The sequence below is a fragment of the Spea bombifrons genome, chromosome 5 (assembly GCF_027358695.1).
Source record: "Spea bombifrons isolate aSpeBom1 chromosome 5, aSpeBom1.2.pri, whole genome shotgun sequence".
Lineage (NCBI taxonomy): Eukaryota > Metazoa > Chordata > Amphibia > Anura > Pelobatidae > Spea > Spea bombifrons.
The window spans coordinates 104,633,653-104,777,831 of record NC_071091.1 but is presented as its reverse complement, the minus strand read 5'-3'; the positions used below and the strand labels follow the sequence as shown (position 1 = coordinate 104,777,831).

At 41.4% G+C, this 144,179-nt stretch overlaps 1 protein-coding gene across 1 annotated transcript; it reads left to right on the top strand.

Annotated features, from left to right (window-relative positions):
• The first annotated feature begins 69,349 nt into the window (after positions 1 to 69,349).
• Positions 69,350 to 132,303, top strand: ZFAT (zinc finger and AT-hook domain containing). Its single transcript, XM_053467400.1, has 16 exons — positions 69,350 to 69,560; positions 83,058 to 83,219; positions 88,708 to 88,965; positions 89,951 to 90,127; positions 91,670 to 91,823; positions 96,029 to 97,413; positions 97,680 to 97,912; positions 104,292 to 104,379; positions 106,694 to 106,843; positions 108,225 to 108,398; positions 109,704 to 109,792; positions 118,629 to 118,767; positions 124,134 to 124,252; positions 126,339 to 126,465; positions 130,316 to 130,446; positions 132,064 to 132,303. Exons 1-16 carry the CDS (start codon positions 69,548 to 69,550, stop codon positions 132,301 to 132,303), a joined length of 3,639 nt encoding a protein of 1,212 aa, XP_053323375.1. The 5' UTR covers positions 69,350 to 69,547.
• The last annotated feature ends 11,876 nt before the right edge of the window (positions 132,304 to 144,179 follow it).

Genomic DNA, 144,179 nt, shown 5'->3' with positions numbered 1-144,179 from the left:
TTCTCAATCAGTCCTTCATCAGTCCAGCACAGCGAGGGAGGTACAGGTCACATCCTGTAAGTACAGTAGCTTGTAGCTTCCTCGCTGTGCTGCGTGTATCGAAATGACATCACTTCCTGCTGCGGCCCTAGAGCCCCTCCACTGGAGCTCCATCTGCTCTGTGGTTAATCGGGACCTGACCAAGAAGGAAAGCACTGCAGGTTCTATAAAGAGGAGGTCACAAATATGAAGCTTCAGGTCCAGCTAAAGAATTCACTGGAAATCAAACACTATTGTGACTCTAATAACGTTTAGAGTGACAGTTAACGCCCAGGAATTGAACAACAAACGCAAACCTCCTGATTTAACAGAAGGACATCTTTAGAAGCTTCAGTTGGAAAGTTTTATTTAACTTAAAAAAAAAATACAATTCTATAGGTCAAAATGACATAGTCAGCTGGACAGTCAAACTCCAAGGCTAATTGTCTTCACGCCATTGCAGATACCTGCTGTTATATCCAAGCGTTTCCAATCACGTAAAATTGTTTATGCGTTTACCCCCATCTGGACCCCGTCAATACTCCCACCCTTGTCCACCATCTCGTAGGTGAATAGCATGTTCAATGTCACTTGGTAAAACTAGAAATATAAAGACAGTATTTTCTTAAAGGCTGAGTAGAAACATTTTAATTTTCTTTTATAAGACTAAGGGAAAAATGTCTTGTTTTGACAAATGATGCAACCATAATTTAATTTTATTTAAAAAAAAAATTAATTTGAGATAATAGGCACATGTGTCGGAGTGCTTCCACGTCAGCTATGCTTACGGGTAGATTATAATCATCTTTTAGTTATCTAGAGACTTAAAATGAATAGCAAAACTGGCATATATTGGTTAAATGGTTTTCGCTGAGGATACCATGTTCTTTGTGGAGCTGGTAACCCCACGTTACTACAGAAAGTTTCACCTACAGAACTCCCCTTTCCTAAGAAGTCCTACTGGCCACCAGGGATGTTCTGCCTTTGTATCAAGGGGAATCAAATTTGTATTTAGGATTCTAGTCAAAAGGTCAGGCAGGTAGATAACATCATGATCGAAAAAAGAAAATCTACTAAAATGCGCAATAGGTAAAATAGCACAGAGATAGAGAAAATTACCCAAAGTAACTCTTTCTGAGCTACACATTGCATCTGCCATTTTCTTTACCAGTAAATTGGAATAACTGGCAGAAAATACAACATGGGGGAAATTAATGGAAACTATGTTAAAGGATAGGATTATTGAACATCTAAAATCACATAGTTTTTAAGATCAAAAACAACATGGGTTTTCCTCAGGAAGATCATGCCAAACAAATCTTATTGATGTTTTTGATTGGGTGACTAAAGTAATTGATCATGGTGGTGCGGTAGACATTGCGTATCGGGATTTCAGTAAGGCCTTTGACTCTTTCCTACATAGAAGACTCATAAAAAAAAACTGCAATCAATGAGTTTAGATCCCAACATTGTTGAATGGATTAGGCATCGGCTGAGTGACAGCCAACACAAAACATGAATGGCCTATACTCAGAGCAAGGTCTTGTTACCAGTGGGGTATCTCAGGGGTCTGTACTTGGACCCATTCTCCTTAATATTTTGATTAGCGATATTGCAGAAGGTCTTGATGGAAAGGGATGTCTTTCTGCTAATGACACAAAGATTTGCTACAGGGTTCATGTTCCTGGAGGGAGAAGCCAAATGGCAAATGATTTAGATGAACTGGAGAAATGGTCAGAGCTGTGTCAACTGGCATTTAATGTGGATAAATGCAAAGTAACGCATCTGGGACATAAAAACCCAAGGGCAGAGTATAGAATATTGAGGAAAGGGATTTAGGGGTAATTATTTTAGAGGATTTACAGGTAGGTAGACAAGGCAACAGAGCAGCAGGAACTCCCCCTTTAGGAAAGTACTGTTCCGGTACAATATCAAGCATGCAACATATAAAGTATTAACAATTCAGATAAAATTTGCAGCTAAGATTGGGGTTATATCCCTGTCTGGTAATTTATGCATTGTTAGGAAAATTGCTAATTAAAGTTTTAGAAAATACATAAAAGTTAAACAGAAGAAGGAAAAAAATAACCACGCTAATGGTGGGCAAGAATTAGTACCTTCTGAAAGAGAAGGGCATTTCCTTGAAGCATGTAGAGTTAATTGAAGTTGATAATGTTTATTAGGTCAATATAGAAAAAGTTATAAAGTTCTATATCCTTTGGGGACCTCAAAGGGCTCTTCCTCAGTGTTCTCTCCCATTTCCGTCTGAACAAGAGACCTCTGAGGTCTCAAAAGTCAATGTGATTTGAAATCTTTTTTCTATGTTGACCCAATACAAGGTACCAACTTTCACTAAAGACTCCATTTGCTCTCAGACTAATATAGTTATTTCCATTTTCCCCGTAAAGTACCTAAAACGTGTACAGCCAAATGTCTCACTGTCACAAAACTCACCCGCTATCAGCTCAGCAGCGTTATAATCATCACCTAAGTCACATTGAAAAATGTGGTGTTAATTTTCATTTCTCTGCGTGTGAATTTATTAATTGCTATTTGTGAAGAAAAAAATATATAATCTGAAAAAAAAATTAGCGACGGGGTTGAAGGGACTTGCTCGGTTATTAAAAGAAGCCAGATGTCTCTTTAGCAGCGCAGCCATTTGGGGTCTGTCAATACACTGACATACATTTAAAGCGCAGAAGCTAGAGTTTCATCTTTAAAATGTAAACTAATAATAAATGTAGATTCAGGTCTAGTGTCTTATATCTCTTTTTTAAGTTAAAATGATAAAAACTGGCATAAAATACATCGGATTATAGAATCAGTTGCTTTTTGGCCCCAACAACATTTGATGTTGTTTGTTCAGAAATCATATATATATATTTATAGGGCCGGAAGCAGCTTATGTGACTGGCCTAGGGTGCTTGGGAGATCCCGGAATTGTGTGTTTACAGTGGCAAGAAAAGGTAAGTGAAACCTTTCGAAATATCAGCATTTATGTATACATTTGTCTTAAAATGTGATATGAGCTTCATCTAAGTAACAATAATGAATAAACACAATCTGTTTTAGGTTATAACAAACAGATTATTGTATTGTTCTTGTCCATATTGTATACATAATTCTAACATTCACAGAGTGGAAGAAGTATGTAAATCCCTAAAATAAATACTTCAATAAAAGCTACTTGGAGTAAGGAGATATCAAACCTGTAGTCCAATCAATGACAATGGATTCCCGTTTTAGAGCTACCTTTGCTATTCTCAAGAAGGATTTGCAGATGTGAACATCATATAGTTATTTTTTAATAGTTGCGCAGAATTTGTCACTATTATGGTGTGTGTTAGAGGCCAGATCACTCAAGCAGGTTAGGTGAGTGATCCACTCTTTTGGGTCTCTTATATTCAAAACAGCCGGTCAAGGGCTCCAGCCCAGTCTGGCAGCAGAAGCTCAAAGTCGTGGGTCTTGTGCGTCAGCGATACATTTTCATTGTACAAGATGTGAATGAGAGGTGGGGCCTAGGGCCCCATGGAGTAAATATCTGCCTATGTTTGTGCTGTATAACGCACTGCATATGTGCCGTCGCTCTATGCAAAAGCAGCGGTTGAAGTATAGCAATGGGATTGTTGATGTAGCCTTTCGGAAAACATGGATTAAGACGGGCTAACACATATCTCTCAATAGTCCTGGTTTCAGGAGGACAGTCCCAATTTTAGGGCACTAGCCTGTTTAGCTGACTCATTTCCACATGGACTGGTTGAGGAGATCTTTTGATCTACCCTGACCAGCCCAGGAACCTGTAAAATCATTGATAGTCTGTGGCGCAACTCCATTGCAGCTCCCAGGTGGCCACCACGGGACGTTCTGAAGCTAAGAGTCACACTCGTCACCCTCCCCCCCCATTTATGGCTCCAACCCTGCCTCTTGCCACAGACCCCCAACCTAATTGTCCTGATTTGGAAGCCTCTCCTGGCACGAGGGCAGAGCACATAATGCATAAGTAACTGCACAGAGAGGCTCATTACCTAGAGATCTAGAACCAAGGGTATCTGTAGCAAGGAACAGGTTGTCCGCGGGTAAAACTCTTCAAGGAGGATCCCCAAATGCATGAAAAGAAATAAAAAGATTTCCAAAGAAAATCATTAGCTCTACAACAAATAAAAGCCGTTGCATTAGCACGTATGTTAATTGCAGAACTACAAATTTGATTTATTCCGGTATTTGCAAATGTTGAAAACAGCCAGTCAGTTATACCCCCAGGCTTTTTAAGAAGATTGGAAACGCATTTAAATCCCTTACGAATATAATAAGACAAAACATTTAACCGTATAAGCACCTGGGGGGGGGGATGCAAACAAATGCACAGTTAACCCTTTCTCCTGCGAGAGGGATGGAAAAGGCTTGAATGGATCATTGAAATTCGATTAAATATAATGAGACGAAAGAATGGAAAAATGGAAAAGAGAAATGCCTTTTAAAAGCACCTCCAATGCTTTGCGGTTTCTCTCTGAAAAGAACTAGATACGATCCCGGAAGGAGACATCTCAAAGAACCGTCAGTGTATCCAGAGCCGGCCTTAGGTGTTCTAGCGCCCTGTGTGGACTACTCCTCTGGTGCCCCCCCATCCCAAAAAAAGAAAGGAAAAAAATCTTGTCACTATATATCCCCTCTCCCCCTTTATCACTATCTACCACCTCCTTCTCACTGCCTCCCCCCCTCTGCCCCTTCTCACTGCCTTCCCTCCCTCTGCCCCTTCTCACTGCCCCTTCTCACTGCCTCGCCCCCTCTGCCCCTTCTCTTTATCCTTAATTACCTTGTTGAGTCCTGTGGTGGGAGCGGGAGGCGTCCGTCTTCCCGTTCTGCCACGGTGTGCGCTTCGCAGCTGAGCGTGAAACGCCGGCACCGCGACGGAGTCACGGAGAGTGAGGGGCGGCGAGCAGTTGCTGAAAACTTCACAAGCGACCGCTCGGCGCCCCTGCCCGGGACTTAAATTAAAACATCGGGTTTTTTTTGTTTGTTTGTTTTAACTTTATTTAACATCCTCCATGTTAAATAAAGTAAAAAAAAAAAAACTTTATTCAACATGGAGGATGTTAAATAAAGTAAAAAAAAGATGTTTTAATTTATGTCCCGGGCAGGCGCCCCTGTTGCCATGGTGCCCTATGCGACCGCACAGGTCGCACACCCCTAAGGCCGGCCCTGAGTGTATCCGTGATACAGCGCACCTCTTCTCTCTTCTATTGAGAAGCCACTTTATGGTGAAAAATAGCCCAACATCCTCAAAGCACTAACAAAAGCTATAGGTGGTCGTAATCAATTAAAATATATTTTTTTCTTATTTTGAATTAATTACGTGACCAGTTTTTGGTCGCAGAAGAGACAGTGCCTTGTTTTATTTGGATGTTTCCTAGCTTTTATCAGAACCATGTGATTATGTTAAACGTATAAAACGCCCTCCTACACACATTCACCTTTGTTTCTTTGAGAAGTAAGAAACAAAGGGCAATCATTTAGCTATGGATGCGTTGCCATGGAAGGTGTAGGCTTGGTTCTAATCTCATGTAACATCCTTTAGTCCACGAGGCAAAGCAGAATTATGCGAATTTATATTTATATATAAAAAAAGAATTTTGCATAATATCTGTTACATACTTTTTCATGTGTTTTAAGCGGCATCATAGATGAACTAATAACTCTATTGAATAAACTCCCATAGCCACAGCATGCATCCATTTCTGAAACTACTTCATTTCTCTGTATCCCTCTAAGTATCCTTAGTACCTCCCAACAGTCCTGTTATTTGGAGAACAGTCCTGAATTTTCCTCTATTGCCGGTAGCTGTCCCGCGTTTGAAGGCAGTACAGACCATGGACCCGTTGGGAAGGTCCTCTGCTACATCGCGGGATGGAAAATTGGGAACAGCACAGACCGCCATTGATTATTCACCTCCCTGGGCCGGCCAGGGGAGATGAGTTAGCACTCAATTAGAGAGGTGCGGTTTCCAAGCCCCCAACAAATATTATACATTCATGTAGCAAAATGTAGCACCGCAAAATGCAATTTAATATCCAAAAAAATTAAATGCCATACAAGGCCGATATTCATTTTCTACCGGAGAATCTTACATAAAAATGGGGAATATTATTAAATTTTCAAGCCCTCTATCTGGTTAAGCCGTCTTTTTTTTTTATTTTTTTTTTGTAAAGTCGTTTTCTCGATCCGTCGCGTCCTCAAATAGTAGCGTTTAGGATAACAGCTGTGCCAAATTATCAGGAAATAATTCAGACACACGGGGGCCGGTGTATCTGCCAGTTATCAAACTCCATAAACAGCGCTCACGCAGAGCCTGTCTCTTTATTCCTTTCTCTTGGGTTGTACCGTGGGTGATCTTGCGCCACTTCAAGGTTTGTTGACAATCGTCAATCACGCTGAAGTGTTTATAAAGAGTTTTGTCTGTATGTACATTTTACTGCTTCAATGACCGTATTCAACGTTAGTTAATAATTACGATATTGCATTTGATGATCATCCACCAATCACTCGAAGCTGCTACTTTGCGTTAATGTGACGGAATGGTTTCGATTAAGAAAAGAATTACCGGCGTTAACAATGGAACTGTTTGTTCCCAAAGTGATCCATAATAACAAAAAGAATACATTTGTTTTAATCAATATTATTGAAAAGACTGCGTTTTTCTTTTTTTTTTTCCAAATAAAATAATGTTTATCGGTAATGTTTGCATTAAGCCATCGTTGACGGTGTACTAAACCACCATTGCTGCTGAGTTTGTATGAGTTCACTCTCAACAACTTATGGGTTCTACTGTTGTCAATCAGGGTTTAGGTACGGCTATTTGTTGTGTTGTGAGTTTGTTGTGTTGGGAGTTTGTTGTGTTGTGAGTTTGTTGTGAGTTTGTTGTGTTGTTAGTTTGTTGTGTTGTGGCATAGAGGTAAGTACTGTGAAGATATTAAAGTATACATGGAAGTGGCATAAGACGATCCTGAAAGCCATATCAAGAGCCAAGGAAAATGTTCTGTTTATAAGAAAGTAGATTTCTCTTGGAGCTACTAAATATGTGTGTTGATTATGATTTATTCTAAGATAAAGAAGAAAATTAGTATCATACCTTATCCTTTATACATACTGCAGGAAGAGGCAAAGTGTCTGGCCTCCTGGAGCACTTTCGGATCGGGGCAGAGCCTCAGCACGTACCACGGGGACAACCTCTCACCCGTGAGTGAGGTCCATGTGGCCAGAATAATGCAGACAGATCAATAAGAAAGAGAAGTTTTTATGCCCTTATCTTGCTATGCGGATCCATCTGTATTATTCTGGCCTCCCGGAGCACTTCTGTATCAAGGCGGAGCCTCAGTGAGCACCACAAGGACAACCACTCCCCCGATGTGCACCATGGGGACAACCTCCAATCAGGAAGCACCACCTAAATGTGGAAGTGCTCCAGGAGGTCAGAGTAATACAGATGGAGAAGCAGATCCCTGGTGAAAGAAGAAGAGAAAAAGGAAGAAGGAGAAGAAGAATGTAGGGAGACATTGAGAGAGCATGACAGATGCGTGACAGATAGTGAGTGGGGGGAAATGAAATAGGGACACTCTGTCACACACTGGGTAAGCAGGTTAGCGAGGGGCCTCGGTGCAGGGATAGCGTTGTCTGTTTGTACACTGCGATTCATGGTGCAAGGTAGACAGGCATACAGCAGACAGAGGTGCAGGACTGGAACTGGCAAGGCTGATGCTGAAATAGAAGCTCAGCGGCAGGGCACACGACTGGAAGCTCACTGGCAGAGCACAGGACTGGACATGCTGCTGGAAGCCCTCAGGCTGGGCACACGACAGGAAGCCCACTCGCATGGCACACGAAAGGAAGCCCACTCGCAGGGCACACGACAAGAAGCCCACTTGCAGGGCACACGACAAGAAGCCCACTTGCAGGGCACACGACAAGAAGCCCACTTGCAGGGCACACGACAAGAAGCCCACTCGCAGGACTGAAGGCAGGAGCAATCCAGAATCAGGTACAAAAGGAAGCCAGGAATAATTCAGGAACAGGACCAGGGCAAAACAGTCATATTACTACAATGCCAAGGCCCAGTTTGCAGGAAGCTACAGCCCTTTATACTGCAGGGCAGCAGGTAACGAGGCCAGGTGGCAACAAAAGGAGGAGAGCAGAAACATAGGCAGAGCGGCCACTAGAGGCTGAACTAGGAACAGTCCAAAAACCTGAATGCACAATACAGGAGCCAGGAAACCAGGGCAGAATGTCACACACTCCTCGTTTTCAGACATACATATGAATTAACAAAAATTGGCAAGCCTCGTTAAAAATTCAAATTTGCCCCAATCCAAAAGCAGAAGTCTACTCTATAAAGCAATCCATAAACGTTGGTTCTATGTATCGAGAAGTAAGTTCGGCGCAATCACATAGCTCCAGATTGCATAGAAAAGGAGGGAGGCCGTATCCTAAAGAACAGATATGTCAAATTATTTAGGGAATTGGAAAATTGGCAGAAAGCAGGTGATTGATTAGCGCCTTCGTGATCCATGTACCACAGGGTGAACAATTAATCCTTTGCCTGCTCTCCTCTCTCTTTCTCTCCTACCATACTATTTTCCGTTCGCGATAATGAGTAGTTCTCTTGCCTAATTGACATATCTGTTAAATTCTGGGCAAACCAAACCTGTGAAATTAAAAGCTTTCCATTTGGATGCCGGCTTTAGGGCCAGTTTGTGCATGCCGACACGCCATTAGCGCGCGCTGGCATCCCGTGGGATATTTAGCAATCACCTAACGACCGAAACACTTGCAGGTGCTCTTTACAAACCTATCTTTGGCTGCAATTACCTATTAAAAATAACCGCGGTTAATTACGTTGATTTCGTGGCAAGATGGCAGAAATTTCCCGTCGGCAGCTTTGCTAGACGGAGCCATACACTGGAGACCAGGTATATAGCACAGAAACAATTAACTGTTAATTAGAGTCATATCCTTTTAATAGGTCTATTTATATTAGCGTAAATGAGGGGGGAACCTTTTATTCTATAGATGTGTGACATTTACAATATTTTCAGTACACAAAATTACATTATTGCCACACCGTGGAATATTTAGATTTTTTTTTTCATATTTCGTTTCTAGGAATTGTGATCCTTTGCAACCCAAATAATTTTTTAATGAAACTAACACATTTTAATGAATATGATTTAAGATAAATATTATTTTTTGAATTAAAACATGTATTTCATTGCGTTATCCTTTTTTTTTTTTAACAATATAATCAGAATAGGTATATAACCCCCCTAGAGCACCGCGAATTGGAAACCTTTAGAAATGCATATAAAATTATACATACAAGCATTTTTTAATTAAATGGTAATTTGCATCACCGCATTCAGAATGATTAAAGAAACAATAACGTAAGATTTCCCAATTTTCTATAAATTGTTTTTAATTACTTTTTTTTATGGGGTATTGCTTACCTTTGTTTTTGCTGTGATTTCTGGGTCAGAGAAATATGACCTATGTGATATTAAAAATCAGTGAAATCCTAAAAATATATATTATAATTATTACAAAAAAAAAATAATAATAATAAAAATAATGTTTTGCTGCCAAAAGTCCTAAACCTTGTTTGCCTTGGCGTTTTAGATTCATTTAAGAAAGAAATGTAGTCAAAATGAGGAAATTTAAGATCAATGGAAGAAAAAGGAGAAAAAAGGTAGAAAAAAAGTTTTCAAATATAAGCTGAAAAACAAAAATAATATTTTTGAAAGCAGGCATTTCTTTATCAGCTAAAATATGTTTTATATGTAATAAATTATATGTTATAAGAAACCTGCAACTGCTTTTAAAAAATGTATTTCCCAACTTTTAAAAAGTTTATTTCCAAACTTTTAAAACATTTTAAACCAATATGGCTTATTTCTACTGCTCCAAAAATGTATTAATAATAATATAACCTTGCGTTGGTCCCAATTTATTTTTATATCTAAAAGCATTTAGAATTGATAGATATATTTAGCTTTCAAAGCAAAGCATGGAAAAAAAAATCAAGAGCTGCGTTCCTGAAGATATATTATTTAAATGTTATCACAGTGCTTACTTACCTTTGGCTAGGTTATAAAAACATATTTTTAAAGGTTTACAATCTTCTTGAACAAATAAATATATATATATACACTTTTGTACAAAAAAACACAAAAACATTTAAAATATACAACACTGTATGATATAATATGGACCAAAATGAGGCGAGAAAATCCCATAGGAGAAATGGTCAGTGAAAGAGGGCAGCTTCCCAAAATATGACATCAGCGTTAATAATTACATCGCAGAGTGCAAGTATCTACGAGCAGACAAAAATACAAGTTTGTAGTAGTTGGACAAAGCTTGTCCATAGAAATTCCCTAAAGCTAACACACATTAACACTCGCACATACTTGCATCTAGGAGATGAATGAATGAATGAATGAGAAGGGTATGGAGTGAGGAAGGCATAGTTAGGGCTCATATGCCCCTGAGATTTGGGTAAGTAATACTATTACTTTACTAAAACTTTAAGTGATATTAGTATTATTCATGTCTCTTAAGTATCCCAGTTGGAATGGAACAGTTCTAGTTTTCAGACACTGTTGTAGCTGCCCTGTTGTCCCCTCTGATCTCTCTTGACCCTAGGGGAGATGTATAACAAATAAAGCGTTTGCAGCTCCTATGTGGCCACCTCATGACACTCTCAAGGTCGCTCTTCAGGTACGGTGATTGTGTCAACCATACCCAACTGGTCTGGTCATGCCATTTACTGGCGCTAGACATAGAGACATCCCCAATCATGACTCATGATATAGACACCTGGAATGTTGAGGTGTATGGTATGTAAAAAATGAAAACTATGATGGGGGTCTAATTTCAATGGGCTTACCTTTGCACCAAGAAAAGTTGGGGATCCCCTAACACCCGGGTATTAACTAAATGACCTTTGGTTATGACCATAAGGGACACACAAACATAAAACCTTTTCTCATTGATGTCTAAGAGGATTCATGTATTAACCAACAGAGCAAACTGTGGGCTGAAATATTTTATTATCAGTGAGCTACCATAGAGTGTCTTCTCAGTGGGGCTCCTCTACTGTTCTCAGCTAAGAATCTTTTTATTATCTCATTATTCCACTATTATTATAATATTTATTTCACAGAACACCTGTTGGTTCTGTAGAACCCGATTTGTTCAATATTTTTTATATATAAAATCTAAAGTATGTCAACTACATTGCATTCATTCAGTGCGTAACTGAAAGAGGAAGTCAGACCGGATCGTTTCCTCTTTGTGATATGACATCATAATTAAATCACTGGATGAGGATGACACAAGCGATTCAAAGAGCTGCGTTACTGTTAAAGCCCCTTGGAGAGTGTGTAAAGGAGTTTGCAATCAGTTTTCTCAATATGCCCAGAACTCTGTATTAAAAATCAGTTTTCGTTGGTCTGCTAACCATTTGCATGCCAGGACATTTTTGTAGACCCTGGAGACCAAGCTTATAAACAGCTTCCACTTTACCTTCTTTGAGCGTTAAGTACAGTGCTGTATACACTAATGTAGTTCAACATTTAAAAAAAGTTTTTATTTCATTTTGTTCCTATAAACCCCTTTTATATGTGCTGTGCATCCATGACACCGTCTCAGCGAGCCTCTGGAGGACTTGTCTAGTGGATCGGGGCTCAGATAACCGAGCGAGAACTCATACAAAAGGCTAATACTCAGCTGCCTGAACTCATTAACCTTATGGTAGCGCTAGAATCTTTTTTTTTTTTTATAAAAAAAAACCCCCACTAAATTTGCGATAACTCATTGTTAATGTAAAATGAATTGTTAATGTGATTGTAGTAATAAAAAAATAACGGGAGTTCCAAGTTAACCCCTTAAGGACAATGGGCGGTCCCTAAACCCATTGAAAACAATGCATTTTGAGGCCGTACATGTACGGGCTTTGTCATTAAGGGGTTAAATATTTAAAATTTACCAATTAATTTAAACGGTAAATAAATTTAAGCCCCTTCTCTGCCATTATATCTGTATAAGTAAAGGTCAGTTTTAAAAATTGTCTTAGTTAAATATTTTAAATACTGTCTCTTATGCAATCTGCTGTCAAAAAAAAAAAAAAGTTAAAAAAAAAAAAAAAACAATCTAAATAAATGTTACATAATTACAAATTAGCTCATTGCGGGCTTTAAACCCTTTTATGGTAAATGTTAATGAATCCCCAGCATTCACCAACCCCCGCAGAATACCTTAAGCTAATTACCCTCTAATATATTCCTGCCTTCGTGTAAATAACAATACGCCTATTCGGTACCGGCGCTCTCTACCTTCCGTGTAAACCGGATTTGGATTTGCATCCGTAATTTGTTCTAAACCTTTAAACATGAATACGTTGCGTTCTCTCGTTAAAGGCGACTGTCTTTGAAGAGAGTCAGCGCTCTATTTTTAATTCACGCTGTTCCGTCTACCAGCTATTGCCTAATGGATTGACTCAAAGGTCAATGAGTGGAGACCAAGGAAAGTTAATCATAAGCAAATTAATTATCCTGATCAATCTTTTGCATTTTTTAAATGTCACTCTTTACCCTTTGGAGCCAAACCGCGATCCATTTAATAATTGTTATTCATTTGTATTAATTCTTCCTTGGCCAATCACATTGACAGCTGGAAAATGCTGGAATTACAGCGCACAGAAATAGATTTAATAATATCAATTTTGTAAATGAAATGCACGACGCTTGAAATATTTGTTTAGATGGGAATCGTGAGTCAGTTGGCAAGATCTTTGTACATCCAGGGCTTCGGGCAATAATTACAGACAGGTAGCTTAGGGATTTATTTAACTCTTGGCATGTTCTTGGCGCTTGCTCCATGTACTAATACTTCCGAAAGGTGTTCTTTTACAGCCGTGTCATCTACTTAAATTAGTTTTTCCTCCTTGAGCATAACCCCCAGCTCTGTATACAGTAATAACCCCCCAGCGCTATATACAGTAATATACCCCCCCAGCGCTGTATACAGTAATAAAACCCCCAGCGCTGTATACAGTAATAAAACCCCCAGCGCTATATACATTAATATAACCCCCAAGCACTGTATACAGTAATATACCCCCCCAGCGCTGTATACAGTAATAAAACCCCCAGCGCTGTATACAGTAATAAAACCCCCAGCGCTATATACATTAATATAACTCCCAGTGCTGTATACAGTTAACCCCCCAGCGTTGTATACAGTAATATAACCCCCAGCGCTGTATACAGTAATATAACCCCCCAGCGCTGTATACAGTAATATAACCTCCAGCGCTGTATACAGTAATATAACCCCCCAGCGCTGTATACAGTAATATAACCCCCAGCGCTGTATACAGTAATATAACCCCCAGCACTGTATACAGTAATATAACCCCCCCAGTGCTATATACAGTAATATAACCCCCCAGCGCTGTATACAGTAATATAACCCCCCAGTGCTATATACAGTAATATAACCTCCCAGCGCTGTATACAGTTATATAACCCCCAGCGCTGTATACAGTAATATAACTCCCCAGTGCTGTATACAGTAATATAACCCCCCAGCGCTGTATACAGTAATATAACCCCCAGCGCTGTATACAGTAATATAACCCCCAGCGTTGTATACAGTAATAGAACCCCCCAGCGTTGTATACAGTAATATAACCCCCAGCGCTGTATACAGTAATATAACCCCCAGCGCTGTATACAGTAATATAACCCCCCAGCGCTGTATACAGTAATATAACCCCCAGCGTTGTATACAATTATAAAACCCCCAGCGTTGTATACAGTAATATAACCCCCCAGCGCTGTATAAAGTAAAATAACCCCCAGCGCTGTATACAGTAATATAACCCCCAGCGTTGTATACAGTAATATAACCCCCAGCGCTGTATACAGTAATATAACCCCCAGCACTGTATACAGTAATATAACCCCAGCGCTGTATACAGTAATATAACCCCCCAGCGCTGTATACAGTAATATAACCCCCCAGCGCTGTATACAGTAATATAACCCCCAGCGTTGTATACAGTAATAGAACCCCCCAGCGCTGTATACAGTAATAGAACCCCCCAGCGCTGTATACAGTAATATAACCCCCAGCGCTGTATACAGTAATATAACCCCCAGCGTTGTATACAGTAATAGAACCCCCCAGCGCTGTATACAGTAATATAACCCCCCAGCGCTGTATACAGTAATATAACCCCCAGCGCTGTATACAGTAATATAACCCCCAGCGTTGTATACAGTAATAGAACCCCCCAGCGCTGTATACAGTAATATAACCCCCCAGCGCTGTATACAGTAATATAACCCCCAGCGCTGTATACAGTAATATAACCCCCAGCGCTGTATACAGTAATATAACCCCCCAGCGCTGTATACAGTAATATAACCCCCAGCGTTGTATACAATTATAAAACCCCCAGCGTTGTATACAGTAATATAACCCCCCAGCGCTGTATAAAGTAAAATAACCCCCAGCGCTGTATACAGTAATATAACCCCCAGCGTTGTATACAGTAATATAACCCCCAGCGCTGTATACAGTAATATAACCCCCAGCACTGTATACAGTAATATAACCCCAGCGCTGTATACAGTAATATAACCCCCCAGCGCTGTATACAGTAATATAACCCCCCAGCGCTGTATACAGTAATATAACCCCCAGCGCTGTATACAGTAATATAACCCCCAGCGTTGTATACAGTAATAGAACCCCCCAGCGCTGTATACAGTAATAGAACCCCCCAGCGCTGTATACAGTAATATAACCCCCAGCGCTGTATACAGTAATATAACCCCCAGCGTTGTATACAGTAATAGAACCTCCCAGCGCTGTATACAGTAATATAACCCCCCAGCGCTGTATACAGTAATATAACCCCCAGTGCTGTATACAGTAATATAACCCCCAGAACTGTATACAGTAATATAACCCCCAGCGTTGTATACAGTAATATAACCCCCCAACGCTGTATAAAGTAAAATAACCCCCAGCGCTGTATACAGTAATAACCCCCAGCGCTGTATACAGTAATGTCGATCGGCACTGAGAAAAATGAATCTGTAGAATCCCCAAAAGGAATTTGCGGGGGGTAACACTACGGAAATGTAAAGGGATCACTCAGCTCTCATATGAATTGAAGTGCTTTGTGGGATTGTGGGGCCACCTTCCATCACGACTATAGTTTTAAGGAAACCATACCAGCCACCTCCGAGCTAAGTTTATAGGGTTAGACAATATACTCAATACCAAAGAATAGTTTTGGAGAAATTGTCAGCTTTCTGCGTATTTTTTCCCAGCTTCTGCCCATCTCTTATTTATCCCTCGTTTACTCATCATATCAAATGTCGAGCACGAAATGAGGGCAACCAACTAGTTAAAAAAAGTCATAAACATTAAAATAATTACCTTTTCAAAGATAATAAAATCCAGTTTCAAGCCAGAACGGAAGGTGCAAGGCAGAGCTTCTAAAAAAAACCAGCTTCTAAAAAAAAAAAGTACTAAAAAGTCTAAAATCATCACCAAATTACCAGAACCTCGAGAAAAGACACGGAGGGCAGCCCTTAATCTTTTGGAGTTCAGTCATTCAATTCAGGGAAAGGAAAAAAAGATACCGTGCCGATCTTTATAATCAGAGGAAGGGAATAATTCATTCGATTCCAGTCGAGTCGTCATCTGGAATATAGAACATCAGACTTAGAAGATCACTCCCTAGTATAGATCACACACCCTGAGCTTTTCCAAATGTAATAATCCCATTTATCAAATCCATACATTATCAATAATTATGAGACGTATTTACTTATTTCACTGCTGAGAGATTACAAAGAACACTTATATAGAAACATAGACTGCAGATAAGAACTGTTCTCCCCGTCTAGTCATTTTCTCCTCCTGTAAAGACTCAAACATTAATCAGTCGTTGGTCTCGTCTTAGATTCAGGAGCCACATGCCTATCCCATGCATGTTTAGCTCCCCTCTCTGCTGGGAGGCTGCTCCACTTACCTATCACCCCCTCAGTAAAGTAAAACTTCCAATCTATCCAAGCCTCTGTCCCTCTGGTGTTAGATTATGTCCTTGTGTTTTTGGCAACAACATTTAATTAGTTAAGTGACAAAAAGCAGGCACTGATAGGCTGTTGCCATAGAATCTATAAAACAGGTTTCTTAAAAGTAACATTTTTATGACTGAACCTTGAGAGGAACAAGAAAAAAAAAGTCTGCTATGGTTTATATGCCTCATAAATAATAATGTCAGATTAATGTTTTGTCTTAGTGGAACAACACCTTTAACATTGTCCGGAGTGCTGAATCCGGTGAGCGTATCCTTGTTATCCTTTATCTGCCGGTCCTCACCAAATAGCACACGCTTTTTGCCAATACCCGTATCATATCGAGGGACAGATACTTCATGATCAGTAGCCTAAAATGATACATTTTAATGGTTTCGAGGAGCTTATGACTACTGTTGCCAACTCAAGCCCATTCATCCCGTCGCCCCTTTGAAAGCCTTTCACGTTTTTGAAGCTTCTAGAGAGCCAGGGTGGTAAATCTGTCCAGTCGATTATAGTTGAATCTGTTTTTTTCATAGGATACCAATAAAGTATCAATGGCAACTTTCAGCTTAAGGGGCAATCCTAGCAAAACTTCCCAGTAATCGGGTGGGTGGCAACATGAGGTCCACGTGGTCTTCCTCAGTAGTCAGCTCAGGGCAACAGCAGATTTTTGGTTTCATTGAGGGTCCATGAGGTCTTCAAGGTTGCTTGGTTTATTACAGCTTCTTTGAATGGCATCTTCTGGTGGTGACTAAAGACCGGTGGTGACTTGTGGCTACAGTTTATCATTACAGCCCCCCCCAGGGGTCATGATGGTGGGCCATTGATCTCCCCAACCAGCACATTTACACTATGGAGGCTATGCCTACTCGGCACAGAATCCATAGACTGCATTAGACATGGAATGGCGGGAGAAGACGTCATAATCGTTTTAATGCAGGGAAGACGCTGACCACTAAGGGGATGGCTTGGTGGAGGCTCCGGCACCGTAGAAGGTTAATGCATCTCTGCATATATTATATGTATTTACTGTATTTATAAACTAGTAAACTACATCCCAACAATGTACATCCAAAGTTGCCGTACTGAGAGTCCCTTAACATATTAAGAAACAATATAATAAGCAGAGAAACCCACACGCTGCATTGCATATTCCCCATCCTCTAGTTCAGCATCTATCGAGTCAGATACTTATTAGAACAGGGGCTGATAATGCTGGAGCAGACGCGAGCCTTGCATGCAAGGTCAGGATCAGATGAGACGCGCTATAATGAATCATCACGAGTACTTAAGCCAAACACAATGAAACCCAAAGCTTCCGCCGCAGCCGTTTCATGACAAGGCAATAGCTACATTAAGGTTGCATTGTGTGATGTCAGGATAAAGTGATTAGGAGCTGGCTGCCGGTAGTTGCTCACCTCGCTACCAGTAATCAGTAGCAGATAAAAGAGATATTATGCGGACGCAGCATACCGGGATCAACGCAGCTCATAACTCCAACTGGCAGAGGCTCTGTTGCTCGGAGTGAAGGCACAGACTTTGGCGTAAATATTCATTACCACTAAATGGTATATATACTACCAGCTTTGGGGGATTTGCTGGTAAAAATAAAATGATGTCTAGAGCTATCTCCTATTACAAGGGTTCATTTTCAAAATCTAAGACATAGATGGGGTGAGGTAGCCAGTATCTTCATCCAACATGACGTGTCTGGTTGGCCAAGCTATATAAAGCCAAGTTGGACTCGACAGCTGAAAACAAAAGGTCTTCACAAGTGTCCATCGAGATGCAAGATTTGAGGATCAAAGCATGGAAGCCAGTCTGACGAGCCAGGTCAACCCATGTGTTTGGTTGGAGTCCGTCCTGCATGCTAAGAGGTGTTGTGGCACAGGCCAAAAGGTGGATTGTTAACTACGGAGATTGCATCAACCGTCATGTCATGTGACATCAGCTTCACACTACATGTAATTTAACAGGCAGGGTTGTTTTGTCATTTTCCACCATTTTTAATATAGGTAAAATATTTTGCCACATTTTACATAACTGCAGGGACTCCGATGAAGACCTCTTCCCTATTTATTAAACGCGCTCAAATTTTTATATTTGTTTTGGAACAACAACTATAGCTTTTTTTTTAAAAAAAAAATATATATATATATATATATATTCATATATGTAAGACATTTTAAATTAAAAAAAATACATTAATTCACGGTTCCATAAATTATTCACAGCTAGTATAAATGTGAAAAAAATATCCAAAATAAATTTATTTAGCTATATTCAAGTCTTATATATTCACGTTTTAACCCCTACCTAACCCTTAGCCTAATCCCATGTAACGAATTCCCCACTATCTAACCCCACCACACTACATCCCAATGTACATTAAAATTACATATTTTACAAAATCTGAATTGAGGTAGAAATAAAATAAATTAATATATTTTTTAAAAGCAATTGCCATGGCACCATTTAGTAGCGTTGACGTACCAGGGACCTCATTAGTCCCATATGGACACCTTTTTAAGATATATCTGGTACGTCATTTGTCACGAAGAGGTTAATCAATACTATACTGACTGAGCTGGCAGATTAAGGGGTAATTAACATGCAGAATATCATATATCCTTTCCATGCATGCTTTTATGTTTTAATTATATAATAAATACACATTATATAAAGCACTGGAAATTAATGTTGGATTCATTAGGGAGCCGTGCATTTATTTCAAGCTTTGTAAATGTAATAATGAACCAATTTTTTTTTAATCTGGATGAAAAAGAAGGAAGTTTTTGGTGAAAATCCTATACACAGAAAATCTATATATACAGGGCTAGTTAAACTATTCATCGATACCTAGTTTAGGGTAAACAGTGCATCCTATCACGATATATCGGTAAAAAATTTAAATTACATTTTAAAAAAAACATTATTTGCAAATAAATTCCAAAGCAAATAGCAAAAGTAAGATATTTTTTCTCAAAACGACCCTATGTAAAAATGTAGATATACATGTAGATTGGACTACACAGTATACAATATAGCCCAGGGTAGGCAGGGGTTAAATTCCATCATGTGTTGTACCACTAGCCCTTTTGAGACAGCTTTATGCCTCGTACATAGCTGGTTCTCAAAGTGTTAAATCGATCCCCTGGAATAAGATCCACGGGTGGAACTAGTTTTGGCCTAGAATAAGCGTGCTTGTTTTTTTCGGGACTACTATTCCTATTATCCTAAGCCAGCAGCAGAACGCTGTTATAGTAAAGACAACAAAAAAGAAAAAAGAAAGTCCGTGCTTTGCATCCGAGGTAAACAGACAGATAAATCAGGACGGAGGACATTATCAAAAATCCACATTGAAATTTATGAAGCGTCTTTATAGTTTTAGAATGTGCCGGTAGTTTGGGTTCGCAAAGCAGAATATTCCGCCAGGTGGGATGCACGCTTTGCTGCCTTTTTTTTCCGAGGATCTCTCCAAGTGTATCAGTAAAGCACATAAGCAGCATGAATTATTTTGAGCGTGTCCTCAAGTACTTCCCGTACAAATGGCTGTAATCCGTCCGCGGCGCGCTCCCGTGTAAATAATAACTTACGAGGTACTGACGGGGGGGGGGGCTGATTGTCTGTAGCATGATTTCTTGTGAGCGGAATTAATATGTATTTTTAAAAGCTGTAGTTTAATTACAACAATAAGTTTGTTGTAATTAAGCAAACTTTTTTTACTTTACCTTTAGGATGCTAGATAAGTGAACAGCCTCCCAGCAGAGGTGGTAGAGGCTAATACAATGAGGGGATGTAAACATGCATGAGATAGGCATACGGCTCCTGAATCTAAGACGAGGCCAACAACTGATAACGTTTTGAGTCTTTACAGCAGGAAAATGGGGCGATGAGACAGGGAGAATGGATCTGACGGCCACCTAATTCTATGGTTCATTCTTCATGTTTAAATTTTTTTTCTATTCGTTTAATTATTTCTTAAACATGCACATCAAGATTAGTTTATTCATCATCACATTAAAAATGAATAATGTACACCTGATCACTTAGGGTTGCCATATCAGCATTTTTCCCAGGATGCATCAAAACACTGAAATCTTTATAAACTCAACTCTCCGATATCCCCATAGATTATGAAGACCCAACACCATTCAGTTTCTCCCTAGAGGAACAGGCCCTGCTTAATGCAGTGGTGTGTTCTGGCCTAGGCTGACTAAGCAGGCAGCTCGCGGGTGATGGTAGCGCATACCCGGGGACAGGTCGCCATATTGGTCAATTAGGCTCCGCTGTAAGCCACAGGCCGGTTGGGCCTTGCCACTGGCCCATATACACTGTGGAGCAATACGCCTAGCCAGAAGAGCCTCGGTAGTGCACTTACTCCGCGCCACATGACCTTAAAATGCGGCACACAGAGATGACATCATAATGCTCAGCATAGAGGATGGCTACCCCAGGGGTAAGAGTTGAAATGGGGCCAGATTGGACATTGCCCTGGGTCAGGCTTAGGGCAATATCCAGCCAAGCTATGTCACTGGGTTAATGTTAAATGAAATCGGTGACATGACTTCTGAGCAATCTCTCTACATAAACTATCTATCTGATACGGCCAATTCATCCCTTTCAAGAGAAGCTCACTGGGGTTCGTCCTTAACAATAAGGAATGGTATGAAGGGACTGGAGTGTGCAAGCAATTATAAGGAGAGACTCAAGGTATGGATGTGAGGTGCCTGGTGTAGTGATGGGTGATGTCTGATTGATAACGTGAAGCGTGATAGAATGAGTTCGTTTTAGTGTAAATGTGTTTAAGAGTGAGTGCGTATGTTAATGTGTGTGTAAGAATGAGTGTGTATGAATAAGTGTGTGTTAGAGTGAGCATATAGATGCGTGGATGTAAGTGTGTGTGCTAGTGTGTATGTTACTCGTTGTGGGGGCATTTAACCTGTACCTGGGGCCAGAAGGTACCAGCCCTCCCCTGCTGGCAAACTTACACAACCCATGAATGGGCAGTGAGGGATAACGAATGTTAAAAAAAACATTAGTCCAAATGTTTATCTGGTGCCAGAACTAATATTAATATTAATTATCAGGTGACTTAACAAAGGTGATTGTAGGAAAATATTAATACAAATATGTTTTCACATTCTTAAAATCTTAAAATGTATTGGTTTTCTTAAAGTAAACAAGTTTAGCATGAAAACTATATTTTAAAAAAAATATATATTTAATATTAAAAAGTCTTTTTTCGTCTTCCTTTTTTTATATTTTATTTCAGTTCCCTGAGCTTTCTGTTCTGTCTGTGATTATCAGGATTTCATATGACATTTTAGCTCTTTGCCAAACATTGGAGAATTTCCAGTTCTTTTTTTTTATGTATTTTTGCAGAAGCCTGGCATACGCTGCTGTGTCAGGACGACAGTGATCTCTCAGGAAAGAGGAGGAACAGACACTTGTTTGTGCCTGAGTAAAAATAGATGAGATTATGCATAGAAAAAGTGACACATTTACATAGACAGACATCCAACCGAATATTTTTGCACTCCAGCCAGCAATCTCTGATGGGCCCTATCTGTGATGACAGCCTATCATGTCATACTTATTAAAATACACCTCACAAAGTATCATCGTGCAGAAAATACAGGGGAGAAAAAATGTGACTCATGTGGTAGAATATAAAGGGACAATGTCGTCAAGAAGCATACGTTGGTCTGCACACTAATGAAAACCTTGGAACTCACATTGTTAGAACTTTACTGGTCTTTACTGGATTATTTAATAGGGATTGTAATAGGAAAGACATTTTTGTTTGCACGACTGCAGCGTGAGGTTTTAAAAAAAAGATTAATCTGTGCCAATCACCCCCTTCTGCCCCCACACCCTGTGCCGTATAGTGAGCGTTAAGAAAATAAACATTGTGGTGGTGTATATATACTTCCGTGCAACAGTGGCCACCAGTGGTTGGAGGATGCATTGCATGCTTCATTGGCTTGAATAGGCTCCATTAAAACTAGGACCCTATTAAAGTCAAGGGGGTACAGGTAGGTTTGGAGGGCACATGAAATAAACATGATCCCACACAGCCAGTGGCCATTTTTGGCCAGTGATTTTTGTCGTCCACCCTCATGGCGACGGGTGCTTGGATCCAAAGGGTTTATTAACTACTTTAACCCAGTGACAGGGCTATAGATGCCACAAATGGCATTTCATTTACCGTATTTGTAATGCCCCATCCCGCCAGGCATTGGATAGGAGGTTAGGGAGACATAAGTGGGGACTGTAGCCCCTTGGTTGATTTAATTACCCCTGCCCACCATGCATTGGGTGGGGGAAGAGGCAGTCAGTATCATGAAGAAAAGGAGTAGCCTCAAAAGCTTACAAACCTAATGCAATTCTGATAGCCGGTAAAAGCATCATCTTTACCGAATTTGCTCATTTTCCTTAGAAAGGTAACATGGTACATTTCTATACATTTTAGAAATTTCTGACTTGATTTTTCGCTTGATTAATCATCACTTGAAGATTTCAAATTAGTCTCCCTTCAAAGCTCCATCATCTTAAGAACAGACCACTCATCATTGCCAATCTGGCCCTGGAGAGGACAATCGTTTCATTGAGACCTTTGGCTTTTATCTCCAACTCAACGTAAAGCTTGACTCATTACAATTTCAAGTGTAAGAAGAGACCTCTGTTGTCCAAACAGACGAGTTAAAGACAATATTTCTGAAATAGCCATAGTCCCTTTGTTCACGTGGGCACCTCCGCCTGACTAAACAGCATATTTTCCAAATGTCAGACTGGTGGTCATCTTCTCTAAGCTTGCCGATGGCCATGGTCCATCAGTAGAGTTGGAGATCCACATAGAAAGCCACCTTTGGTATGCATCTTTCCTGAATAATTCCGGAAGTATAATTGTACCTTGATTCTGAATATACTAACCCTTAATAGTCTAATAATATCAGTAACATTAAGAATTGCGTAAGAGTTTTATGTAAATAAGTTTGCAGGAAATCAGCCATCCAAGTACTCGTCTGCACTAAAAAGTAAGGAATATGCAAACAACAAGATTTATGTAAATCAACAGCTCTAAGGAAATGGTGCTATTTAAAAGTATAGATGGAAATGAAATAACCGACATCATTAAGAACAATTAGCTGCACAATTATTTTTCCTCTGTGCACAGTACTCTGAAAAGGCAGTGGTTAGCAAACAGTAATCACATCCAGGAATAAAATAGCATGGCACATAATGAGAAATGACAGATAGCGGTTATTGGCGCAGATGAAGCTCTGCTGGAAGGAATGAACTGACATTACATAATGACTCCTTTGGAATGTTGGAATATCTAAACCAGGAAAGCAGTTAGACTACGGTACATGCCTCATGGCAGCTGCAGTCAAGATGACATCAACATGACATCATACATTTTAGATGTGAGCATGCCCAGGGAAATATGAATGTGTCCCAGGCTGTCACTCCAAATTAAAATTATAATCTTTGTTAAAGGAAATAAGTAGTATCAGGAGATGACTATCGGTCAAAAGGTCTCCACGTCCTATGCAAGTTCTATATTGTCCCAGCAAGGACTAGCTTACCTTCCAAAAGTCTTTTTTTCAAAATTTTTGATGCTATTATGGATAGCTGCTCACCTATCCTGCTTTTGTAGGCATGCAGGATCATGGCCCAGTTGGGGAGAACCCCTGACCTGCCCAAAGTCATCAATGGAGGTCTGTGGTGCTGCAATGCAGACCTTCGGTGAAGCTCTTATGTGGCCACCTTGCGACACTTTGAAGGTGAGCATGGCAAGGTGGGCAGGTGGCCAAGTTTCTGACCTCTGCACTTCCAGGGTCAGCCCTGCCAATGTCTGTTTCCAGGCCTTCCCACCCCAATACAGCTGTCCTGATTTGTACTCCTAACATTTTGGGGTTATGCTATAGAATGCAGACCTGCCTCTGCCATCTGCTTGTTCCACTCCAATTCTTCTTTTGAACTGATCCATCCTTCAACAACCAAATCCTACCCATTCATGTTCAATTATGTAACCCTTTGTGGACCACTGTCTAGTGCACCTTCTTGATATTCAAAATGTGAAAAAAGGTGCAGGTGGAACCTTATGTGCTAATAATAAGTGTTTATTTTAATCAGGTGGATGTGCTGTTTTTAAGTCTTGTGACTTAATAGCGTATTGGCTCGGATATAGGCCGCCCCCGTATATAGGCCGCACCCTAAAAGTTTGGTGCTTTTTTAAAGAAAAAGTTTTTTTCTTTAAAAAAGCACCAAATAAACATGCTGCCACTCTGTCCCCCCCCGAGATATGATGCCACTCTGTCCTCCCCCTCCGAGATATGCTGCCACTCTGTCCTCTCCCCCTCCCCGAGATATGCTGCCACTCTGTCCCCCCCCCTCGAGATACGCTGCCACTCTGTCCTCCCCCCCCTCGAGATACGCTGCCACTCTGTCCTCCCCGCGATATGCTGCCACTCTGTCCCCCCCCCCCCGACTTACCAGAGCAGACTCCCGGGTGTCTTACGGGGCCGGAGGGGGACATCTATGCACATCGTGTATACAACTCCAGGTGCCGGCACTCAGCGGCTAAACCCCGAATATAGGCCGCACCCCCACTTTAAAGACTTAAAAGTGGGGGAAAAAAGTGCGGCCTATATTCGGGCCAATACGGTAATAAGTATTTCTGGTAGTAAGGTATTTTGAAGAATGATACGCTTAATTTTATCATGGCATTTAGCGCTGTAGAACCCCGCGATACCCTCATACCCACCAAACATTCCGAGTTCCTAGAAAAGAAGGACATTAGGCGAGGAAATACAGACACTAAGATTTAGGCTCCAAAGAGGGATTAGTCTTCTTTAGCTTTTCGTAACGGAAGACATACCAGGTACGTCATTAGAAAATGTCCCTTGAGGACCAATTTGAGTTTAAAAAAAAATGAGAAATAATTTCACAAAATATTAAAAATAGCGACCTGTCTCTGCCCAAAGACCAATTAAACGATATAACAAGCTCATTTTGGAGGCCAGGTGAGTCAGTCCATTCACAAGGAGGAAATTATTCACATATCTTACAAACTAGTCTCGGATTTCCATTCAACCCGACGGTATCATTAATTCAGGGCGTGAAAAAGATACTCAAAAACTAGATCTATGAAACATAAAGTGGCGCGTCTCATGCATAAAGTTCTTCCACAGAACAACCCACCGCGATTAACCTCCTTTATGCATAAAGGCTGGATATTCCCTATACATATTATTATGTCGCAAGTGGGATTTTATGCATTGAACCGATCGTATTCTTGTAGTAGCTATAAGTCACAGTCAAAGCACACGTAAGAAAAAATATATTTTTAAGTGTCAGCAAATTCTGGGCTTCCCTCTAAGCTAGTCATGCCGTGCAGATATTTGAGGTAATTAATGCAATTTTAATAACAGCAAGAGAATATCGAGCTTCTCCTAAAATGAGGGTATTTGGCTAATTGTTTCTATGGGCACAAGCCGAGAGGAAGAACCCAAAACCGGACAAACCAACGTACCTCCAGGAAGTCATCACTTGGAAGGCATAGTTATACTCCGTTGAGAGATGTAGAGCCTAAATGACCTCCCTCTGTAATAAGTAATGATTATTAATGAGCTATAAATACACAGTTCATACACCACCCCCAAACATAAAAAAAAATAATGCGAATGCCAAAGAGTTAAGATAATTAACAGAGAATATTCTCCAGATATAACAAATATGGTAATTAAGCTGCTAGTCTCTGGGCTGTAGTGATCTAAAATACACAAGGAATAGACAGCATTAAAATTACTCGGTCACAATATAAATAAATATAGATTTTATTCAAAATATGTATAATATATATATATAATATATATATAATAAATACATTAATGGCATAATGTACGGTGGAAGCATAAAAAGGAAGTTAATACAATATATAATATGTTCTTATTGCATAAGCACCAATACATGTCTATTTAAAGTGCTTTATATATTGTAAAACTCAGCAAAATATGAACATAAAAATAAAAATACATACTATATAAAAAAAAACACAATAAATATAAAAAAGAAGAAAAAGGTTTACGAAACGCAAACCACAACTACGCTTAAAAAATATTTTTTATCTGTTACTGATTTCCGACATGTTACTTCTCATGTACGAAAATACGACCTTGAAACACTAAATGTATGAAATGATGCATTTACTTCCAAACGCTGCCATTGGGGATCCAGAAATATGACACATTCCAGAATATCCATCATTTCTATTATATTTACAAGAAAAAAAAACACAAAACGGGTTAGAGGCGGGGGGTAAACTCTTGACGGCTCACCAGGTGGGTGACCTTAAGCTAGAGCCCCCTTAACATGAAAACGAATGGTTAATCAATATTAACACCAATGAATTGAGAATTGTAGTAGCTGCATTTATTATATATTTTTTTTTTTATAATTTGTAATTATTATTTTTTTAATTTTTAGAAAATTGCTGCTGATGTCGCTTATTTTTGTACTGCCTAGGAGGTAGGTTTTGTTAGGGAGGAATGTATATACGTAGATTTTTTTTATGGTTAAAACCTTATATAACTTGATAAAACGAAATATTTTCCCGTCCTTCTTGCTGAATAATTTGACAGGGAGGCGATCGTAAGATGCAGCAGAGAATGATCAACGCTGTATTTCCCGAGAGGGTTTAAGTCTAAGAATACCAAGAAATCACAATTCTTTGTTTAGAGGCGATGCGCTTGATACTGTTCGGCTGAACCTGGGATATTCGTAGTTTGAAGATAATGCCAATTAGGCCAGGACTGGCCATCTGGTGACCCTAGCTAATGCCTGGTGGGTTGGTGGCCATTGGCCCACGTCAGTTCGACCATCAATGTGTAGCCACGGACTGGTTTGCCCAAGAGCAAAGCTTGCACTCCATGTATCCTGCAAGTGGCCGCATGTACGTTATTTAATGCCCACTGGCCTTAAAGTGCCAAGGCCAATTTAAATCGCCGGTCCAACCAAGCTGCGGCCCTGAATTATTCTTTATTCTGTATTGAAATCAACTCGAATAGAACAGCCTCTGGCATGGATAGGCTTGTAATGAGCCAATGGGGCCACTTGGCTTTACTTGCCACCCGGGGCGGAAGGTGCCGGCCCTCCCCTGATACAAAACCTTCCTCTAGTAATCCCGTTGCAGGAAGGGATTAGACATAGTAAATGTTTTCGGTAAGAACGCAAAATGATGCAGTCTGACAGCAAATCACCATAATTGTTGTGATGAGCTGTTAAAGGGTTGATATCTCTCACGTATGTAATTACATGTCTTGGAAATGTGTGTATTCTTCCCACTCAATCCGTCACTGTGCGGCATACGCTTACTGTCCATACGAAGCAATTTGTTATGTACGGACATGTTGTAATACTCAAGTGCCTTTTAAATGTGTTTGCATACAAGCCATCAATCAGTGGACGTTATCGCTCGCTGGCTACCCAAGGGCTCATTATCCTGCATGTATTATCTATATGCATGAGAATGGAGATAATCAGCAGTTTGACCTTTATTTCTCTACCAATCGTTTATGTGTATTTAGAAGTTTTCTTTAAACGGCTCGTCTTATAGCATGTCTGGAACGTGACATAAGCATATATTTTAATTACGGTGTCTTTCTGCCGCATTAGACCCAATCGGACCCGTTTCTCCTGCTGTAAAGACTCAAACCTTAATCAGTCGTTGGTCTCGTCTTAGATTCAGGAGCCGTATGCCTATGCGTGTTTAAATTCTCTCACTGGTGTTTTCGCATCCCAACGTCTTATTTCGATGGGTGGGCTGAATGTAGCGGTCAGAGCCCGATATCCAGTGCCTAGATCAGGAGGAATGAGCGAGAGATAATTCGTGTTTATATTACAGTAATCCCCGTGATTCTCTTTTGATCTACATATGTATGTAAATATATCAGGCTTTCGCGCAGCCCAGCATAAGCTTGTGATCCATACGGAGAAATACATTATGGATGGAAGGGCTTTAATCCTCCAGTGTCTTTTTAATGTGTTAGCGTATGAACCATCAATCAATGACTTTTAGCGCTTTTTGAACACCCAAGGGTTTAGAAGCATCAGACTATTAAGGGATGTTTGCTTGTGTTCATCACATCTAAAATACCCAGCGGTTTGACATTTAAAAAAAATCACAAAACACTCCACAGAGGCAGATGTGCAATATACCCCCCTCATTCCATTACGCACCAAGACAATGACTCATTCATTCATTCATTACGGAATCGCGAGTATTCACAAAGACCTATATACCTATTGTTTCCTTAATTGTTTACGAAAATCCTTGCAAGTCTTTTTTTTTTTTTTACTATTAAAGTTCATTTTTTTGCGTCAGGCGAATTTGGATTAAACTCTATTTAATCACTGTTCTTATTAAAAAAAAAAAAATCTCATTATTCAAAAACAAATCAAAAACCGAGCCTTAGAATGAAATATTCAGAAACTGGAAACATTGTAATGATAATGAAATATATAGTGTGCAACCTGGTAAAAGAAAAAAAATGTACGCGCATTGTTTAAACACTGACACAGGAACATAGCTCGTATGGAGTATTCATCGTAACCCTTTCATAGCCAGAGAAGTAAGCGATACACTGCTTGGTATTTTTGTTCTCCTCTCTGGTATTCTAACAGATTGAAAGACAAAATCAGGCTGCCATCACGGTTATGTTTCCACAACCGTATAATTTCTTTACATGTTTTATAGATTATAGGCATAGAAACATATAATTTGACTTTAGATAAGACCCTGTCTAGTCTGCCTGCTTTTCCAGATGTAAAGACCTTAATCAGTCGTCGGTCTCGTCTTAGATTCAGGAGCCGTATGTCTATCCCATGCGTGTTTAAATTCCCTCACTGTATTACCATCTACCACTTCTGCTGGGAGGTTTTTCCTTTTATCTATCACCCTCTCAGTAAAGTAAACCTGCCTTACATTACATCGAAGCCTATGACCATATAGTTTTAGACTAGGACAGCCATTTAAGTCAAACAGAGTATTCAACACCAATGGCAGCAACAGAGCCCATTACAGCGGGAGATTTCTTCATAATCCATGTCTTATTTTCCCAAGCTCTGACAGCGATATAGCTGGACAAGATGGCGCTGACTTCCACCATGCCGTCTAGCTCATGAAAAAATAAAATGTATAAAGTAGAACCAAGCTGGATCAAACCGTTCTTCTCTTCAGGTTTTTGGTCATCGACAATTCAAGCCGAGCTCGGGATTTTAATTGGCTAAGAATCTACTCAGACCTCACAACCACTAAGGTTCCCCCACCTCTACACCCCAACGGTCTTCTCGATTTACATCTCATTTATTTTAATCTCCTTGTTCATCAGAAAGCTGAGGTGACTTTACTTCTTACTGGTCCACCATAGGGTATCACAGTCTTCTTTTGGCCATCTTCTCCGGCACGGAGACGATTTTTTGTGTTCACTTAAACAGTTAAAACAGTAGTCAATACATCGTAGAAGAATTCGTCTATGGTACCTGAGTGAATTCTCTATTCACCCAGCTGCTTAAAGCACTAACACGTTAACCCCGGTCAGATCCTTGTTGACTTTGACAGAGACTCGACTTTACAGCCGGGCTCAGGGGAAAATCACTTGAAATGAATTCGACAGCTTGTTCTTCCAAAATGCAGCTGTTTTTCGGCAGCTTTCCATGAGATTTCCAAGAAATCTTTTTAAATAAATAAATAACTGTTCTGGGGTAATAAACTAGCAATCATTATCTTTAGAGTGTGCCTCAGACAACAGGCAGATTAGATCCCGAAAACCAGAAAAATGTCATTCTTAATGGTATTTTGTATTAATTTTGGTGCCCCCCCCACACCATGTGTGGTGGTGTGGGGGGAATTTTAATATTAACCTGTTAAGGCATTAAGCTCACCTAGACCCTAAAGGGTTAAATATAATAAAATTAATCGGGGGTATGGAGCATGATACACAACACACACCCCATCCTGGGCCCGATGGGAGTGAATTCTGAAATAGATGCTGGTGTGCGGAAGTATGTTGATATACACCTGTGCACCAGTGCCCCACAGTGGATGGAGGATGTATTGCATCCTCTTTTGACTTTAAAGGAAGTAATAGACTTCCATTATAGTCAATAAAGTATGTAATGAATTACATTTGGGGGCAGGTAGATCACAGTGAGAAAGGGCAAAAAACAATGTTTTTTTTTAGAAAATAATAAAAATAATCACAATACTAAATTAAATAAATACCAAAAGGCCTCCTAGGATGTCATCATGGAATCATTAGGGGTTCCCTCAAGTTCCAACAGAGAACCTTGGAGTTTACAGAAACCCCAGGAACATCTGTCATCATGTTCTACGGCTCCCTGATACCAGTCCAATAGAAACAGTTCTAAAATCTCCCCAATTCCTATTATTCCAAAAGTATTTTAAAAAAAAAAGTTTAACGGCACATCGTGAACATTTCAAGATTTCTCTAGTGTAAAAAAGGATGTTATCGCCAAGAACCTCTCCTGAAATATATAGTGCCCCAGGAAGAAAGCCCCATTGTCGCCTTCCTCGCTCCATGTCAATTCTAGGCATACATCTCTTGGATGTGCCCACATTGCGGTGGCTTTCGTGGCACCCCTTTCGGGTCCCAGACCGACTTCTACACATTAGGGCATTTTCTGGGTTGACTTCCAGCACCACCTGGTCTTAGGGGTGACCCAGACAAAAAAAAATCCAACCTGACTCTTTTTTCCTACTTCTTCTCCATAACCAAAAGTAAGTTCTTAAAGAAAAACAGAAAAAGAAAGAAAAAGATTACATTCAAAAATATGTACTTCATGTATGTTAATACGGCTATGATAACAGTAATTTACAGACAGCGAGTGGAATACAATTGCGCAGAAAAAGACCATTGTCGTATCAGATAAAATCTAATGCAGTTGTGTAACGTAGGAGTTTTTCCCCCGGAAAATAGTATTATCTTAAGCCTAAACCAAAGTGCTTCAGAAGTAAAGAAAATAGCTGTGGGTGGAAGGCTAATGGAAAAATCTCGCAAAATTTTAATGTAAATGCAATCCGATTCACTTGGTCTATAGGACAACAATATTCCGTGGTTTATTGGATGGGATTTATATTACGAGTCTTGTGTTACCGTTATGATAATGTTCAGCTCCTTGTATAAAGTATTCAAATAACAGACAATGATCACTTCTGTGGTTGGAATTCGTGAAATCGGACGCTTCCGAACTCCATACCGATCAGACGTGGGGCAATGAATGCTGTTTTTTCGGGGTTTCAGAGATTTTCTCAGCTTACGGCCATCTTCGCTTTAATAAACCGCTAATAAAAATTCAGGCTGCGCGCATTGCCTACCATAATTTGTTCCATAAACACTCAGATTATTTTTTTTTCTTGCATTATTGGTTTTCTGAGCTCTGTTTGATAAAAAAAAACCACATAGAATAAAAACAAGGTTACGCAGTTACACGATCTGAATATATGGACATGAGAGGTTGTGAGCTTTGTGGTGAGGACCCTCTTCTCCTTTTGTCACGTTCGTTCATGTCCTTTTTCATTTTGTTTTCTACTCTCATTTGAGTCGCATGGCAAGAAACAATTCATTCAATTTAGGAGCAGGAATCTCGCACAATTTAGACTTAACTCAAACTGCCATATTTAGTACTGGCAAATCGCATTTACACTTGCACTAAATAACACTCATTTCACTTCAGCTTGACTTAACAGTTGAGTTGATGGCAGCCGGAAGAAACAGCAAGCAGTAGTGTTGCTTGCAAGTTGAGTTGGAACTCAGGTCTTCACCTCACCCCACACCATGCACCAGGGGCCTTGTTAACCCTTCATTTATTTGTCTTTCGTTTTTATTTTAACATATTTTTCATTTTAGTTTGGAAATTCGCCGAGTTGCAGTCGAGGACGTGCATGTTGTCATTCATCTCGAATGACCTCAACTGCAACTTGCAAAAATTTTAAGATGCATGTATGAAAAAAAGGAAGACTTGGCTCTTCTTGAAGGTCTTCATCTCTGAAGACCTTCTGGTATCCTCCAACTGGTATCTTCCTGAGCCAAATGGGGCATTCAAGGCAACTCCATCTAAAATGGTTTAAGAACACCTTGGCACCCAGACTGTATCAAATAGGTCAACACACACTGGCATTTGTCAATGGTTGTCTGTGGACAGGCACTGGAATTACATGCTTTGCCTCCCCTGCCCCTGGAGGGATCCCTTTTTCATTTTCTGATTATCTGGGAAGGGTTCAGTTATTCTAGGGTTGCGATGAGTAGAGGGCTTGTAGAATAAAAAAGTCAGTAGGATACACAGGAAAAACAATCAGGATCAGAGAAGTCTGGCAAGCCAAGGGTCAAAGATCAGCAAACATTAATCCAAACTTCAAACGTGAATAGCTGGACCACACTCATTGTTTCCCTGCCGGTGGGATCGTGCAGCCAGCCGCGTATGGGTGAATGCTCACAGGGAGCTTCGCGGTGGCTGGCAGCAATCTGCCTGCCGGGAGCAGACCCCGGCGACGGGACAGTCAGTAGTTATACTTCTATGTATGGCAATAGGAGAACCCATTTCGACTACTTATTTCAGGATTTCCATGCGTATTCCTCCCTTCTTTGCTGCCTCGGACCTACGTTGGAAGATACTAAGCTCTCAAAAGGGGGATCTCCAGAATGGTTCAGGACCATTAAATACCCCTCTCATTCCATTAAACACCACTCCGCGCGGAGTGTCACAGCCTATTCAGTTTGTGCCTTATCTTTTGAAACACCCCTAGGTGTAATTGTGTCTACAGCAGAATACAACAATAGATATTATTTGCCTTCAATCTGTGTGAATTCTGCAAACAATGGTTACAGTAGCAAAAAAATATGATTATTGTGGATTATTTTTTTCCCCATCGCTTATCTTTAAAACAAAATATTACCCTACCACCGCTTCCAGCGTAAATCATTGACCTTAGGTTATTTCACAATGGTCACAGTTTTATCAAATATTTATCCAAGCCTTCAAATATTAAATATTAATTCAAGAGGTCAGGTTTCTTCCTCGGGGCTGCTCCATATTCCTTCTGACAATGGTTAATATGCAGAGTCTCACACTGTCAGGAATAGGACAATTTTGCAAGCGGCCCACGATCTCTTCAGTTGTGGCGCTAATATGTACGGCAAAGGATTCCAGGTTACTGCATCAATGTTTTTTTATGTGCAGAGTGTAAATATAATTATCTGGATAACAGACATGGAGAATTGATAAGATTTAAATTGTTGGACATTTAACTACAGAAGAATCAAGGTTGAGGAGCATTGCCACGTCTTGGAACATCTCAAGAAGCTTCCCTGGAGGTCTCACCTCCTTCTGCTTTGTAAGGAAGCTAGAAGGAGGCAGGAGGAATATACCGTATTTGCTCGATTATAAGACGACCCTGATTATAAGACGACCCCCCAAAATCTGAATATTAACTTAGGAAAAAAAGAAAAAGCCTGAATATAAGACGACCCTAAAGGAAAAAAGTTTTACTAGTAAATGTTAATTCATGTAAACTATTTTTTTTAATAAAAGCTATGATTGAGAAAAATATTTTTTTTTTGTTTTTATTTCTTTTATATTTTCTATTGTATTTTCCAACCTGTCCCCCAGTTACGCACATCTGCCCCCAGGCTTGCCACACCAATATGGCACTGTGGCCCATGATATGCCTTTTAACCCTCTATATGCCACTGTGCCCCATGGTATGCCTTTTGACCCCCTATGTGCCACTCTGCCTCCAGAAATGCCTTATACCCCTATATCCCATTCTGGCATTTAGGGGGTTAAAATGTATATTATGGGGCAGAGTGGCATATAGGGAGGTATAAGGCATTCCAGGAGGCAGAGTGGCATTAAGGGAGTTAAAAGGCATTATATAGAGCACTCTGCCTCCAGAAATGCCTTATACCCCTATATGCCACTCTGGCATTTAGGGGGTTAAAAGGCATATTATGGGGCAGAGTGGCATATAGGGAGGTATAAGGCATTTCAGGAGGCAGAGTGCACTATTAAATGCCCCCTTAACGCCACTCTGCCTCCTGAAATGCCTTATACCTCCCTATATGCCACTCTGCCCCATAATATGCCTTTTAACCCCCTAAGTGCCAGAGTGGCATATAGGGGTGTAAGGCATTCCAGAAATCACACACACACACACACACACACACACACACACACTTACTTACCGGTGCTTCCAATTTCCTGCTGTATTGCCGGGGCAGCGGGTTGACGTCTCATTCCGCGGCAGCCGGAAGGAGGTGGAGTTGGCAGCGGGGGTTTGTATGCGTCCGTCGCAAATACCTTCCCCGGCTGTCAGAGATCAGGAACTCTGGAACTCTGATCTCTGACAGTCGGGGAAGGTATTTGCGACGGACGCATACAAACCCCCGCTGCCAACTTCACCTCCGGAAGCACCGGTAAGTGTGTGTGGGGGGGGGGCGACGACAGGAGGATCCAGGTCCCCTGCAGCGGTGCGGGGGATCTGGATCTTAGTCTCCTAATCAGGAGGTCTGATTTGAGGTCTGATTAGAAGACGACCCCGATTATAAGACGAGGGGTATTTTTCAGAGCATTTGCTCTGAAAAAAACCTCGTCTTATAATCGAGCAAATACGGTAATCTAGACCCGACGTTGGGGTGCGTTGGACTACTCAGGAGTGACTCTGTGATCTTTCCCACAGTAAAATTCCAAGAATAATCAATGTGTGTTTTCTCTGAAGACTCCAACACCACGTTCAGGTTATGTTGGACTTTCCAGACTCTCATCCCATCCACTACCTCAAAATAGTCACACTATTTCATTTAAAGGGGTATTACAGCCATCATGTGCATGTTATAGCTGGATGGTCCTTAAAAAAAGCTGCATCGTCTCTGATGCTAATGCAGGAGATGAGCTGACCACATCTCTGGCCCCATATATATTTGCCCCCCGGTCAACTCCAAGGATGGCGAGTGTCCCATGGACATCAGTGGTGCAAAATGTCAGTAGATGATGCCCTGTATCTTTAAAGAATGCATATAAAAATTTACTCACGAGTTCAACATGCATGGGATAGACGAGACCAACGACTGATTAAGGTTTGAGTCTTTACAGCAGGAAAAACGGGCCGTCTAGATGCCCCAAATGGGTCGGATTTGCCATTAAATTCTTTGCTTCTATGATTGACCGTGGGTAGAGACATGGCGTTGCTCTGTAACTTCCTTTCCTTCGCTTTTTTTCCTGTACGCTCTTTGTTTTATTCTTCTCTGTGTCCTCTATATTTATTAAGACAAAGCGTTCTCCTTCATTAATCTGTTCGTCCCACTCAGCGAACTCATGCCTTCTTGACCCTCTGCAATGCTACCTTTCCAAAGCTATATTTCAGCTCCCCTCCGGCAATCTCTTCTTTTTCCAGTTATATTGCATTGCGTATAAATTCTGATGTTTTTCCCCCTCAATATATATATATATAGTATTATTTTTAAATTCCAGATACATTGCAATGTTTCAGTTCTAAATTGTATTCTGCTCCGTGTGGCTTCCATAACAACAATGAAATTCCACAAAAAAAAAAAAGCTAAGCGGAAACAGATCCGGTTCTACGAATCCTTCTTCGAATTGTGAATCTGCAGCCAAATCATTAACCAAAATTAAACTGTCAATAGACCTACTGAATAACTTCAAACTGTCCTTGTTCGGGAGGGCCAGTCCCTCCTTAGGACAAACTCCCTGTGTCCCTCTTTCCTCCCAAGATGTCCCTCTTTTCTTGGAGTTCGGAACGTTTGCTGGGTTCAGAGGTTCTACAGCCCTAAATGTCACAATAATGTGTATAGGAACAGCAGGAAATTGCTTTATAATTTCAATGCATGAATAAAATCCATGAATCCTAAACATAGTTTCATAAATACCTCCTAACGCTCCCATTTTCTATAGGATAGTCCTGAATTCCAGACTGGCCCAGGTAGCCGCTTCAATGTCCTGCTTTTGTGGGCAGTGGGGATGTTTGGCCAGTAAAAGACACTGTATGGTTTGGAAACCATAGTCTTGGTAAACCCCACTAACCCTCCCACCCCAAAAAAATGGTGTCCCACTTTAGCCATGTTGGGAGTTACTTCAGTATAGGGAAGCGGAATAAAATAATTTAACCGCCATTGAAAGATTTCATGGTGTAACAACAATTATATGAGATGTCTGTGTAGCTTGTCATTTCATCGCATGGATAAAGGGCTCGGGTGTAACATTCCCATTTAAAAAAAAAGGAAGGTACTGTGTGCGGCGTCATTGTCCTTGCGACAAGAAAAGTTTCCGTTTATATTTACGGAGTGCTGCTGTTGTAAACCTCTCCTCTCTGGCCCTTTACACTTTATCGTTGGTAGACGAGCTATGTAGGGCTTCTTTTTTTTATCTTGTTATTTGCAATAGAAAGGGTGTGCTTCTTCTATTAATGTCTCGTATAGAAGTCATTTCATTGTTTGTTGCCATGACATTAGCTGATTAGCACTCAAAGACAATATATGTATATAGTGGCGCTATTTAACCCGATTTCACAATCTTATTTGGCATTTTAATAACATATTTTTGAAGGTGCGGCCAAGACATAGGGCAACAGTGCAACCTAGTGGTAGAAAGGGAAATGGCAATTAAAAAAATTCTCGGGTTTATTATAATTTATTATTCTTGTATTTATTTAGCGCCAACAATTCCTGCAGCGCTTCCTGCAGTCCCTACATTCAAAAGCGCTGACAAAACTAGGACTGACAGACTAAGATGAACCGATGCATTAGGTGAAGAGCGCCCTGTAGAGGAATAATGTTTAAAGCAATTCAATTATGTATTAAATATCTATAAATATATATTAAATATAAAGTGGCGTGCTTGTTAACCATTGTATTCACTGCTATTACTTTACTAATATTTTTAGTATCGCAATCTATACAGTATTTATCTTTAGTTAATATATTTTCCCTTTTCTTATAAGATCTCTATAATATTTTGAATTTACCAGGGTACTTAATCAGTTATAGAGTGGTATCTGCAAATTACCAGTAATGGAACCTTGAAATTAAAACCAAAAAAGTTTGGTTTACGGTTAACCGACATGGGTTAAAGTGATTTTATTAGCTGCTTGAATAATGTCTACCTGTAATAACTGTTTCAATTATGGTATTATTTCAATAATTACTAATTATATGCTTTATCACATCTGAGCCTGGTATATTTTATGTAAAATTGGGGAGCTCAATTCCCAGAAAGGTCTGGTCTTTTTGAAAAGGGTCTGCTTGGCACAGGACTTGAACCCGAGACATCACATCTGCAAACAGTTTCCCAGTTCTATCTGAAGCTGCTGATCCATTTTACTGCAGTTACCTGCCAGCTCTGCTGTATCTCTGACCACTTTAGGAGTATTTTCACCTGCAGCTACTGAGTACTGATCACCATACCTGGGAACTCTCCGGGTTTGACCTGGAGATTGCCTGGCGACATCAGGGGGAACTCCCACCGACTTCACGGGACGGCCTGCTGACGTCAATGGGCAGTCCTGGCCGCGTCCCGCAAGGGAAGGCTCCGGGTAGCCGGAGCCCATAAGTTCCCAGGTATGCTGATCACCGGCACCTGTTGCCTGTTTAGTAGACTATTTAAACCTGCCTCTATCCTGAATTCCTTGCCCAGCGATACTTTGCCTGTTGAGCTTGTGCCGTGGCTTGTTATTTTAGATCTGATTTCTAGACTGGTTTCTTGGGTATGAATCTGTGCTGCCTGCTCATGAATCTGGACCATCTGACTACACGTCTGGTTTATCCTTCAGTACCGTGCCTCCGGATCTGGCTCTTTGCCTACTCACATTGATTGTGTGATTTGTGGCCTGCGAGATTGTGTTTTCCAGGAGCAACTGGACTCCACTATGTGTGGGAGCGGGACCATATGTGTGTCTGCGTTGGTTCATGAGTGTCTTACTCCTCTCTCCTCACCTATCAGTTTTTTTCTATTCTGTTTTTTCCCGCCTCCTCTCTTCTCTCCTTTCATCTTCCTCTTTTCTTTCTTGCCTCTGTTTAACCTCCTCTCAGTCCTCCTTTCTCTTGTCTCTCTCCTTTCTACTCCCCTTCATTCTCCTTTCTCTTTCTTTTCCTTTTCTATATTTTCACCTCTTCTTTTGTCCATATCCTCTCACTTTTATTTTATTTCTTTTTGTCTCTCTAATGAACAAAATGCATTTCTTCCCTGTCTGTTATAAAACTACACCTCGGGAGCAACTCTTCAACTGTTTCCAGCAAAAAATGGCAGCCCTACAAACAGGTGATGCTCTTAGGGCATGGGTAAAATCTCTGATATACACATTACTGATCACTGTGACAGGTTCCAAACCTCATAGGGAATAAATACTTCATTCACCCCTCTTCCCTACCACAAAGTACAGGAGGGAAGTTTATTTCAGGAGAAATGTTAGAACAAGAGGTCTAATCTACAAATAGGGGGTCAGAGTCTTAGATGGAATATAAGGAAGTTTACGTTTATCGAGAGGTGGTGGATGAATGGAACAGCTTCCCTGCAGAAGTGGTAAAGGCTAATACAGTGAGGTAATTTAAATACACATGATGTCACATTGCAAGGACCCACCGCCAGCAGACAGGCGTATGGCAGCTGGCGTTGAGGTCCCGAGCAGCATGTTGGCTTGCCTGACTACTAGTGATTCTGATCCTGTATTGTTCTAGCTGTCTAACGTACCTGGCTTGTATGACTACCTGCTTTGCGAACAGCCCTCTGGCTTGTATGACTACCCTTTTAGTGTAATGAACCCAGCTGTGTCTGACCAGCCATTCTGCATTAACCCTTGGCATCCTGTGTCACCCATCTGTGGATCCAGCCTGCACTTTACTTATACAGGTATCTGGATCTGTCCGGGCTTTGCCTACAACACTCGCTACCGAACTTCACCCCAATGCATATAGGGTGGGAAAATTAAATAGTGCCCCCCCCTCTTGATTAGTTGGTGGTCTTGAAGACTTAAAACTCCAGGCACTCGCATGCCCTCGCAAACAACTCACAGATTTGTGAACCTGCAAGTTTTAAAATGACTGGCAACTTAATGTCTTAGTGAATAGACTCGAGAGACAGACATACAAATGGCTGCCCCCGGTGCAGTAAATTAATTAGTGCCGACTTAGCGCTATAATTTTAAACCTGTAAGCATATTTTATTTCAAACACAGAATACCATTTGTTTCTTCTGTGGTTCACCTTTGTAGTCTGTTGGAAGCGCTAATGTGCAGCCTTCTAATTACCGGTATACCTTATTATTTAATTTTTATTTTATCTTATTCTTAGGGGAAAGTTCAATACACTGTTAAACAGAAAATTAGATAATAATCAGAGGAAATTTTCACTCGTATCCACAAGATGTTGCGGACCTGAGAACTCCAGCCTCCCAACTGAGCTATAAAGCAGATAATTACTCGAAGAGCATAGGGGACGGTTATCAAAACTTTGCTTACAGTTCTGTTTGTTCGTTTGTAGTGCGGTGCTTTTAACTAAACACAACATCATTGACATCAGGGTGTCCATAAACTGAGAAGGTGCCCGAACCAGTTTCCTCTCTGTCCCCCAGATGGGCCGAATGAGACCTCACCCCAAAAGAATGTACATCAAAGTACTTTATGGGTACTTTAATATGCATGTCACTGAAGCCTCCTTTCCATGGGCTCCTGGAGGGGCCTGAGGGCCAGCCTCCTTCCTACAGACTATGGGCCCTTGCCTTGGAAGGGGTTCTGTTTTTGGGGAGGTGGGTACGGGGAGTCTATTGGGACTATTTCTAACCCCTGGTACGGAGCGCCACGTTTTCCCCAAGTACCAGAGACTCTAAAGACTGTGGAGCTCGGACACAGATTTGTGGTCACTGCATTTTGGGAGGGGGGTTATGTGCGGTTTTACTCTCCACCGGGTCAGGACTTACAGGATAGCGAGCTCCATGGCTCTGATATCCAGCAGGTTGCGGCCAGAAGACAGGGAGCCGCCCGTGTTTACCATCCTCCTCGCAGACTACAATAGCGACCCCCTACTGGGCTGAGGTGGGCCGAGTGCAAATACTGAGCCGTGTGTAAAGGAGGACCTGACGAAGAACTTTGTGGCTTGCTGTGTCTATTGTATGTAAATTTATTTGGAAACCCTGTGTTTCCAAATAAACTGAGTCCTGTTTTAATCTCAACATGAGTGTTGCCTGATGCTTGGGGTGGGCCGCCTGATGCTTGGGGTGGGCTGCTATGATACTTTATTGTCCTTTTTAGCCACACTGTGTAGCTAAGCTTCAGCTTGCCACAGTGCCAACGCAGCTCCGGTGCAGCGGCATCCCCCCTTCGCTGGCACTGAAGGGGTTAATTGCTGGTATCCCGGCAGGAGGGAGCAACATTTGGCGGGAGTACCCAGTCGGGGTACAGGGCCTTCCGTCACAAAGCATTCTTCAAGCTGGTCATAAAAATAATAAACTATTTCCCTGAGGGAGAGACTGCAGCTTCATAGCCCTCCATAGTCCTATATTCATGTTGAAACCAATGGGAGCACATTCTGTGCATGCACACAGGTGTAGTCTCATTAGTGCTCCCAAAATTCAAGCCAAGCTAAGGATTTTGGGGACGAAGAAGGTGGCAAGTGCATAGAGGCGCATTCTCCAGAAACCCCCCATACATTTGGAAGGAGGAAAACAATGATTATTTAAAGGCACTGCTCGGCTACATGCACTAAGAGCATTTGATGGATGGAATGTCCCTTTAAGAGGCAAAAATTACATTTCTTATACCCAAATGCCATAAATCACATCTGGCTAATCATACGCTTCACTTCTGATGCTTATTATGGTAAAACAAGTAAGTGCACAGCTTTTAAGGGGATAACCCCCAATAGATAGACATACCTGAGACCTCTCTGGGTTTGACCTGAAGAACTCCGGGAGAAGAGGCCCTTCTCCAGGTCAACACCTGAATCCTCCGGGTCGTGGGGTCTTGACACGCTCAACTTCTCGCCCATTTCCCCTTTAAATAAGGGTGTTTCCCACAATGTTAGCGGGAACGCCTACCAACGTCAGAGGGAGCACCTACCAACATCAGCGGGACGTTCCCGGCAGTCCTGGCCGCGTCCCGCAAGTGTAGGCTCTGGGTAGCCGGAGCCCAGAGCTTCCCAGGTAGATAGATTGATAGTGAGATTTACATTTTTGGTCCAAAAACAGCAGAAAATGAATATAAATATGTAAAAGGGACAGTTACTGTGAACAGATGACATGTGGCCCCTTTCAATATACTTGTTAGTTTAATAAAATCTTCTAGTGCTGATCATTGATATCAAATTAAAATAGGATTAACACTGGTAATTAATCAGGAACACGAAAGTACTAATTAGAGGCCATAGATCATTGCCAAGACCTCATTACTCTAACCTTTATTGCAACCAGGTCAAGTACTTTATCTAATTCTAATCTTCTAATTATTGCATTCTATTATTATTAACCACACTAATAATGCACCATGAAGGCTAAACGAAGAGATATTTCCCGGGGTGTTTTCAAGAAACATGGGGAAAGTTACAGAGCTCATTAGATGACAAAAGCAAAGCTAATTATGGATAAGAAAGGGGAGAAGAAGCAGAATCAAACTGTCTACAGACCTCGAGGGTCTTCTCTAGTGGCCTGGAAGTATGAGAGGGATCTGCGTTCCCCATTGAAGAGATTTCTGAAGCTATTAATGTCCGTTTGGGGACATCACCCCAGGCAGTGATGCTGCTTCTCTGGTTATTATTTATTGTTTTATATAGCGCCATCATACTCCGTAGCGCTGTACAATGGGTAGGCAGGACATAACAAGTAGTATGTAACATAACAACTTACAATCCAGTGGAAATCTCTGGGGGGTCTGTTCTGTAGCCATTATTATATTTGGTACCCATAGTAGGGCTGAACAAGGTTTTATGGGAGATGGAAATGAGTACTTGGTGAGACCAAGTGATTTCAACTGGTCTCTAATAGTTTTTGAAAGGGAGACTTTGTTGCCAACATAATCCTTTTGAAGGTTCCATGTATTTAAGCAATCCAGGCTTCTGCAAGTCAAAAGACAAGGTTGTCACCATACCAGGCCTATTGCACTCATAACAGACCTATTCTACCATAACAGACCTATTCCATCATAAAAGACCTATTCCACCTCCACCATTCCACCATAACAGACCTATTCCACCATAACAGACCTATTCCATCATAAAAGACCTATTCCACCTCCACCATTCCACCATAAAAGACCTATTCCACCTCCACCATCCCACCATAACAGGCTTATTTCACGATAACCGATCTATTCCACCTCCACCATTCCACCATAAAATACCTATTCCACCTCCACCATACCACCATTCCACCATAACAGACCTATTCCACCATAACAGACTTATTTCATGATAACGACCTATTCCACCATTCCACCATAGCACCATTCCACCATTACAGACCTATTCCACCATATCACCATAACAGACCTATTCCACCAACGATTTAACTCAACTATACTTCAAGTCGTGGCAAAGCTCTGGCTGAATGTTGGGAGACAGCGTCCTAAAATAACCAAAGCGCTAAGGGACTCCAACCTAGCTTGGCAGTTTACCCCCCCCCCCTTGTAGCTGATATCAGTGGCAGCATATGGCAGAACTAGCAATATCTGATCAATTTTGAAGTCCTCTCCTTTCTCCCCAACCTACTCTTAGAAAGGCTGCCTGAACCAATCAACGGAAACTTAGCAATTGGTGAAAGACCAAATAACAGAGAGAAATAATCATGATGATCCTAAAACAGAAAATTAAGATGGGTGTTATACATAATGTGTATTTCCAATATGAATATATTTCTTTAATAAATCTGCAAACATCGTAATACACGTTAAGAGGCTTTGGGAAACATGATAACTTCGTTACATTATACACTTTAACCGTTCCCTGCGGCATTTATGGAGAAATTATTCCACTCCAGAGCTAGAAGCGATGAATTTCCAGCTCCATCATATTCCGCAGCGCTGTACAATGGGATGTTTTGCGGGTTTTACACCAAATAAGAAAAATGTATGAATCAAACCGAGGAAAGTAATCACTTTTGTCCTAAACTAGGAAACTTCCAATCAATAGTAGCAGGAACTCACGCGGTAAAGAAGATGATTGGTAGGCTTGCCTGGTAGGTTTAGATATAAATTTTGTTTCTGTTTTTTTCACCCATCTCTAAAAAACATACATAAACCAAAAAAAAAGCAATATGAATTGTACAACATATCAAAGAGAATACACATTACATGTTTACGTCCAATTTCTCAATGGAGCAGAGCTACGTCTGGGTGACACATGAGTCATACTGGCCCCCCATTCACTTGAACGAAGGTGGGCAGTGGGTAGGAAGCCTACATAGAAACACTGATGTTCAATTGGAAAGGAACAAAGTTCTAATTGATGTCAATGGGAATGCTACAGATCATTAACAGGAAGTGAGCACGAGTATGCTTCCTGCTTGCACTTCCTGGTTTCAGCAGAGGTAGCCAGGGGAGGAGTTAAATAAAGTTTTGTATTGTAACTCCAACAACCAAAGAATTCCTGCACTAATGGACTAACATGTAATTAAAAAATGAATACATACCGAAATATTTCGGGACTATGTTGTTATCAGGTTCCTGTTCCGATTAAGCAAAAGCACCCCGTGTGATGTCCATACCTGGGAACACTCCTGGTTTGACCCGGAGATTGCCGAGTGAGCACTGCTTCTCCGGTTCTCCGGGTCAAGACCCGAATCCTCCGGGTCGCAAGAGCGGGGTCTTGACACGCCCCTCTCATTTTCCCTTTAAATGGGGGTGTTTCCCTCTGCCGTTAAAAGGAACTCCCCCGACGTCAGCAGGACCGCCCACCGGTGTCGCGGGACTGCCTCCCCACCTCGAGGGACCGCCCGATGATGTCAGTGGGCCATCCTGGCCGCGTCCCGCAAGGGAAGGCTCCGGGTAGCCGGAGCCCAGAAGTTCCCAGGTAGGTGGAACCTCTGCAGGTGGGACTATCTGTGGGACACTGGGGTGGGCGAAAGAGGTTTCTGCATACATAAATGCCAGCTCGGCTGTAAATGTTTCCCTCGGCTGTAAAATATTCATGAAAATTGGCTACAAAAATATTAGAGGGAAGCTTCAAAGCCCTTTTCCGCTGTCATACTACAAAAGAGAAAGGCTGTACACGTTTCAACATGGATAAAATCCAATTATGACTTTAAAGGACAGAATTTAAAGTGCTTTGCTCTTAGCGGGGGTTATGTAAAGATTACATCAGTAAGCTGCTTAGCGCTACGTTTCAGTCTAGATCTGCCACCGAGCCGACCCCCTTTTGTCTTTAAAAATTGAGCTGAATAATAAAAAACATAACTACATTTGCAAGGTTTTAAAAGGGTATCTGATATGTGATTCCCTTACTTACCACTGCTGGAGTGGCCCTCGTTCTCTGTGGGCACCCAAGGGTTAACAGGAGAACAAGAAAATATGATGTATAATAAGCTCAACTGTTCCGTTAATTCAATTGATCTTTGGGGCACTAAAAAGGCAAGTGTTTTAACCTGTTTCGGCAGTAAATTCACCAAGAAGTATATCCGTCAAACTGCGGTTCGGATGATGTAATATCACACGTTATGATTGATGTCGTATTCTTGCAGAGCTGGATCGTCGGAGCTCAAAATTACTCGCTAATGAATCACACTTACAAAGCGGCGGCGCAGACGCTCCTGAAATAACATATGATAATCCAGAAACACAGGACAGAAATGTCTACATGACACGGCTCATCAATAATGGACAACGGTGCGAAAGAGAAAACCTCTAAATATTATCACTGGGAACAGTATATAGACAGGGAACCGCTCTGAACAATGGGGGTATAGGCAGGGGTAGACTGGCCTAGCGGGAAATTGCCACAGGTTTACGCGAGGGGCAGGAACGCAGTAGGGTCACGTGACCAGGGATATATTTACCTTTGTGGCCGACTTAGGGCAGTGTCACCTCACCATCTGAGGTCGGCGTCCCAGACACAATAAAAGTTGCTCCGGGATATGACGCCATATTAATGAGGTCTGTGGACCTTTAATGAAGTCTATGGAGGCTGTGCTGAGCCGGAACAAGGGGTTGATGGGGCCACTTGGCCTTACCTGTCCCCCCCCCCCACTGGCAAGAAGGTGCCAACTCTCCCCTGGTTATAGAGCAGAACAAAATGTATCAGTGATACATTTTACATTTGGAAAATCATTTAGAAAATAGATTTTCTCAGAAAGCCTCAGGGCCCCAGTGCGAGAATCTGTTAAGGGCCCCCCAACCCCCAACCCAATCTACCCTCTCCCTACCCCCCCATTCTCACTATCTACCCTCTCCCTACCCCCTTCTCACTATCTACCCTCTCTCTACCCCCCTTCTCACTATCTACTCTCTCCCTATCCCCTTCTCACTATCTACCCTCTCCCTACCCCCCTTCTCACTATCTAACCTCTCCCTCTCTCACTTACCGTGCAGTCCTGTGGTGGGGCGTGAGGCCTCTGCCTCGCTGCACTGCCGCGGTGCGCACGGCTTCCCTGCTGAGCGCCGGCATATGACGTCATATGTCGACACTCAGCGTGAAGCGCCGGCACCCGAGACAGACGCCTCACGCTCCCACCACTGCAGTCAGGGCAGCGCTGAGGCAGGCGGCAGGGAGAAGAGGAGACAGAAGGGCGCCGAGCGGTTGTTGAAAACGACCTCTTGGCACCCCTTGGGCCCCCCTGACTGGCAGAACTCCAGGGCCCCGGTCGCAGTCGTGACCCCTGCGACCCCGGTAGTTCCGCCACTGCGTGTGGGTGACTTAAAGCCAGTCAGTGAATGGAAGCAGGGCCGGAATGGCCTACAGGGATACCGGAAAATTTTCCGCTAGGCCGCCTCCTTTGAGGCCAATAAACCTTATAATGCGTGTGACAGTGGCCACCAATGAGAGACCAAAAATGTTGGAAAAGCAGAACATACATGGCTATAAATGACAGAATATTCTTGATCCAAGCAGAACTCTCATCGCCTTTTGGAGTCAAGAAGGATTTCTCCCCCCTAAGTGGCAAAAACTGAAAAATAGCTTAATTGGATTTTTGCCTTCTTTTGGATCAAAAGCAGGAAGGGTAGGTAGAAAGGTTGAACTACGTTACTATGGATGGTTTGGCAAAGCCATCTGAAAACAGTTGGTGTGATCCTAAATATAGTGCGAGAGTACAGAAAATTGCCCAAAACCTCAAGGAACAGATGATGGCTTTATTAAGGAATTGATAAACGAGATAGGGAGCCTTTGCAATCTAAGCAATTCTTCGCTCTTCATACGTTTATATGGAGTCCACCTCTCCTCCATCATCCCAAATTGCGCTTTCATTTTGATATATTTTATTACAGAGCGAGAATGCCGCGGGGCGCGATCAGGAAACACGAGAGATTTTAGCAGAGCTCTTGTTACGGACTAACGAGAGGGAGATCACAAAAAAGGTAAAGTGTTGTTCCGAAGAATATGACATTTCAGGGGATTCTGCAGAGGAGATGTCACTCGTTAGGTACCAGATTTGTAGCCGGGAACGTAGACTCATTAGAGCAGACACATGATGGGAAAAGTTTAAGAGCAATCCATCTCTGTCAGAAATAGAACACTTTTATGGGAAGGACAGTAATAACCTTTCTCAGCGCTAAACGCTGACTATCCATTTAAGGGACATTTCCAAAAAGGACCGGCACGGCTTGGAAAATCGAAGAACTTTTTTTGAAGACGATTTTTTTTTTTTTTTTTGTATTTAGAAATCAAGCAAATTCGTGCTATGAACTTGTTCATGATAAAAAAAAAATTAAATAAAATAAAAAAATAAAATAAAAAAGTAAAATAAATAGAATTACATAAAAATTGACAGCTGATAAGACCCATTCTGTTTTTCCTGATGTAGAGACTCACCTTAATCAGTTGTTGGTCTCGTCTTAGATTCAGGAGCCGTATGCCTATCCCATGTATGTTTAAATCCCCTCACTGTATTAACCTCTACCACATCTGCTGGGGGGCTATTCCATTTATCTACCACCCTCTCAGTATAATAAACTAGACAGAGATATATAGACAGATAGAAGGATTAATAGACCTTTCTTTTAAAGCCTTTATAGCAACCCTGCCAGATCGTATCATTCCATTTAGAGTATGATAATTTATGCTTTGGACCTTTTTTTCTAAGATTTTTTCAACTTCGTTGCAATTAGTTTGTTGTTACGTTAAAAAAAACACTTTGGGCTATTGTGAAATCTACACCAAAAGCTCTAGTTATCACTGCTGATTGCTGGGGCTATGAGCATACCTGGGACCTTCTGGGCTCCGGCTACCTGAAGCCTAACCTTGCGGGACGCGGCCAGTGGGCAGTCCCACTGACGTTGGGGGCATTCCCACTGACATTGCAGGAAACACCCCCATTTAAAGGGGAATTAAGAGTGGGGCGTGTCAAGACCCCTCTCCCGTGACTTGGAGGATTCAGGTGTTGACCCGGGAGAAGCAGTGCTTCTCGTGGAGTTCTCTGGGTCAAACCCGGAGAGTTTCCAGGTATGGCTGTGAGCAGTGGCGGATTATCCGTTGGGGGACACTAGTCAAGAACCTATTATCTCCCGCTTTTCTCCTTTTTTTCTCCCATCTCTCTTCTTTCTCGTTATCTCTTCCCTTTCTCACTGTCTCTCTCTGACAACAGCACCTAGAACCAGCTCAGCCCCATAGGCAACTGCCTAGTTCACCAGTAAGGCAGTGTGTGACCGAGCATAGCTGGGAAGTTCCCTGGTATGTCTACGCTACAGATACCCAGGGCCACCTCAAGTTATAAGAGCCCCAGCGGTGTAGAACATTTTCTCCCAGTGGGTAGTCATTTAAAGAGACAGTGACAAATATACTGATTAGTAAATATGGTGTTAGGTGTTGTATATTGATAGTTATAGTATAGTTATAATAAAAACCCTTATACATAGTAGGTCCCGGGGCCGATGACGGGGCGACCCTGGCACTTTAAGGCCGGCAGCTCCCTGATGACATGCGGTTGACGGCCACAGGCTGCGGCACACGATCTGACTCTGAAGAGGGTGAGCATGTGGCTCTGTTGGCCAGGTGCCCTCCATGGACTTGCCCGGTGTGCCAGATGCCCTGTCCAGGCCTAGTAGTAGGTCTTGAAAATAAGACCACTTAATTCTACCCCTTTAATTAATTCACAGGAAGGAATTACACCTGTTTCCGAAAGCAGGCAGAATAAGCAAGTTCTAAAACCTTAAAGAATACAAAGAATACACCCGCGATTTCAATGTACCCATCAGATCACCTTCCTTCCACCTTCTCACGACAAGGGAATGATATGGAAATGAGTTTCGCTTCGGCGAGAGAGAGGTGTGAATATGGTATATCATACACGCGATGTGATACGAGACATCATTTCCATTTCTCTCAAGGTTCTTCTTCTCCTTTTCCCCAAACTCAGCGTGTGCTGAAGGACATCAATTTCTTGACACCGAAAGGATGAGAATTAAAACCCAGGGATATTTTCTTTTCACAAATCCTGGCAAGAAATCGGAAGAGAGGCCTCGCTAAACCCCTTCCTACCCGGAACACATTCATCATCAAATAGTTTTGCACAGAAGGGGATAATCTGAGATACTATAACCTTAAGATCGATTATAGACTCGGGTGGTAGATTCGACTTCTCCAAAGGGTTTTCATCCAATTTCCGGTCATGCTGAGTTCTATCCGAGTCTGTAACATTCAAAAATTGATTCTCTATAAAAGCAATAACGGAAATTGCCGAGGACTTGGGGGGGGGGCTTCATTTTGGGTGACTTTATAATCTCAGCTTCAAAAATCTCATAAATGCTGCTCCTAAAAAAAAAAATACCGGCTTGAGGGATTTAAAAAACGCAGTCATTTTACTTTGTTTGAGTCTCGCTGGGTTCGGTATCCTAAGATGACATGTTCCCTCCTGATTTTACTCCTTCGTATCAGCTGTCTGATCCCGGTGTGGATATAATAGCGGGATGATTCTACCCAATGAAAATCTTACAATGCGGAAACATTCCATAGTACAGCGTTACGGACAGGGGCGTAACTAGAAACCAGCGGGCCCTGCTGCAAAAATTGCCCCGGCCGCCCCCAACAGCTGGTCTGTGCCATCATTGCCCCCTTCCAACTTGTCTGTGCTTTCTTTGGCCCTTCCAACTTACACTCTGGCACATATATGCAGACACGCTTACATAAATTACACACACTTATACTCACTAACACATACATTCACACAATTACACATGGATCATCACATACACAAACATCCATCCTCACACACACAATTAGACATCCATGCTCACACACACACAATTAGACATCCATGCTCACACACACAATTAGACATCCATGCTCACACACACACAATTAGACATGCAGGATCACACCCACAAACATCCATGCTCACATACACACACGATTAGACATCCATGCTAACATACATACATACGTACATACAAACATACAAACAAACATCCCTGCCCCCCGCTTGCCTCTCACCGCTCCTGCAGCTTTCTCTTTGGCGTACGTAATTTGCCGGCTGCTGGCCTTAAAGTGCCAGGGCCGCTAAGTCGTCCCCAGTCCTGGGTAGCGGTAACCTTTATCGCAGTGACACAGATGGCCACATTTTATGTTTTATGTTCTCTAGTAGGAAGCAAATTACAGAACTTTCTATAGTTTGGACGATAAAAGAGAAAAGGGGGATCGTTATAAATAAAAGATAATTATTATTTATTAATACAGCACCGTGATCCGGACATAACAATCTGGATTCACAGAAACAAACAAGTTCACAATCTAGAAGGACTAATAAAAATACTTAAACATATTAAAGGGGGACAATAAGTATAAGTGGGGGGCATACCTGGGGGGCATACCACCAGGTCACTAAGGGGAAACTTTGGGTCTCTGGTATAGCCCACCAAAGACAGCCAGTCCGCCCATTGACATCAGCCGGACCACAAGGGGAGGCTCTGCGTAGCCCGAGCCAGAAAGTTCCCAGGTATGGAACCAGAGGATTATATAAAATGTAAGAAAGTGGAAGAGCCTCCCAGCAGAAGTGGTAGATGTTAATAGAGTGAGGGAATTTAAACATGCATAGGATAGGCGAGACCGGGGAAAAATGGGCATAATTTTTTTCAAGGAGTGTATATTTTTAAAACTTTTTTTTTTATTATAATTGCCAAATAACGCACAATATAACAAGAACCGACCCAACTTACGGGTCAGAATCTTTCATTCTTATTTTAATGCATTTCATTGAAATTAGATATTTCCTGTTCTTAAATAATAAAGCTAAATTTCAAACAACCAAATTTGTAAAAAAAATTTCGGCATTCATGTCTCCGTCGCCCATCTGCGGCTGGAAGATTCCTCCGTCGGAAAATTTCCTTCCTGTCTCTCGCTCGATTTGGCAGATTAGTTAGTGCTAAATAAATGCCGCTGGTTCGTTTCCTTCTCCCACGAAAAAAAGTTATTTTTAAAGGTCACAAAAAGTCTCTTTGTGGTCTCTGTAGAACTTATCGTGTCCAAAAGTCCAAATCGTTGCCAGAATTTATTTGTTTATTTTAGGAACGTTAAATAATAATAATTTTAGAAAAAAAAACAGACAGGAGGAATAGCTAATCTTTTAATCCAAGGTTCATTTTTATCTTCACATAATGTCGATATGTTGTAAATAATGTTTGTGTTGTAAATAAATGTGAAGATAATTGCTAATGGTATATAAAGAGTTAAACACTTGCAAGGACATGCAAGTTCAATGAGAATTTGCATGCCCCCACCTGAAACTTGCAAAATTGTTCGCCCCTCCAACCATAATAAAAAAATTCTAATAAATAAGATGAAAAGGAGATTAAAATAAAGATTGCACTTTGAGGGACATTCCCCCGCATTGCCCACTGAGGTGAGAGGGTTAAAATATCCAAATGGGTCAGAAATAACTTCTTCATTTCAGTGTTTGGCAATTCTGTACAGAAAGGGTTAAATCTTCAGCTGAAGTTATAAGGAAGTTGACCCCCCCCCCCCGCAGCGCTGTGGGCGGGGTTAGGAGCAGAAAGGAAGTCACGTGTGAGAACTCGCTTCACCTTGGAGACGGCGGTGTCTGCGTCCCCGTGTGACGGCCTTTAGAGTAGAAAACACGCGATCAGCAACAAACGGTGACCTTTAGATTTCTCTTACTCGGATTGCTGTCGTTGCGCTCTGTGGGTACATGTTTTATGGATGTGAATATGACTGTATTTACTGACCGACAGAAAATGCCTTATGGTGCGTCAGAGCCACGTTTTCAAGCAAGTGTCAATGAAGAATCTTGTCTCTAGTGCGTAGGGCTCTTTGGATGGAGGGGACTTAAGTGTCACATGTTCCCGCGCATTGACGATCCGGCGTGTGATTGGCTGGCGGGCGGTCAGAGGGCTTTCGGAGCTGCGGGAGGGAGTTCGGCCGAAGCGACCCTGAAAGGATGAAGCTCCCTGGAGATTAACCCCCCGAACCGATTCTGTGGTTCGCTAGCACCCTGCCGAGAGCCCGCAGCCCCGGGGGAGGGCAGGACCGTGCAGAGGGAGAGAGGTAAATGGGAAAGGGGACGATAGAGATTGATGGGTGCGTGTACTGGGAAGGAGAAAGTTAGGGCACGGGGGAGACGGTCACACGGGGAGGAGAACTGGGGTGCAAAGCGACCCCACAGCGGAGACTGGGCGGGATAGGGTAAGTAGAGCTCATTGGGGGGGGTCTGGGAGATGTGGGGAGTAGGACGGGGTGCAGGTACATTCCAGCTGTGGAGGAGGGGGAGATCCCTGCTGCAGATCTGAGATTTTGGGGGGCAAGGGGTACAGGGGCATTCTAGTTGGGGAAGGTGGGGCAAGGGGAGCCCTGTTGTATGTCTGAGAGATTGGAGAGGAGGGCAGGCATTTCGGAGCAATCTGGGGCGAAGGGCAGGAGTGCGAGGGGATCCCAGATGTGGGAGATCTGGAGAGGAGGGGGTGAAGGGGCATCCCAAAGGGAGATCTGAGGGATGTGGGAGTGGGCAGGGGGTCAGACACTGAGCAAGTGGGAGAGTTTGGGTGCAGGGGGGTGCTGGCACGTGTGGTAGGATGTAGGGGGTCTTGGGGGCTACAGACATTAGTTAGGCCGGTCCGTATATCTCACAGCAGAACTAAATCTGAAGTGATTAGCATGAACCGGACGCCTCTGTTTACTTCTATAAAGTTCCCTCTGGCCGAAGGTCACTCGGCGCAGCCAATCGGATGGCCCCTTTATTACAGTTATGCGGCTTTTACTTTTATGATGTGCTTTGGGCTCGTTCAATATTGGATTTTAAGACTTTGTGGCAGCGGAAGGTGAAAGTAAGGTCATGGGAAGGATAACCTGCCGGGGGATGCAGGATCCATGGCGGGGTAGAAGAATAAATGGGGTGATTAGAGGTAGGATCCAGACGAGAGATCTCTGGGAGGGGGGGAAGGAGAATAAGGTTACACTGATTGGGTGCAAGCTCTGGGGACAAACAGAGCGTCAGGGGTGTCTGAGCTGGAGATAAGGCCGTGGTATTGAATAGCCGCTGACACCCAGAATCTGGTCCGTCTGATAAGAAACGGGACAATGACTCGTGTCACGGAGGGTGAATGATGAGTTTGGGAAGTGGGCGCGAGTCGGGGAACCGGTGTCAATGAAAAGAGAAAGACGGCACCAAGTTAACCCGTAATAATATTGGTCCATTAACTATACAGTTATATAAAATATGTAGTGCTACTTATCGGAGGAGCGGGTCTAGTGCCCTAATCGCTTGTTGGCTAGAAGTGGGACTAGTAGGATTTTTCTTCATCTCTTCACCAATCTTTTTCTCCCATGAAGGTGTTATTTTTATTTGAATGCATCCTTAATGCTCTGATTTGTCCTCCAGTTTTCATTAGATTTACGTTACAGAGAAGATGGTAGATACATGGAACAGCCTCCCAGTAGAGGTGGTAGAGGCAAATACATGTGAGGGGAGTTAAACATGCATGGGATAGACATATGGCTCCTGAATCTAAGACGAGACCAACGGCTGATTAAGGTTTGAGTCTTTACAGCAGGAGAAACGGAGTATCTAGTAATTGGTGTCGCCCAGATAAATGTCCTCCGGGGTGTATGAAAGAGCTCCTTGTAGCTGCATCCTATGCCTTGGCATCCAAGAGAGCTCCTGATGTTCTTGAACGGTATTTAAAGAGTTAACAGCAAACTTTCCCAAACACCTTTTTTTTTGGCGTTGTGTAAACACGAAGAATTCGACGCTTTGCTTTTTCCACCTTGGAGACGATCCTGTAGGAATCTTTAATGATATTTATACCCCGGTACGGGTTAGTTTGGGGTGAGGATGCAGAAAGCTGGGCTGTTGAAAGTATCTCGGCCGTGTCCTTGAATGCCCTTGATCTCCGGTGACCGGATTTTCCATATCCCCCCAGGGCTGAGTGGGACATTTTTGGACACATTTCCCAGGTTCTAATCCTTCTTCGCTAACAAATTTTTCTATATATATATTATAATGTGGGTTGTAAGTCTAAGGGAATAAACACAGTAATTGGGACAAGTGCTTAAAAATTCCAATTCTTATTGCATATTGGAAGTTCGCAGGTGTCGGGCCCTCAGGAGCCACCACTCTTACTGGGGGCTTTGTATGTCAGTGACGCTGGGCTAGCTAGCAGCTCACAGGCAGGGTCACGGCTCCTGTTGTATTTAGATTGTACAGCGCTGTGGTATATGTTGCAGCTAAATAGTTTAAAGGCATAAAAGTCCAATCACATGCTTGTAGGAGAACAGAAGTGAAGCCATGAGATGGACCTTCGTGTTCACCGTCCGCACTGGTGCTTTATGACGGCGGGGGCTGCTTGTCGGCTCCAGGAGGGGGGTTGCGTGATGCGTGTCTGCTCCGGGGGGGGGGGCATTGCGTGATGCATGTCGGCTCTGGGGGGGGGGTAGTGTGTCGGCGTCACTTTAAATCCTGGTTACCTGTCCCAATGACGTTAAATCCTCGCATCCCAAAAAACAAACCCCCCCTCCCCGTTTAGTCAGTGACTCCGTGTTCTCTTCACCTATTGTGTTCGCTCTGTATTCTCTCTCTGTACTCGCTCCGGCGGCTGCGTATAGTGGTACCGGGTTGGAGGTGTGTATTGTTTCGTGCCAAGCGCTCTATTATTTTCCTGGCTCAGGTACAACATATTAACTGTGACCTTCAAGCCGAGAGCAAAGTGAAGCAGGACTTGCCAGTCAAGCCCCCCCCCCCCATTTTCCTTACCAGTCAAACTCACCTGCTTCACGCCTCGTTTGCTCACCGGGTGGGTTTGCTGGGTTTTGACTCCTTACGTGATTTTTTTTGATTGTGTATTTTTGTTAATCGCTTGGCCGTGCATTTATCAAAACGATGGAACGCTCGTTCTAACTTCATGACGGAAGCTTAATGACTTCTTCTGCACCACCATCCAAAAGCTTGCACTGTGACGTGTAACAGCTGAGCGGCCCTTTTAATTTCCGTACGGACCCCGGTGTAAATGCGTGATTCCCCCCCCCCATATGCATTTGCTCCAGCTTAGAGAAGCCACTTGTTCCTGCCTTCCAATGGCCCTTTATTGCTCCCATCACTCCTGCGTTCCAATGGCCCTTTATCACTCCCATCACTCCTGCGTTACAATGGCCCTTTATCACTCCCATCACTCCTGTGTTCCAATGGCTCTTTATCACTCCCATCACTCCTGTGTTCCAATGGCCCTTTATCGCTCCCATCACTCCTGTGTTCCAATGGCCCTTTATCACTCACATCACTCCTGTGTCCCAATGGCCCTTTATCACTCCCATCACTCCTGTGTTCCAATGGCCCTTTATCACTCCCATCACTCCTGTGTTCCAATGGCCCTTTATCACTCACATCACTCCTGTGTTCCAATGGCCCGTTGTGTTCGCTGATCCAAGTTTAATTATTAAAGACTAACTGATGGTTAGAAAACTCTTGTTTTCCATGAAAGCAGCTCGCTGACCCCAAACTTGTGAACGGCAGTGTGTGTATAATCGCCGGCTTCCAAAAAGACCCAAAATTGAGATGTTTCCCTTCGCGTTGCAGGTAAAAGCCCATTCCTGGTAATCGCTGCCGCACTTGGCAGCGCATCCTTCGCGAGATGTGCAGGGAAGTTGGCAGCCGGCCCCGACGGCAAACATTAAATTGTCTGTAAATACGCGGTGAAGCCAACGTAATCATCAGCTGTAAGAGGAGGGCCGCGTCGTATGAACGTTCCTAACCACCGTCCTGTTCTGCGAGCCGGCCAAACTCCGGTGGTTTGGGGGGGGCGTTTATATTGCACTTTATAATTCATTAATAAAAAGTATATATAGGACGAGGCTAAAATACACTTATTTACCACGGCTCTGGGTTGGTGGCTGCTGTTTTCTGCTGGTAAACGTGTGACCCGCCATCTGTTTAACTTCTATGGCGTTCCCTGTCAAGCCTGAGGGAAGCAGATTTGACTAATTGGCCACCTGTCCCCTAAAGCGGATCTTTCCCCGGGTCCGACTCTTTATCTTTTATGCACGAAATAATCCCGTGTAACTATGTTATGAGATTAAAACATTATATATATATATATATATATATATAATATTTGCTAAAGAAACGTTAGAACGGGAGGTCATAATCTGTAACTAGAGGGCTGGAGGCTTAGTTGGAATGTGAGGAAGTTTTAGTTTACCGAGAGGGTGGTAGGTAAGTGGAACTGGCTCCCAGCAGAAGTGGTAGAGGGTAATACAGCGAAGGGGATTTAAACATGCATGGGATAGGCATACGGCTCCTGAATCTAAGACGAGACCAACGACTGATTTAAGTTGGGGTGGCGAGACCTACGCAGCAAGGAGAGCAGACTGGGTGGAAGGAGCGAGACGTCGCCACAGAACTCGCTCTATTGGAAAGTGTTATTTTTTCCCCCTGTATAAGGATTTTTATTATTTATATTTTTTGGGCAAATTTTTTTTTATTATTTTGAAACCAGTTTGTGGAGGGCATGTTGAACACAATAATATAAATATTAACACTTTTTGTGTATTCTATTCTAAGTAAAAACCTGACCAGCTGGATCACGTGATGACTTTATATATAAATAATGTCTGGGAGAATGTTGGAGATTTAGTGAACTTGTGGAAAATTCCATCCCTCGATGTTATGGCGGAGCAGGTCCCGGCCTACATCGAGCTCACCCGAAACGCCTGAGCGGCTGAGGCACCTCTCCCTGCACGTGATACTCTCCGCGGGGTAACCATGTCCTCTCATTGATTGTCCGCTTCAAGCGCCCGATCGGTGGCAAGAGAGCTGCACCTTTGTCGGGGGTATCGGTTATTCATCGATGGCTGACGTTTTAGGTGTAAACAGCTTGGGTTTCGTTTGTTAACACACTGGATAAGGAAATGTCTGGTGTACCTGCCGTTACAACCTAAACTCACTGGTTCCGACATGGAGGTCTTATTGTTTGTCCCGGGAAGGGTTAATTACCCCCCCTCTTAAAATGAGGCAATTTCAAGCTGATATTTACAGATGCCATGCAGTTCAGTGCCTCGCTTGGGCAAGCTTACCTCGACCTACCGGTTTAACGAGTTATGAGTACAGAACCCGCACGCTCCTCGCATGCCCTCGGCAGCCCGGAGACTTTCTCTCGGATTACTGCTGGCGTCTCCACCGCAGAGCTCAAAAATCCCACCGAAGATGCCAAACGCAGATAAGCGCCGGCGAATGGGCTCGTCTTACCGCGCGGCAGCTTCTCGTGCTCCTTTAATGTTCTAGATGCTACTATGCATGTTCTAGGTTACTGCCACCAGCTTAAAGAAACTGTCTTCGGCAATTTGACGTTTGGCATGATTGAAACGCTCGCATTAGATTGCAAGCCCCCGCTATTTATCGAATGATTAGCCATTAGTATGCTCAACACTAAACACAGTCCCTGGGGGGAGCGTGCCAGCAAACCGCTGACTGCAAAACTGCTCTCATTTACCACTGACTAGTATCAGTACGTTGGAGTCCATTTTTTTTTTAACATCTGTCTCGTACTCCATCCTCCCCACCACCTTCTGTAGCAAGAAGTGTACTTAAGTATGCTCTGTTGCTCGCGTCATCTCAACTCTAGTACTTAAGGGAACCCTACAGTCCCGATAATATATTTAGTGGAGAAGGAGGGACTGTGACAGACGCAAGTCGAGGGGTATTTAATGTTATAAACTCATTAATTCGGTTGCATTGCTTGCTTATGGTACGTAGCATCACCCGGCGTACTTGGAGCCGTACATTAGCAGTATGGTATCTGGTCAAGACGGCTGATTAACGTCTGTACAGAAGGAAAAAACGGGCCGAATGGGGCCGACCTGCCATCAAATTCTAGTTAGCCCTGTGTAATGCATAGTTTAACATGGAGAGATTCAGTCGTCTTACTGATTTGACTATACATTCTGCAGGGCGTGCTCGGCTCCTCTTAAATAACCATGAATTCAGTGAGTTAGAGTAAGTAGGGTCTATTCACTACCTCTAATGTATCGGCTCCTTGGTCTGTCGGCCCCTTTGAACGGCTCCCTGTATGCAGCGCTGCGTACACTTCTGGCAGCTGTATGAATGAAATATCATCAATGAGCTATAGCGGCACGAGAAAAGCAGCCGGTTTCCTCCTGCACCTCCCTGTAGTTTGTTTAAATAGTGATTAGACTGGGGGGGGGGCATGCCTAAGATTCCTGATAAGCTGATAAAATAATCTGATGCTTTGAGGGTGGTCCGCAAGCCTGGGGGTCCCTTGTGGGCAGGGGGGGGGGTTATGTGCTATGCTTGGCCGGGCGATGTCCGTGGATACAGGCTGCCGAAGGAGTCGCACATCTGTGTATCTTCACTTCCGCCCTGTAAGCAGACGGACGCCGTGGGTCGGTAACTGATGCCCACCTCCTGCACTGAAAGGGTTAATCACGGAAACGTGCGGCCTTCTCACCCCGTGTCCTTCTCTTCGTAGAGGAACGGGGTGGGGGGATGTACATTTTTAGTTATTTTTAATACCTTTTGGGTTGGAAGCAGGTTTTCTGCCTCTTAGGAAGGTTCTAAAATGTTATCATAATCCCCGGTATGGGGAGGTTTTTACCTTTTTTTTTTTTTTTTTTTTTTTATAGAGTGCATGGAAGTCCAGACATCTTTGGGCTTCACAGACATCCTTAAAATCAGCGAATCTCCCCAAAAACGAAACTTTACGCATCCTGTTTGAGGGGGGTGTCGGGGCTTTGGGGGAGGAAAGAAGGGTTTGGGTCCCAGAGAGGGACTGTTTATAAAGAAACGCACATGAAGGCGCGTCGTATTTGACTCGCTGTTTAGTTTTGAATCTGATTGGGGTAAAAGGTTACATCGATGGTAGACGGTGCCCTAAAAAAGGGGTAGAATAATTCCCCCCTCTCCCACAGGCAGATGTTCGATGATCTTGGGGGCTTCGAACTTTTGTTACATCCGGTTTTGCTGCAGCTGCTTCTTCAGGAGGCTCCTGCGTGAGAGCAGAGCAAAGATCTCCTGCTGCAGCTGGACGCTCTCGCTGACTCTCTCGGGGCTTTCAGGGACAGGGACTTTTGGGAAAACTAGGTGACTTTCTACCTGAAGTCATTGCGATGGGTTGCTGTTTCTTGAAGGAACCTAGTAATTTCTTCCTTAAGATGGTTATTGTATTCTGTCTCCTGCATTAAAGGGTTTTCCTGGTGTACAGATTCAGACCTTAATCAGTCCTTGCGTTCAGGAGCCATAGGCCGATCCCATGCATGTTTAAATCCCCTCACTGTATTGGCCTCCAGAGCTGCAGCTAGCTCCTCTTGTGCCTGAGGCAAGAATGGAAAATTGTGTGCCCCGGCTATTTTTTATTTTTTCTATTACTGCCCATAAACACACGACTGCCCCATCACACACAGGTACACATACACTGCCCCTACACACACACACACACACACACACACACACACACACACACACACACACACACACACACACACACACACACACACACACACACACACACACACATATACATATACTACACTGCCCTTCTCCCCATCTCTTAACTGTCTCATCTTCCATCCCCCATCCAATTTTGGGAGTGCGAGGTCTGTCACTCCAGGCCTCTGCTTTACTGGAGTGATTTGGGCCGCGGTGGCTCTTATAGGTTTTAATCTTTTAATAGCAGATCTGAGAACGATAAAACATATGTGTATATTATATAGAATAGAATGAGTTGCTGCTGGGTTTTTTATGTTAATTTTCAGTCTCATGTTTTTTAACATCCGTTTCTGTTTCTTTGTGTTGAAGGTGCACGTCGAGGGTCGGCTTCTGAGGTTCGTCGGAGGAAGAAGCTGGAGTTGTGGTCTGTCTCTGTAAACATCCCCGACTGGAAGCTTTGAGCTTAATTTGAGCTTTCAGTCCGATGTTTGCTGCTACCGGCTATAAAAATCAAGTATCTTATATGTGTGTGTAATATATATATCATTTATTATAATTATTATTTATTATATTTGTTTGACCTCGGACTTGAGGTATGGGTGTTTGGTTTCAGCTGGTGCCGCGTTAAATTGCTCCCCCTTGTTAAATGTAAGTCTCCTTTGTATTTTGGAAATGAGGGATGACCAGTGCCTTATAAAATTCTAACACTGATTGGTTTGTCTGACTTGGAGGAGAGAAGAGAGAGGGGATGAGATAGAAACATTTAACAAAGTACAGGAGGGAAGCTTACTTCAAAGGGGGACAAATGTTATAAAACAAGAGGCCATCATCTAAAACTAGAAGGTCGGAGGCTTAGATGTAATGTAAGGAAGTTTTACTTTACTGGGACAGTGATACATAAGTGGAACAGCCTCCCAGCAGAAGTGGTAGAGGTTAATACAGTAATTGAACGTAAACACATGGGTTGGTCGCATGGCTCGTGAATCTGAGACAAATGATTAAGAATTTGAGTCTTTACGGCAGACTAGATGGGGCAGAATTGGTCTGATATACCGAGTGCTGCGTGTCTATAAATCCCCTTTGTATTCCAGCGCGCTGTTGCGGGCCTCTACGGTACCTCCTGCAAGGATTATCAGACAAAAAGCATTAGGATAGAATATTTAATTCTAAACAAAGGAAAAAAAAAATAGCAATTGCTGTTAATCGAGCAGTTGGGAGGCTGCAGAATGTTGTACCTTTTTTGTTTAATGACGTCTCTTTCCTCTCCAGGAAACGGCGCGTCTTCCTACTTTGGCTTTAGAATGAATCGCCTCCTCTGTAGCCTCTTAAAGGGACACTCCAGCCGTCCTATACGCTTCATGCGTCTGATAGCTAGGCGGCCCTTTAAATATTCATGGTGTCCCTTTGGGGGAACTCGCACGTAATATACTTGCCGACAGTCAGCGCCAGCGCTGGCACACTGACCTTTGGCCTGGCGAGGAGGAGGGCAGCTGCAGTGCTGTAGCTTCTTCCTCAGGTAGTTCCCCTTTGGAGCTCTCATGCACTCCATTGTTTCCATTACTACAGTATTAGCACTTTATCCTAGACTAAAAATCTAGTGACCCTCCCCGTTTCCTGCGTCGGTTTAACCGTTTAACCTCCATGTTTAACCCCCTTGTGCTCCTCCTAAAAGGCACTTTGTGCTGTTTAATTAAAAGATTATAAATATTAACTGGAGATCGGTTTACTACAAACGAAGACGAAGCAGGAGAGCGGTACCTCCAGGCTAACCTCGTGGACTCCACCTCTACAGATACACGCTGCTGCCAAGAGCTTCTGTAAAGACGCACGCTGGGACCGGTTCCTTGCTGCCCTGTCCAATGCTTTCAGATGTAGTTGTTGTAAACATCCTACACTCAGCTGTGACGTCCTAAGCGGCTGGGAGGAGGGTGTTTGCCTCAACTGATCCGAAAATACGTCGAAGGTGGGGAGGCGCGATGTGTGGAGATCAGGCATGAGCGTGTGCCATTTCTGAAGAGCTGTCGCCGAGACCTCAAGCTTTTTACCGGACTTGGTTAAATTAAACTTTTTGACGCGGGCCATTGTTTTTTCTAACTTTTTTTTTTCTTCTTCATGGCTGACAGTAAATTGGCAAACTATACTTATTTGTAGTCGTTTGATACAGAAACTCGTTTTGTCACACTATCCCGCAAGTCTAAAATAAATAAAAAAGAATAAAACTTGTGCAATTTTTTTTTTTTCTTCACAAAGAATGGTAGATGCATGGAGTAGATTCCCGGTGGCGCTGGCAAATGCTGTAACTGAATTCATGAAAGCTTGGCACGTGCATAGAGCAATCCTAAACGTATTAATAATCAGAAATTTTTTCGTTTGCTACTTTATGTGTTTTACACACTTTATGTTAAAAACAAACAAAAAAAAACCCTGAATGTATTAGAGCGATGTAACCAGACTGCAGAGCCTCCGGGCGTCTGAGGATTCCGATCTTTCTTGTAACTCGAGGGAACCTCAATTATGTCGTTGGGACTTCACTGGGATCCCCTTTAAATTTGTATATATTGTTTTTTTAATCTAACTTTAATTTTTGTTTTTTTGTTGAATCTATAACTGTTCACTCTGATCACCCTCCCTGCAGATCACAGCGCGGGCTCAGAGTAAGGGGGTTATTAGAGGGGTATAATCTCTTAACGTGGGAGTTATGATTATTGTGGTCTTAACTCTCTCTCTTCGCCATTCTTCAAGAAGGGCCATCAATAGCAAGTTTGTCCAGCAAAATGGTCTGAGCGAGCAGGCCCTGTAAAAGGCATAATTCAATGTTGTACAGACTTTCAAGAACGGCACTGATTTGACTATACTGTACACGGGGCCGGCCAGGCTCTTCGTTTAGTAAATAAAGCCCATAGTTTGTACTACGCTGACCATTGCCTCCCGTGGCCTCATCAAAGAGAACGCTCAAACGTCCTGGACCATTTAAACTCTCGCTGTAATGGCGCCTGTCACTCATTATAACAACGTAGGCAGCTTCTAATAGAGGTGAGAGCGCTCTAATTAGACTGCCTTCCCACAAAGGCACCTGCGATGTACCAGGTATGTCATTGGTCCTCAAGGACCTTTTGGTTTTGTCATGATGCTTCTCTGCCTAATTTTGTACCGAGGGATGGACATGCTCATGTTGCGTTGTTGATCAGTTTGTGGACCAGTCCTGTCTCGCTGGTAAATGCTCAGTTCTTTTCATGATCGCTGATCCCTGATTAGTCGGACGTCATTGTCTTATCTGTGTGTATAAAGCATTAGGAGCCCACATTTATACCTTCCCAATACACTCTCCCCAAGTTATTATTTATTACTTTATATAATATATATATATAATGAGCAGCATCATATTGCACAGTGCTGTACAATGAGTAAACGGGACGGTGTACAATCATGGAAGGTGGATAGCCCCTGCTGGACATGTTTTTTTAAGTAAATAAATGCAGTAGAGGTTGTAGCCATGTGTGTGTATATATATGTGTGTGTATTCCTTTTAATGGCTGCACTTCTTGCTGCTGGGATATCTATGGGATTAAATGGTTCTTAACGCCTTGGTGGTGAAGATGTCTGTGCAGGAATTCAACATCTGTAAGAACATGTTAAAGGAACCCATATTAATAGGAAATGACTAAAGATTTTTATATGTGTTCAGACAGCGTTCGCGTACCTGCGAGATGCTGTTAAATGTTTCTTTCATCTTTTAACAGGGCACGAGTCGGGCGCAGTCCGGGCAAGGGCACTTCTTATTCCTTACTCGTGCACAGAATACATTATCCTCCTTTCGTTTAAGTTACACATTGACAGACAGAAATGTTACAGATCCGGTATTTTACATTCATTAATTCTAAATTCATCTCTAGGAAGTTTTGTGTACACGATTATTATCTCCAATAAGAATAAACAAACATGGGGGTTCAGCAGAATGCCCCAATAATTTAACGTCCTGTCGAGGGCCGTTATACACAGTGTTGAGAACTATGCAGCAAATTATTGTTCTGGTCGCGTACGTGTGACTGACTGCTGCTCCTGTTGCTTTCACATCTCCTAGTGACTTGAATGTGAACTCTACTGAGCATGTGCAGGAAGTGTACTGACGAATGCTCCTGGTTTCAGTAGAGGCAGCTGGGGGCGGAGTCGCATGAGAAACAACTCATTATTTTCTACCTACAATAACTAAAGAATGTCTGCACTGAAATGCATCGGGGTCCCTGCAAAAAGAACTCCTATGCAGTTAGTGTCTAAAGGGCTTGAGTGCTTCTTTAACCCCTTAAGGACCAGGGCATTTTTTCATGTGTTTGCTATGACTTCAACTATTTCCCTCTTTCTCACTTAGTGTACTGAAACAAATTTATTTTTTTCTTCTTTGGGACAAGAAGGGATTTTTTTTGTTATTTATATATGCAAGACATTATTTTTCATTAATTAAAAAAATAATAATTTCACAGTTTCAGGTATATAACTCATCCACAGCTGGTATAAATTAGGGGAGGAGGTGCTTGGGACCCTCGAATCACTTTTACTTACTGTTCTCTGTCTCCAGCTTGCGATAACAGTGAGAAGGAGAGACAGAAATGACAAGCTCTGCCTTTCTCATTTAACTGCGTCCATGCACGTGATTGTAGAAGCGATCACATGGGGGGGCTGTAGACTATCCACTATGGCCATCGAGCGTTTCCAACATCAGGAATCTACTCCCAAGGAACCTTCAACATCTAAAAACCCACTTCTTCAGAGAAGCCGCACCATCTTAGCTGTTATAACTTCCTTGTCATCGATACAACCACCACACTACCTCTCACCCTTTCTCTGTGCCTTATGGTTGTCACCCCATTTCCCTCTAGATTGTAAGCTTGCAAGCAGGCCTCTCTCCACCAAATGTATCGGTTTGTCTTAGTCTGTCAATTCTTGTCTTGCCATATCCCTTGAATTTATGTATTGTATTAAGCGCTGCGTAAACTGTTGGCGCTATATAAATAAAGGATGATGATAATCAGTGGTTTCGCAATTGAGAAGTTGTGGGACTGTTGTAGCCTATGATGTGCCAGATACGTCATTGGTCCTCTAGGCACATCTTTTCATGAAAGACCTGGTCATGAAGGGGTCGATTGACTTATGAAACCTTTATAAATCCATGAACACGATGCAAATGTACATTCATGTTTGGTTAGAGTAGCTAAGTGCAATTTTTACCCTCAAATAATAAATATCTAGGATTACCATTACAGAATGTTATCAGTGAAAGCCCGTTACAATGTGCATCAGAAATCCTAGAAATTTAAATACAGGTTAAAAAAGGAGAATATTGGGCATTCGGTCAAACCATGTGATCAATTTTCGCTTGGACTGTCCCTACAAGCAATGAAGATTAATCTAGATGTTGAGGGTTCTTGGGTATAAGGGGTTTATTTACTAAACTGTCTTTACAATACAATGGTTTCCAGACAGAGGTCACTTCTTAATCCATTAAAGAAGACTCTCTGACAGAATTAATTAAACTAAAGCAGGAGTTACCCATCTCATCTAGTGCTGGCGCTTCTCGCTGGGTTCACCTTTATAAAGGAGAGCGAAGACACGGCGACAACGTCTGCTTTACTGAATAAACCCCATTGTGTCGTCTCAAGGGCAAATAAGCTGCGACTCCCCGCCGTATTCAGTAATCATGGTAAATACGGCATATTATGCAACTATAATTGGGTCTGGCTGTTTTTATTATGCATTGTTTTAGTTTCATCTTCCAGCGCTGCCACAAAATCAATGAATGAATGGAAAAAAAAAAAGGCCAATTTCATGCATAAATAGGGATTACGTTTAAATTTAATTGAAGGGCTGCTGTAACTATACCCTGAGATTTAACCCCTGAGCTTCTGGTTTTCTGCATTTAAAAGTCAAGTTGTACATAGCTGAATAAAACAGCACATAGATGTATTCGCAATCGGTTCGCGGCAGTTAATCAGGACAGATAATTTGGAAAAGTCTTGAAAATTGATAAAATCCTGTTCTTTTATAAAAAATAAAAAAAATAATAAAAACAAAAAAAAAAACCACAGGAACCTATCATGGAGTTCCGTTTCAATGATTTCATATCTTATTTGAAGTTGGTGGCATCTCGTGTTTTTTTTTTTTTTTTTTTTGCCTCATCTTAAGTCACCTATAGGGTACGCCCGGACCCATGCTACATGAATATAACAACATAAAGCGTGGCCTCGCAAAACCAGCCGTCAGCAGAACTTGTGTCGTTTGGGCCACTTCTTCATCCCCAGTCTGGTGGCCCTGGATCAATGAGAATAACTTTGATCTCCACACGTTTTGGTTGTTAAAACTGAATGCCGAATAAACTAATATAGCGGCGGATAAACGAAGATGAAGAAGCACAACATGGAGAATCTTCGTTTCTTTGTGTTAATATCTCGTAGCTAATCCCCCTAGTCTCTTCCCCCCCCATACAAGTCACTGCCTCTAGCCTACCATAAGTCAGCTGCTCTTCATTGATTGATGCCAGAGGAGCCCCCAGCCGCTGACTAATAGAGTCACTCTTACTTTAACTCCTGACGCCGAAGCCATTGGTCTCCCCAGGCCAAGTTGCTCCGAGGTGTACCTTGCCTGCCCTTTGCCAGCGGGGCTGATATCCCTGTTCCTCCCAGGCCAAGTTGCTCAGAGCACTGAGAGTCGCTCTTACGGACCTTTAAAAATCTTGGCGCCAAAGCCGCTCCAAACTGTTACAGCATTAACCCCTGCTAGAAAACCGTCAGAAAACGAACACGAAGAACGCTCGCGTATATTCACCCGGAACGAACACGGGAACGGGCGACTATTTGTGGAATATTTTTTTTTTTGTGAAGTCGGACGCAAAGACTTGGCCAGCGCCCAAATCTAATGAAAACCTCTCTTGTAAGCCTAGAAGCTGGAGAAAAGGGAGAAAGGGGCCAATGCATAGCGGTGAATCCTGCAGAATTCCCTGCGTTTGCAAGGGGGCAAGTCCAAAATGTGAAAAGGGGCATTGAGCTATCAAGCATCACATGGAACTTGTTGTTTTTTTTATCGCAAGCGATTCCTTTTTAACAAAAAAAACCCCACTTTAAATATAAAACTGTCAGCAGCCTACTTTTCATGATATATAAATAAGAAAAAACCCAATGGTAGTTTATTTTTAAGAATATGTGCCAACAAAACTAAGCGTTAAATAAAGTTTAAGTGAAACGTAGCCGAGCGTTATCGCTACTGAGCGGCGTGACCCGGCCACATGGCAATGAGGTCCTTTATATGAAATGCCACACGCACAGAGCCATATAGTGCTGCCGGGATATGGAGTTACATACAGTAACCCTGTGATTTCATTTTCTTAGCGGCAGGGGTATTTTCATAGCAATTCCTTTCTTAACCATCTACGGATGAAAGGGTTCCACATCTATGTTTAGTCGCCCGCCGGAGCAAAGCATTGTCAATCGCGCCATTCACGTGATAGACACTGCATGCATTGTGCTGTGCGGATGGAGCGCGTATTAAAATGATCTCGCATGCTAAGCGAGCTTCTCTTTGTAGATATCCTTTCATGGCTCCGGAGAGTCTGGATAAGCTGCGGAACGCAGGATATTCTTTGTGAAGTTCTCGGAGTCGCTGCTGAAGTTCCACCCTTCCTTTCCAGAGCGGGGCAGTCAAAACATCAGACTTTTATCTCCACCGCTCCTAAACACAGAATTCAAACAGCAGATCAGCATTCGGGTAACCCCCCCCCCTTAGAGTCTGCAAAGGCAGGGTTATACGATATTATTTATTGTTTTATACAGCACCATCATATTCCATAGCGCTGTTTATAAATTATATATGTGTGTGTATATATATATATATATATCTATATAAGATTTTGGTTTTCACAGCAAATAACATTAATACTGATATTAATAATTATTATTATATATTTTAACTTTTGCTCCAAGTGTGTTTCTTTTTTGGACTGCTGAAGAACGTATATTGCTTACAAAGTACTTTTTTATTTATTTATTTTTTTAGCAGAACTCCAATAATCCATGTTTAGTGCACCCGCACAAATTATATATTGTATTTCCAGGACCGATGGATGTTCTCTTTATACTTTTTTTTTTTTTGTATATTCTGTAATTTAATATGAATTAAATGTAAAATGTAAAAATTTCTTCCATAAGTTTTTGTTAAATTTTGGATTGTGGGCAAAAACAAACACGGAAAAAGCTGTCTCGAGACACCCTGATTTCCCGTGTACCAGCAGAGAAACGTCCCTGCCATTGCAAACACCATAAGACGTACTATTAGGTCCTCCTGTCATCTAGAACATGTTCTAGAAGCAGTAACAGTATGCCCTGTGTCATAAAGGGGTGAATACGCATTCATCATTGATGGGGCTGCATACTGAAGAGTCCCCCGGCCAGAGGGCACTGCTTTAACCCTTGGAGCGCTGGGGGTTGGGACACATTTTTCCACGCCAAGTTTTCTATAGTTACATTTGGGTGACAATCCTATACACAGCTTACACTTTAACAGGCGAAACCTGTATGTCTGAGACTTTGTAGTCATTTACTGTTATTACCCTCCCAGTCACTTTAAATATTTGAATAATTTATTCAGAGGAACACATCTTCCCACGTCTGATATACTTACCTCCGGTCAACTCCAGCACTGGTTTGGCGAACACAATGTACGTGTGGAAAGCACTCCCAATGACTCCAGCGGCAGCACTTTACTGCCACTGATTGGCTTTTCCATAAATGTCAGACCATGAAACAGCAGCCCAGCTGCTGCAGCAGGACCGCCACTTCTACATCTATTCTTCAGCGTTTCAAGCAGTATCATTAAATCTAAGTTAACACTGTTGTTTTTGTAAGTTTTCCTATGTTATATATTACTTACCATTGTACAGTGCTGTGGAATATGATGGCGCTATATAAAACAATAATAATTTAGTAATTCAAACAAAATAAAATCCCAATCCTTTTTAACAATCATTTGAGTCTAGGAAGCAGACCTAGAATATAAAATACTGGTTTTCACGGGGGTGCCAGGTCTATATACATGGGAGGGGGCTTTATTATTTTGTTTATATTATAAAAACATAATTATAAAACGACATCATGGTCGTCTTATGTAAACATGAACTGCGTGAAGAATGAACGGGCTTTCGTTTTTGCTTCCTCATTATCATAGAGGAACATTATGTTTTAGGATGCGATGTGTTCATAGATGTTTGGAAAACTAAGTAAAAAAAAAAAAAAAAACGCTTAAAAAACAAACATTTAAAAAAAAACTGGATATCCATTATTTTTTTTTACAATGATTATATATATATATATATATATATATATATATATATATATATATATATATATATATATATATATTTACAATATATGAGGTGGACAATAAGATGTTAACACATACTGGTACAAAAAAAAGGAAAGGGTCCTGCTTTTGGGAGCATATAATAATAATTATATATAAAATTAACGTTCAATAAAACAAAGCATCCGGTGGGGATTTTTATCTGCCTTTTGTACAATGAGGAAATATACATAAAAAGACAGTAATTAATACTAACGACGCTGATTACAAACCACATATTGCATGATAATTATGTTTGTGTATACTTCTGTAGCACCAACGATGTATTCCGTATAATAAAGGGCAGGTACAATAGAAGGTTACACTATTTACAGAAAAAGACACATTATCATTTAACTAAAACTAAGACATTTTCATGGACAGTATTCTCTAATCGGGACTGTTTCTTAAAGACAGGGACATGTGGTCATCATAATCTGGACAAGCAATTATAATCGCTTTAAAAAACAGTGAAGATAATTATTCTACGCGCAGTGGCTTCTTTCTGCAAATAAATGGCTTATTTTTAACGCAATGTTCATGTGTTAAGCGGCTGGCAAACAGACGCCTTTCTACCAATGATATAGTGTTAGCGTCGGGGCGACGACCGGTCACCATAGTAACACTTCCGCGCACACTGATGACACTCTGCTTGCGTTCCATCCCGCGCCCAAAGCCAGGCTTCCAAGCCCACCCATCCGCCATCTCTGTTTCCGCAGATTCGCCACAAATGATCGCTTTTGAGCGCTACAGAGGGGACGAATAATTAAAAAACCCAGCTGAAGTTCGTATTTGTCGAAGGACGCCTCGAGGCTAGAGGTTTATGTGGAAAAACAAATCAGGATTTTTTTCCGGTTGGATTTTATTTTCATGTCCGAGCGCTGATCACCTTCATGGAAGTATCAGGTAGGATCCCGTGTGAGACTGTCAGCGTCAGTACTTTCAAGATTTTTTTTTTTTCTCGGGGAATATAAAGTAACGGAATCGGTGAGATGGTTGGCGGGAAATACACTAAAGGTCACGTGCAGCAGCGCGCGTTTAGTTGATGGGTGGGATGAGCAGTGTCCAATGAGCGCGCTCAGCGCGTGTGACGTAATGTTAAATAAAAGGCGTATATATAAGAGATTAGGTAACCCTTGCAAAGGTGGTCTGTGGGTGTGCTAACGCGGGGAATGATGGGACTCGTAGTCGACAAGGCATGCTGTACCTTGGACTGCTGTTTTTACCCCCTATTTTTTTAATTTTTTTTTTTACATCTTTGGTATTTATCCAAGACTAGTCATTCCGATATATAATAAATTACCCGTTTTTAGGTTTTTGAGGCAGTTTAACCCCCAAGTATATATTTTTTGCATTTCAGTTAATGAGTGGAGAAATTGTATATGAAAGAAGTTTTAGACAACCAATTGCACCACAGAGACGGAAGGCATGTAGGGGAAGGCCTAGCCGAGTTAGGATAAATAAATGTGCCAGTGTTCAGCCAGCAAAAATATGATTGGTTGATGTGTGGGAGCTAATGCAAAATACAAATGGGCCCTCGTTGCTGCAAAAATCGCCCCTGATGGGGGGACATGTAAATAAGTTTTTTCTCTCTGAGCATAACGCCCAGCGCTGTATACAGTAATATAACCCCCCAGCGCTGCATACAGTGATATAACCCCCCAGCGCTGTATACAGTAATATAACCCCCAGCGCTGTATATAGTAATACCCCCCCCCGTGCTATATACAGTAATATACCCCAATATACCAAGCGCTGTATACGGTAATAACCCCCCAGAGCTGTATACAGTGATATAATCCCCAGTGATATATACAGTAATATATCCCCCAGCGCAGGACACAGTAATATAACCCCTAGCGCTGTATACAGTAATATAGCCCCCCAGTGCTGTATACAGTAATGTCTGTCGGCATTGACAAAAATCTAGTTTTATCTCATTTTCTTCCAATAAACTGACTTTATCTGCAGACCTGGAGGCCGCCATTGTCGTCAGTCATGTGATATTTTGGGTGACTTTCCCGACTCAAACACCACACTGAGCTGATGCTTTATGGCGATGCTAATGAAGCCTGATCATTCAGGGTACCACAGAAACTAAACTAATGAACTAATGAAGACTGATAGTTTCTTGTTGTGTTAACCTGATACGTTCCATTGTTTGGAACCTTTTGTGTTTATTGTGATATTCAGCAGCATCCTCCAGATAGCAGCACAATGCTCAGCAAAGATGTACGCACCATACATTGCCACAAGAGGTTGCTTTGACTACATCTGTTTGCTTGTGTGATCACATAAAGATCAATGGGGCTCTGCTTGAGAAGCTCCTTCTTCCAATTAAGATACGATTATAATAGTTGTTGTTATTTTATGTTGGTGGCACACTGTTTCGTGGGTATTTTACATTTTCACACAAGGGTGACACGAGGCCAGTGTGCGCACTGTAGGGTATGACAATAATGTGTCATTTTTATTATCGTAATATACTGTAAAGATTCTGGTGTCTGAAGGAAGAATAAGTATATGAACTTGCTAAATAATATTCTAAATGGCAGTTGTTTTATTAATGTGCAAATTTAGAGCATTATTCTAGAACACAGATCTCATTAACCTCCTTACCGTTCAAATGACCAAAGAGGGACAGTTCTCTAGTTATAGGTAGAGAAGTAAAAAAGGGACCAGAGCGTTACTGGGACTTTTATGTGACTTAATGGCCTGTTGGTAACTATTTAGACCAATTTGGAACCCTCATCCAAAATTACGGGTAGGGGTTAACACAGTGAGGGAATTTAAACATACATGGGATAGGCATAAGACCAAAGACCGATTTACGGTTTGAGTCTTTACAGCAGGAAAGATGGGCGACTTGATGGGCTCTTATCTGACATCAAATTCTGTGTTTTATATACACTTACTGGTCACTTTATTAGGTAACCCTAAGGTAGGTGCCTTGTATCAATGGTTCAGGTTGGTGGTGGTGGTGTAACGGTGTGGGGGACATTTTCTTGGCAGACTTTGGGCCCCTTAGTACCAATCGAGCATTGTTTAAATGCAACAGTCTACCTGAGTATTGTTGCTGACCATCCCTTTATGACCACAGTGTACCCATCTTCTGATGGCTACTTCCAGCAGGATAACGCACCGTGTCACAAAGCTCACATCATCTCAAACTGGTTTCTTGAACATGACAATGAGCTCACTGACCCCCAACGTCCTCCATATCCACCAGATCTCAATCCAATAGAGCACATTTGGGATGCGGTGGAACGGGAGATTCGCATCATGGATGTTCAGCCGACAATTCCGCAGCAACTGCGTGACGCCATCCTGTCTGTATGGACCAAAATCTCTGAGGAATGTTTCCAGCACCTTGTAGAAAGTATGCCACAAAGAATCAAGGCAAAAGGAGGTCCACCCGGTACTAGCAAGTTGTACTAATAAAGTGGCCAGTGAGTGTATATATGAGCACTCATAACAAAATTTTTTTATGTATTTTATTTTCACCATTTCATTTATCAACCCATTTCCTGCTGTTTCTACACACCCAGAACATTCGGAGCTCCTAGAAAAGAGAGTGGTTTGGGGTCCAAAAAGTGTCTGTCCCTGCTACACAAGAACAGGTTTACCATGTTTCCATAGCACAATTATGTAGTGTAATCCTTTTTACATGGGTCTACCCTTATGTCGCATCATGTATTATCATTGGCTTCCATGTATCATAGCAGGTTGAAGTTAAAAATATATTGACACTGCCCATGAATCCCATTAATCAGACTTCAAAACCTTCATATGCACATTCTAATGAAGAACGAGGGGAGACATAAAAAAAAAAAATCAAATGTGCCAAGAAATGATGGAACTAAGGGGTATAATTGAAAATCATACAGTGAAGAGTTATGGGTAATGTGAGAAAATTCTTTTTTTTACGGAAATGTGGATATAGTATAGTCGAGGGTAGTAAGAAAACTTCTGAAAGTTTTGATATGCACAAAGCCATCTTTAAGAAAAAAAAGAAAAAGTTATTAAGAAAGGGCAGACAAGATGAGCGGTGTTTTCTGCCATCACTATATATCTATACATTTGTTATACGGATGCACAAAATTATACGTATTTATCATCCGTTTGATCTTTAATAAGACAAACAGAAACATTTACTGCAGTGGATGCCTGTTTTGCCTGAACCTCGCGTCTCCCAACAGTCATTGAATAGAGTGCCAATTGTACTCAGGATCTCTCAGAGCTGCTCTAGACTGTCTCTCTCATCATCCATCATTTTAATGTGAATCCAAGGTAACGTTTCCGAGTGATTTACGAGGTAACAAAGTGAGATAAAACTACAGAAACTGTCTTCATTCTTTTTGTGTGACCTGTCATAAGCCGTGGATACTGGCTCACACAATCGGTCTTCCGGCACTCTGTAATATCATATGTTTTTTGTTCCATTTCTCTGGTTAACCATCTGATTCTGGGAATCTTGTAAAACTTCTTAAAAACATTGAAAATACTTTATCTTTAAGGAAAAAAAAAAACTACCACCTCAGAGCATTTAATGTGATTTTTTTTACCTTCAGAGCTTTTAAAATCTGTAAATTTCGGTTATTGAAGTTTAGACCCCTTAGGATGTACTGTTACGTCCAATAAACTAGAGATGAGAATGTCATTCTCCTCTGTCCGCAGGAGCTAGCACAGAGAATGCTCAAACTGAAGTATAGTCATTTTATTGGCATTTTTGTCAGTCCAGACATCTCCTGAAACAACATAAGAAAATAAGAATGGTTCCCAGAGGGTAAGCCCCTCGCTGGCTGATCACCGGTACTGCAATCAGCAATGGAGCCCTACTTGCTGAAAACTCTTCGATCAGCAGCAGTAGGGATCAAAGTGAAAATATTTTAAAAATTAAATTTAGCGATAATATAAAAATAAATGAAATAAAATTAAACATTAAGAAATAAACTGACTTCAGTGATGTCACCATGACATCATAAGGGGTTCCTTCCAGTCCTTCCTAGAGAGATCCTTGAGATCCATTTGGGAGGTAAGCACTTGGGAGGTAATCATTAAGGGTTCCTAAAGGATGCTGGATGATCATTTAAGCTCGAGCATGAAACAGCTATCTTCCAGAAACTCACTGCATGCGGCTGGGTTAATTAGGTTAACGAAGCCCTCAGGCTGCACATTCTGGTGCTGGCATTTATGTGTATGTAATATCGGTCTGCTGAGTTATTGTAACACTCATGTTTGAACACAAGATGATGCTAGTTGGTTTAATTTCAAATAATTTTACAGATATTCTCAGCACTTTTGCATTGACTACGAGTCATAAAACCTGTTTTATTGGTGAAAGTGGTGTCCTGTACTGCACTATGGGCTGGCTTGCAGGCTGCAGAGGTCAAAAGATATATTTTTTTTAATGATTTTTTTTTAAAATATGGATCTACATGTTCTTGGTATCTGTACGATAGTCTGAATTCCAACTGTCGCTGATTATCGCTCGTGGGAGAAGCATACATCATGATTACTCAGTACATTGCATTGCTGGTCAGACATGGCTGCTGACACGTACCTGGCAAAATAAGGGTGCTTTGGGATATTAAAAAGAACAGTTTACAGTCCCAAGAAAAAATCAGTATTAAAATATTTTGTAAGTACTTTAGTCTTCAAAAACAAAGACAATAATACCCAAAATCAATTTCTGCTCGTACTCATGGGGGGTACTCATGAATAGACCTACACTCACAACTTTCCTCAAGCCAGCCCTGGAGCTCACTGCGGTAAGTGCGTCACGTGCCAGGACCTGTGTTTACAAGAAAATAGCGGGGTGGGGGAAGGGGTAAATTGGTATGGGGGGGCTTCTGCAGATTTTATTTATTAAAGTGCCTATGATGGCTGGAGTGTTCCCTTAAGGGGATTATGAATTTGATGTGGTTAGGTTGGACCCTGGTAAATAAGATGAGCTGGAACTCCTTCCAAATATTACTCCTGTTACAGCCGATCACGACTCTGTGTAGGTACTTACGGTGTTTGCCAGGAATCATGGAGAGTGGGGAGGGCAGGCTGTGCCATGTATGTGGATAATGCTTTTGCAGAAGCCAGGATGAAGCTGCAGTGATGTTCTCTCTCTTGTTGATATAACTGTAGCTTGCAACTAACTATCACTTCAATAAACCTGTTGGATACATAAATGAAGTATCCTTACTGTGTAGCACCTCAACGACAATGGCGACCAGGATGGCATCCAACAAGTACAGGTATACCCCGCATTAGCGTACACAATGGGGTCCAGAGGATGTATGTAAAATGAAAATGTACTCCTGGTAAAACACTACCCTTTCCCACTAACCATGGACTCACTGCGTTCAAAAGACACTCAAAAGATGAACTGACACTCTGGCGTCATGCTGTTGTGTATCATTGTGTACCTCAGACTGTGTGCTAGGTTGTGTATCGTTAATGCTGGAACTGCTCCGAAAACTGCAGCTGTCTCACAGGAATCCTTTAAACTGAAACTGACCTGCTTCTTACCGACATATAGATTGTAACATACAAAAACTAACGAATAGATTTATTTAAATAAAATGCCATTACTTGGACACGTAAATTAATTTGATCCAGAGACAAAAAGTAAAGTTGCTGTCTTTTTAACAGCAGCTAGTGCCAAATCCCATCAAACACCGAGAGGTCTTGTTCCACCGGCTGAGCCATCGACTAAAACATTTGAAGAGCTAGTTACTATTTTGGCGGATCATGTTCAGCCACGACTGTTAGAGATTGCAGAAAGATTACAGATTTTTTTTTTCTAAGAAGAAGGCAAGAAGAGGACATGAAAACATATGAAGGTGACACTCAGGAAAGTGTCGAGTACAGAGAGATGTTTGTGATGAGGACGAATAAGGAAATAATTAAAAAAAAGATTAAAAGAAGATAGCCTAAATACGAACCAACATTGGAAATCACGTCTGTCATGGAGGTAACTGCTAAAGATGCAGGGTTTTTACCAGCGAGACAGATAAAGGAACAACAGAAAATAAAGTTATATTTGATGAGTTCTTTTTACCGTCAGACTCGACAACATATACATGTTATCGGTGTGGAGAAAAATGCCATAACTGTGGAAAGGTAGGACATCCACTCCGAGTACGTCGAGCAAGTAAGGACAGTCGTAGAACCAAAGAAGAGTGCAGAGAATGCAGTAATTAAAAAATTGTCATCATATTCTGATGAAGAGGATAATTTTGAGAAGCTAAATATGTATGGTTTGGGGACAAATCAGAAAGGAATAGAGGTATATGTGCTGGAGGGCCGCAGGTTGGACGCCCCTGTCTTAGGGAAAGAGGAGCACCATCGTTTGGACTAGATACCCAGCTAAAAAATAGTCCAGTGTTTGATGACGAATTAGGACGAGTCCAGGGAGCTTTCGTCAAACTTCGATTAAAAGTGGATGCGTGTCCAATGTCTTTGAAGGCACAGACTGTTCCGTTTGCTGTCAAAGCTGGGCTAAAGGAAGAACTGCAGCGCTTAGAGAAGTTGGAGATGATTTCCAAAGTTGAAAAAAGTTGGTAGGCATCACCCATTGTCCCTGTGAAGAAAAATAATTGAGAATATGTGGGGACTTCAGGATGGTTCACCAGCTGGTCATTGATTAATACCCATTTCCCATGGTCTTATTATAGTCTCAGCCCCGGCGGTGTGGCGACAGACTATGGATGACATTTTAACAGGAGTACCCCATACTCAACGCCTACTTGATGACATGATCACTGGGAAGACTGACGGAAGAACACAAGTACAATGTAAACCACGCTTTTCACCGGTTTAGAGACCATGGGTTAAAAGCCAATGTCCAAAAGTCCTGAAATGCTCAATGCTGAAAAGACGGCTGACGTGAGACCGAAGAAAAGATGAATGGTCTGATTAAGGCTCCAACCCCAATAAGTCTTACTTAGGCCTCCTGAAATATTGTCACAGCTTACTTTCTAATCAGAAACCAGCATTCCCAACCTATATCAGAAAAGCAGAAGTGAACATTAAAATATGATGACGTTAAATTCGCCTTTTTCCTCATTTTGCTCTCGCATGCGTCTTTATTATGTGAACGGCTGAGGTCCCTCTTGGTGACACTGAGGGTCTTGTTATCAAAGGTTTACAGTGTAGTCCCAAATTATATATTTTTTGCTTTTTTTTTTTTAAATGCATATTAGAATGACTGCATGCCGATCAGTGCAGACACCCGATGCCCGGCAGACCCCAACAAGCACCTCCAGATTAACATCGATTAACTAAGAGATAATCTAGCTCTACGTTTACATTCTGATCATGTAGTGATATATACCCCGTACATTGTAAATAGCTGTAAGGTCTCCCAGATGATACAAATCTGTTAGGGAAATATGTACTTGATTCGCCAACATTCAGATGCCGCTCCTTTCTGCGGAACCATAAATCAGCGGGAGGCAGGTAATCGTAAATTTGTTTACTCGCTATGCTCCTCTATCCCCCAACCTTCCGAGTTTTTCATATTTCATTTATTCTCCATGTGAAAGTTTGCCACTTGAATTAATTACCCCGTTCCCTGACTCAGCAGGACAATACGTGGGAATATATTTTTTTTTAGATAATTAACAGCGGAGTGCTTTAAGCCAATCTTTACGATCACGGTCACAGGACAGTGATTGTTCTGTTCAACTGATGATCCGGAGGATATGAAAACAATCAAAATCAAGCAGGGCAGCAGATCCACATTAGTCCTTCTTTGAAGAAATTGCCTTTTAGCCCCCAATTTTTTCCGTGTTAAATGTTCTTGCAGCGCCGGTCAAAACGATGACCTCGTAAATTTATCTTCTGTAGTAATTTGCTGCAGTAATTCATGTCCTGGCTTCACAGTTTTAATTTGTTCTTCATTTAGATATTCGGCACTTGAATAAATTGCCTGGTTTCATGGCTCAACAGGGATCTATGTGGGAACAGTGTCGTCGTCTGGAATTAAATAAAAGATTTGGATACAAAATTTGGCCTCGGCAATCATTTTGAAGGGAATGCTTGGTTGTCATGTGACGCAAAAGGACTTGCTGATTGACAGTGGCCACAGGAACATGAATTAAATCTAAAGAGGAAAAAATGAAACGACAGATCGGCTAAGGTTTATTTACATAAAATGCCAGTTAGGGAAATGCGTTGTATGACTTCCCGTGAGATGTTTGCACACGTATGTTTTTTTTTTAAGGGGAAATATTTGTGTATGTGGGGTGGGGACATTACTTGCATTGTAAATGAATGTTAAATACACATATGACACATACTGATAAGCATCATGTGCTAATCTACACTTAGTCTGCTAATATATATTGAATGCCTTTGTCTTTAAGATGTCATACTGCTGTAACTTTTGTTTTCATTTCCGTTGAATTGTATTTGATTATGGTCTTTTAGATTTTTTTTTTCTTTTAAACCTTTCATGCCGCTTCTCTGGCATCTATTTTTCATGTACAACTCCTTCACGTCTGGTGACGTACCAGGTACGTCATGCCCAAGTGGGCTCATTGGTTCTATGACGTACCTGGTACGTCATGCCAAAAAAATGCCCTCACGTGTACGCAATGCTGCTGTCTTTCCAGCCCAGCCCCCCTGAGCCCCCCCTGAGCCTTTGATCGCTCCTACAGGAGCGATTCTACAGGCTCGATACGCTGGTAAACCGGCTATCACGTTCCCAGTTACCACAGACAGCTTCAGGAAAGGGGGCTGCTTGTTCTAGGGGTCCTCACACTGACACAACATTCCCCTGCTGCCTGATCGCTCCATGAGGGTGTCAGCGTTAACCCCTTCAATGCCACGATTGTGTCATGTGCATTTGCAGGGGGTTAATATTTATCTCCACAGTCCTCACACGCTTGTGGGGACTAAATATCAATCAATGCTGTGCTCCTGTTGAGCTCTTCTCCATATCGCCCTTTCTACAAATCAACTCGCCCTCACCCAACCAGTACCCTTCCGACCTTTCCTCCAAAATAGATTGTAAGCTGTTCTTCTTCTGTACCAGTATCTGTAACACCTGTTAGCATAATATTAAATTGTATGTGAGATATTGTCACTGTCCACTACGGAATCGGCTGGCGCTATATAAATGAGCATAATGACATCACCCGTGACATCACGATGGAAGCTAGAGCGTCTGGCTTCCTGAAGATGGAGCTTGGCAGTTAAGAAGTATTCTCACGCCTTCCTTGTTGATGTTAAATGTGCGTATGAATTTCGCCGTGAGATCTGCGGAAAGTGTTAATTAGTTATCTGTGGGTATCGTTCTCTGCCGGTTTGCGGAATTACAGTAGTTTTCTCACCATTAAAGCGTTTTTATAGATTACCACGATGTGGTTTCGATGGCTGTGTTTTCATGCTGTGCTGTAGTGATATAGGAAAACGATTTGCATGTTGAGTAAGGAGTAGGTAAAAAAGGCAATAACATGTATTTTCCGTAATAACATCCGTTATTAGGGAAATTGTATTTCGCAATAACATAATTTTAAGTAAAAGAGACACCCTGGGAAAAAAATGTAAAATATAATAATCAGATATTGCAATTTGAGTTCTAGTTTTTATGTATTTTTATAACAATTTTTGATACCAATGTGTCGATTTACCCTTTGCAAAGGGCCAGTTTACTGTCTCTGACGGCCTCACTAGAGAAGAACGCATATTAACTCTTTGTAAGCCTAACCACCTGTTAGTATTTTAAGCCCTTAAAGCCTTCACGATGATCCATGCCTTCATGAAAACTTGCGCAAGAAAACCTATCCTGATGGTATGGAATAAAGTTAGGCGGTGATGCGCACCCGTGCACCCCATTACATGACGATTCCCAGTGCAGTTTTCGGGAAGCGCGTTTCACCCCTCCACGCCCCTCGAAAGTCTTGCGCGATGACGTGATCCTGCGAGACTTTCTTTATGTACGGAAGCCTCGCGTTCACAGTGAATGCCGTGCTCCGGTCATACGGAGTGAGTGCTGCTGATCGGTCAGCGACTAAAAAATAACAAAATAAATATATACGTTAATTTAAAAAAAAAATGATTGCCGCCTATGTGTGGAGTTGGTAGTTGGTATACAATGTAACAATAAGACTCACATTAGGACACCGCGGTACAGAATGAGAAGAGGGCTCTGCTCTTGTAAGTTTACAATCTTGTACGTGTCTTTTTTTTATTTTATTTTATTTTTTTCTTTACACAAAATTGAGAAGCGAAGCTGTTCATTGAGATGGATTATTAAAGCCGGTTTTCAAACACGGGGATATTAAAGTGAAAAATAACTCGGCGAGGATAAGATTTCTTAGTTCATCTCCCGCAAGCTTCCACCCACTTTGTAATTGACATCCATTTGAAGCCCAGGCCGTCACGCCGCTCTGTATTGATACCGGGTCCCTCTGAAATCCACTTAGTCCTCGAAACATATGATGAAATTCTAGTTCAATTTGCAGTCAATGTGATTCAGATGAAAAACCTCCCCGACGCCGCCGAAACACACGGTAATTTATTCCACATCAGAGCTGCCTATATTAGCAATGCGCCTTCAAAGCACCGAGAAGCTCATTCGCTAATGTTGTAAGAATATTGTAAGCATAAATCCGTTGCACGAGGCGTGTGGATTCCGTTTGGAGAATATATATCGCGGTCTGGAGTCGTAACGCATATCCGCTCCCTCCGGGGGGGGGGCAGATATTTACTCTCGCGCTGAATTGTTTGGGTGGATGTGATGGGACCGTCGTTATTTGAAGAAAATAAATATTTGTTGTAGAGGAAATATAATAAAAGCGACATTTGTTTTAGATTAATAGGGACTAGTGCCAACAGCCCCGTGGCTCTGGGGGTCTATTTTATTATTTGTAATTTATATGCAATTTAAGTAAGAAAGATAGACAGATTTTATGGCTTACGGTGGTTAAAAAAATCAGTCATCGTATTCAGCTGTCAACAAAATAAGAAGTACGTTCCACGTAGGTTGCCAGAGCCGGACTGGAGATCACAAGGTGGCCAACGGCTGCCTAATCACCTGACGGCGGTATATGTTTTTATGCTCACGTAGCTTGCGGCTGGGCTTAGCCAGCTGCTTTCTGCACTCTGTGGCCCCCGATCCGCCTCTGCAGATCAGGTGAGGTATGGGGTGCTGATGGCCACTAACCCACCGGGTATTGGCCTGGTGTGCCAGATGGCTAGTTCGGACTGGGAGGAGGGTGGTATAAAAGCAAGGAGGGGGCTCTCAGAGGAGATGGAGCAGTTGCTACAATAAACTGAATGATTGACTAGACACCTGTATACATTTAACAATGTACATAAGACATACAGGGACAGAATGAGGAGACGCGCGCCCTGCCCTTGTTCCACTGTTAGCTGGAGAAGCTGGCCATCCACGTATGGCCTACGTGAGCCACATAGTGGGCGATCCCTCCGAGCTCCCTGATTGGTCGTCCAATAAGTGTTTCTGAAAGTGTTAACATTAGTATGTAGGCCGTTTTGTAAGAAAGCCATGACACTCTGGGGCTCTAAGACCTGCGTCCATTGATTGGGTTCTTATTCCGTCTCGTTTGTTCTAATTAAGCCACTGAAGGCTTTCAACATCTCGAAATTATTCTCAACTTTACAGTTTTTCTGAGCATTAGCCTTTTCTTTCTTTTTTTTTGGAAGGTTTTTCGCTTCCCTGTTACCGAGACACCATTCATCAAACTATATTGTATGAGTTAGTTTCAGAGTTGACCCAGCACAGGACTTTTAATGTAGCATATCAAGGAATTCTCTTTATCATCGCCCGATATTTGCTTCCAAACGGAGTGACCACAGCGTCTAAATCACGCGGCACGCGATACAACCGGAACTTGAGACGCAAAAAGTCATATTGTAACAAAGACACGTACTTTATTTCACAGTCACCTCCAGTGCTTTGCAAGTGACCCTGTCCTTGAATCTCTTGTCATTATGATTGAATTGAACATATTTAACTACTTGGAGAGCAGACGGAGCATCTGTGTCCTGCTGCTCGTTCACTTTGATGTATGGCATCCAGTTAGTATTCTGGCAGAGGTGCCGATGGATTGAAACTTTCTGGGAAGCAATATGAGGGCACACACTTTTACATTCAGCCGAGAGGCTCTGCGGCTCGAGCCTTCTCTGATATGACCCATCTAGACGTTTTCTCCCCCAAATCTCCCAAATGTATTATGTCCTACTCTTGTATCCATGTTAAATAAACTTATTCCAAAATAATGTCCCGTTTTTTTCTGTAGTTTCTTGTTGTAAACCTTCAGTGGGTCCTCTTAATTTATTCCCTCTGGTCTGCCAATCTCTGTCAGAGGGGACGTTTGCTGGAGGGTCTATTAGTTTAAAGGGGGCTGGGAGTGGTTATGGGCGGTCAGACTGCTGTGATGTAATACATAGAGGAGGGCTTTGGACAAATGGAGGGACTCTGTTGCTAAGCAGCTCTAGTTGGTCCTCTTTACATGATTCAGCTCTTATCTGGTGATATCTTATGAGGCACCCTAAGTGGAACAGCACCTTTAAAGCGGGACTTTACTCAAACAATTTTAAAATCGACAACAAAAGGAGCATTAAATTCATAAGTCGCAGAAACAGAAATACGTTGTACCCTACCCCCATACACTAGGTGTTAAGCAGTTTGTAAAATATTGTGAATAAGTATCTAACTAAGCCTATCTTGTCAAGGATTTTAAGAATACATAGGGGTTGGAAAACTTGGACTGTATGTATTTCTCATGACATTTTCAGAAATATTTCGACCCAACGTCCATCAACGATCTCCTTTAATCCCATGTTCTGCATTAATTTGCCCAAAATTATGCAAAAATAATGATTGTATGAGTACCAGTATGTACAAAAACCTATATTAAAAAAAATATTTTTACATTAATATACATATATATATTTAAACATATATATTTATATTGACATTACTGAGCTCAATGTTTTTTTTCCCTTTAATTTCTTATTTCTATTTTTATTTTATAATAAAAAAATTTTTTTTTCTTTTTATGGGAAGAGCGAGGAGTGTTTTTTTTTTACCCTTTTCCTCCGATCTCCCCTATACTGATCACACTATGCCCAATAGCCTTGCATTGTTGATCGTAATGTGTGTGATCTGCCCGCAGGGGGCAATTGGAGAGTCTCTACTATCCTGTAAGAGTTTCTGGTGGATGTCAATAAACAGTCCGATCTCCCATGCAACGGCAGTGAAAAATGCATGATGTACAGGTACGTCCTAAATGTCATTTTGGGACACCTTTTTCGGACGTGCCTTTACATCTATAGGGTAGGGGTTGAAATCTTTAGGATTAACGTTTTATTTTTGTAGATCACTCTGACATTCCCTCCAGTAATAGATTTACGTTTTGTTCTTTTTCGTTTTAGGTATCGACTCCATCTTCATGTGCAAGCTTTGCAATTTGTTTTCCCCGAACCGATCTGAGCTCCAGCAGCATGTCTCAGAAAACCACACGGAAGATGGACAGAGTCCCGACCAGATTATTATACCGCTCAGGCCACTTGTACCGGCCAACAAGAATGTAGAAGGTAGGTGGGAACTTTCATTATTATCTGTTAATATTTCAGGCACCATCATCAATAAAGACTGCGTAACGTGGATATAGTGTATATACACAGCATCGGGATTTAAACATCCAATACATTTTATGTTGAGATACGTCATGGACCAGTGACGTACCTGGTACGTCGTCAGTACAAACCTGTCCTATGTCCCCGCGATCGCAGGGTGACTGCTGTTCAATCTGCTGTGGTCAATCCATAGAACATCCCCTGCACTTCTGTGCATGTGATCACTTCTACAGCCAATCACATGCACAGATGACCATGGCCATGATTGTAAGCGCTGCCTTTGTCTCCGTTCTCTCCTTCTAACGGTGATCGTGAGCCGCAGAGAGACAAGACAGTAAGAAGCAGGGGTTTCTTGGAGTATGTATATATATTTTTTATATATATTTAATATTTATATAAATATATAATATGTATGTATATATATATATATATATATATATATATATATATATATATATATATATATATAGGTTAGTGGGAAATTAGGGGTTAACAAAAAAAGAAAACTTAAAATAAAATCATATATTTAAAATCATTTATCTATATAGTTTGTTTTTTTTATTTTATTTTTCTTTTCTGTGGGACGTCTGGGGCACTTTTGTTTCACTTAATCTCATTTTTTTAGGTGGAATATGTGTTTTTAGTTACATTTGCAATGGGAAATGAATGTGATAGGAGATCTGTCTCCTGTCTTGGAAGAGTTTGTGATCTGCACAGGCTGGAAGCACTCACAAGATTAAAGTAACATGGAAAAAATCTTTTAAGAATTAAACAAGCGTCCAATTATTTTTCCCTGATAAACCGTAATAAGAGGTTATGTTCTGTCAACGACAAGTCCAGAAGGACTAGGATTATTATTTTTTTTGTTTAAAGGGAATCAATATGACTGAGCAGAGTGTAGATAAAGAGCGCTAATGAGACATAAGATGGATGGGAGGTACGCTATTCCATCTATCGGGTAGAACAAGGGATTCCACGTCCCGGGGGGGGGGGGGCAGGAATTTATTTTGGTGGCCCTATGATGTCTGTCGGTGAAATATAGTTTTGGTCAAATACTGATTAACGCAGTATAATAATAATAATGCATTCATCTTAGTTCTTGTGTAGGTATAGATTTGAAACAAAAAGCATATCCGCATCACCCAGTTTTCTATGTTCCTCTCCGCTTTGACCTAGAGCTAAGGTACAATCTGTGATGGGTTACATTGGGAAAAAATATTTGTCTCCTTGAGCATAACCCCCCAGTGCTGTATACAGTAATAAAACCCCCCAGTGCTGTATACAGTAATATATACCCCCCAGTGCTGTATACAGTAATATACCCCCCAGTGCTGTATACAGTAATATAACCCCCAGCGCTGTATACAGTAATATAACCCCCAGCGCTGTATACAGTAATATAACCCCCCAGTGCTGTATACAGTAATATAACCCCCAGTGCTGTATACAGTAATATACCCCCCCGTGCTGTATACAGTAATATACCCCCCAGTGCTGTATACAGTAATAACCCCCCCAGTGCTGTATACAGTAATAATCCCAGTGCTGTATACAGTAATTAACCCCCCAGTGCTGTATACAGTAATAATCCCAGTGCTGTATACAGTAATATAACCCCCCGCGCTGTATACAGTAATATAAACCCCCCAGCGCTGTATACAGTAATATAACCCCCAGTGCTGTATACAGTAATAACCCAGTGCTGTATACAGTAATATAACCCCCAGCGCTGTATACAGTAATATAAACCCCCAGCGCTGTATACAGTAATATGACCCCCAGCGCTGTATACAGTAATATGACCCCCAGCGCTGTATACAGTAATATAACACCCAGTGCTGTATACAGTAATATAACACCCAGCGCTGTATACAGTAATATAATCCCCAGCGCTGTATACAGTAATATAACCCCCCCAGCAAAACCTGGTTTTATGTCATTTTGTCCCAATAAACTCCCTTTATCAGCAGTCCTGGAGGCGCCATTGTTGTCAGTCTTGTGATTTTTTTTTATGACTTTCCCGGCTCAAACACCACACTGAGGTGATGCTTTATGGTAATCCTAATGAAGTCCGTTCCTCCATAGACTTTCAGAGTGTTTGTTTATTGTTTATCACAGGCAGAATGATAAGGCGTCGGGGTGTTTGTCTAGTAGATTTGGGGATCAGATAACAGAGCGAGAACTCATACAAATGGCTGATATGCAGCTGCCTGAAAACATTATATTCTCTTGAAACGACAACTGTTTAAAATAAAGAAAACAGCAGAATATTTTTGCAAACTTCTATTTTATCAAATACTGGGAATAATAAACGTGTGCACGCAGGTTTATCTGTAGAGGCCAGTTCTGACTGTTTCTTCCCTTAAATTGTTTCCTATTTTTGGATGTTATCTTTATTAGCCGGGATAGATAGTGATTTACACTGGTGTCTCTGGGGGTAGTTAACGGCTAATGCCCCCTAAGGCACCTGGAGGGTCCGAATCCAGATTAGAATCTTCAAAACCGATTGACAGACGCAGTTAATGGAAACGAGGAAATTAAATAAAGTAGCTGTTGATCAGGAGCGTGACAGCCTTTTCCTTCGCGCTTGTGCTTCAGGGGTCTGAATACTCATTAGCCTCCAGCTATGCAAGCCCCCACTTCCATATTTAATCGAAATGATTTATTGTAACGTCTGATGTATAAATGATAACTCACTTCAATAAAATCTCTACTTATCAGCGTGGCTTTATATATTTTTACTTTTTTTTTTTTTTTCTTTATGGAAAAAGTAGTAGATAAGTGGAGCAACCTTACTACAGAAGTTTGTAGAGGCTACTACAGCGATGGGAATAAAAACATGGCTCCAACCACTGGAAAAACCAATGACTAGATGGGCCAAATGGGTCTGATCTGCCAAACCTTTTTTACATTACTTTCTTACCTATTGATCGCTGTTTGTGTAGTTGAGTCAGGCGTTTAGGAGGAAAAATATTATTATATATATTATTATACATTATTAGTATTTGCATTATTAATCCATGAACTCATTTCCTGCTGTTTCAATACGCATTATTGGGGTTTTCAGGGCTGTAGAACCCTGGGATACCCTCATACCCAGCAAACATTCCGAGCTCCTGGAAAAGGAGGAGGGAAGAAAGGGGGCATTGGGTGAGGAAAGAGGGGGCATCGGGCGAGGGAAAGAGGGGCACAGGAATTTGGGTGCCAAAGAGGGACTGTCCTTCCAGGACAAGGACACCTGGTGTAAGTACATCGTAAACAGGAACAATAGCTTTCAATAGCTCTTCGACCAGTGTATTGTGCGTGGACAGTAACAAACGATCTACATGAACGACACAGAAGAATACATCCATCTTCCAATGCAGGGGAATGTTAAAGAAGACAAGCACTTGTTCTTTATGTTACGTCTCCTCTCGATCAATGTCACGGCAGGCAGGAGAAACCGCACACGGCGTCTTTAATTGCCGGATAAGAGGTTTGGATTGAGCCCCTTTTGCTATTCAGACACGTCCCGGGCTGCAGAGGATTCAGGATTTACAATGAACTTTGACAAAGCAGCGTGCAGGAGAAACGCGCACGAGTCAGGGCTTCTCTTCTGATGAAATTCTTAATACGCTTTAACTGACGATCGATACAGTTAGTACGCGTGGGAGCGGTGTACTCGTCACCCGAAGAATGGAAAGGAGCCAGGAGGACAAAAAAAAGCAAAGCTGTGTAAGCAGCTGTGTCGATATCAGAAATAAATGCATTCTGGGCAAATTAAAGGACATTTTCATTCAATAACGCTGTCTCTTTGTGACATTACTAGTCAGATGACTTCCCACTGCAGTGGATCATCTGCATGTTAGTCTTGTGCAAGTGGACCAAAAAAAACAAATCAGGCAAATTTATTGTTTTGTTTTTGTTCCAATTGTTTTCAGACAACTAATTTCTTTCCTGCCCTTTTGGACTAAATTCTAAGGGCTTTTTCCATTCTGGAACGAAATTCGTTGTCACTCTGCCAGTCGCTCTCATTCACTCTTTCTCACGCTCTTGTTCACTCCTTCTTAATGTCTCCCAACCTTCTCCACCAACCACTTCCATTTCTCTTCTTCGCTTCTTCTCTTGCCTCTTCCTAGTCTTCTTTCCTCTTCTTTCCTTTGTATCTCCCGAGTATCAGCTCAGTTAACCAGGTCTTCCGGAGCATTAGCGCACACACCCTCTACCCCTGATTGGAGGAGAGGCTGTCCCCGTAGTGCGCCAGGGCCCAGCAGAGAGAAAGAGAAGAGTTTCTGCACCTCTCTTTCTACTGATTGGTAATTTGTTTTTTCTTTTTCTTTTACCAATTTGATTTAGGGTTAGTTTAGATTGATAATTTTTTAGGAGTGCACCAAAATGAAAATTCTGGACTGAAACCGAAAATACAGGATTCACTTGGCCAATAGCGAAACCGAAAATCCCCCCCCAACCTTAAAAAAAAATAACCACCAAAAGTAACACACCAAAATTGGACAAAAAAATTCAATAACATTAATATATATGATTGGTAACAGTTATCACACACCTATCATACCCAGGTTCTAGCATGTACTGGCTGCCTGGGCATGATGGGCATGTGATTGCTGTTAGCAAATGTATGTATATACATATATATTTCCTTAGGGCAGGAAAACAGTGCTTGGCCATGCTCACTCTCCACCCGCTTTCCATCCTACTCACCGCCCACTGATGTCAGTAGACCCGCCCCCTCAGAACCCGTAGAGGGAGCTTGGATGTTCACAGGTATTCTAGCTACCCCTTGTGAATCTGGTCCCCTAGAAGAGGTAGCTCTCCGGGTAGCCCACGTGGGAAGTTCCCAGGTATGTTTATAACATGATACTGCGTACGTTGTTAATCTTTTTTTGCTCTCTTTACACTGCTTAGATCCTGGCCGTGTTTAAAGTTTCCCTAGCGTTCTCATCCTCGGATGGTTTAATTAAATACAATGAGTTCGGTAATATATGGTGTTATTGCCATATTTAATTTACGGAAACACACTTGGACGAGAGCTGCATTAATCAACACAATTACACCTTATAATTTTAGGAGCGCGACACGTCCTGCTCTGTAATCATTAAAATTACAACAAAAAAAATACACGCTGTAAATTTAAATACATATTGGGGGTTTTCATGGGTTTTATGTGAACGCTTTTTATTTTGTCTGCAGTTTATTATGAAATTTAAGTGGAGGTTATGCCGTAACTTGCTTGACAAAAGGAAAATACATTATTTAATGGCAATCCCCAGGAATTATCCCATGCATGTTTAAACCCCTTCACTGTATCACCCTCTACCACTTCTGCTGGGAGACTGTTCCTCGTATCTACTCCCCTCTCAGTAAAGTAAAACCTCCATCCATCCTGTGTTTAAGGATTCCCCATAAGCGTCCCACCTCTACTTTCAATGATAATGTGTCTCTTTTGCAGAGTCGCACGTCATAAAAAGGAAGCGAGGAAGGCCGAAAGGTTCCACAAAGAAGCCATTCGCTGACGAGGAAACTGTGGAGAACAACAATGTCCCTCCGGCCGAAAACAAGTCCGACGCGGCAGACTCAGGCGTGGCCCCTGACCCAGAACCTGAGAGCCTGGAATGTAGAAAGTGCAGCAGAACGTTTTCTAACGTCCGACAGCTGAAGAAACACATTTGTATTATTGTGCTAAACGATGAAGAAGAGGCGATTCATGGTAAGGATCTACACCGAAACCTCTTAGTTTTTGTAATCAATAGCTTTAGAATTTCCTAAACGCCACATGACACCGGCAGTCTTAAATACATGTTTACCCCTCGATATCTGTCTTCTTTGTTGCAGAGCGCCGGTATATGATGTCATATCCTGGCGTACTGTGACTTAATGTAGTCACAGCCTCCATGGTGTAAATGGGCATTTGGGAAGATCAAAGATCTCTCTTCTAACAGGTGTTCTGCCCGTGGTGTTGCGGCAGGAGCCGCCCCCCCGGACTTGGCCCCGAGGCCTGAACCTAGTAGGCATAAACCAGAATATGTTGCTTGCCTGGGACCTAATTCTGAACTCAAAGGTCAAATTGTGGTCAGTTGTCAAGCCTAGAAGAACTGAGTTAATGTTAAATACTTAAATACATGCCTCCCAACTTTTACCCCACGTGAATCAGGAAACCCGGAGGGGGGGCAGAGCTTGGGAGGTAGATTGAAACTCGCAGCACTATTGCCCATGTGCAGTATGCATTCTCAGCGTCCCAGACACCGGTAAATGAGATCCCGACCACAATCCCGCCGTCCCACCGAGCTCTACCTCTTTCCCAAAAAGTGGGACAAAAGTAGAGCTCGATGGGACAGTGGGAAGAGTGGCAAAATCGAGACTGTCCCACACAAAGCAGGACAGGTGGGAGGCAGATAAATAAATTCCAGATGCACTTTGGAATAAAGTATTCTCATGATTGTACCTTGCAGGGGAGCAGTTTATGATCAGGTAACCGCAAAAATGTTACCCAGATGATTCCCACCTGCAGAGAAGTTTCATGACAACCGTGTTATTTAATGTTTATTTATTTCACTCCCGTCATCCCTGTTTTAATATATCTTTAATTGTATAAAAAGCTTTATTTCCCTCTAGGAGAAGATCTCTATACCGGTAAATGTATTATATTACATTTTAATTAGAAATTTCTACGTTTTAATTGCATTCTCTTTTAGGTAATGATTTTGAAGGGAAGTTTATCCTATCGGACGGTGAAAAAGAAAAGGAGAAACAGTCCAAGAAGGCACGAGTCCAGAAACCAGATAAAACGTCCCAAAGTAAAGAGTCGGAGAAGGCACAAGGCGTCAACCCCATCGTGCGGGTCCTCCTGAAAGCCCATGAAGCAATTCCAGGTACGTCGGCAATGCCCGAGGGTTTTCATATTCCCCAGGTGTTAATAAGAAAAAAATAAAACGCGGGAATGAGTTTTTGGATGCGCCCTTTCACCCTCAAGCAGAATAAATACATTACCTCCAAATTTTCATTGTGTTCACAGCCAGACTTCCTAGAGCCCTCAAACTCACACTTTAATAGTTTTCAGCTCTGTGGATTCTGTTTTTGCTGGATATTAATAAAATCTAACAATAACTGCAGTTTCTGATTATTCCAAGTTGATGGACTTTTAATGGGGAAGTCTCATGGATAAAATATTTGTTTCTTTGTGCTGTATAAAGTAATAACCCCCAGCGCTGTATACAGTAACAAACCCCCAGCGCTGTATATAATAATAACCCCCCAGCACTGTATACAGTAATATAACCCCCCAGCGCTGTATATAGTAATAACCCCCAGCACTGTATACAGTAATATAACCCCCCCAGCGCTGTATACAGTAATATAACCCCCCAGCGCCATATACAGTAATAACCCCCAGCGCTGTATACAGTAATATAACCCCCAGCGCTGTATACAGTAATATAACCCCCCAGTGCTGTATACAGTAATATAACCCCCAGTGCTGTATACAGTAATATAACCCCCAGCGCTGTATACAGTAATATAACCCCCAGCGCTGTATACAGTAATATAACCCCCAGCGCTGTATACAGTAATATAGGTCGACATTGATCTACATCACTTTGTTCCCTTTTTCTGCAGACCTGGAGCCGCCATTGTTGTCAGTCATGTGCTATTTTGGAGCTCAGTGGAGCTCAGTCGGCCTTCAAGGGCATCTCAGATCATAAACCTGCGGTGTCTCAATCGGTTGTATATATATATTCATACAGGACATTCTAGCGAAATTATAAACCTCAAATACATAAAAACCTTAAAGCCTTAGTAATTGACCAACATTGGGCCAGGTTGACACAAGTGTGGGGCAAATAATATCTGCCCTGCTCTAATATCAAGAATGCGGGCTTTGTGTGTTCTATCTACACAGAACCCTTTTAACGGTTGGTATTTCTCAAATGCATTTAGGTTAGCAGACTGCAGATTGGTTGTTCCATGTGATACATTTTTTGTAGTTGGCCACTTTCCATTATGTTTGACACAGGGATGGATTTTCCTCTATGTTGTCCAGGCACGTCACAGAAAAGCAGTCACTTAATGACCAATGACGTGCCTGGCACGTCGTGGCATTAAACAAGCTGTCCATGTGCTACCAAAAAAGAGTCTTTCTAGGGAGGTAGGGTAGCAGTGTGGCCATAGGAGGTGCCTGGCTTGCCGGACTCACAAGAAATGGACTCAAATTTCCTAGCATTTTTTTAAAGGTTTGCCACAAAAGGTTTTGTATAGTTTTTGGAGTTTTCTACAGATTCTAGTTCTTCTCTCCTTCTGAATCTAGAGCTTAGGCCTGTTTTGTGCCTAAGGTTCTAGAGCACGGGGAAATGGTTTTATTTGATGCAAGTTCTAAGTCTGACGAATACTATCTATTTTATGTTATATTTTGGTAGGAGCAACAAAAATTGTTCCAGTTGAAGCCCCTTCTCCAGAAGTTGAACAGGAAGCAAATCCTCAAGCACCAGATCTAGAGCAAGGCCACAGAAGGGGATACCAGGAGTATGCAATCCAGCAAACACCAGTGGAGCAGTCCACAAAATCAAACAGGTATGTATGTGAATAGTAATTACCACACAGCAGGTCTGAGTGACCGTTCTAAAGAAGGACCCAAAATTATAAATAGAGTCTCGCTGTGAGAGTTGATGTCCCTTCTGCCACTCTTTTCTGATCTTGCCCACTCTTATAAAACCTAGGAAGATGTTCTACCTAAGTTGCCCCTGGCTGAGAACAGTCGCCTGACCACCTATCTCCACCAACATCCACAACCTTGAGACCCTTGCCTGTCACCATTAAGATGGACAGGACTATTTTGTGGGTAATTTTGTAGATTCCTTCAGGATCAACCTGTCTTATACTTACAAGATTTGGTATCTCCAATACAAGGAGTGCCCCATTTCCATCGCTTTTATACCCAAGCAGGGCCAGTATTCTGTATGCATAGCTGCCAACTACCCAGAGGAACATTACACTGGTTAGGACACCAGCATTGAGCACACTTCCCATGGTGTTGGGACCTTGCAAGAAAATTCTGGACTGGTGTCACCGGTTGTATCTACCTTTCCTATAAAATATTGAATAAATTCCGACCAATTACTTGCCGATTCAGCAATTCTATGTGGTCTAATGATTCCTGACACTGATTGGCTGCTTTCTGAGTGGGAAAAGCGGCAAATGTATGAATTTACAAGAGGGGCTACACGGTAACTTCAAGGGACCCCTATAAAATGCATTAAAGTGACAGCCGGAGTGTCTCTTTTAGAAACCAAGCTGCTGTGACATGTGGACTAAATAATGAACACTAGACCAGGTAAAAAGCCCCAAAAAATGTTCAGCGATTATACGGTTGGGTGTTTAAAATTGGTACAAACCGATCATAGCAAGATCTACACAGCAGCCTAAAACACTTGGAAATGTTTCCTCCGAAGGGGTTTGCGTTCCGAGACTCAAATGCAGATTACAGCCGAGAAAACAGTTTTGCAATCAGCCATTTTCCTTGGGAAGCAGGAACCTTTTTTCTGTTTATAAATTAGAAGTGCAGAAAGTGCTAGCTTTAAAAAAAAAAAGGCAGAAAAGTGAAACCGACATCCGTATGGAACAAACAAAAAAAAAGCTATTTTGTGCAAAAAAAATCTCTCTGTAAGCAGGTCACAGCAGGCTTACTCAAAGCGTTCAAGAGTAGAGTTGGGTTAAAGCTTTACGGGACTATAATGAACGTTGGGTCTTCTCAAATGTTAATTGAGGTCTGGATTTTATTATGCTTAATGCCGGGCAGGGCCTGAGGCATTGTCAGGTTTTCAGCTCTTATTTGATCCCATATAACGTATGCTGGAGCTAAGAACGTGTCTGTGACTTGGGTCTGTACGGAAATCTTCTCTCAAGGGTTAAACGGCGAGGCAGCCAACATGCTCTGAGACCATCCGTAACTCCTTCCTCTATTTCTCCCAATACTTTCTTTATGTCAGACGGAAGAAGTGTTCGTGAACAAAAGCAAAAGAAATACCCCAAAATCCTCCAATCTCTTTTAAAGAGTTTGTGGGCGGATCAGATAAAAACTACTAAGCAAACATTTCCTATATTAACCTTTTTTGTGTATATATATATATCAAAAGTTCACTTAGCTGTTTTCATGGAAAACAAGCACATTTCTGGCTGTAACATAATTGCAAAAGGGTTTTCTAACCATCAATTAGCCTTTTAAACGTAAACTTGGATCAGCGAACACAATGTGCCATTGGAACACAGGAGTGATGGGAGTGATAAAGGGCCATTGGAACACAGGAGTGATGGGAGTGATAAAGGGCCATTGGAACACAGGAGTGATGGGAGTGATAAAGGGCCATTGGAACACAGGAGTGATGGGAGTAATAAAGGGCCATTGGAACACAGGAGTGATGGGAGTGACAAAGGGCCACTGGAACACAGGAGTGATGGGAGTGATAAAGGGCCATTGGAACACAGGAGTGATGGGAGTGATAAAGGGCCACTGGAACATAGGAGTGATGGGAGTGATAAAGGGCCATTGGAACACAGGAGCGATGGGAGTGATAAAGGGCCATTGGAACACAGGAAAGATGGGAGTGATAAAGAGCCATTGGAACACAGGAGTGATGAGAGTGATAAAGGAGTGATGGGAGTGATAAAGGGCCTCTGTACGCCTATAAAGAGATTCCATTAAAAATCTGCCGTTTCCAGCTACAATAGTCATTTACAACATTAACCCCCAATCTCTAAGGACATTTCTAAGTGACCCCAATCTCTTGAATGGTAGTGTGTATATAGTATGGTAGTGTGTGTGTATATAATATATATATATATATATATATATATAATACCGTATATACATTCATTTTACATTTTTATTTTTGATACAGACCATATCATATTAAGCACTCTTTCTGTCTTTGTTCAACTTTGAGACACTGTGCCTCTCGCTCTCATAAAGTTGTAAAAATTAAATGTTTGTAACTTTGTCATGAATTGATAGCTTTTTAACATGACCAAGTTAGGTACTGAGAATAGGAAAATAAAAGTTTTTTTTCTTAAGCTTATAATAAAAATTAAAAAAAACAACAATAAAGGAGCTATATACAGATCGAAGAATTATGATTGGGGATAATCTATACGTGACGTGAATAAAACTAATTTATGTTTCGCCGTTCTTCCGGGCTAAGCGATATGATTTAGCAATGATTTTTTTTGTTATATATTATACCTGATTACTAACTCTTGGTGGAACGTGGGCAGCTTGCTGTTCAGCGAGTAAAAACCATTGCTTTTTAAATAAGTTGGATCCAATCGCCGGTCCCATTCCAAATAAAAGCGTAGCGGCCCTTTATTTCCCATTTGTCAGCTGGAACGGAGTCAAGGAGTAATGCTTACTCAGGAGGATTCATGGAGACCATTTTTAATCAGCAGGATGAGGACAGATTGAATAATAAGCACAGGGCAGGACGACGGGCTCCAGGGGAACCGAGATTTACCGTCAAACACCAACATAATAAAATATCTAAATATAGTGGCGCTTCGTTGGCTGCCAGTCACTTCTACGGACTAAGAACCTTTATTTCAACAGCGATATTTTCATTTCAGCCAAACTTGAACACATTTCAGTTGGCTAGAGAAAGGTCTTAAACAGCACTTTTCACCTTGTTTATAGGTTTTGTAATCTAATTTGTCTGTTTTGTATTATTTTTATACATAAGATTAAAGACTATGAAATACTAGGGGATGTTAAAGAGTACATAGCATCATGGACTAAATACATACTCTGAATTCAATCCACCTAAACATGAATTTAGTGCATAGTAGTATCAGCTAAATACATATTTGGGTGGAATTAATTCAGAGTTTGCTTTTTAAAACATCTCTTTGTCGTCTCTTGTGGCTACGCATGAAGGTCTAGTCAGAGCGCAGGTGTTAGAGTCTGATGGGGCGTTCACCCGATGCCCCGCGTGACCAGCAATTTTCACAGTGAGCTGCTAATGAGAGCAAGATGGAGAAAAGAAAGAGGGAGAACAAAGGGAGGACAAGGAGTGGTTAGAATGAGCAGGAGAGATGAATGAGAGGGAGTGACCAGAATGAGAGATAAGAGTTAGGAATGATTATAGGGAGAAATGAGAGGGGAGGAAAGGAGAATAGGAAGAGGGGGAGAGAATAAAGTAAGGAAGGAGAGGAGAAAATAGAGAAAGATGGAGACAGAAGGAAGAGGGCGAGAGAAGAAAATGAGGGAGAGAGAGTAAACAAAGAGAGGAAGAAAAGGAGAGAAGAAAGAGGAGGGAGAAAGTGAGAAGAAAGTAAGGGAGAGAGATGACAGGCATGTCCACTAGTATGTAGATAAAAGTATTGCCAACGTGTTGCCCGCAGGGCTTAAACTGAAGGTCCAATCAGAGCGCAGTTGCTTTACAGTGATTGGACCTTGTTCCACTCAGCTTTGCAGTTCCCAGCCACTGACTAAAGCCGCCTGGGAAAAAGTTCTATGGAGGGCAGGCAGTGGGGGTAGCAGTGATGCGTTGGGGAAATCATAGGAGGACCCTGGTGGGGATTTGGAATTAAATGAGGAAGTTGGTTGGAGAAGGAGGACAACAGTGTGGATTTCTACCTGAGATGAGATAGCTAGGAGGAGAGAGAGAAGCAGACGGTAATGGAGGAAAAACACATAAAAACACAGTTTTTTAAGAAAGGGAAAAACATTGCTTCTATTTTAATACCTACATTTTAATATCATTCTTCTTCTTGTGTGTATTTTTTTTCAGGGTAGGCTCAACACAGCTGAAAATTTTTACCTGTGAGTACTGCAATAAGGTTTTCAAGTTTAAGCACTCTCTGCAGGCGCACTTGAGGATTCATACAAACGAGAAACCCTACAAATGTTCCCTGTGTAACTACGCGAGCGCAATCAAAGCCAACCTCGGAGTCCACATGAGGAAGCACACGGGAGAGAAGTTCAGCTGTGACCACTGCACGTTCAGCTGCCTTAGCAAAGGCCACCTTAAGGTCCACGTGGAAAGAGTCCACAAAAAAATAAAACAGCACTGCCGCTTCTGCAAAAAAAAGTACTCCGACGTCAAGAATCTCATTAAGCACATCAAAGAAACCCACGACCTTCTGGACAAGAAAGTTAAGGAAACCTGCGATGAGCTCGGGTTACTGACCAGGGAAGGAAAGAGGCAGCTTCTTTATGATTGCCAAATCTGCGAGCGGAAGTTCAAGAACGAGCTAGAAAGAGACCGCCATATGTTGGTGCACGGCGACCAAAGACCGTTCGCCTGCGAGCTCTGTGGCCACGGCGCTACAAAGTATCAAGCTTTGGAGCTTCACGTCCGGAAACATCCATTTGTTTATGTATGTTCTTTTTGTTGTAATAAATTTGTGAGCACTGTGAGACTGAAAAGTCACCTCAAAGAGGCTCATCCTGAAGCTGATGAGTCTTCGCTATTCAACCAATCCATCAATCAAAGTTTCTGCCTCTTGGAGCCTGGCAGTGATATTCAGCAGGAGGCACTTGGGGACACAGAGTCTCCAACAGAAGCCATACCCGTTGTTAGTGACGTTGCCCAGCCTTGTCCTCCCGAGGGCCAAATACAAGAAATTAACCCAGCGCAAAATGCCCAAGAGGCTTTGTTAACTGATTTGGACATTTACAACAAGTCCATACCATCAAGAACCGATACAGAGAATTCTACTGTCTCGGAAAATGAACAGGCGCAAAATTTCTCCGATGGTCGCTCAAGAACAAATCCAGCGAGTGCGGTGATACTCTGCTCAGATATCACGCCTCTGTTGGCAGAAAAGGGAAATAATAACGAATATATCGATCTGGATAAAGTCAGCAACGGGGTTAATTGTGGGGAACAAGTAGCCGGGTACGATGCGCAGGATATCTCAGAACCTGCGAAGGTTGGAGAGGTCGCCCAAGAGGTTCCCACCGCCGTCGACGAGAGCGTTGGCCAACAAGCTTCTCAAGATAACGGAGTGGAGACCTGTGCACCGGTTGGCACATCCAACGATGGCTCACAAAATGCTGGAGAGACAGCTGCATTCATGCACATTTTGAATGGTTTGCACAAAAGGCAATTGAGTATCGCTTTGTTTCAGAAGATCAGAAAGATTTATGGGGATCTAGAATGTGAATACTGCGGTAAGGACTTGTCAATAAATCTTTTTTTTCCCCCTCCCAAGTTTAATTGAACATGCGGCTTCCATGGGCTTATCTTCTCTCTTGATCAGGGGTGAGTCCACCAATGAGGTTCACTGAATATGTGATTTCCAGGTAATAAAGGGTTCCTAAGGGTCTAAACTCTTATTGCCAATGTCCACTCTATAGTCCTAACTATTAACCGATTAATCTCGTGATGGTAGCATATTGGCAGCCTAATAACATTCATTCATTGTGTTTTATTCCAGGCAAACTCTTCTGGTATCAAATGCATTACGACATGCATGTCCGGACGCATACACGAGAACATCTGTATTACTGCTCCCAGTGCAGCTACTCCTCCATCACCAAGACCTGCCTGAAGCGACACGTCTTGCAGAAGCACAGTAACATGTCCCTTAAGTGTCCGGCCGAAGGGTGCGGGTACTCCAGCCCAGACAAATACAGACTGCAGGTGCACCTGAGAATACACACCGAGCTGGTAAGTCCATTACTGAACGTAACGCTAAAGTTCTGTTTGAGGATATCGGGCACAACGTACTTACAGGGTAAACGATTAATCTCTTGTGTAAACTGAATTACAGCCCGTGTGCAAGAGTCACGACAACCCATGTATATTTGCTACATATTCCTCATGTCACTCGTACACTTCTCTTACTGACGTTCCTTGGTTGATGGGAACCGAGCAGGATGAGTGAGCGTCTTGGGGAAACGCGGTGTCACCTTCAGTAATTCCCGATACTGTCTCGTTTGCAAAATAAAGGGACTTTTTCATAGTATGTGAAAAGTTTGGGGTCACTCAGCTGTTTTCTTGGAAAATTCTGGCTGTAACATTATTGTAAAAGGGTTTCTAATCATCAATCAGCCTTTAATAATTTAACTTGGACTAGCGAACACAACGTGCCATTGGAACACAGGAGTGATGGGAGAGATAAAGGGCCATTGGAACACAGGAGTGATGGGAGTGATAAAGGGCCATTGGAACACAGGAGTGATGGGAGTGATAAAGGGCCATTGGAACACAAGAGTGATGGGAGTGATAAAGGGCCATTGGAACACAAGAGTGATGGGAGTGATAAAGGGCCATTGGAACGCAGGAGTGATGGGAGTGATAAAGGGACATTGGAACACAGGAGTGATGGGAGTGATAAAGGGACATTGGAACACAGGAATGATGGGAGTGATAAAGGGACATTGGAACACAGGAGTGATGGGAGTGATAAAGGGACATTGGAACACAGGAGATTTTGATTGGAGACGTAGATTTTAAAAGATTTTAAAAACACCATTTTTGTTCTTTTTCTTTTCCAATGCTCGGTCACAGCCAGGATATATATATATTTATATATATAGAGAGAGTGTTAGTCCTGTATATGAATCTGCAGAGCTATTCCATGTTTATGCGCAACAATCGTTTTCAGCCAAAAATTCATGGAAGCCAGAATCCACTGAATCACCCAATCACAACACAGCGCGGGCTGCGAGAACGCAAAACAACTTTACCACTAACTCGATGAAACCAAACCATGGTGATTACAGCAGTTGGCTGAGACCCCGGATTTATTCTGGGAACTCCGCCAGCTCTCTAATTGGCCGCTAGTAAATTATTAAACAGAATAAGTCGGATTTCAGGATTATTTTTGCTTGACTGCTCACGCGGAGCATGTTTTATCGTCTTCTTGGACTGTGTCAGGTCTGTCGTGGTGAAGCACGGCGGCCACCACGGGGACAGCTTCTCCCTCGGTTCCTCCAATCTGGGGATAGGGGGCGCACAGAGACATCCGTCCTTTTGTTGATGGCGGGGGCGAGGGGGGAGCAGATGAAGAAAGAAGACAGAAGAACAAGAAGAGGCAAGAGAAGAAGTGGAGCTGGGGAAAAAGACGGGGACACGGACGTGATTGGCAGAGAAAGTAGGGAGACCGCATGAGAGAAAGTGAATGAGGGGGTCGTCTTTTTAGATGAGAGAGAGAGTCCATGAGAGCAACAAAAAGCAAAAACAGTGTTTTTTATCGATGTATCCTGTAAATCTTCACTCGTACACTTGAGAAATTGGAGTTCCTATTGGAACGATTTTAATTTAGAAAATTCTAACCAATTCAAATAATTACTGGGAAGGTTTAGGAACCCAGCCACGCAAACCCAGGCCAAGCGTCCGGCAGGCTGGCATCCGGCAGGACCCCCGCCGCAGGTTTCCTCGTATCGCGGGTACATATTGAAACATGCCGCACGCTGATAAGTTTAATTCGTTTGAGACTAGAGGAAGTGCAGGTTTTGAAGATAACGCTCTTAAGACGAGTCCTACCCGAGGAAAAGGATTTTCAGCGTCTTTGTTCGAAGAGCTTTGATGTTAACTGCCTCACCTGGAAGGAATCTCTCCGTCGATTGATGTTCTTTGAAGCAGAGAGGATTCTTCCTTCTTTTAGTGTTTTTTTTTTTTTTATCTGTGCATTTCTTACTAAAAATGTATCTATCGAAAAATAAACATTTCATAACTAAACATAACTGCGCATACAGATTACTAAATAAAGGTGCCCGTTAAATATATAACTAGAAGCAGATGGCTCATTAGTTTCATAGAATAGATTTATTCTGAAGAAACATAATAAATTCATAAGAAGAATACATTACTAATATAGCAATTATTATGTGTTACTTACACGGTATTATGCGGTGTTATGGCCCCCTGCAGCGCCATGGGGGTTATTTACTAAATGGTGAGCTGTGGAATTTCGTATCGGTGCATATATATATATGCATTATAAAGGGCCAACTCCCCCCCCCCAGGCAAGGAAAAACTGATTGAACCTTCGTAATGAATAAGTAATATAATAACAATACAATATAAGATATATAAATCCTACAACGTGTGGGTCTATATTTTCAGGGGTCCGTACGGTAAAAATTCCTTACAATTTTTGTGTGCCCTTAATTTTTATGGACATTATGTCCGTCACATGAACTTAATTTAAAGGGGACATCTACCTATCAACCCCCCCCCCTTGAGGGATTCCCCAACCCCCCCATGCATCTGTCCTAGTTGTAGCGCTGGCTTGCGGGAGACCCCAAGTGAGTATAACAAGACCCCTCTTCACACAAGCAAACAAAGTGTTCCCTTTGATGTCATGAAAATTGCCAAGTGGGGGGAGGGGTTGTGCTGCAACGGTGGAGCTGCAGCTTCTTCTAAAGGTGATTTGTATTTAAAAAATAAATAAATAACAAATTCACGTTAAAGAACTTTAATATGTATTCTACATTGAAGGGGCTGCTTGTCCCTTTCAGACATTTGTCACTAGAAACATATTACTACTGTACTACTGAATGCCCATACCCTTAAAATATGTCTCATTCATATTTGTTTTGCCTGGAACACCGGTCATGTGACACCAATGCATGCACTGATAGGTCATTGCCATAGAAACTGAAAAAAAAGCTTCTGCGGGAAGAATAAAATGGGTTTAATTGCCCAAAGGAAAATTATACATCAAGAGCAACATGGTGTTTTGTGTTAAATACTAATAAAGGTAGTTACCATAGTTACCAACATTATAACTTTCTGAGGGGGTGGAAGATGAATGGAACAGCCTCCCATCATAAGTGGTTGAAGAGGAACAGCATATGACTCCCGAATCTAAGACGAGACCAATGACCGATTAAGGATTTTGTTTTGTCCCCGACTAGATGGGGCTGAACGGGTCTGATCCAAGGTCAAATTATAGGTTTGTTTTTTTTTAAATGGCTACATTTTGTTTATTACTGTAACAAAACAATTATTTTATTGTAGGAACGTTTCATTCTCAGTGTAAAGTTCCTGCATCAAAAAATGTCCCTGGACTTCATTTTAATGATCTGGCCGTCGTAACCTTTCTAGATAAAATATTTAAGGATGAATCCACTTCAAAGCGGTTACTGCAGATTTCGCTTGCCCCCCCAAAACTCAAAAAGGCCCACTGGAGCAGTCACAGGGTAGGGGTAATCTGTAGACTGTTAGAGTAGGGTAACTAGACGTAGAGATCACCTGGTAGAAAGAGGCATACAGCAAAAAAGCTTGTATTTAATGCTGTACACCCCCTGCTGTCAGAGTGGTTTGGTCTCCTCTCTTTCACTCTGGCAGCTGCTCCTTCACAGGCACAGAGTCCCCGCCTGGGCAGAGGCACAGTTTTCAGGCTGCAGACACGGGGTAGTTAATTTCAAACAAGTATTGCAGCAGGAGTTAATTAACACTTCAGCTGTTGAGACTACATTTCCCATGACTCTCAGCCAGTTTGGTATGTTAAGCATCATGGGAAAGTGACTACTCACCCACTAAAGGTTCTAAAGGTTTATATATCATTATTGTACAGCGCTGCAGAATATGATGGCGCTATATAAAACAATAAATAATACTAATAATCACATTAATGGATTGGCAGTGCAGCTGCGGTGGGAAGTCCGTCTCATAATTCTCCGTCATTCATTTAGTTGGCTGAACATCATAAAAAATGTAATAACAGCACTTCCAGTGCCAAATGTTACCACAACTGCTGGAAAACCACCAAGTGTCCTTTTTTAGTTCCAAGCCTTTCTAACCTTTTTTTTGTAAATACCTCTGAATGCTTGCATGAACTTGGACTGCAGTAGCGGGAATAGTTGCTGGTAACGGTGGGCATTGGGTGGGGGTAGATAGGTCTTGGGTACAAACACTAGCTTTTGTTGACTGCATCTACAATTATATTCGGCAGCCATATTGCTGGCTGAACGTCATGGGAATCGTAGTCATAGGCTGGGGTTGTGGTGGCCGACACTATACGGTAACTGCGGCTCCCAGGATACACAGCCAGCCATCTCTGGCTAAACACCACGGCAGTTGTAGACTGGGGTAGTTGTGGATAATCTTAACTACCCCAGCTAATTTAAACTAAAGTTCTTGTGTTATGCTGGTCTGTTAGCTACTGCTTCTACTACTACCGGTCATATCATTGTTCCTACCAAAGGGTCACTAACAATTGCCCCCCACCAGAAAGACCCTCTCCCGAGCCAACAAAGGCAGGCAATGGGAGGAGGTAAGGAGGGATTGGGGTGAGAGAGGGGAAAAGTGGGGAGGATATTTTGCCCCCCCCCCGAGCCCAGCTTTTGGAGTTGTTTATTCATAGTCATTCTGGCGCAGTGTTTTAAAAGTGATCTTATCACCATAGCAACCTGTTTCTGCTATTTAGAACATTCCACTTGTTGCTATGGTGATGCCAGTATTCTTCGCCAAAATTCTTACACAAATAACATATTTTTGAGGAAAATCTATGTATAATATAAACTCTCGCCTCCCCATTAACGCTCGTACGGCCATTCTAACACTAAGTACATGTAAGCGTATAGCTTATATACGCAGCGAAGCAGGACTGTCCCTTCTAAACACAGACACTTGGGAGGTATGTGTAATAGCTATTTTGCTTTTAATTTTATCGCGTATAATTTCCGATCTTGGGATCGGGGGGAATTGCTTTGTGGTGTAAATACCAATAAAAAAAGTTAGATTACTACTTTAGATTTATTTCTCCAGCTGTGCGCATGTACAGTTATTCATCGGTGATTCCGACGGTTTAAAAGCACCAATCAATCATCCTGACAGGAAATAGAATGAGCCTCGCACGGCGCGGCGTTACCAGGAACCATTTGTTTTAATGAATGTAATGTTCTAACGGGCCGCGGATAGTTTGTTGCTTATTACACTCCTATAGGGAGCTTATAAAATACATAATAACGAGGTTTACCGGCTAAAAGGATTAGCGCCGTCTGCAGGTTTCCTGAAAGTTCTTTCTTCTTTTTATATACAAAGACGATAAATAACGTACAAAGGTATGTTATAGAGGTTCAATTCTCGCCTATCGCAGCGGTTTACTTTTGACTTTTTTCGTGTTTATTAAAGGGGCCGTTTAACGTCTCCTGACAGTCCTGCCCAAGTACTTTGTGAGCACTTCAGTATGCATTCCTCAAAAGTTTTTTATTTTTTTATTTTTTTTAAATAAATAAGTAAAAGCACCAGAGCTAGAGCTTCCCATCACCTCTGTGGGAGTGCTTTCTGTGCATGCGCACGGGGGGTCTCATTAGACGCACTCCCCCTGCATGCGCTCCTCACTGGGTCAGCGCTGGAGCTCAGTGATGGACAGAATATCACGTCAGGAAATGTGAAGGGGCTGAAGGGGCAAATGTATATGGCGGGTGCTCTGCAGAATGCCTATCTCTCTCTCTCATTATCTCTCTCTCTCATTATCTCTCTCCCTCTCTCTCATTATCTCCCTCTCTCTCTCTCATTATCTCCCTCTCTCTCTCTCATTATCTCTCTCTCTCCCTCTCTCTCTCTCTCTCTCTCTCTCTCTCTCATTATCTCTCTCTCTCTCTCTCTCTCATTTTCCTCCTCTCTCTCTCTCTCTCTCTCTCTCTCTCTCTCTCTCTCGTTATCCCCCCTCTCTCTCTCGTTATACCCCCCTCTCTCTCAATATCCGTCTCTCTCTCTCATTATCCTCCTCTCTCTCTCTCTCTCTCTCTCATTGTAACCCCTCTCTCTCTCGTTATCCCCCTCTCTCATTATCCTCCCCCCCCTCTCTCTCTCTCTCTCTCTCTCTCTCTCTCTCTCTTATTATCCTCCTCTCTCTCTCTCTCTCTCTCTCTCTCTCTCTCATTATCCCCCCTCTGTCTCTTTCATTATCCCTCTCTCTCATTATCTGTGTTTATCTTTTTATAGTAATATGTACCATTTGAAATGGACAGATCGCTTTTAAAACTATTATCTCGTAATTTATTTTGGAAAATACAACTCTGTGCTAAGAAGTTGAGGATTAATCTCTCATTTCCTTTACCCTTGAACTATTTTGAATTTTTTTCTTTAGGAAAAAAAAACGTACTCCTGTCCCGCCTGTGACAAGTCATTTTCCGATGATCGCCTTATCAGGTCACATATACAGACGACCCACCCAGGTGAGGAAAACCCTGGAAATGGACACCTCAGCTAACTTGGAAGTTTCTTTCTTACTCTCACATGCAAATAAATACAAATGAAGTAGAAAACAGAACTTCCATTTAGACCAGAATTTAACATTCCAATTTGGTAGGCGGGAAAAAAATGAAATTTATGTGACAGATTATTTTGTAAAAGAACATGTTATATCTGTCAGTCTGAAAGCAGAGAATAATATGGGCCCTTCTACAGTGATAGATAATAAGATATGGAAGAAATGTCTGGAAACCATGTGCTGGTGCTCCTCTCAAAACACACACGGTGCGAGTAAGAGACACTACATCACATGAGCCGGCTAGGCGCGGACCCCTGTAATGGAAACGGTCCGGTTACAAGGGAGTTCTAAGTTCTCCAAACTGCCCCCTTGAGCAGTGGAGCACAGTGAAGCTTAATTGCCCCAGGTAACACAGCAGAGGGGCTGCCTCCCCGTGGATTTTCCACCCTAGGACTAATCGGCCTAGGAAGGAATACGTTACTGCTAGTGAGGAACATATTTTTTGCATAGATTTATGTCTGTGGTAATTTTGATGGTCTGCAAAGGGCCACACAAGAGAGGGCTGGCACCATCTGGCCCAGGGGCATATAAAGCCAAGTGGTCCCCCCAGTCCTTTGCCCACCCCTGTAACCAATATACACACTATCACACACACACTCACCATAACAGATAGACACTATATACATCCTTACTCTATCATCACACCTGTCACTCATCACTCCTATCACACCTCATTCCCTCACATCCTCTGACATCACTGCCTTACTTTGAGACCTTCTTTACTATGTTCCCGCCATCCATGTCAGACTGGCGAGCACACCCCTGGGGCTACAATTTGAGAAATTAAGTGTCTCAATGGTTCTATAGAAGATGCAACAATGTTCCCTAAAGATTGCTGCTTCTTAAAGCAAAGTGGCAGTTAAGTGTAAAATTTGATTGCGATATAAGTTTGAAAAATAATCCTATCGCCTTAGCAACCAACGAAAGGGCCTGGAGAACCATTCCTCTTGTTGCTATGGTGATAAAACAATTTCCAAATATCGCTTTAGAAGCATCTTTTAAACATAACCCTTTAGTTATAACATTTATTAAAAAATACAAAAACAAAACATTCAAATCCTTCTATGTTTAAGAAAGGGAATCTAAACCAATCATTTTCTTTGTAGAGTCTGTTTTTTTTTATTTTTTTAAGCTTGTTGGTTATGATAAATACCCCTTTTCTTTTGTGATATTTACAGAATTTTTGCTGAGCTTGCAGAATTCGGATGCCATATACCAATTTAACATTTGTACCTTAATAAAAAATGAATCCACGTTCTCCTTTCGCTTGTTATAATCTTTGAAAACCATAAATGCCAGCAGAGAAAAAAATGCTTTCTCTGCAGGCTCAGGGCCGCGGATTACCCCTGTGCTTTACTTGTTATCTAGACTGAAATTAATAAATATTATTAACAATTAAGGATCCAGTTCTAAATACAGAACATTTTTAGTCAATGTACTTGTAATGTAATATATTATCAACATAAGTTTTTTAAAGTATCCTTTAAAATGTGACAATCGATAAAATAAAAATGTATAATCTATAATTTAATAGGACTCCAATAATAATAAAAATAATATATTTTTGCATTTTAAGTGCGTTGAGGTGAACACAAGGAGAAGTATGCATGTGTATTTTTATTTATTGAGGTCTAAAAGATTTACTTATAATTTTACAGTTTATAATAAGTGGCATCTTATAATAAGTACAGCGGGCTGCAGACATTCTGATCGGGGCACAATAGGTATGAATACATTAAGAAGAGAAGCTCATAACCCTTTGAGCTTGCAATCTAAGCTCCTCAGGGGAGGAGTTAACTGCCGTGTTTCCATGGCGGAAAAAAACCTGGATCTGCTCTGTTCATCTTTTACAAAATGCCTTTATTTGCCTTAATCCAGATGAAAGCCATGGGCAGTCAAAACATTCCATTGATCAATAATTTGTAAAGTGTTACAAAAAAAACTTTTTTTTTAGTTTTTTTATTTATTTTTTACAAAAAAACCAATCCAGTTTATGGATTAAACCCTCCTTAGTGCCTACACTAAGTACCTTGATATAGGTAGAACCTACTGTAAAGAATGTCCTTTGTGTCACATGGAACTGTAGTGTCATGGAACCTCCTGATCATAACATAACGGGGGGTGAAGATTTGTATACATTGTTAGGAGATTGTTTTCCGTGTTGGGGTGGGATTGATGTTTACTTTCTACCCCATGTAACGTCACCGTTCGCTTTACAGATGTTTCCACGAGTCTCCTCTCCGAGGTCCTTGGTCGTAAGATCCAACTGAAAGGTCTCATAGGAAAGAGAGCTGTGAAATGCCCTTATTGTGAGTCGTATTTCATGAAGAATGGTTCAGATCTTCAGCGTCACATATGGGCCCATGAAGGTATGTGATTAATCTGAACATTATAATGTGATTGGGCTTCAAACTCCAGAACTTACTGCTGGATGTTGGCTCTGTGAATGTCGGCTCTCTAGGGTACCTACCAACACAATATTTCCGGAGCCAGAGAGCTGGGGCATGTCCATCAATCCACAACAAGACTACATTCTGGTGTCCAATCTAGGGATATCAAAAAACATAATTTAATAGAAACGCAGAATTTGACGGCAGATAACAACCATAAGGGCTGTCTAGTCACCCATTTTTCCTGCTCTAAAGACCCTTCTTCGACTTATCACAACTACCCCTTACACCGACCTTACTGCCTCTGACTTTGCCCCATAGTTTCAATTCAAGTCAAATTGCCATGTTATATGCGTCTTCTATACTTTCTCAAGATCTGAACTTGAACTGATTATTTTATGAGAAAGAAGGAAAGTAAATATGGACACAGTGGTGATAAAATAAGAAAATTAGGAGCCGAAACAGATTGGAGAATGGCGGGGGGTGGCAGGAATGCCGCGGGGAGCCGTCAGAACTTTATAAAAGCCACAGTATATAGATTAATTGTCATAAACACTTCTGTGCCTTAAACCGTGCCAGATCGTATGGACTAAAATAATTGGCTTTGATTCTCGAGAGAAGACATTCCGAACATTGCGGGTTTTGTGTTTTTTTGGCATTGCTTGGCGACATGCGAGTTATTTTTTTATTTTTTTTGTATATACTTTCCTGTTTTCTCCCAAAGCACCTTGTAAAACAAGACAGGGTTGATGTTGTTGTTCAGGCTGATTAAAATACTTTTGTACAACTAGGAAAGTGTGAAAATAACTTATTTTATCGTCCTTGGATACAAAAATATTTCTCTGTAGAGCGGAATTACAGGGAAAGGGATAAGATACTGTGTGCTTGTAATTTTAACCCTTTAATGACAAAGCCTGTACATGTACGGGCCCAAATGCATTGTTTTCAATGGGTTTAGGGACCGCCCATTGTCCTTAAGGGGTTAAGGCGAGTTGTAACATTGTGAATTCTATTAGCGCCATTAAACACCCCCCCCCAAACAATGGAAACGGGTCGGATACAGCATCGAACGTAAGTTGAGGGTGGGACATTGGTGGCGTGTGATGACGTTAAGTAGGTAACTTATGATGTCACGGGGCATTCCACCCATGGAACAATCCAAATAAAGGCAGGGATGTAAGATTTGTGGGGAAAGAGGGGTAGCTGCCCCAGGGCCGCAAGGCGAGGAGCCCTATTTAGCCACCTGTCCCTTTCCTTCTGTAGCGTCCGGACAATAAAGCGCTCTCTATGGAGATTATTTAGGGAGATCATCCAGCTGTGGATATGCCTTGGTGAATAAGTCTCTTTTTGTTATTTTTAGGCTTGAAACCATTTAAATGCACCGTATGTGAATACGCGGCTCGCAGCAAAAGCAACCTGAAAGCTCATATGAATCGGCACAGTACGGAGAAGACTCATCTGTGCGACATGTGCGGCAAAAAGTTCAAATCAAAAGGGACGCTTAAGAGTCACAAACTGCTCCATACAGCCGACGGTGAGTTATTGGATCCATGTCCTCAAGTGTAACTTGGTTGTCATATCATTATCATATTTTTATTTATTTATTATTTATCATCTATATATATATATATATATATATTTTTTTTTTATTATTATTTTTTTTGACATTTATTATGTTGAATTACATTAATCTCTGGTTATTAAAGAGTTAAGTGCGGTCTAACATCACATTATTACCTATTAATTCTAAGTGTAAGTTTAATTTTCTTTCTAATTCACCTAAATATAAATCTCATTTTTTACATGTTTATTTTTAAAATTTCTAAAAAAGCTGGAAAAATTAAAAACTTGACAAAACACACAAAAAACCATGTATTTGGCTCACTTTGACTAGGGCAGTTTTCCCGTGTATATTGTTGCAGTAAAAGGTGTGTGAAATATTTGTTCACCTCACTCGCAGGAGCCCAGAAAATCAGCTCCAAAAAGGACTGGATCTATACAGTTCCGAGTATTCGCCCCGTCGCGATTTCTTCTATTTTCTTCGCTTATTCGTCTCATATTTGCAATTACTTCTGATCATCCAGCTGATCTTAATATTAGACAAAAATGACCCGATTAAACACAAAATCCAGCCTTTAAATGATTGTTTCATTTATTAAACATACAGAAGGGTCTCCCCTGTTCCACCTCTTCTCCGTTTGTAGATAACGGCTGTCGCTGCGGTTCAGTCCCAGAGCCGTAGAAATGTCTCTGTAACCCTTTTGATAGATATTAATGAGTTTGTTTCTCGTCTGTTGTTGAATTTCTTTAGATCGCGGTATCATGCGCTGCTTTTTGAGACCTTTTGGCCTGTTTCTCTCTGTGAGACGCGTTCTATTTAACTGATGTTTAGATTCAGCAGGGCCTGGGTGCGTCTACTGAAATTTACCCCGATGATCAATTTTATTTTGTTTATTGATTGATTTAGTAACTAAGGGGGCAATTACTTTTTCACATAGAGATTGAGTGGCTTTTTTTCCTTCTGTACATAAAATAATAATTTAAAAGCTGCGTTTTGTGTTTATTTTTGTCAAATGTTAAAAATCTGTTAGACGACAAAAATAGAAGCCATTGGAACGGAAAAATACTTTTCACAGCTTCACATTTTGCTGTAGTTTGTGTAGAACAGACCAGATAAATCTTTATAATTCGCTTCCAAAGTTTTTGGGCGACTGTCATGGTTTGTGTGCGGCAGGACTGACATGTAATGTGATGTGAAAGTCTCTTTACCTAGTGTATATATATACCTAGGCAGAGGCTGGCTGCATCTAAGCAAACGTATATATTCCTCTCATTTTAGGAAAACAGTTCAAATGCACCATTTGTGACTTTACTGCCGTTCAAAAACCGCACCTTCTACGTCATATGGAGCAGCATACTTCCTTCAAGGTAAGATGCATGAAGAAAGGTATGTTATCCCATAAACTAATGAAGCGCGACTGTATGTGGAGGTGGAAACAATTTACCCAGTTCTCTGTCTGTATAGAGTGGATTCCAGCTTGTTTAGATAAGTTATAGATAAACAACAAGAGAGCAGAGAACAATCCAGGCAAAAGTACTGACCATCAATTCACAGTTTCGTGCACCGGTATTCCTGTGGTCAGCGGGAGTATCCAACACATAAAGAGCCACACAGGAAGAAAGCATTTGCATTAGGCAGAAGCTGCAGTTACAGAGCTGCAGCTCCCCTCCTCCTCCGTAGCCTGACGATTCTCACCACTGATTGGCTGTTGGAAGTAGCCAATCCGTGAGTGTATCTCATGTTCTGTTGAACATTTTCCTGCTGGCTGGAAAATAAAGTGGCAAATGCATATGGTGGGGTTCTGTAGACCCCCCCCCATACCATGGTAATTTAAAGGGACCTCTCAGCTATCATATGCATGAAATTCCCTATTTAAAATCTATATGACATAGCGGTTTTAGGGGATACACTTTTGTTTAAGATTATTTAAATGTGATTATTATATATACTGCTACTGTTACAAAATTTGCGAAATGTTAATGAATACACAGTATTTGCGGTTCAATAAAGTCAAGTCAAGTTTTTCCTTAAGACAAAATGAGCAATTCACCATTCCCATTAGCAATCTAATTTCCAATATTTTTTTTTTTAATCTCTTTCTGGTTCTTAACAAAAAAAAAAAAAAAACATGAAAAAAAAAATTTTCTACAAAAGATTGGATACCAGATTTTAGTAGTTCAAAATGCTCATGTATAAATTCTTCGTTATTTCTCCGGCATTTCATAAGGATATATTCTTAAAGGGGGAAACAACGCGCATGTTGGATAGCGATCCTTACCGAATATTCCGTATGATGTGTATCGGGGCAAACAGTCTGCCGAGTGCAAAATAACAAAACACAGCAAAATAACCCTATAAAAAGAAATAAAACAAATAATATACATTTCACTGGTATTTCTTATAACTGGCTCTCAGATTTACCATTTTTGTAGTGTTTTTATTGTTGTTTTTTCTTACTGTATGTAACTTTCTATAAGAAGATCCCACTAGACAATAAAAACAGCATGTTTATCAAAAAACAAAATCAATATCTTCTGAATTAAATGGTAAAAGATTTCTTCTCTTTCCGTTCATGTGGATAAATACAGCACTGCCTTCGCGGGCTCCCGGGGGAGCTCATTTATGATGAAATCGCGTAAGATACAATTTTTCTAGATCTAAATGCTCACTTTTTCTGAATCGAGATCTTTTTCATGGAGGTCATTTCAACATTTTATTTTTAATAAACCGGGTTGTGATACTCACAATATTCAGCTTAATTCTAAAAAAAAGAGGAGGCCTGAATACTAATATTGTTTTGTGTCTGATGCTTATTAGAGTATATTAACCCCTTAAGGACAATGGGCGGTCCCTAATCCCATTGAAAACAATGCATTTTGTCATTAAGGGGTTAAAAATAATATATAAGGTAGTGAAGTACTTTTTAAGAGCAGGCCAAGGGCGACACACTTTATAAAAGAAGGATTTCTCCCCTGTTAACTCAACCCACGAAACCCATTTAGTAGGGACTGGTGTTTGAGGACCTTGGTAAATGGTAAGTCCTGATATGGGGCAGACCTTGCGAAACATAACCTCACGTACACTGGCCCTTGACATCAGATATAAGTTGTCATCGTACAAGGTTCCAAAGCCACGGCGTGACAGGTTTCAAAGACATTTCTTAAAGTTGTTGATGACCATATTGTATGGACATTGTAGTGGACATTAATGGATCTTCACCTGCCAAATACTCTCAAAGAGCGAGGTGTGAAGTCACCCAGGATCCTAGAACATCATCCAGAGATATGCAGGCCTCTCCCGCCTCCGCTAAGGCCGGTGCTTGTGATGCCATCATCAGAATGTAAACACGGGAATCGTGGCAGAGTATGACATCAGAAACAACCTAGAAAATTATCAATGCTTGGCCAGAGTTTGCCATAAATCACCTGGATGACTCCTGAGGTCAGGAACAATGTTCTAGGTTACTTACCAAGAACGTCCTACAGAAGACTCTATCCAGATACGATGTCAGGACCTCAAACAGCAAGGCTCAGGAAAACATGGAAAAAAAAATCCTAAATCAAACCAAAACTAGGGAATATCTTGTCAACAGAAAAACCATCACGTAACAGTACTATAGCGGCAGGAAAGTGCTCCCATTGTAATCATTGAGAGCGCTTTCTACGCATGCACACAAGGGTCGGAACAGACCCCCGGCCTCAGTGTTCATGGAGCCAGAGCTGGAGCTGACTGGGGGTAAGTAAATCACATGGAGGGAGAGGTGTTTGGCAACGAAGTATGGGGCAGAGACCCCCCATGCAAATGCCAAATGGGCAAATTAAAGGGTCCTCACAGCATTGATGGCTGGGGGGGTCTCTTACATACAAACAAAAAGATTTAACTTACTCGGTAGGGTTTTTTTCAACTCTTTTTTTTAGCTCCCTCTAGTCACAAGGGGTCTGCATACAGAACTACAGAACAGCCTCATTAATTTATAAAGTATGAAATGTAGTTCAGTTTTAACTTTTTTAGAAGAAAATAAAAACATTTTTTGCGACGGTATTTAGCTCCCTGGAACTGTCAAAAATATTATTTATTATATTACGCTCTGAATTTAACTTCTCAAGTATTACTTTTCACCATACGAAGCCGTTAATCGAGTCATTACCTTTCATTACTTTAATATTTCATAAGGCAGACAGCATTCGTATTTTTTTTTTTGATCTTACTGCGCCGTTTATTTTTCAATACTTTGAAAGACATAAAAAGATTTTTTCGGATGATATCTATAAATATGGATAATGCGCGTAAAACAGATCTGCGCCCACGCAGTGCGCAGCCGGGACACGTGATCCGGCGGATAAAGCCGTGCGACTTCGTTGCGGTACACGGTGTCTCCGGGGTCAAGGCTGAGCAAACAGGAATATGAGAATCTGATATTTGCAGATAAAAATCAGATGTTTGTGGATACGGACATTTAAAAAGTAGAATTATAAGCCCTGATGCGCCTAGAATTGAAGATTACAGTCTAAATGAGTTATAGTGATACCTTTATTGATACAGAAGAAGGATGAAGGAGCGCGTGTCAATGATTTTTTAAATGTGGATTATATTGTGGAGGGTATTAACCCTTTAACTCAACTAAGGATTTGATCGGTATTGAACAGACCTTCTAAGAAGAAGTTTAATACATTATCCTGCTCAATAGAATGATCGCGCTTAGAATGATGTATCCCATCATGGAACTCATCTTAAATGTCTTCCTGATCATTTGGCAGCATCTTGTTTTTTTTAATTAAAGAATGCAGAAGCCAGGGTTGGATACATGCAAGAAAATGTCCAACAAATAATTAGCTCAGTTCAATGGTCCCATCTAAATGCAGTCGTATTCGAGAAATACGGAACGTTTGTTATGTATACACGCATGCCGAGCCATTCCATTTTTCTGAGCACAACCATGAACGTTCTCGGACAAAGCTCATGTAAGCCAGGGACCACCATATAACGTGTGCTGTAAGAACCACAAAACCACTTAACCACCACCGAGATGAAAGGAAAAATGCAAAATGACTTTTGGCTAAGTTCCCAGACTTATTCTGGGAACTCAGCCAACTCTTTAATTGGCCACTTATAACTTATGATAGGGCTGGCAAAGTTCCCTAATAAATAACTGAGCCGACTCTGCAAATTTCAATTTAGGCCGGTCACTGAATCGACCCCAGTATATCTTAAATAGCCGGACTGTGTGTTACTACCTTGCTGTCCCTTTAACTTAACCTCTTTTCCTATAAAGTTGTCTTCCGCATTGTCAAAGCAGTTAATTTCTCTTAAATGAAATTTCAAATTTAAATGATACTTTTGGTTTGTATTTATAATTTTAGTAAATACCGTATTTATCGGCGTATAACACGCACTGGTGTATAACACGCACCCCCATTTTAACAAGGAAATTTGAGTAAGAAAAAATAATTTTAACTTGGAAGCTATGAACTTAATGTTGGAATAATATTTATTACATTATAACATTTATTATAACATTTATACCACTTATAAGGCAAATATGAAAGAAAAAGCACCTTCAAAAAAACTGAACAAAAAAAACTTCATCAGAATCACTGCTATCTGGGAAACCACACACACACACACACAGTAAGACACACACACACTCAGACACACACACAGTAAGACACACTCACACTCAGACACACACACTCAGACACACACAGTAAGACACACACAGTAAGACACACACACACTCAGACACACACTCAGACACACACTAAGACACACACACACACACTCAGACACACACACACTAAGACACACACTCAGACACAGACTCAGACACACACTCAGACACACACTCCCTAACCCCCCTTCTCAGGATCTCCTCTCTCATTCCCTAACCCCCCTTCTCAGGATCTCCGCTCTCCCTCCCTAACCCCTCTTCTCAGGATCTCCTCTCTCATTCCCTAACCCCCCTTCTCAGGATCTCCCCTCTCCCTCCCTAACCCCCCTTCTCAGGATCTCCCCTCTCCCTCCCTAACCCCCCTTCTCAGGATCTCCCCTCTCCCTCCCTAACCCCCCTTCTCAGGATCTCCGCTCTCCCTCCCTAACCCCCCTTCTCAGGATCTCCCCTCTCTCTCCCTAACCCCCCCCCGGTCACTTACCTTCAACTCCTATGTTGGAAGCGTGAGGCGTTTGTCTCGGGTGCCGGCACTTCACTGCTGAGCGCGGGCGTCTGACGTCATATGCCGGCGCCCAGCGTGAGGCGCCGGCACCCGAGACAAACGCCTCACGCTTCCAACACAGGAGTTGAAGCGCTGAGGCAGGCGGCAGCGGCGGCCGCTGCCGCCAGCAGAGGAGTCCTGGATTTCTGTCAGTCAGGGGGGCCCGAGAGTTGCCCGAGCGGTCGTCTTCAGCAACCGCTCGGCACCCCTTGGGCCCCCCTGACTGGCAGAACTCCAGGGCCCGGTCGCAGTTGCGACCCCTGCGACCCCGGTAGTTCCGCCACAGCCTCTAGGATTTATCGGCGTATAACACGCAGGTAGGGTTTCAGCTTCATATTTTAGTTAAAAAAAAGTGCGTGTTATACGCCGATAAATACGGTATATATATATATATATATATATAAAAATATTAATGAATATTTTGTGGCTGATAAGAGCGTGTTCATCCAATTGGATTCTGTTCCATGGAAAAAGATACCTGGAAAGCAAAATGTGCGGCAGGTTTCTTAAAATACGTATATTTTGTCTTTGACTCGTCACCCATTTCCGTTTATCATACATAGACACTCTCAGCCTACTAACCTGGTGACTGGAAACCATTTTTTTTTTTTTTCAAACTTTATTTAAAGTTTTTTTTTTTATGTGTTCTTTGGTTCGTCACGATAAGGATACAGAAAGAAAGAAGGGGGGGTCACGAAAAAAAAATGCAGTGTCAGATCCATAGTAAATTTCAAATGACAAACATATTCACACAGTACATGTGAAGGGGTACAGAGCCAACACAACAAGAATGTCGTATAATAAATATAAGTAAGAATATGTATAAGTTGTGGAAACCATTTTTTAATATATAATGGGATTTTATTTGGGAAATCTACACAGATTTCCCAATTTATTATGGAAGCTGAATACGCTGTTACTTTATATCATTCGATTTTTCTTCTTTTTTTTTTTTCTCTTTTTTTTTCTCAGCGTTTGCCATTTCATATAATCCTAGGGAATAAATCTGAGCAGAATTTATAAGACGGGAACATTTCCTCCGCTAACCGTTACACGCGGAGCAGCAAAATAGAAATGAATTGGTTAGATCACAGCTTTAGACAAGTATGAAAATGGGAAGTCAATTTATTCAGACAGTGTTACCTAAAAATAGCGACGAGTTAGCTGAAAGATCAGACTCTGTTAACGGCGGAGTTTAAACATAACCTTGGGAATCACCTTCACATTCCGCGCTCTCGCTTCCTCGAGGGTTCGATGCCTATTTGCCGAATGCGTCTTCAGAGCGCGGATGCTATGTTTGGACTTGTGGGCGCTCCTTTCTCTAGCCAGTATGTAACATCAAGGGTTATACGTTCTCTCGGGCTTTCTCTTGATTGACGGTAAAAAGAATGCGGGGGAAATGAGATCTGTAACACTCCGCCTAACGAAGCCTTGGTGAAAATGGAAAATGTAGCAGGTTAGACAATTCAAAATGCTATCTATTAATAAAAGAAATCCGCACAAAGAAAAGTTTCAACTTCTGTGACCACTGACCATACCTGGAAACCACCAAGGGAAGACCACCCGGAGCTCTCCGTCTTCTGGGGGAGTGGCTTTGTGGAGGGGTGTGACTACTTGCAGACAGGGGTGTGGCAAAGGTCTGAGCTGACCCCTGTATGTATATGTATATAATATATATATATACCGTATTAGCTCGAATATAGGCCACATCCGATTATAGGCTGCACCCTAAAAGTTTGGTGCTATTTTAAAGAAAAAATTATTTTTACAGAATAAATACAGTTAGTGGAATGGTAAAACCGTATTTTACCTAATAAAAGTCAGCATATGTTATATATAAACAGAAACTTGGAAAACCAAGTCCCCCCCTTAATTCATAATGAACCTTACTTATAGATATTCCCCTCTGCCCCCAAATATGCCACTCTGCCCCCCAGATGTGCTTTATGCCCCCTATAAATGCCATTCTGCCCCCCCAGATATGCTTTATGCCCCCTCAGATATGCCCCCCTCACTCTCCCACCCTATATATGCCACTCTGCTCCCTAGGAATGCCACCCCCCACGACTTACCAATGCACCCCCAGACTCACTGATGTCTACTAGTAGGACCGGCCGATGGACATAGCGAAGACAGCCCCCGCTGCCAGCATTGGAGGTTGAACGTCTGTGCGATAAATGAAAAAGAAAAAAAACACCCGCCTGGGTTTTGGGCGATACGAATTGCGCATCCCTGCGCTAAACCCCGAATATAGACCACACCCCCACTTTAAAGACTTAAAATGGGGGGGGAGCGCGGCCTATATTCGGGCAAATACGGTATATAATATAGTGACTTCACACAGTGGAAGAGCTATCCCATCGTGATTACAGCTTCATCGGTCTAACGACGTGTCCATCATCTTATTAGGATTTACATAGATGCAATTTCATAGCCCCAAAGAGATTTGGTTGCTTTTCAAAACCTCCGGGGTAATTCCAAGCGTTTTTAGGTCCTCCGTCATTGTCTGTGCTTTTGTCTTGGACTTAAGATCCTTGGCTATGATGTAATAGTTTTTTGTGCTCAAATAATTTTTAATAAAATTGGGGATTTTGTGAATTCAGCTAAAAGGTCGTAAGTTTCAAAGTAACTTCAAAACAGAGAATACAAAAATATAACCACTTTTTTTTTTATTTTTTTTAAAGAAGTTCACATTTGTAGTTGGCGTTTTACTTTTTTCTTTGAATGCCCTGATTTATTATGTTACTATAGAAACCTCTGAATCGAGAGGAGAAATACCAGAGATCCGAGTCTCAGCAGTGTGTATAATGCACCCGCAAACTAAATACCTGTCAGCAATTTACAAAAAAAAAAATTATAATAATACGGGGAATTTAAATAATCCTTGAATAAAAGGAGCCAGCCAGCTGGATTACATCTGTGACTTGAGTTTGAAAAGAAGCGCTCTTAAAGGTTTCAGTGTGAAAAGAGAAAATAAATTACACCTGCATTTCATGTCTAATTAAATACTTTCTATTTAGTGGCAGTGAACTTAATGAGGAAGGAGAAACCTCCGCTAATTAAAATCCTATTCTGTTCTGCAACTGTTAAAACAGCCACAGAGGTAGAATTTGTATAATAAGGGCATTTATACATTGAGCCTGAATGTGACATGATCAGGAAAACCGCTCTTGTATGTTAATTACATGCCTTGTAGCACATTTTTGTACAAAAAAATACTCTATATTTGTTAACTTTATATTTTTATTTATATACCTCTTTTCACTCACCCGGTAACTTGTATGATCTGTCTTTTCTGTGTCAAAAAGTGCAACCTGAGCTTATCATATGGCTTTTCTCTAATCTCCCCTGTACTGATCATAGTGTGATCAGCAAGCAGAGCTTCATAGCTTTGCATTGCTGATCAGAATGTGTGCGATCAGCCAGCAGGGGGAGCAATCAGAGATCCCAGCAGGGTCCAGACAGTTTGTAAATACATTTAAAAAAAAAAAAAACAGTTTCTTTGGCAACAATCCTGGTAATACCTGCCTTCGTGTCAAGACAATTAAGTGTTCCAGGAAGAAAAATAAGAATGAGACAAAATTTTACATGAATAAATACGTTTTTGGGCACTGCTGAGCTGTCCCACATAGAGACACGAGATGATGTCAGATGCCATCATTCTCCTGCAAGAATGGCTGACCTGGCGGCTAATTCACATAATCGTGAGCTCTACGGGGTTGCGGTGAGATGAAACATTTAATCTCACCGACTCAGCTACGTCCTCTACCTTTATCACACATCTCGTCTGCCGATATCTAACAGAAAATTAGATTTCACGTAGTTTGTTGGGAGGTTTGAGACAAAATAAAGAGATGAGACGGGAGGTAGGATCGCCCGATGTGCAGCCCATTCTTGCCAGTGCTTCTGATTTACGCATGTGTGTCCTTATTTAATAGACTACACGCAAATGTTTTTATATGTTCTTAATGTGCTTTTTCTTTGTTCCCTGTAGCCTTTTGGCTGTGCCTTATGTCATTATTCTTGTAATATACCCGGATCGCTGAAAAGGCATTACAACAAAAAGCACCCTAATGAAGAATGTGTCAATGCCGGATCCGGGGAGCTCTCCACAGAGGCTCTTGGTCTCCAAGGTAACCCTTCATTCTTCTATGACATGTGGTGGTTGAAAACTGCCCCACCGGATATGCCGCTGCTCAATGGGCCAGTTACAAGGGAGATCTCTGACACACAAACTTATACGCTCACACTAACATACATACACATACTTACACTAACACACACTAACACTCATGCAAACACACACTCACACCACTTACATATATACATTCATACTCACAAACACTTACACATTCATGCTAACACTTATACATTCATACACACTTATACATACTCTTTCTAACATAGATGTGTACTCCCTGCCTCATTCTCTCCATCCCTCTCTCCCATCCTAGAAAACTGCCCCCTCTGGCCATGTTTGGAATTACAATTAAATATCAAACGGTGATCATTTAACTCAAAGCAGACCAGGGCTAATTGGGCCCTCTCATAGTTTTACCATCTCTCACCTGTCAAAAAAACACACATTATTACTATCTTCATCTCATTCACCTTGAGTTCTTTTTACCAGGAAAGAAAGATCATGCATCTGATGATGTTTTTTTTTATTACTATTCAGAAGGCATTAAAAGGGAAGCAGCTTAGGCTGGTTCCAAAGATAGCAATGATAATAAATCCCATCGCGCTTCAATTTCTCTGCCGCATGATAACTGACTATTAAAGATCAAAGATTACTACCAACCGATTCATGCAGTTAAATTAATAATACATCAATCACCTGCTGTACTTTCACAACTCTTGGTCTGATTCTGTTATGAAGGCAGTGATTATAGATTCGTGTGTCTGCACCGGCGTCGCTAAACATTAAAATATATCATTACCCATGCACAAAAGTTAGCTTGTGGCTTTTGGATGCGGTCAGTTTCTTGGACCACTTGGGTTCTACTAATCGCTAATGAGATGCGCGGGTTCAGTGTTGCTTCTGTTTGATGTTGAATCTCTAGACGCCCAGCACCGATCGGCAGAGAGGATGCTTTAGTTTATCATGCAGAAGAACGCTTCCACGTTTAAGATAAGCTCCGAACTAGTTCACTGCGTGGTTTGTGCCAAAAAAAGTTCCGTGTTTCAGCACCAAGAATTCTATCCTAGTATTTAAAGCATAGATCACTATGATCACCCCTAAGGATGCCACCTCGCTACACACTGGCGTAGACTTCTATGATTGAGCAAATGTGTGGCCCAAAACTCCTTAGGCATTTCTCCTTTTCTTTTATTTCTTTTCTCTTTTTGCTCCTTTCTTTTCTTTACTTTTCTCTCTCCTCTTTTCTATTTATTTCAGTGTACAGATAAGGTCTTCTGCGTTTCTCACCCATCGTGAAATATATCTATGTGCCAGGGTCGGACTGGCGATGGCTGGGGCAGGTCTGGCACTTTACTGCTGGGTATGTGCGGCCGCACGCTACTTTTTTCTACTTCCGTAGCCTGCGGCCGGGCATATCCAACCGTTGGCCGCACGCCATCTGCCTAAGTAGGGATGTTGACCAGCAGCCCGCCTAGCATTTGCCCGGTGTTCCAGATGACCGGTCGTGGCCTGCTATGTACCGTTCAGTCCTAGTCATACATCTCGTAGCTGTAGATTGTAAGCCCCCGGCTGTCCCCGTATGTCCTAATGTGTGTTAATCGTATTATTCTTATTGTTCATTGTGATCACACTGTCAGGTTTAATGTTGTTAGCTTTCGCTCCGCTTTGGCTCGTTCGGATCTCGCCCGTCACCTTAACGCTGGAGCAGTTTGCACAGGAGTCCAAAGCAAGGGTTTACTGACCCTTCAAAAAAAAAGATTCTGCTTAGAACTTTAACCCAATCTACCACCCAAAGACCCAACTTCTATCTGCCTCTATTAATTGTCCTTTAATTTAACGGTAATTCCCGGATTTTCTCCATTTAATAAAATTAAATTATTTAATTTTTAAGAACAGTTGTATTTTTAAAATGGACAATTTCACGCAGCCTCCTGTAGAGGAGAAGGAAGGGAACTAGATTAGATTTTGCTGGTTTTGCCACCATTTGCCACAGATCTGAGCCCCTTTGAACGAGATATCTATGAAACAATTACACTAATTGCACAAGCTGTAGGTAAACGTCTCGGTAAATGGATTTATCTAGGCCTCGATGCTGTGACCATTCCCCTTTAAGCTTCCTTATTCCGTGACGGGCTTTTTGGCTCGTTTCTTATTCCTGTTGCTAATTTCCCCGCAGAAGATAACGATGTCTCCTCTAATATGCCGATATCGTGGTCCCACGGCCCCCACACCTTCATCTCATTAAATGCATTTCAGTTTCAGCAATTTATCATCATGGCTGCTGACATCCTTGTCAAAAGGAGATAAGTTTTTTTTTCCAATATCCTCCTTTCTGTGGATCACCAAAGTATTAAATCAGTCGCACGGAAATTAATTTCCTTTTACTCTTGATGTCAATTAAACGAGACACAGTTGTATGTTTGGGACATGATAGCCCTTCTTTAATTTGTTGTTCCATAATTAAAGCCATCCCGACAAAGGTGGCGGAAACTTTAATTAAAACGGGCTGCGTTGTACTAGTCATTTTAATTTAAAAGTAATATTAATTGTGTCTTCACAAAATGAAGTTGGGATGTGGAATTGGCAAATAATCCTCTTGTTTATTCTGGTCCATAACTGCCAAGTATCCTCTCCGGATGCCCCTCTGTTCTAGGAGCTCAGAATGTTTGCTGGGTATGAGGCTATCACAGGTTTTTATAGCCCTAAAAGCCCTGATATTGTGCGTAGAGACAGCTCTCAGGAGGTCACAAAGTCACATAAAACGGAATGGCTTCCCAACAGAGGTAGTAGAGGGTAATACAGTGAGGGATTTAAATATACATGGCATACGGCCCTCGAATCTAAGACGAGACCAACGACTGATTAAGGTCTGAGACTTTACAGCAGGAAAAACGGACAGACTAGAGGGAGGAGAATGGATCTGATCTGCCATCAAATTCTATGTTTCTGGGTAGATATCAAATTGTAATAATTGCCTTGGAGATATTTTGTTTAAATGCGAGGGGCTGTTTTATATCCGGTGCGTTGAAGTCTGTGTCAAAATGCCCCAAATTAATGATCGTCCTTTTCCTTTCGCAAAAGGAAATTATACCCCAAAGCTTTACCCCTAACAATGCTTTTCATATTTGCAAATGTCACCGAATCGATAAGTATTATGTTTTTCATGATATTTAAGTCCACAAAAGGTTACCTGCCTTTCATGAACATATCTGTAAATGTATCAAGCCATGGATACAGTTTGTGGCACAAGCCACCGCATCCACAGAAGGCAGGTCATTACACAAGACGGTATACGTGTGGGTTAGCATGTGTGTTGGTATACGTGTGGGTTAGCATGTGTGTTGGTATACATATGGGTCAGCATGTGTGTTGGTATACATATGGGTCAGCATGTGTGTTGGTATACATATGGGTCAGCATATGTGTTGGTATACATATGGGTCAGCATGTGTGTTGGTATACATATGGGTCAGCATGTGTGTTGGTATACATATGGGTCAGCATGTGTGTTGGTATACATATGGGTCCGCATATGTGTTGGTATACATATGGGTCAGCATATGTGTTGGTATACATGTGGGTTAGCATGTGTGTTGGTATACATATGGGTTAGCATGTGTGTTGGTATACATGTGGGTTAGCATGTGTGTTGGTATACATATGGGTTAGCATGTGTGTTGGTATACATATGGGTTAGCATGTGTGTTGGTATACATATGGGTCAGCATGTGTGTTGGTATACATATGGGTCAGCATGTGTGTTGGCATACATATGGGTCAGCATGTGTGTTGGTATACATATGGGTTAACATGTGTGTTGGTATACATATGGGTTAGCATGTGTGTTGGTATACATATGGGTCAGCATGTGTGTTGGTATACATATGGGTCAGCATGTGTGTTGGCATACATATGGGTCAGCATGTGTGTTGGTATACATATGTGTTAGCATGTGTGTAGGTATATATATGTATAAAGGGACATTGTAAATCTAAAGCGCATATGATGGCTGAAGTGTCCCTTTAAACCCCTGCGTTGTGTGTCAGGGTAATCTCGTACCTCACATTATATTAATAATATTTATTTTGTTTTATAATCATTTTATTCAGATTGTCGTGGAAAAATAGTTGGGCTCAAGAAAAGAGGGACCCCAACCTTCTTAATCTGCCCCCAAATGATAAAATAACTAGATGTTTTTCATGATTCAATGGTGATTTATTTCCATGGCTCATGTTAAGGCCTTTCAGCCTACGTAAGACATGAATCATGTCGGATCTTAATGAATAATTGTGTGACAGTCAGGATTAACTTCCAATGGACTTAACCTCAACCTGCTTCATATTTACCCATTGTGTACATTTTAAAACCATTATATCTTTACAGTTTATCTTTTTAATTTTTTTTAGAACATACCCCAAACATACCCCAAATTTTTACAGGTTTGGCGTCTATTTTTTTTTTCAACCAGAGTCATCTAGTGTCTGCGGACACAATTTATAAAATAATATTACAGAAAGAAGCCATCTTGGGTTTTTTTGTTGGTTTTTTTTTCTGGCAGGCCCCAGTTTAGGTAGTTTGAGAGCTCCAGGTGGCTTTGGTTTGCACCATTTGCTACTTTTTCAGGAAAACACAATAATTGTCGTGTTAACGTTACCCCCTGACATAAAGGGCTCTGCTAAGGTTGTGTTAAAGTACATGGATAAAAACTTTCCTTAAAGGTGCCGTTCCACCTAGATGGTTTAAAAAAATCAAACTACATGATTTGGGCATAGAATGACTTTATCCAGCGTAGTCTGTTCTCATCTGAGCTAATCTCACACTTTCTGATTGCGTTATTATCCTTTCAATAGAAAGTTTTAAAGAATGGTGCACTGGGGGGGGGCAACCTACATGGCTTTATAACTGTATCACAACACAAAAATCCCAGGTGCCAAAGCATTATATATTATTATAATTATTATTATTATTATTATTATTGTTCTTTTATCAGTGAACCGTTTTAAGACATGGGAACGTTAACTAAAAGGCACTGTTTGTTTTGTATTTACGTAATTATTGATTCAAGCCGTGTAGCTTGGCGTGTTTTAGGTTCTTCCATGTTATGTTCCCAACATCTGACGATTTATGTCATTTTTATTTCGTTTAGATAAAAGAATGTTATTGTTTTATATCATTGTTTTATATATCCGGTATCAGCATTCATTCCCATTTGAGATTTGGGATTTGGCACTCTGTAGAAATCGCTTTATGTTTCTGTTCTGCTCAGACTCCAACACAACAAACAGGTTTAATTGATTGTAGGGCTCAGAATTTGAATTTAGTTAAGTCTTTTTTCACTTTTTTCGCCTTTGCGTTTAGGAGGAATAAAATGCCCAGTGTGCAGTTTTGTGTACGGTACCAAATGGGAATTTAACCGACATCTCAAGAACAAACATGGCCTTAAACTGGTGGAAGCTGACGGAGACGCTAAATGGGAGGTAAGGACGTCGAATACTTTTCAGAAAATTTTATTTTGTGTTTTAAAGGGTCTTTTGAGACACTTCAGGTATTCTGAAGACATATGATATATATATATATATATAAACAAATGGTATCTTCTTGGTTTGGTTATCTGTCGACCCACAAGTCTGTTTCCACTGTGGGAATGTTTGTATTGTTATACTTTTTTGACCATAATGATGTGATAGCGATGTGTTAAATACATGTTATTCCAATACCAACGTTCAACGGCATCGCTTTCCACTAAGGCAGGAAAACACGTAGTAAGCTGAAACATGGGAAACTATGGTTTCCACATTTTTATATGGTTTGGCTTTTTTTGTATGGTTTTATACCTCAAGGAAACAACCAGCAAAATTCCAACGTTCTAATAAAATTCCAATGTCCTTATGGAGATTGTTTTTGTTTTTTTTATAACATTTTGCTTGGTTCTAACCATTCGAGGGTGCGATTATATTAATTGCATTAATAAATATATTAATAACAGTAGAGAGCAGTTGGTTAACATTAAAAACTCTACTGCTGGTCCCACGTGTTACATTGTACATGTGATTCTCTATGTAACATTCAGTGTAACTTACAGGCAAAGCATGCTTGTTACCGGAAACGTGTAACATTTTATTTTTAACTGATTCTGTCTTTTTTTATTTTATTTAACTGTCTTTGTGATTTATTGAATCTGACTTACAGGTTATGAAAGGCTTCAGGGAATTCAATCAAAGTCCCAGATGGGCACGCAGTCATCTTTTTTTTTTTTTTTTTTTATCCATCTTGTTTTATACATGTGGATTTCTCATTTTGTTCTAATACCTAACATCACACCCAATCCTCGGATCACATTCTCTGTGTTCCTTAAGCAGCGTTGGCACCGTGCGCAACTTAGCCGCCGATGCCCTGTGATGAATGTGTGTGCGCCGTCAGGTCCTTGTCAGATAAGCCGGAAGCCCTCTGCTAGTAAGCACAGTATAATACTGATGATTAATGAGGCTACAGCGCTAATAGCGAATGATACATCAACAATGGCTTGCGTCTGGGATTTAACCCCTTAAGGACAATGGGCGGTCCCTAAACCCATTAAAAACAATGCATTTTGAGCCCGTGCATGTACGGGCTTTGTCATTAAGGGGTTAATATAACGCCATTCTTACTCAATCAGAGATACGTATCAATACATGGCAATTACCCGGCACATTCCTTGGATCAGTCAAGCTAAGATGGTTACCCTTGGAGGATTTTATCTACTCTTCTTCTATAAACATCACTCACCTTTTAGGACCAAAGATAAAATAAATCTTCTAGACAGAGTTTATAGCAAATGAAATTACTCAGACAAGGGACAGGGAAACCAATTACAGATCCCACAACTCTTGGCCAGACGCCATTACCGAAAGCCGTTTCGGCCTAAAAGTTCTATTTTGTGTTTGGTAGACGGTAAATAAATGTTTTGATAAATCTGGATTTTACCAAGAATGGCAGTAAGTTAGGCCCATAGAAAAAATATTTTTCAGTGCTGTATACAGTAATAACCCCCCCGCTCTGTATACAGTAATAACCCCCCAACGCTGTATAAACTAATAATCCCCCAGTGCTGTATACAGTAATATAACACCCAGCGCTGTATACAATGATAATCCCCTGTGATGTATACATCCTTAAGATATGATATGATCTTCATTTAAGTTACAATAATGAATAAACACAATCTGTTTTTAACTAATAACACACACATTATTGTATTGTTCTTGTCCATATCGAGCACATCATTCAAACATTCACAGTGCGGGTTGGAAAAAGTATGTCAACCCTAAACTAATGACTTCAACAAAAGCTAATTGGAGTCAGGATGTAACAAACCTGGAGTCCAGTCAACGAAACAGGGTTTGAGGTGTGTTTTAGAGCTATTTTGACATAATAAAAAAAACATGAATATATGTATATAGAAGAAATAAAACTGCCATCCAAAGGGTTAAATATTGTTACCTTGTATTATTCATACTAGTATTTAATCCTTTTGAGAGCTTGACCTGTTGCTTAAAAAGATTTTTTTTCTGTGTTGGGTTATAGCAGCCGCTTACTGCGATGGAGGAGACGTCGACCCAGTACCTCCACATCACAGAAGCTGATGGAGATATACAGGGGACGCAGGCAGCTGTCGCAGCTCTCCAGGATCTAAGATATACCTCAGAAACCAGTAAGCAAAAGCAAGAAATCCATGAAATCTGTGTTAAAACTCATCTTATTAAAGTAATGTGTATTCCCCAAGGGCTCAAAAGCATTATTTCTGGGTATGGAACACTGGGTTACTAAATACACTACTGCTCAAAAGTGTGAGGTCATTTAGAAATGTCCTTGTTTTTGGGAAGAAAAGCTAATTTTGCATATTCAAGTAACATGAAATGGATGGGAAATCCAGCGCAGATGGGGTTAATGCTGTAAGTAACTAGCTGGAAACGGCTGATTTTTAATGGAATCATTTCATAGGCGTGCAGATCCCCTTTATCACTCCCATCACTCCTGTGTTCCAATGGCTCTTTATCACTCCCATCACTCCTGTGTTCCAATGGCCCTTTATCACTCCCATCACTCCTGTGTTCCAATGGCCCTTTATCACTCCCATCACTCCTGTGTTCCAATGGCCCTTTATCACTCCCATCACTCCTGTGTTCCAATGGCCCTTTATCACTCCCATCACTCCTGTGTTCCAATGGCCCTTTATCACTCCCATCACTCCTGTGTTCCAATGGCACGTTGTGTTCGCTGATCCAAGGTTAAGTTTAAAAGGCTAATTGATGGTTAGAAACCCCTTTTGTGATTATGTTACATCCAGAAATTTCCTTGTTTCACATGAAAACAGCTGAGTGATTTTAAACGGTAGTATTTCTATATTTGAAGTTTTGTTACAAAAAGGCCTGGCTTATTATAGTAATGCAGGCCAGTCGGTGTTCAATAAGGTAAAATGTTTATGATAAGGGCAAGCATGTTTGTCGCTTTTTCCATGTAATTTGCTGTCCCTGCTGTATGTAGGGTATGTAACTGGCTCCATTCTCCGAGGTTATACATCCCACATCCTGCAGGGGGCAGCACTTTAGGTGACATATACAGTATATGTGTTCTGAAATACATGGGTGATGCGTCCATCCTGCTTTTTATGGTATATTGCTCACATTTGGATGTGAAATGAAGCTCCCCAGACGGATTTGCAGCATCCAAGACATTAAGAACTCCTCAGTTGCCTCCTCACCCTTTTTAGTTACAACTTACATTTCCGTGGCAGCAAAATCACATTACAGCCAATGAAAGCCCTTTATGTTGTATCACACCAGTCAATGACTGATAAGTGAGCGTTAAACATATTAAAAAAACTCCAAAGTCCCATGAGGGAGCATAACCCCCAGCATTGTATACATTAATAATCCCCAGCGCTGTATACATTAATACCCCCCCCAGCGCTGTATACATTAATACCCCCCCAGCGCTGTATACATTAATAATCCCCAGCGTTGTATACAGTAATATTCCCCCAGCCCTGTATAAAGTGATAACCCTACAGCGCTGTATACAGTAATAATCCCCAGTGCTGTATACGGTAATAACTTCCCCAGCATGATATACACTAAACCCCCCCAGGGCTGTATACAGTAATAACCCCCAGGTCTGTGTACAGTAATGTCTGTCGTCATTGACAAAAATCTGGTTTTATCTCATTTTGCTCCAATAAACTTCTGTTATTTACAAACATGGATTCCGCCATTGCTGTCAGTCGTGTGATATTTTGGGTGACTTTCCCGGCTCAGACACCACACTGAGCTGATGCTTTATGGCAATGCTAATGAAGTCCACTCCTCCATAGACTTTCATTAGTCAGAGAGTCCGTCTGGGTCATTCTATTGTTTCCCACAGGCAGTATGATAAGGAGCTCAATATGTTTGTATTTTTATCTGACACTAGGAATAAAGAATAGTAGAGCTCCCTTTAATAATACAGATACCTCCATTTTCTGTGTTGTTGGTGAAAGCTGCCATCTTGCTTTTTGTATCACATGGTTAAGTTGTTGTCTTACCTTAAAATATAATATTGGGTAACAGCTTTGCGGAGGAACTGTAACAATCGTTTGCGCCAGAGACTCCGGGAGTTACAACATTTTGCTCGGACGGACGCTGGGATTCCACCGCAGAGTCTCAATAACGTAAAAAGCTAACATTAAATACAAATAATAACACAGGTGACAGATTGCCTTCATTCCATTATAGTTTCCTTTTTAAAATCCAAACCAAGCTTATCCGCGGAATTGGTTTACAAATGAAATGTAGAAGAAGAAAAGACTCTTTGCAAAGCACCTGCGACGCGGCTCAGCGGGGTATCGTTCCCGAACAACCAATTATCCTTATTTTTTATTCTACGTAAAGCAATCTTACGTTCTGCTTTGCTGACAATTTACCATTCATGCCAACCCTGTACTATGTGACGTTAATAACCCAACAGCCTCCCGTCTAAGTAAATACAGGTGCTGCTTGGGTAACCCTTTCCTACCTCACTGGCATAAAAGAGCATCCAGCATGGGAACGGTTAAAACGTGCATAAATGTGGCAGCGTGTTTAGCATTCATAACCCTCAGCCGATCGGAGATATAAATATATATTAAATATATATATATAGATAGATAGATAGATATAATATAATATATGGGGTCTGGGATTCCTTTAGCTTTTCCCGATGGGGAGTGACCACCTCTAAACCACAGCATCTTACAGCGTTTTAGTCTTATTTTTTTATGCAAAAAAAATCTTTATTCTTCAATTAAAAACACGTTTCCCATTTCTTTAATAAAATAAAGTGCGTTTAAGAAGAAGAAATCCCCTTTACGCAGCTATTCAAGCAAACGAAGATTAGATCAGAGTCATTCCGCTGCTGCGGCGCGCAAAGGGACACCGAGTCCAACTTATGCCCGTTATTTGTTCTCGTATCAGCAAATTGATGTAAAGAACAGTTGTTTTGTATATCGGGAAAAGCGCAGATGGTCACGCAGATGGTGGCTTTAGAGAAACACTACGCTCCGTGGATAAAAACAAAACATGCAAAAAATGTCCTTCAAAAGCTACTCAAAATTACAAGCCTTACAAACAAACAATCACACATTATTATCCACTACATATTATATTTTAATTCAAAAAGGTTCATTTTCTTTCTTTCTGAAAAAAAATGACTAATTTAAAATTTAAAAGGATTATGTTTTGTAAAATTCTCTTTACAACGGCATGCTCTTCTCTCTTGCACTCAGTGGAGTTATTCACCAAAACCCGAGGCGACCCCACATGTGATACATCTCTCCTATTCACTAAAATTACTTATGGTCCCGTTGAGGCTTGCACAGCTCAACTTTGGGGGGAAATAGACTTCAAATTCCCAACAAATGGAATTCCAACTCCCAAACAGTCTGTTCTGTCTCAAAAAGGGGACCCGGCTACGGAACTCAACTTGAGTCCTTTTGTATACTGGAAAGGAATGTTTGGGTGCTGAAATATAGTACATAAAGCCAAAATCTACCTAAAATTCAATTTTCTGCAAAGAAGCCCAAGAAGGACCAAACCATGAAACATTCTGCTGATATTCAAGGCTGATCACAACAGAATGGTGGAAGATACTCCGTGGTAGTAGGTACGTCTCGTTGGCTAGTTTCTTCAGCTAAACCCTGCACTAACTACTAAGACTACTAAGAAATTGTCTACGTATGGTTAGTGAAGTGTATTATTAACAAGAAATTACCTTGTTGCATGAAGATAAGAAGATCCGCTCTATATCCGGCTAATATCCCAATCTGAATTATAGGAAATGAGATAAATAAGCCATAATCTTACTCATGCACCAGAAGGAGGGTATTGATGGAAAAAATGCCCATCGTATTTTCGAATGGCCGTGAATTCAGTGCAACCCCACGCCACTAAATCTGTATTGAGGTGGAGGACCTCATGAAGTTAAAGAGAGATGTTTTTGTATAGCGTCGATTAACTTGTATATTTATTACTTTTTTTTTTCCTGGAAAGGCGAGAAGCTTGACTCCACCGCTGTGAATATACTCCAGCAGATCATTGATCTGGGCACAGAGTCTCACGATGCGGCCGCCGTTGCTTCAGTAGTAGCCGTGGCACCTGGAACCGTCACGGTGGTCGAACAGGTGAGATCATTATGTTTATCTTCAAGGGAATATGATGCGAGATTGTCTAATGTTCTGTTAAATATTTTCATCCTGAGACTCTATTTAATTCACTTTTAAAAAGTGTTTTTTTTATAATCCATTTGGTTGTTACCAAACCTTCCCTCTTTATTCCGTTCTCACAACTTCTTATTTATCTACAGTGGCAAGAAAAAGAAAGTGGAATTACCTTGTTTTCTGTATTAGTTGTTCATAAACTGTGATCCGATCTAGATCTAAGCCGCAATTATAGATAAACACAATGCGAATAGGACGCATACAATGCTAATCTTTCATGTCTTTTTTGAACACACACATTAAACATTCACAGTGCTGGTAGAAAAAAGTAAGCGAGCCCTTGGATTTAATAACTGGTCGAACCTCCTTTGGCAGCAATAACGTCAAACATGCGCTTCCAGTAGCGGCAGATCAGACCTGATCTTGAGGTCTCTTGAGGTCAGAATGTTTGAGTGTTTCTTTATGTCATAGTAGCCCCATTTATTAGACTGGAGGTTTAATAACTCCTGACTCCAATTAGCTTTTGTTGAAGTGATTAGCTTAGAGGTTCACATAAAGACCCACACTGTAAATATTTGAATGATGCATTCATCACTCTGTTTGTTATTAGTTACTTAGATGAAGATAAATTTATACATCGATGCTGGTAATTTCAAAGAGTTCACTTATTTTTTCTTGCCACTCTATATATAGAAAAAAAGATCTAATAACAGGAAGAATGAATCATATTCTGTTTGTCAATCCTATCTATCTGTACCCCTAACCCCATTGTGCGTGGTATGGTGGTTGGGGGTACAGATAGGAGCATAAACTTTTTATAAAATTTTCCACCATACCACGCACAATGGGGTTAGGGTCAAAATATAATAAATAACCCTGTGGAATGGACGCAACCCACTCGTACCTCTCCTTCTCCCTCCATCCTCTCTCTCCTGTCCTGTGAAATGAAGAGGTTAATAAAAAGAAAATAAAAAGTAAATAAACTAGTCCTACCTACCTCCTCTCCATCTCTGTGGCCCCAAGGAAGGGGGGGGGTCGATCCCACGCGCCGTTTAGATGTAGGCCACTCAAACACTGCAACCTGTATAAAAATCATCTAGCAACGATCAACAAAATCATTGGGTTCTCATTGTCTACCCAAGAAAAAGGGGTCATCCAAAAAGAATGGCAAAGAACACCTTTCTGAGCCTGATGGTGGCAGATGCTAAAATGGCTCGTGGCTGCGTGTTTATATATTCTCGCGCATGAACATTCTGAAGTCCGAGAACGCAGCACATCCTTCATTGACTATAATAGTTGTCTAGTTTTATATATCTAGTCGATCATTTTGAAATCGTTTTTTTTTCTTATTAATTCTTTAGGATAGCTTTCTGCTCATCCCAAGCTTTCTAGAATTCATTTGCTTTGTTTGCCTGTACTCTTTCCATTGGGAGTCTGTTCCAGGTTTCAACTACCCTTACTGTAAATCTAAGGGTAAATGTTTATCGCCGGCACCCCTTGGCGACAATACAATGGGGAAGACAATGCACCTTCTATCATATATTGTTATTAATTAATAACTGACTCTCTGGATTTCTGCAGGTGACTGAAGAGGAGCATAGCGCTAACCACACGGTGATGATACAGGAGGCTTTACAACAAGCGTCTGTGGGTTTAAGCGAACAGCATCACCTGGTGGTCTCATCAGACGACGTCGAAGGGATCGAGACCGTTACGGTCTATACGCAAGGAGAGGAGGCCTCAGAGTTTATCGTTTACGTCCAGGAGGCCATGCAGCCTGTAACCGATAGCACGATGGAGCACATCTTGCAGGAAATCTGAAAGCCTTTAGCAGTTGTGTCTGGCGGCCTCTGGCGGCTCCAGCTGCCGAGGACTACGGATACCATTGTGCCCGTCAGCCTGTTCTTCATACACCACTGCCGCATGCCGCAGTCCTGTACAGCACGTAGGCGAAATGGAGATATCTACACATAGTACTAGTGGAAATGTGAAAAAAATGGTGGAATAGAGCTACCGTAAGCCTTCAAGCATAACCAAGTGAGAGTAACGGGCCTTGCAGCTGTAGTCCTCAGGCATAACAAGAAGAACTAGGCGACCCTCGTCGACCTTAGGCTTTCACGCATAACTAATAATGAAAAATGTTCGGAATGGGCCAGTTTTTAGTCTTTGGGTTAATTTATTGCTTAGTGGCCCTTACATGGCTTGAGTGATAGAGGTATCTTCTCACAAAACATGCGACCTAATGATTAAATTGCACTAAACACTAATTATTGTATTATAGGGTATAACATCTTGTAGAACAGCGTTTACACAGCCCCACGGGAAGGTGTGAAATACGCGAAAATGTGTTCAGAAAAACACACTTAGCAATTACGTTGATAACGGGATATTTTTTAACGTTCAATAGATGTAGAACAGCTTTTATGGATTTTGCTCAAACCGATACAAGCAAAATTCTACCGGCAATAAAGACGAAGACGGGCTGTATTTCGCCCCTCGTAGACAGTTGGCAGGACTTTGCCAGTTTTTGAATCATCCTTACGATTGCAAAGTTCTCATTTCAACATTTTCAGCCTTGTAATAAAAGCATAATTTTATTCCTAAAGCGCTCTTTTTTTTATTTTCTAATAATTTAAGCATTTAATAATAAAATTAAAGATATGGGTTTGAGACTAAGCACCTGTTGTGTTTCCATTATTATAGACATTCCAGTGCACGCATGATCAAGTTTAGATCCTGATGCAAAAAATTAGAGCGCTAGGATTAGTGCATGATGTAAATTTTAAGTGATGTAAAATGTGTGTAAAAGAGAGAAGAGTCGGTTAAAGTGTGTGTCTCTGTGGTACAACGGCTAGACAATGGAGGAAGGATTTCCGGGGTGGAAGGAATGAGGGCCAAGAAGCACATCATGGGGGAGGCACAGTTTTAATCTTTATAGCACAGTTTGGGGATATAAACATGATGTCATCCTGAGAAATAGAGCATTCAAACCAGATCATTATTTCAAGCTCAGAGAAAACAGAACTGCGCGGCATAAATCCTGTTTAAACATGGATTACCTCGGAATACGGAACTTCTGTCTGAAATGATGAAACAAATCACCGGGATGCATACGCGCCAGATGTACAAACATTCTGTACGTCGAGCGCGGTACAGACATAGATTGTAAATTTGATTATTCCTTATTTTGTTTACTGGTGAAATATTTAGAGCAGACAATTTTATAAGTTAGTGTTTACTTATATTTATATATGTATTGTATATGTGTTAAAAGTTGTTTAATATTAATACAACTAAAAGTTTCATGTATTACAGTATACGGTTCTATTCATATTCACGTTTTGACAGGGCGTGTGGCCTCGGTGGGTGTGGCTTCATTAGGTACCTGTCAATCAAATTGCTTATATACGTACACACACTCACGCTCACACTTATAATCAATATTGATCACAATCTAACTTGTATATGTCCTTCCCATTTCTGTTGTATGTAAGGCCCTCGTTCCCAGCTCCAAAGGGGTAATAACTGTTCTAAGCCTGAAACTTTTCTTTTTATTAACCGAATCTGACAACATTCCACATCTTTACTGCCCTAACTGTAACCCCCCCCTAACCTGAAATAACCCTAACCTAACCTGAAATAACCTTTTCTCTGTGGGATACCCCAACGTTGTATGCGAAGTTCCTGTAATTATATTATATTTGCCTTGTCCTTGAAAATACTTCTATTCTGCCAATTATTTCCCCACAATTTCAATTTCGATTTGGACATCTCTCTCCGTTGAACTTTACTGCACATGTGAGCACTTTTGCCCGTCTGGTCTCCCTTTTTTTTAAACTTGCTGTAAAATCTCAACTCAACTTGGCTCCTCACCTGGTCTAAATGTTCAGGACCAGCTTGACGTCCACCCCGTGCATTCCTGACAGTCTTAGAATGACTCTGTCTTAGATGCCTCAGTCAAGCCACCCTGATGAAGATATCCAGAAACTTTAGACTGTAGCGTAGACCTCGAGTACTCGCTGGCGGATTTTTAGGATGAAGCTGTACCGGGACCACGTCATTCCAGCTCACAATCTCTGTTCTCTTCTGCCAAAAACCCATCAAGTTTAGTAATTATGTTCATCAACCATCAAGTTCAGTATTTATTTCTTGGATACGGGATTTCGCAGTTTCTTTGGAGGATTTATGTTTTGTTTTGAAGGTAATTCATATTCTGGGGATATTTACACAGACTGTCTTTGCCGTAACAAATATTTTCACCTCTAAAATTTATATCAACAGCGGCCCGGTGTTATCAATTCTTTATTAGTTATTGAGTCTTATCTTCAGCATCTAACTTTTTCTGAGTCAATTAGGAAAAGCCATTAATACCCGCCTGTCTGAAAGAGAATAGATGTGTATGACTTATAGAAGAACTGCTAAATTGTTTTGAAAATTGGGTTTCAGAGCATTTCGTGGTTTTTCGGCTCTATCAAAGCCAGGTTTAAATGGTCATTTTTCTTTCGCCGTCATACCCACCTACGGCAATTTGGGGTATGATTGCTTCTCGTTAGAAAGCTGTCTTCGCGATTCTTGGAGAATGTTCGAAATAAATTGCCGCCTTGCTAAGTAGCAATTATGAATTTCTTTGAAATTAAATAGAAAGGAAATGTAATTAGTGTAGACGAAAAAGATCTTTGTTATGGAAAAGGAACAGCTGTGACGGCGCTGGTGCTTTATTTAGACTGATTGTTTTGCTTTTTCCTTGTTTTTTTTTTGATTGCTCAGTGCTATAGGGAGCCATTGCAGAAAATCTGATTGATACAGTTATTGTTTCAGAACAGCGGTGGGAGCCCCATCTAGACTTTGAGTCCCATACGGAACAGAACCCTCTAAAAACCAAGTAAAATCCTCTTCATGGGAGATGTCAGGGTCTTCACTATGGGAAACTCAAGCTCATCAAGTAGAACCTTGTGTTTACTAAAGAATCATGGTCATCTCGGGTTCCACCACCTGACAGATGATGCTCATAAGCCACAATCATTTGAAAATACTCCTTAGTAGGCTACTGGTGGTTGGAGAAGGCTGCCTTGTCCTGATTCCGGGGACGTGGTCTTCAAGGAACATTCTTGGTGGGGATTCCATAATAGAGTCACGGGGGAAGACGGCTCAAGGGAAAATTATGATTGAAGCTTGGAAGGAAGTCTAAGAATGGATTCCACGTCCTGGATCTGCTGACCCATCTGATTTTATTAATCAATAATTTATGATCTAGGGCTTTGGCGTTTTGTGTGAGATTTCAGGCATTGTGTCTATCATGCGTTTCCAGAACCTTATAAATCACCGCTTCTAGTTGTGCATTTTAAAAAAAATAATCTACTGATTTAATTCCCTATTTTGATTAAATTGCTTAATTTATTTTATTTTTTCACTACAGCTCTCATTGTTTACCCAATTCAGATGCTCGATAAAGATGTTATGGTTATAATAAGTGCCATCTGCAGGTAACTTGATGCCATCTGCCATTCACCAACTTGGCTGATTTAGTCATTAGCGAAGAAACTTTTATTCCAAGCTTTGCAAAAATCTAACTAAATCGTCGGATTTCAGACACATTCTAATTAAAGTTCTCTTTCAAATGCTGCATTGATCTTGCCATTTTGTGTGGAAAGACAAGTAAGACAAATAGATGCTATTATCTCCATTCTCATTTTGAAGATGAATGGCACCAAAGTGAATATTATTAACTTATTTCATTATCTACATTTTTTTTTTTACTAGATCTCAATTTCTTGTCCTTTCTGGGAAACAGGGACGAGGAACAGTATTTTTTTTTGTTAAATAGTGAGAAAAATGTATTCTGTAAAGGTCTGTCCTAATGGAAAACACCCTTTACAAAGATGGCAAAGGGAAGGAATTTTAATGGCTGTGAACTTTATGAGACAAAGTGGCGTTGTCCTTCAAGCCGTGAGACGCTAATAAAACATTATTTCTTACCTTTCAACCAGATTTCCAAAATTATTCCAATTACTTTGTGCCGCCTTTTTAGAGGAATCAATTACGCAACCTAGAAGCTTCAGAAGACCGGATTGTTATGTAGTTAATGGTCATGCAAAAGGTAATGCTCTGCTGATGGTCTTCCATTACTAATTACTTTTATCTCTTAACTATGATCCCTTAGAAGATGAAACCCAAGAGGCATTGCTAAAAAAACTTGGAGGAATTCAGAATAGCTTCTGGCTGCTGTGAGTTCCCTGAGTATTGTCCATGCCTGTTGGCTGCAACCAAATACTTCATGTGGTCTTCTGCGTTTGTTGGATTAATAGAGACGGATATATTTTGTGGTTTTCTTTGAATGTTTGTCCTCCTGAATGGTATCCAGATGGCCTGCTTCGCTCACCTCTCCTTCCTTATTCACTTGGACCTGTCTGCTGCCTTTGACAATATTGACCACCTACGTCTCATCGAACCCTTCATTCTTATGGAGCCCTTGACATGGATATCTCCTAGCTCAGAACTCACCTTTTAATGTCCCCTTTTACTGCTCTTCATTGGCGTGTCTAAGAGTTCTTCTAAAATCTTAAAAAGCATTGCTTCCCCCTTTGTCACTTCCCCAAGACCTAAGATTTACAGATCTGACTACATTTATTCATTGAAATGAGTATTTGGATACTATGCTTAAGATGAGACATAAAGAAAAAGTCACGCACGCCAGATGGTGTCCATCCGAGAATTCCGTAGGAACCCTCAAGATGAACATATGTAGCAGATGGTTGATTTGTTATAGCGATTATCCAATGTTACACAAAATTTTCACAATTCAGAAGCCATCATTCTCACCCAGTATCTGTAGTTCTTTGTAACGTATGCAAATAGTTCCCCGTTCTTTACATTTGAAGTGGTGTTTTTTTTTGCAGTGTGCAGTGGAGAAAGGAAGGCATCATTTTGTTTGCTGCTTAATGTATTATTTTAGCATTTTGAGTTATTTGGACGAGTCTTTAAATAAATATTTTTTATATTTTTATGTTATAGCGACACATTACAATGTATATTACAGTTTGGTGAAAAGTTTGAAAATTGGCAATTTTTTTGGACTTGCCTCCTGCACTAAAAGTTGCCACCATTTGGTAAAACCCCAGAGTTTTTCAAATTGCATTGTAACAAAGAAACGTACAAAATACATCACATCTCTGAAAACCGTTCAATTTCAATTTCATCAAATTCAACATCTTAGGTTTCTACGTGGGAGCTACAACAGCACAGACCTCCACTGATTTCACAGCTGCCTTGGCCGGTATGAGATAGATCTGAGAATCTCCCCAATTGACCCACGATCCCTGCCACCCACAAAACTGGGGCAGCCATGCTGTACAGTGCCTGAAGAATCCGTCTTTTCTGTGAAAACCAGGGACACATGGGAAGTATGTACATGGCGTCCCTCCTATGCAGCACGCTTACACTTACAGGCTCCTCTGCTGTGGTATCATCAATGATGACAGAGAAAGATTCTTCCGACCTGTAATTCATAGAGTGTAAGCTGTATGGCTCTGGGCTTGTAAGTAAAAGACAAGGCTCAGCATTCATGCGTCAGGATCCTCCAGATGCCTGCAGTTATAGGGGCAGAGATACTCTGTGCAGCCGGTGAATGGAAGTCAGTGTGTTTACATAAGAATGTCTCCCTATGTATGTATGTGACTACACGTGTGTGTGAATGCATGTACAATACTGTGAAAAAGTATTTGCCCCCTGTTTTTTATTTTTGCTTATTTGTCACACTTAAATGTTTCTGATCATCCAACTAATTTTAATACTGGACAAATATAAGCTGAATAAACACAAAGTCCAGTTACATAGGCTGAAAAAAGACCTGCGTCCATCAAGTTCAGCCTTTCCTATATCTGTTAATTTGTTGCTGTTGATCCAAAAGAAGGCAAAAAAACCCCAGTTTGGCTCTTTCCAATTTTGCACTAACCAGGGAAAAAAATCCTATAGGTTTTCATTAACTCTTTACCTTCAATAAATAAAATCATTTAAAAGTTGCATTTTGTGTTTTCTCACCTTGTCTTTATATTATAATTAGTTGGATGATCTGAAATAGTTAGGTGTGACAAATAAGCGAAAATACGTACGTGATTTTAATATCAGCATTTACATCTGTTTCTGTATTGGTCCAATAACAGGTATCAGCTTCATATAAAACTCTATTGTGTTCTAATACATGTAGGAACTTCTTATTTTTTGGATTAGAAATCACGACACATTAAGCTCCTTGACAACGCATTCAAACGCCTAACCAAGGATGACTTCAAATCCTGTGAATGAGTCTTTTTTTCCTCCCTCAACAAATTTCTTGCTACAATGTCAATTACACTCAAATTAGATTGCCCTTATAGTGATACGAACACGCTTGTTCAGCAATATATTAACAAGCTTTTTCACGGTGTTTAATTGAATTAATTAGTAACATTTAATTTCGATCAAAAACCTGAACAAACAGATGCACATTTGTAACATAATAAGTGGACTTGTTTAATTATCTGATCTTTTTTGACACATCTGCCAGCTCCTCTATCTGTTATCTTCTATCTTCAGCCTGCTTTCTTCAATCTTCATCTGCATCTCCGCAGACATAACATGGCGGGAACGTTCGCCAAAATGGCGGCTTTGCGGTGACACACTCTTCCCGATTCTCCAATCATGAGAAAGGATGTCACCAAAAGTGCCGCTGTATTGCCCTAAGTTCCAATTAGGGCAAAATGCCAGTGCTTATGTTGATGTCCTCTCCCGTGATTGGAGGATCGGGGAGAGGACGTCACCAAAAGTGTCTTCCTCTTGGCAGAAGTTCCTGCCGTGTTATGTCCGCAGACCGAAAGACGAAGATTGAAGATAGCAGATTGAAAATGTGAGTGAACAAGAATGAGAGAGTGAGAGTGTGTGAATGTAGGCCCAGAGATTTTTTGCTTTGTGTTCGTGGCTTCGTACAAATTGCAGAATTTACCAAAATTTGGAAAATGGAATCCGAATGCACAAGTCTAATATTTATAACTAGAATAAGCCCCAGGTCAGCTGCCAGTGACCTTTTTCACTCAACCCCAGCAGTCAGAAGGGTTTAAAAAATGTACTTTAACGGTTGCCTTCTTTAGGGATGGCGCAGACATCAAGGGTAACTACGTCCCCTTATATTATATGAATGTCTAATAAATAGTTAATTCATATTTATAAACTTTTACCAGTCCTTCAGTAACAACCACATTCTACAATCCTCATGGTGTTGGTCTTATAGCTTCTAGAATTAGGAAACGTATAGTCTAACATAAGATTGAAAAAGACGTCTGACCTAAGTGCTTATTAAATATCTGTCTACAGTCAATAACAGTACGGCAGCGTTTATAATTCTCGGAACAAGCAATGTGTTTGTTGTTTGATAAAGATTTTTATTTTCTGCCGGGATTAGTTTGTAATAAAAAGGGAATTAGCTGCCTTTGAATTTGATACATACATTCCATGCCTTTGTGCTCAACGTATTGATGTAGTTCAGGCAGTGGTGGATTAACAATGGGGCAAATGGGGCATTTTCCCCCTGGGTCTCTGGTGGCTTCTTACTTGCTGCAGTATAACTTATGTATTTCTTCTGGGTGATCTCCGAGGTTCTAGATGCCCAAACTTATGTTGGGGGTGTGGCAAGAGGCAGGAAGTGGGCAGGTCCAGTGCATAGGTAGGCAGGGCTGGGGGTGTGGCAACTCACCCACCGTACCCTGAAGAGCCACCTTAAGGCACTCAGCCTCTGATCCTCTAATTTTAAACTTTGGCTGTAATTATTTTTCCTTTTTACCTAATTTTTACATGATGAAAAGGGACTGGTTAAGGAAAAGTTGGCAGAGTAGATGGGTCTGATCAGCCGACAAAGTCTACAGTAGGTTTCTGTGGGTTAAGGAAATATTTTATTGAAAAATATATAATTCATTTTTGAAACACTTCAAATCCAATCAAATTCCATTATTTGCAAAGATGTCTTATGACATGTATTGCAGCTATTTTCCTAGCATTTCTTTCATTTTCCTTTTTTTTTTTTTTTTTTTTACAAAGAACCGATTCTTCTAATTATTGTCACAGGATGATTGAAGGCTGTGTCAAAAAGTTAATTATAAAAATATTTTTTTATTTATTAAGGTTTCATTATTATTATTATTACTGTTATTGTTATTATTATAACTGGTAGGGAGATGTTTGGAGCAAAAACAAAACACGGAAAATGGTGCAAAGTTCTTAATGGCACAATCTTAATGTTCATATTAACTCATTGTAGGCCAAACATTGTTTCTAAGAAAGAGTACACAGTGTCTTCGGAGAGACAATATAGTGGATAGCAAATAAATTAAATAAATCTTTGTATTCTGTTTGGCATAAAATAGGAAAATATACAGGTTTTCCCACAAAAAGAATGAAGAATGTTGCAATAGAAATTCCACATAAAAGCATATTTGCCACTTTTCCCAAATCCTACATTTTATTGCTTGGTACATTAAATAACTGTGTTCGCAGATCAGACCATAACATATAATCAATATTTGTGCATTTTAAGCCAGAATCTGCATGATTAGTCCTCCCCATTAAGTTATCTCTCCTCTTTTGTTAAGTTGCTCGTTGTTGTTGATTGGCTTGCACAGCTTTTGTAAGGCTGGGAGAGGACTTATAGACAGAACATTAATTACCGTATTTGCTCGATTATAAGACGACCCCGATTATAAGACGACCCCCCAAAATCAAAATATTAATTTAGGAAAAAAACAAAAAGCCTGAATATAAGACGACCCTATAGGAAAAAAAGTTTTACCAGTAAATATTAATTCATGTAAATATATTTTTTAAATTTCCTTTTATTTGCCAACCTGCCCCCCCCAGTTATGCCACTCTGCCCCCAGAAATGCTTTATACCCCCCTATTTGCCACTCTGCCCCATGATATGCCTTATACCCCTATATGCCACTCTGGCATATAGGGGGTTAAAAGGCATATCATGGGGCTGAGTGGCATATAGGGGGTTAAAATGCATTTCTGGAGGTATATATGCATATCATGGGGCTGAGTGGCATATAGGGGGTTAAAATGCATTTCTGGAGGTCCAGAAATGCATTTTAACCCCCTATATGCCACTCAGCCCCATGATATGCCTTTTAACCCAGCATGTACTGGCTGCCTTGGCTTGATAGGAGTGTGATTGCTGCTAACAGCAATCACACTCCTATCAAGCCAAGGCAGCCAGTACATGCTGGAACCTGGGGATGATAGTAGTGGGATTACAGCCTCCCTATGCCATGCTACAACCCCCACCCCCCTTACACATCCATGCTATCACACACAAACACACATTCACAAACATTTAAATACTCATTCATTCCATTAATCACACATACTTCACACATTAATCACACATACTTACCCAAAAACCCTCCCCCACCCCCTTACCTGAACTGCAGATCTCTCACTCGAAGACTTCTGCAAGGGACCGGCTGTACGAGCAACTGCTCTGGCCCCGCCCCCAGAGGAGGGAGGGGGAGATAGAGTTCTGTGAGGAAGCTACAAGCTTCCTGTCCTCCTGCTTCTAACGGAAGAGACGCTGCTCGCGACCGGTAAGCAGCATGGCCCCAGCCATTTTTTTGGGGTCTGATTAGAAGACGACCCCGATTATAAGACGAGGGGTATTTTTCAGAGCATTTGCTCTGGAAAAAACCTCGTCTTATAATCGAGCAAATACGGTAGATAACACTTTCCCTGTCACTCTGAGACACAGGTATGTTATGGTCTAGCTGCTTTTCTGCTGCATTGCTGGAGGCTATACAGCCTGGCTGGGTTGCCATGGCTACACTCCTGTCACTCCTGTGACTCAGCCCATTGTCCAGCCCACAGCCAGCCCCTTTTGGCTATTTAAGCAGCTCAACTTCACTTCCTCCTTGCCCTTGTGTTGTTTCCGGCTGCAAGTGCTATTGCTGTGTTCCTGTGTTCCTGAATTCCTGTGTATGACCTGGCTTTCTCTGACGTCCATCCCGGCTCCTGATTCCTGGCTTGTTCCTGACTTCGCTGATCTCTGTATTCCTGACCCCGGCTTGTCTGAGTATCTGTCTTGGTTCCTGACCCCGGCTTGTCTTTTGGTATATGCTTTTGGATCACGATTTGGCTTTGTTCACTATTGTCATTACAATAAAGGTGATTGCATTTTACGTTTTGTGTCCGTCTGGTTCCTGGTCCCTAACAAGGTATCAGCTTCAGTGAGTTTATCAGGCAACTCTGTGGGTTTAACCTGGAGTCTCCAGATGAAGCCCTGCTTTCCTGGGTCACTTTTCGTCTTTCTCCAGGCAGGGGAGTGGTTTTTGGCCACACCCACTGCCAGTCTTCTACCGACCTACTTAAGGCTGTCTGAGACAAGCCCCACCCACACAATAAACCTAGCAACACATCTTCTCCAAGCCAAAGGGATGTTGGCAGGTATGGTTTCTACTTTAGACTAATATCTGCAATTAAAATAATTTACAAAGAAAAACACAAAATAAAAATAAGTAATTAACTTAGTTATGTTAAAAGCCCTAACAGTGCCGGCTCACCTTTTACTTTACCCCCCATTTTTTGCTTTAGATAATTGTTGGGTTATTAGTACTTCACGAGACTCTTAAATAGAAGGCAAGGTTTGCAAATCCAATCTCCATAAACTTTTTTGTATTTTGTCACGCAAATAATTAAGTTGCAAACTGTGGAATATTAGGGAGGTAATTATGTTTTAATCTGTGTGATTTAAGCATTCAAGGTTCTCGAGATCTTGAGGAAAGGTAAACTAAGGTAAAGATCATTTTTTGTTCATTATTAGTGAATAACACAAGGGTAACACACATCACAGTGACAGGGATCATCCTGCAATGTCAAAGCTGTTCTCTGTTACTTAGAACAGATCAATATTATTTAATATAATATGTTTTTGTTTTGTGTTAATATCTGTTAGCGAAGTAGATTTTAATGGCACTGATACACTTATACCCAGCAAACATTCCGAGCCCCTAGAAAAGCCAGACATTGGATAAGGAAACAGGGGTACAGGGGTTAAAGTACCCTCTATGTAAATTGAAGAAAAGTAAGGCTGGTGAGACTTGCAAATTGTGTTATCGGCTCCTAAGGTGAAACAGGATGGGCCGGTGCTCCAACTTGCTAAAAAGGATTTTCACTGACCTGTTAGGTGAAGGTCATCTAAAAAATCAGTTTTTAATATGAACCAAGTTTACCCAGTTCATTCTGTCTACTCTCCCAGTCAGGAAAGTTAGGCTGCTACAAACATTGCTGTAATGTGTGTCACTCATTTGGGTCTATTTACTAAAAAGTAGAGTTAAGAGTTAACTTGACTGACCACATGAGTTCTTGAGCCCTTGAATGCTAAAACTCTCAAAACGACATGCACAATCACTTACTGTGAGTTGTTTGAAAGCTTATGGGACTTTGCATGCAATCTGAACTTGCATGTTCTCTCCTGAAACGTGCAAAATTACCCAAAGCCAAACTACAATAAAAATATTTCTCATCTTTTTTTTGTGTAAAATTTGAATAGGTCAGGTTGAAGTCGATGGGGGCTGTTGGTAAATAGAAGTATGTCTGTACTCTTCCGCACAACTAGCATGTGAAGAAGTGATATTTTTACTTAATTCTTTTTTTGTCAGTGTTTTCTTTTTGCATCAGTC

Coding starts and splice junctions, on each gene's coding strand:
- ZFAT (XM_053467400.1), top strand. Junction 97,913..104,291: donor TGAGAATACACACCGAGCTG/GTAAGTCCATTA, acceptor TTTTTTCTTTAG/GAAAAAAAAACGTACTCCTG. Junction 109,793..118,628: donor AGCAGCATACTTCCTTCAAG/GTAAGATGCATG, acceptor TGTTCCCTGTAG/CCTTTTGGCTGTGCCTTATG.